At 44.5% G+C, this 144,179-nt stretch overlaps 1 protein-coding gene across 16 annotated transcripts; it reads right to left on the bottom strand.

The window, feature by feature from the left end:
- Positions 1 to 2,089: 2,089 nt before the first annotated feature.
- Positions 2,090 to 111,068, bottom strand: LOC308676588 (transformer-2 protein homolog alpha-like). 16 transcript variants are annotated; one of them, XM_081342476.1, is made up of 9 exons: positions 110,925 to 111,068; positions 92,564 to 92,697; positions 91,603 to 91,771; positions 54,157 to 54,345; positions 32,059 to 32,139; positions 15,502 to 15,617; positions 10,544 to 10,639; positions 3,126 to 3,193; positions 2,091 to 2,958 (listed from the first exon to the last, which is right to left on the bottom strand). In XM_081342476.1, exons 1-9 carry the CDS (start codon positions 110,958 to 110,960, stop codon positions 2,948 to 2,950), a joined length of 900 nt encoding a protein of 299 aa, XP_081198602.1. In that variant the 5' UTR covers positions 110,961 to 111,068; the 3' UTR covers positions 2,091 to 2,947. The 16 variants fall into 16 exon arrangements, with proteins under 16 accessions (XP_081198609.1, XP_081198602.1, XP_081198596.1 ...); XM_081342468.1 differs by having other exon boundaries at positions 2,093 to 2,958; positions 10,544 to 10,642; XM_081342472.1 differs by having other exon boundaries at positions 2,093 to 2,958; positions 10,544 to 10,642; positions 92,564 to 93,277; positions 110,925 to 111,055.
- Positions 111,069 to 144,179: the final 33,111 nt, after the last annotated feature.

Genomic DNA, 144,179 nt, shown 5'->3' on the forward strand with positions numbered 1-144,179 from the left:
AACGTGAGGATTTGATCCCCTGAGAAGCCACCACCGCCACCTGACCATCTGCTGAAGGAGCTTGGGAGGAGCAGAGCCCCGGGACCTTTGACCCTTGGGCTGCCTGGATTCGGGAATGGCTCGTACAGCGCAGAGACCTCTTTCCTAGGGTTTGCAATGGTTCTTCCTGGCCGCCCTGATGGTGCCGTGATGGGCAAGGGGGGCAGCGAGAGAAGGGAGGCGCCACCTGCTACGGGGGCTTCGACCTGTACTTCATTTTGGACAAGTAAGTGGCCGGGCGTTGCGGCGGCTGTGCAGTATGAGGCTGGGCTGCACGGGGCGCTTCGTTTTGGGAAGGGGCGCAGAAGCCCTGGCAGTTTTTCAAAACTCCACAGCAGTTTTTTCCCTTTGCTTTGGGTGCCCAATTTGGACAAAAAAATGCCTCTTTCCTCCGCAGGTCAAAGGAAAAAGTTTGGCTCCTTTGCTGGTTTCTCTTTTTGCAAAGTTGCTTTTTTGGGTGTGTGTGGGAGGATGTTTAGCAAAGAGCAGCTGTCAGCTTTAGCCTGTTTGGTTAGACTTACAAACGCCCATTTCCAAAGTAAATCCCTCGCTTGGCTTCCCTCATGGGATGCAATTCCCGTGGAGCAGCCCTTTAAGACGGGTGGGGAACCTTGGCTCTTTTATGACTTGTGGACTTCAACTCCCAGAATTCCTAAGCCAGCCACGCTGAGGGGAAAGGGAGAGGTTTCCAAGCTGAGCCATGCTGGCTCAGGAATTCTGGGAGTTGAAGTCCACAAGTCATAAAAGAGCCAAGGTTCCCCACCCGTGGTTTAAGATCTCTGAACTCTGGAGTCAATTCGACACTTGCTCCATGACAGTGATGGATTATTGATTCAATCAATAACTAGAAATTAGCATCTACATGCCCATGAAAAAGAAATATCTTTAGGAAATATTAAACAGGCAGGAACAATAGAAAAAGAGGTAGAAAACCTAGCCCCAGAAACCAACTATTACAAATAGGAAAGGCTGCTCCAAAAGAAACATCAATTTCTCTCTCTCTCCCCCTTCCTCCCCCCCCCCCCCCCGCCTGGCTCAGTTAATAGCCTTGGGCAGACAGCCAAGAAACGTGAAGCAAAAGAAACAATGTAGTGATAAGCACTAGCCTTGAACAAACTAAAAGAAAGCTGACAGGATTGTCCTATACCAGGGGTAGGCAACCTTGGCTCTTTTATGACTCGCGGACTTCAACTCCCAGAATTCCTGAGTCAGTTGCAGAATATAATTCTTGCTTTCCCTCAGCCTAGTGTCCAGTTTCAGGCAATGTCTTATACCTGAATATTACCTACTACTAAGCCTTGCTACCAGCTATTCAATTTATGCTGATTCTGCTGGGATTAGTTACAGCCTTTGACCTTACAAAATCACAGCTGTACGGCCTCATATTTTCTTCCAGTTAGAAGACCCATACTTGTCTTGTTTTCCTCTGCCTATTTTTTCTTTTAGCATATTTGCATGTAGAATCCAACCTCTAATAATATAGAAAAGTGATAAGAATCATATTCTTAAATTCACTTTCACATGCTGAATTTTAAGGTCTCAGTTTTTGTACTATTTTTCAGTTCAGAATGTATTCAAGTGATCTTTCCATGGAATATAGAGTTAAATGATAGACAGAAGCAGTTTGCCCTCAGCATATCAATACGTGTAATTCCTTGTTGTATTGTTACTTTAGGAGGGACGCGGTGGCTCAGTGGGTTAAGACGCTGAGCTTGTCGATCTGAAGGTCGGCAGTTTGGCGGGTCGAATCCCGAGTGCCGTGTAGCAGAGTGAGCGCCTGTTACTCGTCCCAGCTTCTGCCAACCTAGCAGTTCGAAAGCACGTAAAAATGCAAGTAGAAAAATAGGGACCACTACGGTGGGAAGGTAACAGCGTTCCGTGCGCCTTTGGCGTCTAGTCATGCCGGCCACATGACCACGGAGACGTCCTCGGACAAGCGCTGGCTCTTCGGCTTTGAAACGGAGATGAGCACCGGCCCCTAGAGTCGGAAACGACTAGCACGCATGTGCGGGGGAACCTTTACCTTTACCTTTACCTTATTGTTACTTTGCATTACATTCTCAGCCCTAAATACAAGAATGCTTAACATATGATATTAAATTCTGAACAGCTGTATTTGTACAATTTAAATTTATTTTGAGAATAAGAATTTCAGATTATACTAAATAGAACCTGCTTCATCTTAATTTCTATATTATAGGTTTGTCTGAACAGACCAAATATTTCTTATAACTTAGTCAATTAGGCTTCTCCTGATTATGGGGTAGTAAAAATAGGAGGAATTCTTTGCAGGTCAGCTTAGTGTTTAAAACAAATTTCAATTTCCTCTGAGCAGCACTGAGTTTATTTTATCATGCACCACTAAACAGTGTATGTAGGGTACAAGGTTTTTTCCCCCCCTCAATGGGATAGTCCTTCCAATCTAATATTGTTTTAATTAAACTGAAAAACTAGGAAAATTCTGGTTTACATACCAAATTGTGCTGTAACTGAACAAACAGGACTATGGGTTTTTTTTTGAAACCAGAAAGATGAGAGGTTATTAAAATAGTAGCTTTCTACTGAAAATACAACATGCAAGCATTGACACATACCAGATCTTTCTTCATTCTTCATGAGGTTCAACAAAAATCCACTTGTTTAAAAAATGAACAGAAACATGAATTACAAAATCTTTTACCACTCTGGGATTCCCATTAATTTTTGCTTAAAGATATTTAAGTACATAAAACTACAACAATTACATCTGGAATATTACAGTAAGAAGAGATGAAAATGGGTATTTCAAAAGAAAATGCAACTAAATGAACCAGGGATATTTTCATTAGGTATTAGATAATTGTAGGGGCCCTACAGGAAAAGCTAGGATCAGAACATGCTGTTTAAAAATGGAACTTGCTCTTCTTCTTCAATAACGCCCTGAAAGGAAAAAAGAACACTGTTAACTATAAATTCATATCTCCGCATCAGCTTCTACATTAATTTAGTTCTCCCCCCTTCCAGCATAGTATATTGTATTGGCATTCAATATCTCTCAGTATACTAAGAGTTTGCATATTTACTCTGTACAATATAGTTATGCTTACTTGGACTGTAGGAACGAGATCTTGATCTTGATCTGTAACGACTATAGTATGGTGAAGGTGAGCGCCTCCTTTGAAGAAAATGCAAAATATTTCTGTTGACAGTGGCCCATTCCCATGATCATACAATTTAACAGTTCACAGATATATACAGTGGTTATAAGTCTGCACGCCCCTGTTGAAATGCCAGGTTTTTGAGATGTAAAAAAAACACAGACCAAGATAAATCACTTCAGATTTTTTTCTGCCTTTATACCATTTCAGACAAATAGCTGTCCAATCTGTTCTTAAAAACCTCCAGTGTTGGAGCACACACAATTTCTGAAGTCAAGCTGTTTCACTGGTTAACTGTTCTGTCAGGAAATTTCTCCATAGTTCTAGGTTAGATCTGTTTAATATGTTTCCATCCATTACTTCATGTCTTCCCCTCAGGTGCTTTGGATAATGTTGTCTCCATCTTCTTTGCGACAGCCTCTCAAATATTGGAAGACTGCTACAATGTCACCCCTAGTCCTTCTCTTCATTAGACTAAGACATACCCAGTTCCTGCAAATGTTCATAGGTTTTAGTCTCCACTCCCCTAATCATCTTTGTTGCTCTTCTTTGCACTCTTTCCAGAATCTCAAGATCTTTTTTGGAATCATGTCCAGAAGTGGATGCATTATTTCAAGTGTGGTCTTACCAAGGCAGTATATATAGTGAGGGAAAAAATTATTTGATCCCCTGCTGATTTTGTACGTTTGACCACTGACAAAGAAATGATCAGTCTATAATTTTAAGGGTAGGTTTATTTTAACAGTGAGAGACAGAATAACAAAAAAAAATCCAGAAAAATGCATTTCAAAAAAGTTAGAAATTGATTTGCATTTTAATGAGTGAAATAGGTATTTGACCCCTTCGCAAAACATGACTTAGTACTTGGTGGCAAAACCCTTGCTGGCATTCACAGAGGTCAGACATTTCTTGTCGTTGGCCACCAGGTTTGCACACATCTCAGGAGGGATTTTGTCCCACTCCTCTTTGCAGATCCTCTCCAAGTCATTAAGGTTTCAAGGCAGCTCAACGTTTGGCAGCTCGAACCATCAGCTCCCTCCACAGATTTTCTATGGGATTAAGGTCTGTAGACTGGCTAGGCCACTCCAGGACCTTAATGTGCTTCTTCTTGAGCCACTCCTTTGTTGCCTTGGCTGCGTGCTTTGGGTCATTGCCATGCTAGAATACCCATCCACGACACATTTTCAATGGCCTGGCTGAGGGAAGGAGGTTCTCGCCCAAGATTTTATTTATTTTTATTTATTTTATTTAGATTTATATACCGCCCTTTCCCGAAGGACTCAGGGCGGTTTACAGGGCATTTAAAAAACAGTCAATACAAACGTTAAAACAAATTAAAAGAGATTAAATAGAACCCTGAGAAAATTAAAACCCAGTTAAAATTAAAATTAAAAATATTCTCAGCCTGGGCCAGAGAGCTCGAAGAGCCAGGTCTTCAGGTCCCGGCAGAAAGAACGGAGGGTGGGGGCAGTCCTAAGCTCCGCAGGCAGCTGGTTCCACAGGGCAGGCGCACCCACTGAGAAGGCCCTACCCCTGGGTGTTACCCGCCGGCAATCTTTAACCGGCGGCACCCTGAGGAGACCCTCCCTGTGGGAGCACACTGGACGAAGGGAACTTGATGCTGGCAGGTGTTCCCTCAAATATCCCGGGCCCTCGCCATTTAGGGCTTTATAGGTCATCACCAGCACCTTGAATCTCACCCGAAGGGCAACTGGAAGCCAATGCAGCTCGCGGAGTAGAGGTGTTACATGGGAGTATCGGGAGACCCCCATCACGACTCGCGCGGCCGCATTCTGCACCAGTTGAAGCCTCCGGGTGGTCCTCAAGGGCAGCCCCATGTAGAGAGCGTTGCAGTAGTCTAAACGGGAGGTCACAAGCGCATGCGTGACTGTGCGTAGGGCATCTCGGTCCAGGTAGGGTCGCAACTGGCGCACCAGGCGAACCTGGGCAAAAGCCCCCCTGGTCACAGCTCCTATATGGTCTTCAAAAGTGAGCTGCGAATCCAGGAGGACGCCCAAGTTGCGAGCCCTATCAACGGGGGGTAACACCTCACCCCCCATCGTTAGAGATGGAATAGTCTGGTTGACCCGAGATGCCGGTATGCACAGCCACTCAGTCTTGGCAGGATTGAGACGAAGCCTGTTTCTCCCCATCCAGACCCGGACCGCTTCCAGGCAACGGGACATCACGGCGAGGGCATCGCTGGGTTGGTTTGGGGTGGAGAAAAAAAGTTGGGTATCATCAGCGTACTGATGATACCCCACCCCAAAACCACGAATGATCTCGCCCAGCGGCTTCATATAGATGTTGAACAGGAGGGGCGAGAGAACCGACCCCTGAGGAACTCCACAAACAAGAGGCCTCGGGGCGGACCTCTGCCCTCCCGTCAACACCGACTGCGAGCGGCCCAGGAGATAGGAGGAGAACCACCGCAAAACAGTGCCTCCCACTCCCAAACCCCTGAGACGCCGCAGTAGGATACCATGGTCGATGGTATCGAAAGCCGCTGAGAGGTCTAATAGGACTAGGACAGAGGAACAACCCCTGTCCCGAGCCCGCCAGCCCTCCCTCACTGTATAAGAGGGAGTGGATAGTTATACAACTATGTTAGTGTAATGTTTTTTATTTTTATTTTTTCTAACTAAAAGATTTCAGTTTGCTTTTCAACTGAATTGTACAGTTTATATGTTATATTAAACGTAAAAAAATTTCTGAAGTGATTTATCTTGGTCTGATTTTTTTACATCTCAAAAATCTGGCATTTTAACAGGGCTGTGTAAACTTTTTATAACCACTGTACTTTAATGAGGATTGAAGGTATTCATTAAATGACAATTTTTTTTAGGACTTACAATGTGGAAGAACAGAGTTGTATACACACATACATATAAAGGCAGTCCTCACTTACTGACTGCCTCATTCAATGACTGTTTAAATGCTGTGTCCCAGTGGTCACATGACTGCAATTTGGGAAATTTGCAACTGGCAGGCATTTATGAAGGCTGCAGGGTCACATCGACATTTGTGACCTTCACAGTTAGTTTCTGACAAGCAAGGACAATGGGGAAGCCAGCAGGAAGTCGTGGTCATGTGATGTTAGATTTAATAATTTGTGATTTGCTTAATGACCACAGAGGAGCTGAAGTTGTCAGTCTGGTGTGGTCACGTAATGTTTTTAATTTAACAACCACGTTACTCAGGGATGGAATTGCTGGTCCCAATTGTGGTTGGTAGTGAGGACTTCCTGTATTGCTTTGTGTGACAGCACTCTACACGTATCAACTGCTTAGCACAAATCCATACTCTATTTTTAAATAACATCCTAACATGTAGGTTACCATGGCACTATCTTTTTGTGCAAAAGTTACGTTCCAAATTGGCTTATTTGTTATCCAAGCACTCTCTAAGACATTTTCTTCCTAAACCAATTTTCTTCCATTCCTATTTCATTATTGCTTATTTCCTATACAATACTATATACCTTTCCTCTGATTTTACAGTGATGCAATTATAGTGACGGAAGAATATTACAATGAACTAGTATTAACTATTTTTGTACAGCTCCAATGAAACCTTTATGCTGAATTGTACAATAATCCTCTCCTATGATCCTGGTTTTTCTTTTTTCTTTTCCTTTTTATGTGCCCGGCAGAATCAGGGGTATGGCACCCATAGAAAATTTTAAATTGTGGGAAAAAACTGTGCTTCTTTTACCTATTTTGTTGGAAATAAACAAGGTCACCTTACCCTAATAGTGTTTGATTAATCTATTTTTTTTCTTTAAAAAGTCCCCATAGAATGATAAAAGACTCCCCTATTTTTTGCCAGAAAATAATTATCTCACTATGCTTGACTGATTATTTTCTACAAAGGAAAAAGAATTGAGAGTGGAAAAGAAAGCTTACATGCTATTATCAGTTTGGATTTTAAAAATGGTAACAAAGGAAGATAGGTTTACATTTCTGTAAATACCCCAACCCAAATCTCATTCATTCTGCTCATGAAATATTCAGCACAATATTAATTGTTATGCTGCTTCTTTCCCCCTAGCTATTTTATATGACTGCTTTTACTGTGGTATACCAAGTATCTTAAAAATATTGAATATATCATACTAAAAGCAGCCAATAAAATGGCTAAAAATAGTTACTATAGGTAGTCCTCTATTTTTGACTACAACTGAGCCCAAAATTTCTGTTGCTAAGCAAGACAGTTGTTAAGTGAAGTTTGCTCCATTTTATGACCTTCCTTGCCACAGCTGTTAAGTGAATCACTGCAGTTGTTAAGTTAGAAATATGGTTAAGTGAATCTGGCTTCCCCATTGACTTTGCTTGTGAGAAGGTTGCAAAAGGTGATCACATGAACCCAGGACATTGCAACCGTCATAAATATAAGAACCAGATGCCAAGCATCCCAATTTTGATCACGTGACCATGGGGATGCTGCAACAGTCATAAGTGTGAAAAATGGTCAGTCACTTTTTCAGTGCCGTTGTAACTTCAATCGGTGACTAAATGAACTGTTGTAAGTCGAGGACTACCTGTATCTGCTTCAAATATAATACAAATGTAAAACCTGATTATATATGAGCAGTAACTTAGTTTTCCAGATGCTGCAAAAGATAATGTCTTTAAAGCAGTAGGTTTGAACATTTTTGGCATATTGTTCACACATTTTGAGGGAAATTTACATGTGGGATTTTGCTTATGTAGGTTATACACTATTATCCCTCACTTTAAATTTGCAGTGCTGATAATTGATCATTTGTCTCCCACATTTAGTAGTGTACTCTCAGGTCAGTCTACTGTACACAAATGAGAAACTAGGATGCACATGTGGCTCATGGATTGCCCATCCCTGCTATAAATGCCCTAAATAAATCAAATAAGCAAAACATAGTTATGTGAACATACCATTGAAAACAAATATCTTAAACCCATATAATACAGCAGTGCTTAAGTTCTGAACCCTTCTGAATTTTCAGTAAAGGTAAAGGTAAAGGTTCCCCCGCACATGCGTGCTAGTCGTTTCCGACTCTAGGGGCCGGTGCTCATCTCCGTTTCATAGCCGAAGAGCCAGCGCTTGTCCGAGGACGTCTCCGTGGTCATGTGGCCGGCATGACTAGACGCCAAAGGCGCACGGAACGCTGTTACCTTCCCACCGTAGTGGTCCCTATTTTTCTACTTGCATTTTTACGTGCTTTCGAACTGCTAGGTTGGCAGAAGCTGGGACGAGTAACAGGCGCTCACTCTGCTACGCGGCACTCGGGATTCGACCCGCCAAACTGCCGACCTTCCGGTCAACAAGTTCAGCGTCCTAACCCACTGAGCCACCGCGTATTCAGTATATTCAGTATTTCTGCATAAAAATGACTTAAAACATGATCGGTTCTCTATACAAGCCCTAAAGCCAGATAATTGAGAATGATCTAATGCTACATATTTGTGTGTGGCAAAAGTATGAGAACTTGTAGGTTTTATCAGTTCATTTAAAGGGAAAATTAGAATCAGGGGTTTCAATCAATAGAATGATAATCAGGTGTGATTATGGGAGGTATATGGAAGTGTGTCCTAGCTCTAACAAAGGAGATTTCTGAGGATCTCTGAAACAGAGTTGTTGGTGCTCACAATGCTGGAAAAGCTTGCTAGTTTGGACTCCACCGATTCACTGTCAGGGAGATTGTGTACAAACGGAGGCAATTCAACACTATTCTTACCCTCCCTAGCAGGGGCCAACCAACCAATATCACACCAAGACCTATGCCTGTAATACTCTGGGAGATCTGAAAGAACCCCAGGGTAAAGCTGAAGGAATTAAAGGTCTCTCTTCCATTGGCAAATGTCAATGTTCATAAGACCACCATTGGGAGGAACTGAACAAAAATGGTGTGCGTGGCAGGGTTGCAAGGAGAAAACCACTAATCTCCAAAAAGAACACTGCTGCCCATCTACAGTTCGTGAAAGACCACAAGAATAAGCCCAAAGCAATTGGAAGAATATTCAGTAGATGGCTGAGACCAAAACAGAACTTTGAAGTTAAAGCTGTTCTGTAAAAGGAATGAGCTAAAATTCCTCCAAGCTTGGATCTGTAAGCAAACTACGGACGTTTGCTTTGGATCTAATTTAAGGTGTTGGTTGTTAACTTTAAAGCCCTACATGGCATGGGTCCAGGGTATCTGAGGAGCCATCTCTCCCTGATGGGACAAACCCGCCTCACTCGCACCAGCGGAAGAGGCCTGCTATGGATCCCATCTGCTAAGGAATTGAAGCAGGTGGCATCAAGAAGAGCCTTTTCCACTGTGGCCCCATCTCTGTGGAAGATTCTACCGCTGGAGGCGAGAACTACCCCTCCCTTTTGGTCTTCTGGAAGGGTATCAAAACCTGGCATTGCCAGCTGGCCTGAGGCCCCAAAGGGGGATGCTCACTGCTGGAGGTGGAGGATGGGGTAAGAAGACCTCATCTCCATCCTGTCTGGCTTTTAGTATAGTTCTTAATAATATTTTAACTCTGTGTTGTTTTAATCTTTTAACTATTTTTGTTTGTTTCGTAACCTGTAAGCCACCCAGAGTCACCTTGTAGGGGAGATGGGTGGCATAAACATCTAACAAATAAGCTGATATGCAGGACAGATCAACAGTTAGCAGAAACATCTACAGTAGTTGCAGTTATTGTTACCCAATGGAAGCATACCAGTTATTGAAACCAAAGGTTCATCTACTTTTGACTCAGTTATGTAATTCGCTTTTCTTTATCTAGTTGTAGGGCCTGTGTGGAGAACAGATGTCTAGGTCATATTTATGCAGAAATATTGAATATTCAAAAGGGTTCACAAACTTTTAAACACCGCTTTATGTATCAGAATTTATTGCTTGTACTGAAGCTCTCCACAACTTTCTACATCTAGTTTGAGTATATACCGTGTTTCCCCGAAAATAAGACCCAGTCTTATTTTTTTTTTGGCCTACAAAAGAGGCACCAGGTCTTATTTTCGGGGGGGGGGGGGCTTTTCCACGGTCTTACCTCGTGGCGGCACCAACAGCCCCGCCCAACCGGCCCACTTCTACAGCTGCTCACTGCCACTCGGGCACATCACCCCCGGCTTCCATTTCGCTGTCAGAGGCCTTCTGGAAGGCCTCTGACAGCGAAATGCAGGCCAGTGTCAATTCATGGGAGGCCTGGCTGCAACGGTAAGTGGGTGTGGGGCACATGGGGCAGCTCCACCCCCTCCACCCCAGCTTGATTTTTAGGCATGCACCTCATCCCAAACTAGGGCTTATTTTTGGGATAGGGGTTATATTAGGCGCACCCCCAAAAATCAAGCTAGGGCTTATTTTTGGGGTAGACCTTACTTTCAGGGAAACACGGTACCTGTAGCGATAATCATATTCTTCATATCTGTCATATCCTCTGTCGTATCCCCTGTCGTAATAAGAATCACGGCGACGGCCAGTTCCTCCACCTCCGCTGCTTTTATAACAAAAAGACACCAGATAGGTTATGCAGAAAGCTATGCATTTATTTAAGATCAAGGATCAAGACAATACACAGTGTATCTCTCAATGAAGGAACCGATGAGAGTCACAATTGACCTAATTTCAGCAGCTATTCAAACTGGCATCAGATATCCAGTCATTTACAAAATGTGCTCCCGAGTCTTATTCTGAGCTCAGGAAAAAAATGAATATGCTTCAGGAAGTTCACTGAAAGTCTTCCTTTTCTAGCAACATTTATGTTCCAGTTGACTGGTACATGGTCATTCCTCTCTATGTATACATGTCTGTAATATTTCTAATTGCCTGTTATTCTACAGTTTGTTTAATTTTATTCTTCTGTTTTATACCACCTAGAGCAGGGGTGTCAAACTGCCAGCCCGTGGGCTGGTTGCATCGTAGAGGCCGCGCCCACCCCAGCTCCAGTAATGCAAAAAAAGTCAAGATACATCGCGACACGTCATGTGACATGGCGAGCTTGACACCCGTGACCTAGAGTATTAAGACTGTGCCCAGTTAACAAATATAGTAATCAAGGCTTCCGGTGAAAAGATGGCCAACTGACAACATGCCCAGGGAAGCATCCCTGAGGAGTTTTTCCCTGGAATGTAGCTTCTTCGACTTACCAACAGAAGGAACTGGCATTCCTTTAGTTTATAAGACTCTCCTGGATTAGGGAAAGTCCTAGAATCATCCCACAAGATCCTCTGATACAGCAACAGGTCTGCAAGTAGTTTCAGGAGCTGTGCTTTGAAGTAGCCAGCATGCCAGCAGCTGGGGGTGGGGTGGTAATCAGTTTCATTGAAGAAGCAGCCATTTTGGAATTTATTTTTTAAATGGACAGCAAGTTGTGCCTTTCATTTCTTAATCATTTTTAAGGACTATTAATTAAGCTAAAAGAGGCTCTCTTTCTCACAGCCTTTTATTCCTTTTTGAAGATCTGCACCATTTTGGGGATTTCTTATTAAACAACAAGGAAGAAGGCTGCTAACGCAAGCTAAAATAAGGAAGTGTGGACTTTTTTTTAAAAAAATGATGGAGAAATATAAGGGCAGAAAGTTGTGGTTCTAGTTCAGACATGTCAAACTTGTGACATCACGTGACGTCGTGCAACATATCAGAGCTTTTTCGCCATTGCTGGCAATGGGGTGGGCGTGGTTTCCCGATGACACATCCGGCCCATGGCCCGGCAGTTTGACACCCCTGTTCTAGTTTATTATTTTTAGCAACTTGTAGCTTGGTCTGGTTTGCTGTGGGTGGCTAAAACTCCAATTTTTATGATTCCTGATTGACCAGCAATTCTTAAGTGACTTACAGAAAAGCTACTCTTTGACTAAAGAGGGAGTTAAGATGATGCAGGAGCAAATTATTAGAGATGTATTTGAAAAATCTTTAAATAAAATCCATCAGTTCATAGATCAGCTATGCTCCAAGGATTTTTTTAAAAACTACTCAAACTCGCAACGTCACCTGACGTCATGCGACATATTGCAACTTTTCCCCCATTGCCGGCAATGGGGTGGGCACGGTTTCCTTGTGACGTGTGCGGCCCACGGGCCGGCAGTTTGACACCCCTGGTGTAGAAAGTTACCAAACCACCAAGGCAACTTCACAAATAGCTGACAATGCAGAATAACATGACACCAATTTTTATTATGATGGTTTAAACAGAAACCTCCCAACACAATTGAAAGAAGAGCTTCAAGAAAATTTGCAACTTATAAAAGGACAAGTTTGGGACTTTTTCCTCATGGACATTAACAAGGTTGAGAAATCCTTGAGAAAAAGAGAAGGTTATAAACTACTTGACAAACATTCCAGAGAAGAAAGGGATTTTATTCTATGAAGACAAGCTGGAAGGAGTGATTTAAACTTAATGAGTCAATTGGAATTAGGATGGATTTTCATCAGTCTGATATTTATAATTGAAAGAAAGTCTTAATCTAAAGTTTGAAAATGTATTTTTCCTTTATACAGTATATAATGCTTAAGTAATTCCTAGTTTGTAAAATATTATTGAAAGTGTATTTGAAAATATCTATATTAAGAGAAAGTCAAAAAGATGTATTAGCTTAAAGAAAAAAATAGAGTTTTAAAAAGGATGTCTACAAGAAGAAAAAAAAATTCTAGGAGGGTAACCTAAATTTAATGAGTTAATTGGAGTTACTTGGAATTTTATAGGTCTGAAAGTGAACTTTAAAGTAGGTGAAGAGGAAGTTTAAAAGTGTATTAGAATGTTTTGATTTTAGAAATGTTTTTAAAGAGAAGCTTAGTGTTTTAAAATGGATGAAAAAAATGTATTTTTTCCCTTTAAGGTTAAAACATCTTAAAGAATACAGCGAATTTTGTTAATATAAATGGTGATAGTTTATAAAGATTATTAAATGCAAATAGAAATACATATTATTTCCACAGCAAGGAAGATAAAGCAGAAATGTTTAAATTGATGGTTTTATTCAAAGAGGAGAATATTTTTATGTTTTTTATTTGGATATCACTTCTGGATTTTGTGCTTGTGATAAAATAATGAAATTTTGACTTTGGTTATGTTGATTAGATAGATTTGTTGTTATAGAAATGGCTAGTTATATACTAATGTGTAAAAGTAAAAAGTTGAGGCCGTAATGTTATCTTGTACTGTGCTAAAAAGAGTCTAAGTCAACACCTTTTTCTTTCTTCCCTTCTACCTCATATTTTCTTTCCCACTATTTTCTTCCCTTAATTTCCTATTTTTATAATTTTTTGAATTGTATACACTGATAAAACAATAAAAGTCATATGAAAAACAAATATAGTAATCAAGTAACTAAGCATATAAAAATTAGTTGATACTACAGCAGGCATATAGTGAGGGGGAAAAATTTGCTCCCCTGCTGACAGAACAAAAAAAATATCCAGAAAAATGCATTTCAAAAAAGTTATAAATTGATTTGCATTTTAATGAATGAAATAAGTATTTGATCCCCTATCAATCAGCAAGATTTCTGGCTCCCAGGTGTCTTTTATACAGGTAACGAGCAGAGATTAGAAGCACTCTCTTAAAGGGAATGCTCCTAATCTCAGCTTGTTACCTGTATGAAAGATACCTGTCCACAGAAGCAACCAATCAATCAGATTCCAAACTCTCCACCATGGCCAAGACCAAAGAGCTTTCCAAGGATGTCAGGGACAAGATTGTACACCTACAGAAGGCTGGAATGGGCTACAAGACTATCGCCAAGCAGCTTCGGGAGAAGGTGACAACAGTTGGTGCGATTATTCGCAAATGGAGGAAACTCAAAATAACTGTCAATCTCCCTCGGTCTGGGGCTCCATGCAAGATCTCACCTTGTGGAGTTTCAATGATCATGAGAACGGTGAGGAATCAGCCCAGAACTACATTGGAGGACCTTGTCAATGACCTCAAGGCAGCTGGGACCATAGTCACCAAGAAAACAATTGGTAACACACTACGCCGTGAAGGACTGAAATCCTGCAGTGCCTGCAAGGTCCCCCTGCTCAAGAAAGCACATGTACAGGCCCGTCTGAAGTTTGCCAATGAACATCTGAATGATTCAGAGAACTGGGTGAAAGTGTTGTGGTCAGATGAGACCAAAATCGAGCTCTTTGGTGTCAACTCAACTCGCCGTGTTTGGAGGAGGAGGAATGCTGCCTGTGACCCCAAGAACACCATCCCCACCATCAAACATGGAGGTGGAAACCTTATGCTTTGGGCGTGATTTTCTGCTAAGGGGACAGGACAACTTCACCGCATCAAAGGGACGGTGGACGGGGCCATGTACCATCAAATCTTGGGCGAGAACCTCCTTCCCTCAGCCAGGGCATTGAAAATGTGTCGTGGATGGGTATTCCAGCATGACAATGACCCAAAACACACAACCAAGGCAACAAAGGAGTGGCTCAAGAAGAAGCACATTAAGGTCCTGGAGTGGCCTAGCCAGTCTACAGACCTTAATCCCATAGAAAATCTGTGGAGGAAGCTGACAGTTCGAGCTGCCAAACGTTGAGCTGCCTTGAAACCTTAATGACTTGGAGAGGATCTGCAAAGAGGAGTGGGACAAAATCCCTCCTGAGATGTGTGCAAACCTGGTGGCCAACGACAAGAAATGTCTGACCTCTGTGAATGCCAACAAGGGTTTTGCCATCAAGTACTAAGTCATGTTTTGTGAAGGGGTCAAATACTTATTTCACTCATTAAAATGCAAATCAATTTATAACTTTTTTGAAATGCATTTTTCTGGATTTTTTTTTGTTATTCTGTCTCTCACCGTTAAAATAAACCTACCCTTAAAATTATAGACTGATCATTTCTTTGTCAGTGGTCAAACGTACAAAATCAGCAGGGGATCAAATAATTTTTTCCCTCACTGTAGAACTGTTGCTTCCATTGAGTGCTATGGTAATTTTCAAAGCATTTATTTATTCTTCAGGAAGTATTCGGCACAGATTACAATTGCACCTACTTCTGGAGCCCTAGGACCAAAACATAAAGAGAAACAATGGGCCTATTTTGGGTTCCATTGATTCACTACAGCAGAATACTGGAACTATTTGGAGTTATTGTACTGGAACACAATCCTTTTGAAACATTCTGATGGAATACTTCAGTGAAGTAGGTTCTGAGTTTGGAATAAAGTAAGTCTCTCTGTGTTTACTCCTATTCATTGGGCTCCAAGGTCTCACTTAAAATACCAGCTAATGAATATATTTGTATAAAGAATATTATGAAATAAAGCACTCATTAGACTAGAACATGTTTAACTTGAAGTCCCATGGCAAATGGATTTCTCATAATAATAGGGCTAAGTCAATCTTGAAATAAAAAGAATATCTTACTGAGTTGGCCTGCCCATATAGATGCCAGGGGTGGGCGTGTGTGCTCTCTTTGTGATAGAGTAATCAACCCGGATTCTTCTACCATCCAGCTCCATTCCATTTGCATGTTCCATTGCCTATAAGAAAAAGTCTCTATTATAATGTTTATTTTCAATACACAAAATTAGCATGCCTGTAGTTATTACTCTTCTATGAAGTAAAGCATGCTGTTTTTTTCTCTAAAGGAAAAATTAAAATTCCAATTTCCTGGGACACCTAAGGTTACTTAAATATTACCATTTTAACCCAACACAGGAAGATGCTAAAGCAGACATGTCAAACACAAGGCCCGGGGGCCAGATCCGGCCCGCGAAGTGGTTTCATGTGGCCCGCGAAGCCATCCTGGAAACAGTGAGGGACCGCCCCCTGCCGCATCGGCCCCACCCCCTGGGTGCACGCTAGGGAGGCAACATCGCCTATTATTATTATTATTATTATTATTATTATTATTATTATTATTATTATTATTATTATTATTATCATCGCCTGGAAGTGGCCAGCACATGGCCAGCACATGGCCCTGCTTCTCTTCAGATTTGTACCACCCGGCTCAGCCTCTCGGCGCTGTGAAAAGAGGGCCAAGTGCTGGCCACTTCCAGGCGATGGTACATTTCTTCATTCCTCATGAAGGATGACACTTCCCCAGCTGCGTTTCTTGCCTGTTTTTCTCCCTCCCTCATCTCAAATATTTTTCCATCACTCTGTTCGAAGGAAGGAAGGAAGGAAGGAAGGAAGGAAGGAAGGAAGGAAGGAAGGAAGGAAGGAAGGAAGGAGAGGGAGGTTCTGAGGGACGTCCTGCCTTAGACCTTCCCTGCTTCCCTTTCACCATCCCCTTGCCCCCTCCTCCTGGCCTAACCTGGGTGGTCTCCCATCCTATTGCTAAGGAAGCTTTGGAAACAAAGCCAGGTCTCCTCACATGGAGAGGAAGTGGGCCTCCCCCTTGACGTTGCCCTCATACCCATCATGAGCAACCTGGCTAAGGAGAGCAAGCACAGCAGCTGGGCACCCCCTTGGGGAAGTGGAGGTGGGCTTAGTGCTGCGGGTGCTTGAGGGTTAGGCTGGGCATTTGACCTCCGCATCACCGTCCAGCCTTCCCCCCACCGCATGGCCTGAGAGGAACAGTGAGGCTCCTCCAGTGGACCATGCCTCGGCACTTGCCCCAGTCCCATCTCCTTCTGCCAGAGACCCTCAGATTTGTCCCACTCCTGCCCAGGCCCCCATATGCACCATTGACGCGAACAATGTAGAGCTGGCCATGCCCACCCAGTAGGTCACACACACTCCAGCCACGCCCAACCAGTAGACCACGCCCACCCTGGCCACACTCACCCGGCCCCTCATGTTCCGAAAGTGCTGTATCAAAGCACATTAATAGAAAGTTATGTGGAAGGGAAAAGTGTGGAAGAAAAAGGTGCACAAGCAGCAGGGATGACTGCAGCCTGGAGAGGATTGTCAGGAAAAGGCCATTCAAAAGTGTTGGGGACTTTCACGAGGAGTGGACTGAGGCTGGAGTCAGTGCATCAAGAGCCACCACACACAGATGGATCCTGGACATGGGCTTCAAATGTCGTATTCCTCTTGTCAAGCCGCTCCTGAACAAACAAACAACATCTGAAGCGTCTTACCTGGGCTAAAGGAAAACAGACCTGGTCTGCTGCTCAGTGGTCCAAAGTCCTCTTTTCTGATGAGAGCAACTTTTGCATCTCATTTGGAAACCAAGGACCCAGAGTCTGGAGGAAGAATGGAGAGGCACACACTGCAAGATGCTTGAAGTCCAGTGTGAAGTTTCCAGTCTGTGTTGATTTGGGGAGCCATGTCATCTGCTGGTGTTGGTCCACTGTACTTCATTAAGTCCAGGGTCAACGCAGCCATCTACCAGGAGATTTTGGAGCACTTCATGCTTCCTTCCGCAGACGAGCTTTATGGGGATGCTGACTTCATTTTCCAGCAGGACTTGGCACCTGCCCACACTGCCAAAAGCACCAAAACCTGGTTCAATGACCATGGGATTACTGTGCTTGATTGGCCAGCAAACTCGCCTGACCTGAACCCCATAAAGAATCTATGGGACATTCCTTTGCTTTTAAAATTGTATCCAACCTGTACCTCGTCCCTGCATAATTCACCACAATTCCATTGGGTATTTCCCATCTAAACTGAATTTGTCGCTTCTTAAGCTCATCGGACAGAAAAGCGAAATCTTTCCTTTTTCTAAGAATTTTTGGAGGTATCTCCTTTAAAATTATAATATCTTGGCCTGCGATTTCAAATCTTTCCCGATAGAAAGCCTGGATAATAGAATTTTTGGTTGATCTCCTGGAAAAATAAATCACTACATCTCTAGGTAATTTTTTTTGCCTAGCAATCCAGGAGTTAACCCTAAATGTCTTATCCATTTCTTTAAGTAATTCTTCAGGTTCACATTTCAAGACAGGAGCCACTGCTTGCGCCACTTCCCATTCCAAATCTTCTTTAGGATTCTCTTTAAGGCCTCTGTTGCGCAATGCAAACTCCATATTTTTATATTGTGATATGGTAAGTTCATCTTTTGTTCTATCAACTTTAACCTCTACTCTATTTTCTGTTCAGTACTGATAATTTTATTTTCCAGATTCTCCACATACTCCATAACTGAATCCACACGAACATCCAGGCGTTTGATATGTGCAGCCAAGCCCTGGAGTGCAAGCACTATATCCTCCCTCATTTGATTGTTTTGATTAACAAATTCTTCCTTTGTTTCCTTTATTTCTTGCTGTAATACTTGTGTTATTGCTTGTGTTGACTGCATCACAACTTGCTGAATGTCTGCCAGTGTGAATGCAGGAGGTGGGGGGAGGAAGGTGGTTGTACTGTAGGTTTCGTCGAAGTCTGCCCTGCGGCTTGTGGTAAAGGTGAAGAAATAACACTTTTAGAAATTGTAGGACCTCCCCCACGCCTCGCAGCCATCTCTTAAGTTTCGATTTCCTCTTTCACCCAGCAGAATCAAAGTTCAAAAAGAAAAAAAAAGAAAGGAGAAGGGACAAAAAATATAAATAAAAGTTTTTCTCCCAAAGTTCCTTATCCTTCAATAAAAAGAAAAAGAACAAACTTTCAAATACACAAAGTTCGGTACTGGATGGAATCAGTTGTACATTGTATCTCTTGCTATATTGCAAAATATAACAATTTTCCAAAACAGTCAATTCACACAAGAAAGAAACGTTCCAGCGCCATTTTTACTCCATTTCAGTCAGCTTAAAACTTGAAGAAGATAATGAATCTGAGTTAAAGTTAAAATCCAACTTGAAAATTCAAATCCTCCTGCTTTGCTCTGCCTGCTTCTCAAAGAAAAAAAAATACTCACAATCCCATCTAAGCAGCAGATGTAGTTGTCGCGTCTTGTTTCACTCCTTTGTGGAGTGAAAGCGTCCTGGGAGCGGAGAAAGCCTGGGCTCCGAGGGAACTCACTCCGTTAGCCCCCAGGCGTTGGGGGAATCACAGAGGAGCTCTACCTCTACCCAAACAGGCTCGCCTCTCCCTCTTCTCCTGAGGGAGAGACTTCGGTGGCACGGGACAGCTGATTTTCGCTGCCTCCGGGCGCTCTAACGCTTCCCAAGATCGGGCGGCTTCAGAAACGCCGCCATCCTTAAAGCAGGCTCACCACCGTCTCCTCGAGTTAAAAGAACAGAAGCAAGACAAGAAGATAAACAATTGAGTGAAGGGGCAATGTCATTGTCTCTTGAGAAGATGCAGCAGGCTGAGATTATGGAGCAGACTTTGGTGTTAAAGGAGGACCCAAGAGAACAGAGGATGACTAGGGCTGCATACAAGCGTAAGGAAAAAGAGCAAAAGCAGAAGCTTGTATCTGGTCCAACTACGCAAGATGCGGCTGTTTCAGAGCCTGTGGGAGGAGCACGTCCGAAGAGAGCAACAGGTGATCTTCAGGCTATGTTCCAAAGGCTCCTGGTCACCAAAGATGGTGAAGTTCCTGACACGGAATGTAAATGGCTTAAATTCACCACAGAAAAGAAAGTATTTTATTATTTGAAACAACATAAAAATGACATTGTTAGCTTACAAGAGACACATATTGCATTAAAAGACCAAAAGTATTTGGCTAATTCCCGATTGGGAACACATTTTGCATCTTTTGCTCTGGACAAGAAGGCTGGAGTGGTCATTTATTTAAGAAAAGATTTTTTGGCTAGATTAATTGAATCGGACAAACAAGGGAGATATGTTTGTATTGAGTTAATGCTACAAGGAAAGAAAGCTCTTCTTGTTGGATTATATGCTCCAAATCAACAACAGCAAAAATTCTTTAAACTTTTATATCAGAGACTAATTGAATTGGATTACAAATCTATTATTATGATGGGGGATTGGAATGGAGTTTTGGACCCATCTGAAGATAAGAAGGGATCCTTCAAAAACTTTTCTAATTCAAAATTGCCTAAAGCTTTTTTTGATTTGAAGGAGGATCTGGAATTAAGAGTCGTATGGCGGGAAAGGAATATAAAAGACAGAGATTTTACTTTTTTTTGGATAGACATAAATCTTTCTCTAGGATTGACTTTATTTTAATTACTACTGATCTTTTCTCTAGGGTTAAGAACGTTAAGATTTTTCCTAAGACATTGTCGGATCACAGTCCTGTTTGGTTGGAGTTTTTTTTACTGAAGATGGTAGTAGAAGATCCTGGAGACTGAATGAAAATTTGTTTACAAATGAGGTGTTCTTGCAGAAATGTAGAGAACGTGTGAAAGAATTCTTTGTTATGAATATGCAAAAAGGTACATCGATGAGAATGGTTTGGGATGCCAGTAAAGCTTATATGAGAGGGGTCTTGATTTATATGAATAATGCCTATAGGCGTAAGCAAATGCAAAAACGTATAGATCTTGAGGAAGAGATTACATCTAAAGAGAAAGATTTTATTTTGAATCCATTGGATAATAATTTAAGGATTTCGATACATTTATTGAAAGAACAATTTAGTATGCTATTGGCTGACCAAGTAGCAACTAATTTGCGTTATGCTAGACATAACACTTTTTGTAATGCTAATAAGCCTGGTAGGTGGTTGGCTTACCAATTAAGGAAAAAACAGAAGTCACGTACTATAGATAGAATAGAATATAATGGAAAAGAAGTCTATCAACAAAAGCTGATTAAGAGGAGCTTTTTAGATTTTTATTCGAAATTATATTCTAGAGAAAATATACAAGTTTTAGATATAGATAAGTATTTACAGGAAGCTCATTTTCCGAGACCTTCAAAAGAACAACAACTTGAGATGAATCGCCTAATAACATCAGAGGAAATCTCTTTAGCTATTAAACAGTTGAAAGTGGGCAAGGCCCCGGGAACAGATGGATTAACAGCAATTTATTATAAAAGGTTGTTGGTTGAAATGATTGAACCTTTAAAGATCTTGTTTAATGAAATTCAGACTGGAGGAGCAGTTCCTCCATCTTGGAGGACAGCTTTTGTATCATTGATTCCAAAGGAGGATCAAGACCTTAAGGTAAAGGTAAAGGTTCCCCCGCACATGCGTGCTAGTCGTTTCCGACTCTAGGGGCCGGTGCTCATCTCCGTTTCAAAGCCGAAGAGCCAGCACTTGTCCGAGGACGTCTCCGTGGTCATGTGGCCGGCATGACTAGACGCCAAAGGCGCACGGAATGCTGTTACCTTCCCACTGGAGTGGTCCCTATTTTTCTACTTGCATTTTTACGTGCTTTCGAACTGCTAGGTTGGCAGAAGCTGGGACGAGTAACAGGCGCTCACTCTGTTACGCGGCACTCGGGATTCGACCCGCCAAACTGCCGACCTTCTGATCAACAGGCTCAGCGTCCTAACCCACTGAGCCACCGCATCCCTATGCGATCAAGACCTTACTCAACCTAAAAATTATAGACCTATATCGCTTTTGAATACAGATTATAAGATTTTTGCTAAAGTATTGGCTAATAGATTAATGCAAGTTTTGAAACAATTGATTCATAGTGATCAATCGGGATTCATATTAGGAAGGTATATGAAATATAATGTAAGACAAATTGTAAATTTGCTTGAATATTTGGATAAGAACAACCAAGTCCCTGCAGCATTGATATTTTTGGATGCAGAGAAAGCTTTTGATCAATTGAATTGGCAATTCTTATTGAGAGTTGTTGAGGAGATGAATTTTGGAGAAGGATTTCTACATTCTATTAAAGCTATATACCAACAACAAACTGCACAAATTATAATTAATGGGGGGCTAACAGAGACGTTTAAAATTGAAAAAGGTACAAGACAGGGATGCCCCCTATCACCATTATTGTTTGTTCTAACTTTAGAGATTTTATTAATTAAAATTCGAGAGTCCTCTATGATAAAGGGAATTAAAACAGAATGATTATAGATTGAGAGCTTTTGCTGATGACTTGGTTGTGACAGTATCTCAACCGATACAGTCGGTTATAGATTTGATGGAAATTATAACTCAGTATTGTAAGGTTTCTGGGTTTAAGGTGAATAGTAATAAGACTAAGATATTATCTAAGAATATATCTATGAGTGAAAGGGAAATGTTAATTAAACTAACAGGTTTTGAAATAGTAAAAAAGGTTAAGTATTTAGGAGTGTATATTGCAGCTTCAAATGTAAAATTATATAAGAATAACTATGAAACATTATGGTTGAAGGTACAAAGGGATTTAAATAATTGGAAAAAATTACAATTATCTTTACTGGGAAGAATCGCAGTTGTTAAAATGAATGTTCTGCCGAAGTTTCTCTTTTTGTTTCAAATGATACCTATATTGAAAAAGGATGCCAACCTTGATGAATGGCAGAAGGGTATTAATAAATTTATTTGGGCGGAGAAAAAACCAAGAGTTAAATTTAAGATTTTACAAGATGCTAGGGAAAGAGGGGGACTCAAGGCGCCGAATTTGAAACTGTATTATGATGCGGTGGCCTTGACATGGGTTAGCGATTGGCTTAATTTAACTAATAAGAGAATACTTCACCTTGAGGGTTGGGATTTGGTATATGGGTGGCATGCATATTTGCTTTATGATAAGAAGATGGATAGGGCTTTTAAATCTCATATTCTTAGAAGTGCCTTGTTGCGTGTCTGGAAAAAGTATTATTATAAGTTAAATTATAAAATACCGATTTGGGGAATTCCTGGACACGCGATAGAAGGTGTATCTATGGGAGTGAGTTTGGATATGTTTTCTTATAAGGAATTACTTAGATTGGAAGGGAATGATTGGCAATTTAAATCATTAGAGGAGTTAAGACAAGAAAACATAAGTTACTCTTGGTTTCAATATACCCAATTGAAAGCTAGGTGGAAGTTGGATCAGAAGGTTGGCATCACAATTACAGATGAAAATTTAGTAAAACAAATTAGAGATTTAAATCGTGCACATATAAAGAGGATATATAATGTTTTAATCGAACTGGACTCGGAAACGGAATTAGTTAAAGATTGTATGATAAAGTGGGCACAAAATATTCAGGAACCAATTTCGCTGGATACTTGGGAGGTAATTTGGGTTAGAAATGTTAAATTTACTCAGGCTCAAAATTTAAGAGAAAATTTTTATAAAATGTTTTATAGATGGCATTTGGATCCCAAAAAGTTGTCTAACATGTATCCTAACTTACAGTCTAAATGTTGGAGATGTGGTAGTTTAGAAGCCACCTATTTTCATATGTGGTGGACTTGCAGAAATATAAAAGCTTTTTGGGTTAAAATTTGGTGGAACATTCAAAAGATTTTTAAGAGAAAGATAAAGTTCTCTCCGCAATTGTTTCTATTGGGTATTGTTCTAGATTGTGATGTTAAAGAAACCAATTTGATGTTGAATTTGATAACAGCAGCACGGTTACTGGTGGGACAATATTGGAAGAAGGATAGTTTGCCTACAATAGAAGAATGGGTGTTTAAAGTTTCGAATCTTGCAGAAATGTCTAAGATTTCTGCTTACTTGAAGGATCATTCACAAGAAAGATATATTTCAGTTTGGAGGAGATGGATAGATTATATTCAGAATAAATATGGGACTAAAAAGTTCCATTTAGCTTATGAGTAGATTTTAGAGGGATATTGTTATTAATTTTAGTGTTAGTACTTTGTATGTATTTATGTTAAAGGGGAGTTAAAGCACATTATGAATTTGGTTAATTTTATATTATGGATAATCTTTAGCTAGAATATGATTATTATAACTATACCCTGTATTTAGCTCTGGGAAGTGGGGGGGAAAGGGGGGTGGTTTGGGGTGGCTGGGATTTTGGGATGTATTGTAAAATTTTGTTTTTGTAAAACTCTTTAATAAAAAAAAGAAGAATCTATGGGACATTGCCAAGAGAAAGATGAGAGATATGAGACCGAACAATGCAGAAGAGCTGAAGGCCACTATTGAAGCATCCTGGTTTTCTATAACACTGTTCTGTACCAGCCTACTACCGGCCCTGCAGAAAAGGCAGGGAGAACCCCTTTACAAAAAGGCAAGAGGCTGGAACTAAGCCTGCCAAATTTATTGACACAAAACAGAGCAAACAGAGCAAAACCAAAACACGAACCATGAAACAGGAGCTATTCAAATGGTTGCCTTCAGCAAACCAGCCCTCCCACACATTCCCCTTTTAAAAAGTTCAAGGCGTGGCTTCTCTCTGCCTCCTTCCGAGGTGCCCCATTGCCTTCCTCTGTTTACTCCTGATTGACTGCCTCCTGCGTTGGGCGTCCTTGAACAGGGCCAGTTGTGGGTCATCTTCATCCACGCTGTCAGGCTCACACAGCTGGGTCTGCGTAGTGACCAGATGAGAGGGGCCTGGCTGAGGGCTCTGCGAAGCCTCAGGGATGTCCTCTGCAGGCTCTCCAACACCCCCTCCTCCTCTTCTGAATCGTCCGACCCAACTGCCGAACCCACAGGCTGACCCTGAATCACAACAAACACCTCAGCAGTGCCACAGGCTGATAGTTTCCATGCCACGCTGCATTGAGGCAGTAATTGCTGCAAAAGGGGCCCAAACCAAGTACTGAGTACTTATGGATGCTTATACTTTTCAGAGGTCCGATACTGTTCTATGTACACTCCTTGTTTTATTGATTGCATGTAATATTCTAATTTTCTGAGATTGTGGATTTGGGGTTTTCATGAGGTCTACGCCATAATCATCACAATTATGACAAATCACGGCTTGAACTATCTTGCTTTGCATGTAATGAGTCTATCTCATATATTAGTTTCCCCTTTTAAGTTGCATTACTGAAATAAATGAACTTTTGCACGATATTCTAATTTTTCAAGTTCCACCTGTATAAATGAAAAATATCACAATTTACTAAGATATATGCTGACAGCTGCAAGAACAAATTTAGCACAACATTGGAAAATAAAAACTTTGCCTACAATATCAGACTGGAAACTAAAAATGGAGAATATGCAGCAATTGCAAAATTGACTGTCATGGTTCCAATAGATGAGACCAGTAGAAATAAGAACTCTGAGGCAATTGCTTTCCTCAAAGAACAGATTTAATGGCTACATAGTATTGGCACGAACAAAGGTGAAACCAAGACTGAAAGTCCCCCCCCCAAGGTTACAAAGTAACAAGTTGAACTCCCCACCCCTGCAGTGTGTCATAAATCACAATCCCCAATTAACTACTTTGGCAGGCTTTCTAAGTGTAGCTTCAGCCCACCAAAAACTTAGGTAACTTGACCTTGGTTCCCACAGAACAATTTATTGTTAGATCTAAACTAAGAGAATACATCTCCCCTCCCATTAATGTGGCAACCGAAATGAAGTGAAGGTGGCTGCAGCCAAATTCGGTTGAAGGTTGACAGTTGGATCCCCTAGAAAAGAGAGAAATCCTGTAGGCAGAAAAGGAGTTAAGAGTCAAGAATCACCTCTAGGCTTATTTGGATGTTTATCATAAAATTTACGTACTAATCTATTAGCTCTTACATCAGTACTTTTTATCCAGGTAGCCTCTGATAGTGGGTATCCTTTCCACTGCACCAAATATTGTAACTTTCCCTTGTATAACCTTGAATCAAGGATTCATTTTACTTCATAATGAGTCTCTCCCTCCACAACAAGGATACCAGGTGCCTGTCTTGGAGGAGGTCTCAATGAGGACTCTCTGTATTGCTTCAATAGGCTGCAGCGGAACACAGGGTGAACTTTCCCTAAAAGGCAAGGGAGTTTTAACTCCACGGTGACTATGGAGAAAAGGTCCAAGGAATTTTGGTCCCAATTTATTACTAGGCAACTTGAGTCTTAGATACTTTGTAGAGAAATACACCTTTTCACCCACTCAAAATGGCCTCTGGGGAGCCCTTCTCTTGTCTGCTTGCTCTTTGTAAATTTTTGAGGCTTTTATTACAGCCGCTTTTGCATTGTCCCAAACAGCTTTCCAAGAAGTCACCCACTGATCTAAAGTCTGAGAAACGGGAGGGTCCTGAGGGAGTTCAGGCATCAGAATGAATTCCCTACCAGTAGCTATTTTAAAAAGAGTGAGTCCAGTGCTGGTATGCACCGTGTTATTATAAGTCACCTCAGCAAAGGGGAGGTCAGTCCATGTCGTTTGCTGGTACTAAACATAACATCTAATGTATTGCTCCACCATAGCGTCCCTCCAAAATCTCACAGTAAATTGTACTCCTCTATCCGAAATAATCTGTTTTGGAGCTCTGTTGAGTCAGTAGATGTGTTTGAGAAACTTTCTTGCTAGTTTCTTTGCGGAGGGAAGACCGGAGCAGGCAATGAAGTGAGCTTGCTTTGAAAAAAGGTCAATCACAGTCCATATTACTGTATTCCCCCTACTTTTTGGTAACTCCTCAATAAAGTCAATGGCAATCTCCTCCCAGGGTTGGGACGGATCAGCTATTTGCTGCAATAATCCAGGGGGCTTACCTGGACATTTTTTCATTGTTGCACAGCTTTTCACATAATTCTCAACATCCTTCTTTAGCCCTGGCCACCAAAATTGCCGTCAAATTAAATGTAAAGTTTTCAGGTATCCAAAGTGACCTGCTTGTTTGCTATCATGGCTGTGTTGGAGGGCCTGAACTCTAAGGGTTTCTGGTAGATACAGTCTCGACCCCTTCCAAGCCAACCCGTCCCGACAAGTCAGTATGGTTTTGTTTTCCAGGAACCAGAAATCGGTTTTCAATTCCTCCTTCAGCCTTTTTGTCAACAGGCTATCAGGTTCAGGTGGTTTTGCCCGTGGTTGCCCCCCTGTAGTTACTTGAGAAATTGATTGTGGTTGCGGAATGATGGAGTTCACAATCTCCTCTTGGCGGCTTTTGTACTGGGGCAACCTGGAAAGGGAGTCCACTAGGAATTTTTTTTCCTCCTGGGATGTATTTTAGCGTGAAATTGAAAGAGTTAAAATACTGTGCCCATTGGACTTGTTTAGGACAGAGCTTTTCAACCAGTGGTATGGGTACCACCTGTGGTATATTGGCACCTTGCAGGTGGTACATGACCATCCTAGAAAAGTGGTAGCTGGGGAGGGGAATGAGCTGAATTGGTGGCAGCACTGCACAAGCCTGAGTGAGAGTTGGCTAGAGCTGCAGGGCTGTCAGGGCTCAGTGGAAGCGCCAGGATCAGCGCCAGGCTCCAGCTGGAGCTCGGTGCTAATCCTGGCACTTCTGCTGACCCCAGAAGAAGTGCCGATCAGCTGGAATGTTGCAGCATCTCCAGGGTCTTGTGATTTACATTCAGATGCTTGGCAAGTGATTCATATTTATGACAGTCACAGTGTCCCAGGTTCATGTGAAATGACCAAAACCTGCTGCAACCACCCAGAAGATGGGGGGAATAAAAACCAAACACCTCCCACCACCACCCCACCGCCAATCCTCAAAAGAAATGCACGCAACAATGAAAACCTCGGACAGGAGGAAGAGCGCGGCCGGGCAGGCAGGCAGGTGTCTTGCTCGGCTGTGGTTTGGGGGGCACTTTTTTCAGTGCCATTGTAACTTCGAACAGTCACTAAGCGAACTGTTGTAAGTCAAGGACTACCTGTACTTCATCACTTTTTTTCTTTTCTTTTTTTGGTCATCAAGTTTTTGACATCTTGCTAGGCGATTGGTGGTACTCAGATGTTGCCATATCCTAAAAGTGGTACAATGGGTAAAAAAGTTGAAAAGCCCTGATTTAGGAGATAACTTACGGGGGGGTTTTAGTGCCTCTATATTTTTGTGATCAGTCCATACTTTTAAAAGGCAAGTCGCCGCCTTCAAGGAAATGACGCCAGATGAGCAGAGCCCACCGCATCGTGAAAACCTTTCTCCCAGACTGCCCACCTTCGTTCAGTGTCTGTTAACTTTTTGGAGGTATAGGCGCAGAGCTGCAAATCCCCCTTCTCATTCCTTTGCAAAAGAATGGCCCCCACAGCCACATCACTGGCATCGGCTTGGATGATGAATTGTTTCTCAGTATTGGGATGTTTGAGAATGGGTTCTGCTGCGAACAGTCTCTTTATGTTCTCAAAAGCAGCTTGGCATTCTATGGACCAAGGCAGTGGTTGGCAGGGTCATGGCTTCCCTCTGTTTTTAACAGTTCAGTAATTGGCAAAGCAATCTCGGCAAAGGAGGGGATGAATTGCTGGTAGAAGTTTGAAAATACCAAAACACTTTGGAGTTGCTTACGGGTCCGTGGGGCTTGCCATTCCAGTATAGCTTTCACTTTAGCTGGATCCATCTCAACGCCTTCACTGTAAATCCTATATCCTAGGTAATCCAGGCATGTTTGATGGAACTCACATTTTGAGAGCTTAGCGTAAAGTTTAGCGCTCAGCAGTTTTCTGAGCACTTAACGTACTAATTTGATATGCTCCCCCATGGTCTCTGTGTAGATGAGGATGTCGTCAAGGTAGACTAAAACCCCCTTATACAGGTGATTGTGCAGTACTTGATTTATCAGTTGCATGAACACAGCAGGGGCCCCCTGCAGGCTGAAAGGCATAGCATTGAACTGGAAGCTCCCCAAGGGGCTGTTAAAAGCCGTTTTCCACTCATCTCCTTCCTTGATCCTTACTCGGTAATACGCCTCTTTTAGGTCTAATTTGGTAAAAACTTTTCCTTTTGCCAAATGAGCTAACATGTCTTTCATCAAGGGGAGGGGGGTACATATTCTCCACGCTGGCACCGTTTAACCCCTTATAGTCCAAGCACAACCTCATCAACCCATCTTTTTTTTTTCCTTGAAAAGCACAGGGGCAGCTACCTGGGATTTTGTTGGCTGGATGAATCCTCTGGCTAAGTTCTTATCAATGTATGCCCTCTGTTCCTTCAGGTCGTGGGGCGTCATTGAATACATTTTTGGCTTGGGTAATTTGGCTCCTGGTAAAATCTCAATAGCGCAGTCAGTGGTTCTGTGGGGGGACAGGAGATTGCATTCTGCCTTGCTGAACGCTTCTGCTAGGTCTCTATATTCACTTGGGATAAGTGGCTCTCCCGGCAGGGGACTAACAGCAGATTTCAAGGTCTCCAGGTGCTGCCCTTGGCTCTCACATGGGCTACTGATTAGGGTAGGACAGTGATGGTGAACCTTTTAGAGACTGAGTGCCCAAATTGCAACCCAAAACCACCTCCACTTTCTTCCAACTTGGACGGAGCAGAAGCACTAATGCCGCTGATGGCCACCTGAGTGGGGATGAGGAGAAGAGCGGTGAGGCTTTGTACCAACCAGCTGGCCAGGCGAGGAGTAGGTCAGGTGATGGTGGCTGGCTGGGGAGGGGGGATCATGGCCACTCAAGGGGGATCTGCCAAGCCTCATGGCAGCAGCATTGGCAGCTCCCCCCACCTGGTCCATTTCCCCAGCTCTGTACAAGATGCTTGGCAGAAAACACCCCCTTCCCGCCCCTGATCAGACCCATGCGGCACCTTCTTTCCAGCTCTGACACGGTCCTCCATCACTTCCTCCGCTGTGTGGGACTAAAAAAAAAAGTTCAATCAATCAATTCCAACTTCGTGAGATCTTTTTTCCCCCCGCAAGAAGTTGAAATTGATTGATTGGGCAGGGTTGGGGGAGATCCAGGGAGTGGTGGGAATGTATCATTCAGTTTGGCAAACTGGTTGTTAAATGGCACTTTGAAAGAATTGGCGGGTATGGTGGGCGTGCTCTACCACCTCTACTCGAGCTAGCCAGCCGGCTGTTTTGCCTTTTGTGCTGGGCAGGCCAGGCCTCTGGGTGGCGGCAGCAGCCTAATGAACCTGCGCGAGCTGCTGGCGGCACCGGCCCGAGGCACGGGCGGGACGGGGAGGCAGGCGGTGCAGATTCCCCACGCATGAGACTGGGATTTTTCCCCTGCTATTGGATTTTTGCTACCAGACTGTTTAACTTGATGCAGAAAGGGAAGGATATGCATTCTGCATCAAGTAAACTTTTAAGAAGAGTCTGGCAGCGAAAATCCTCCACCTTATGTGGGATCTGTTTTTTTTTTCTCCGCTCCCCTTAGCTTTTTGCTGCCAGACTGCCTCGCCTGGCCAGCTGGCTGGCACAAAACCTCACGCTCTCCTCCTCCTCCTCCCCCCGCCACTCAAGCGGCCCCCAGCAGCTTGAGTGCTTTTACTCCATCCGAGTTGAAGCAAGCGAAGGCACAGCAGCGGGATTGCTCTCAATAAGGCGGGCGCACACGAGAGAGCAGCGCACCCGGCTCTTGTTTGACAGCAATCCCGCTGCTGCACCTCCGCTTTCAACTTGGACAGATCCGAGGTACCCAAGCTACTACACCACCCATGTCCCCCTCCCCCCCCGTGCCTAGGGCTGGCGCCAACAGCTTGTGCAGGTCCATTAGGCTGCCACCAAGAAGAGGTGAGGTTTTGTGCCAGCCGGCCTGCCAGGCAATGAGTAGGTCAGGAGATGGCGGCTGGCTGGCTGGGCAGGGGAAATCATGGCTGCTTGGGGGGGAATCTGCCAAGCCTCAGGGCAGCAGCATTGGGAGCTCCCCCCAGCTGGCCCATTTCCCCGGCTCCGTTATGGGCAGCAGCTCCCTCAGCGAGAGCCCCATGTTCCCCACCGTCACGTTTCCATTGCACAGGCTTCCTGAAGCTGAGGAGAAGTGCAGTTCCTGTGCTGCCAGGCAGGTCTGGTGGGTGGCGTTGCCTTCCACTTTTCTTGCTGCTGCATTGGCTGCTGGTGTTGCCCTCCTGGGAGGAGGTCACGTTGATTGGTTGACAGCCACGCCACAAATGGGGATTGCTCTCAAACAATAAGAGCTGGGTGTGCTGCTCGCTTGTGTCCGCCCCTTAGTGAGAGCAATCCCGCTGCTGCACCTTCGCTTCCTTCAACTCGGATGGAGCCAAGGCACCCAAGCTGCTGGGGGCCACTTGAGTGGTGGGGGGAGGAGGAGGAGGAGGAGAAGAGCGGTGAGGTTTTGTGCCAGCCAGCTGGCCAGGCGAGGCAGTCTGGCAGCAAAAAGCTAAGGGGAATGGAGAAAAAAACTCAGATCCCACATAAGGTGGAGGATTTTCGCTGCCAGACTCTTTAACTTCTTAAAAGTTTACTTGATGCAGAATGCATATCCTTCCCTTTCTGCATCAAGTTAAACAGTCTGATAGCGAAAATCCAATAGTGGGGGAAAAATCCCAGTCTCATGCACAGGGAATCTGCACCACCTACCTCCCCCTCTGTGCCTCAGGCTGGTGCTGCCAGCAGCTCACACAGGTCCATTAGGCTTCCGCCGCTGCCTGGAGGCCTGGCCTGCCTAGCACAAAGGAGGCGAAGCAGTTGGCTAGCAAGCTCGAGCAGAAGTGGTAGAGCATGTCCACGCCCAGCAAGCCAAAGGCCATCCTGAGCGGGAAAAGCTGGATCCCCATTGGCTCCATGGCCCCCCAGTCCCAGCCAGGATTGCGTGCCTTCCTCCCCCACCTCCATCTCTGCTGGGCCTGGGTGGCCATGACGCTGTTGGGGATCTGGCTTTCCCCACTCAGGATGGCCTTTGGCCTGCTGGGTGTGGATGTGCTCTACCACCTCTATGTGGGGCTTGCTAGCTGGCTGCTTCATCTTTGTGCTGGGTGGGGCTGCCGCTCTGGCCGATGGCGGCCTAATGGACCCACAGAAATGGCTCTGTGTGCCGCCTGTGGCACGCGTGCCATAGATTCGCCATCACGGGGGTAGGAGGTGAAGGTCCAGTTGCTAGTCTTAAAGTCCTCACTCCTTTCTCCCACCAGATCATAGGGCGCCATTTGTCAAGCCAAGCGAGCTCCAGAATCACTGCTTCTGTCATTTTTGGGATCACCACAAAACGGATTAGCTCCCAACGCTCCCCTATCTCTAGGTGAACTAGCTCAGTCAAGTGAGTGGCTGGGGCTCCTTCTATGAGAGATCCATCGGCCTGCTCGAACCTTGTGGGTAGAGGCAGCAGTTTTGCCCTAATGCGTAGCTTAAGTACCATGGGGAGGTTGATCAAGTATCAGGTGCAGCCCAAATCAACTAAAACATTCAATTCCATCTGCGCCCCTGATTTAGGTACCAATAGTTTGGCAGAAAGGGCAAAAGGTCGGATAGGCTGACTCACCATCAGGTCGTCTTCTCCTGCATCATCGCTGTCGTATAGATCAGGTACAGGCAGGCACTCAGCTGAATCCTCTTGCTTCTCCTGGGGAGGAGAGGTGACTTATACAACTTTCCTCTGGCTGACCCAATTTGACTTCTCTCGCACTGGTCGAGATTGTCTCTTTGGCTTTGTGGGAGCTGCGGTTGCACTTTTTGGGGGAGGGAAAGGGACTGGACAGTCCACCGCTCGATGCCCAAGTTGCCCATGCCTAAAGCACTTGATTTGGGATCCAGCGGGAGCTCTAATGGATCCAGTCGCCATGGCAGGTGGGGGCACTGCAACGGTTAGCACCTCACCGGATCTCACCTTGGTCAGGGTCCTAAAGTTGCAGGCTTGTGGTACCGGGCCAGTTCGATATCCAAATTCGTAGCCAAACGGTACCAATCATGGAGTTGATTGGGATTCCCCCTGCAGATGCACGTCTGGAACAGATTGTGGTCCAGCCCCGCTTTGAAGTAGTGGATAAATGACTGCTCAGGCCACTGCCTGATCCATCCCACCACCCTTCGAAATTCTCTTACGTACTCTCTTGCAGGCTGACCCTTCTGCTTCACATCGTGGATGTCCTTTTCTGCTTGCACAGCCTGGGATTCATCTTCAAACCTTGTTCTCAGCCCACGTGTGAATAGATTGAAATCCCATAGCTCTGGTGCCTGCTCCTCACATAGGGCAGCCATCCACTCCACAGCCTCCTCTTCCAAATTTGCGGCTACAGAATCAATCATTTCGGCATCGTCTAAATAAGCACATGAGACCACACCTGGTTCAGGAAAATAGTCACCTTCTCGGGATCACCATCGAAAGTGGGCTTGAGGGGGGGGGGAGGATGGATCTGCAGGTCGTCAGTCCCAGAGAGCCTGCAACAAACCAGACAACTGTGGTTGGGGTTGCTGAAATCCCCCTCGATGGAAGACCCTTGGCAGGGGTCCTGGGCTGGCAGGGTGCCGACGATGCTCAGGGCTGGCACGACACCAGTAGCGGTCGGGCCCAGCTGGGTGTTGGTAGTGGGCTGGCCTGGCTGAGCGCCAGCAGTGTGCAGGGCTGGCATAGCACCAATAATGGTCAGGGCTTATCGGGCTTTGTTAGCGGTCAGGGCTAGGAGAACGTCTGCGCTGGTCTGGGCTAGCGTGACGCCGGCGTCGGTAGGGACTGGCAGAACGCTGGTAATACTTGGGACTGACCTGTTGCTGGGGTCACTCTGGACTAGCGTGGTGTCGGTAGTGGTCAGGGCTCCACCAGTGCACTGGACTCAACGTTAGGTCCGGCTTTGGCAGCGGGGAGGCAACCTCTGCCACCGCTACGGGACTGGGACTTCACGGGACCACCTGTCTTCTCATCTACCTGAGATCACTTGGCACGTGGCCTGTCCTCCTTCACTCATCTCCAGCCTGTCAAACTTCTCCCTCAGACATTTGACCGAGTGGCTGTGGATAGCGGTCAGGTATTTCCATTCCCGACTTGTCCCAAGCGGCCGGTCATTTTTGCCTTCATCATCACAGGTGAACGGACATCCTGGGATGAGATCAGTGGGAACTCGACCTCTGCAGCTTTCGTCGTGCTCTTGAGCAGTAGGGCAGCATCCAACTGCCAGGTCCCCCCAAGGATGAACGCTTCGTGTTTCCGAGTCAGCTTCTCTGACAGGACCTCTCAGGCCTTTGTTCTTGCTCCGGCTGCAAGGACCACACACTCCACCTGGGCAGTAGCCTGTGCTCCATCCGCCGCCACTCTGAGGCTCGAGATTGATTCCCCTTGCTTTTTCATCTCTGCGTCTTCCCTGAGTTTTTGTCGTCCTCCCAGAATTTAGGTAGGTGACCAGGGCTCAGGACCCTGTGTCTTAGTGAATTTTAGAGTCTTGGTTTAATGTCATGGTTCCGATAGATGAGACCACTAGAAATAAGAACTCCAAGGCAATTGCTTTCCTCAAAGAACACATTTAATGGCTACATAGTATCGGCACAAACAAAGGTGAGATCAAGACTGAAAGTTTACCCCCCCCCCCAAGCTTACAAAGTAACAAGTTGAACTCCCCACCACTGCAGTGTGTCATAAATCACAATCCACAATTAACTATTTTGTGGGCTTTCAGACGGTAGCTTCAGCCCGCCAAAAACATAGGTAACTTGACCTTGGTTCCCACAGAATAATTTATTGTTATGTCTAAACTAAGAGAATACATCTCCCCCCTCTCATTACTGTGGCAACCGAAACGAAGTGAAGATGGCTGCAGCCAAATTCGGTTGAAGGTTGACATTGACTCTATATATACATAATACAAATCTAACCAAATTTAATTTAAAAAGGCTCTAGTGTGTGTGTGTGTGTGTGTGTGTGTATGTATGTAATTTGCCAGCAAATTTGGAAAACTCAACAGTGGCCACAGGATTGGAAAAGATCAGTTTACATTCCAATTCCAAAGAAAGGCAGTGCCAAAGAATGTTCAAACTATCGCACCATTGCACTCATTTCTCATGCTAGTAAAGTTATGCTTAAAATCCTACAAGCTAGACTCCAGCAGTATGTGGATCGAGAACTACCAGAAGTACAGGCAGGATTTCGAAGAGGCAGAGGAACTAGAGATCAAATTGCCAACATACGCTGGATCATGGAGAAAGCTAGAGAGTTCCAGAAAAACATCTACTTCTGCTTCATTGACTATGCTAAAGCCTTTGATTGTGTGGATCATAACAAACTCTGGCAAGTTCTTAAAGAGATGGGCGTACCAGACCATCTTATTTGTCTCTTCAGAAACCTATATGTGGGCAAAGAAGCAACAGTGAGAAATGGACATGGAACCACTGATTGGTTCAAAATTGGGAAAGGAGTCCGGCAAGGCTGTATACTGTCGCCCTGCCTATTTAACTTATATGCAGAGCACATCATGAGAAAGGCAAGGCTAGATGAATCAAAAGTTGGAATTAAGATTGCCGGAAGAAATATCATAACCTAAGATATGCAGATGATACCACTCTAATGGCAGAAAGTGAAGAACTAAAGAGCCTCGTGTTGCGAGTGAAGAAGGAGAGTGCAAAAGTTGGGTTGAAACTAAACATTAAGAAAACTAAGATCATGGCATCTGGCCCTCTCAATTCCTGGCAAATAGATGGGGAAGAAATGGAGGTAGTGACAGATTTTATTTTCCTGGGCTCCAAGATCACTGCAGATGGAGACTGTAGCCAAGAAATTAAAAGACGCTTGCTCCTCGGGAGGAAAGCCATGACAAATCTAGACAGCACACTAAAAAGCAGAGACATCACCATGTCAACAAAAGTACCTATAATCAAAGCTATGGTCTTCCCAGTTGCAATGTATGGCAGTGAAAGTTGGACCATAAGAAAGGCCGAGCGCCAAAGAATTGAGGCCTTTGAGCTATGGTGCTGGAGAAGACTCCTGCGAGTCCCTTGGACTGCAAGCCGATCAAACCGGTCAGTCCTAGAGGAGATCAACCCTGACTGCTCTTTAGAAGGCCAGATCCTGAAGCTAAAACTCAAATACTTTGGCCACCTGATGAGAAGGAAGGACTCACTGGAGAAGAGCCTAATGCTGGGAAAGATTGAGGGCAAGAGAAGAATGGGACGACAGAGAATGAGGTGGCTGGATGGAGTCACTGAAGCAGTAGGCGTGAGCTTAAATGGACTCCAGAAGATGGTAGAGGACAGGAAGGCCTGGAGGAACGTTGTCCATAGGGTCGTGATGGGTCGGACACGACTTCGCAGCTAACAACAACCATACACACACACACAAACACACGAGACATGTCAAACTCGCAACGTCATGTGACATCGTGCAATGTATCAGAGCTTTTTCCCCATTGCCGGCAATGGGGTGGGCGCAGTTTCCTGATGACGTGTCCGGCCCGTGGTCCCACAGTTTGACACCCCTGCACTACACAGTAAGGCAAATGTAGTCATTTGTCATGGAAGAAAAGATCCCTAGAAAGTTTTCCCATATTGCTGTTTTTTAATTCTATGCCTATTGTCACTATTTAACAATCTTTTTTCCTTTATATTTTACTATTTTAACAATACAATACCTTTTTAAAAACATAATTAATAGATCATGACACCGATTCTACATCAGGCTCCATCTCTTACAGAATCAGGGATGGTGAAACTTATCATGTCAACCATCGCATAGATCTGGCCATAGCCATCTTCACTTTGCTCTTGGTTGCCACAGTGATGGGAGGGGGAAGAGGTATTCTCTTATGCTAGACACAACAAGAATTGCTCTGTGGGAACCAAGGTCACTCTATCTAACCTTTGGAGGGCACTCTAACGGAAGCTTCAGCCCGCCAAAGAATTTAATTGGGGATTGTGATTTATGACACATTGCAGGGATGGGAAATTCAACTTGAAACGTTTTAACCAGGGGGTGGGAACTTCAGACTTGGTTTCACCTTTGTTCATGCCAATACTATGTAGCCATTAAAAGTGTTCTTTGAGGAAGAAAATTGACTCGCAGTTCTTTTATTTTCTCTGGTCTCACTGGAACCATGACATTAAAGCAAGTCTCAAAAAAACCTCCAAACTGACTTCCGGGTGGCAAGGCTCCGTCGAAGGCGGTCATTTCTGACCGTCAGCCCCGTTGCTGCCTTTAAATCGTGAAAACAGCGACAATCAGCTGTTTCACGGTTTGGGAATCCCTCCCTTGGGAGAAGGGGGGGGGTGAGCATTCAGGTAGACGTAGAGCTCCCCTAGACCCCTAGAATTATCACTCTGGGGGTCGAAGGGTGAGAGCTCCCTCGGAGCCTGAATTAGCTCCGGACTCGGGGACTCCTCTGTTTCAAGGCTTTGAAACAGAACAGGACGCTGCAACCATCCCTGCTCCCAATATTGTACTTTAGATTACTTGGACGCAGGCAGAGCTGAGCAGGAGAATATTGAAACAGCAAGTATATGATCTTTAACTCCGGTTTAACTTAAAAGAAGGGGAGGAAGATGGCGTCGGAATAAATCTTTAGAGAAAGTGGGAAGAACAAAGAATAAGGAAAATAAAATAAAAGAAGGAGGAAGATATAAAGTGGATTTTTAAAGTTGTAAAAGACTCTGTTAAAAACATTTGAAGTTGGCTCAAAAGTGATTTAAAAGACTTGGATATTTAACAGTGAAGCAACAAAGTTGGAATTTGGGCGGAAAAGTGAAAGTGAGAAACAAAAGTTAATTGGGTGTTAAAATGGCTTCCAAACCACCTAGATTCCCTGCTTCTAAAAGTGCGGGGGCTTCACCAGTTCAACAATCTGGACTTCAAACATTGATGCCACCCCCCGCAGCACCTACACCTATACCCACATTGACATTAAAAGACTTACAAGATGCTTTAAAACTTCAATCTGAGCAAATATCTGAGCTCATTAATGAGAAAAATAAGGAAATACGAGAGGATATTTTGCTGGCATTTCAGGGACTGACAGTTTGTATTGAGAATCTGGATGAACGTGTGGAAGAAGTTAATCAAAATAATTTGATATTGGAAGCTAAAATCAGTGAAGCTGAGAATAAAATGGATAAAATTGATGATGAGGTGGTGATGATACAATATAGAGACATGGAGTTTGCCTTGAGGATCAGAGGTCTGAAAGAAAATCCACAAGAAAACTTGGAAGAGATATTGGCAAAAGCTGTGGCGCCTATTTCGGGTTGGCGAGCTGAAGATTTTATACTGGAAATAGACAAAATATTTCGTGTCAATTCCTGGATTGCTAGGCAGAGAAAACTACCAAGAGATGTGATTGTTTACTTCACAAAGAGAAAGATCAGAAATGTGATCATACAAGCCTTTTATAACAACAGATTTAAAGTGGCTGATCAAGAGGTTTTAATTTTGAAAGAAATACCACCAAGAATTTTAAGAAATAGGAAAGAATTTGTTTTTCTGGCAGATGAATAAAAAAACCCCGACAGATTCAGTTTAGATGGGAGATACCAACTGGGATAGTGGTGAATTATGTTGGTACAAGATATCGTCTTAATACAGTTCTGAAGGCACGAGATTTTTATTGTAATATACTGAAGGCAGACTCACCGACATCCCCAGAAATTAAAAGGAGAGAGGAAAAAGAAGTGCGACAGACACAATTGGAAGATACACAGTGAGATGAAGAAATTATCTTGCTGATTTCAAAAGAAGCACAGCAAACTTTGGAAATTGCGCAGCCCTTGGCTCCATTAGAAGAATCAAGGGCTCAAAGAGTGACACGGGCTGCAACCAGACGAAAGGAACAACAACAACAACAACAGAAACAATATACTACAATTACAACTCAAGAATCTACTTATATTGAAGCAGTGGGAGGAACGAGACCAAAGAAGCAGATGCTTGTGGATCTGCAAGATACACTCCGAAAGCTTCAAGTCGCAAAAAAAATGGCGACAAAGTTTCTAACATGGAATGTTAATGGTTTAAATTCACCGCAAAAGAGAAAGAAAATATTTCAGTACTTGAAACAATTTAAAAATGATGTTATATGCTTGCAGGAAATGCATATCCGTGTATTTGATAAACTCTAGATTGGGTATGCAGTTTATTGCATCTGCTCCAGAAAAGAAAAATGGTGTAGTCATTTATGTGAAGAATTTAATAGCTAACTTAATTGAAGCAGATAAACAAGGAAGATATATTATAATTGAACTTTGAATAGAAGGGAAGAAAATACTTTTAATTGGATTATATGCACCTAATCAACAGCAAGGAGAATTTTATAAACTTCTACATAATAAAATAATTCAATGGGATTATAAATCGTGTATTTTAATGGGAGACTGGAATGGAGTTTTGGACACACAAAAAGATAAAAAAGGACCTTTTAAAAGCACTCCAAATCACGCTAGATTGCCTAAATCTTTTTTTGACATGAAAGACGATCTGGAACTGAGAGATGTTTGGAGAGAATGAAATGTAGAAGAAAGGGATTTTACTTTTTTTTCTGACAGACATCAATCTTTCTCCAGGATTGACTTTGTATTAACTACTAATGATTTTTTTCTAGGGTTAAGAAGAACAAGATATGTCCAAGAATCTTATCAGACCACAGTCCAGTATGGATGGAATTGGACAAGGGGAAGGGAGATAGGAGATCTTGGAGATTAAATGAAAATCTGTTTAGATATGAAGAAAATGTGGAGGAATGTAAAAAAACAAATGAAAGAATTTTTTACTATAAACATGCACAAGGGTACTCCAATTGAAATGGTTTGGGATGCAAGTAAAGCTTATATGAGAGGAATTTTAATATATTTGAATAATAAATATAGACGTAGATTGGAATATAAGCGTAAAGAATTAGAGGAGGAAATAAAGATGAAAGAGAGGGCTTTTATCTTGACCTTGTCGAATAAGAGGTTGAAAGAAGCAATTAATTTTTAAGAGGGTAGTTTGATATGTTGATGGCAGATCAAGTGGCAACTAACTTACGATATGTCAAACATAATACTTTTTACAACGCTAATAAGCCAGGTAGATGATTAGCTTATTTGTTAAGGAAAAAACAAAAGTCACGTAATATAGACAAGATAGAATATAAGGGTAAAGAGGTGTTTCAACAAAATCTTATTAAAAAGGCTTTTTTTGAATTTTATTCTAAATTATATTCAAGGGATATAACTCAAGGTTTAGATATAGATAGGTATTTACAAGAAGTGAATATCCCTACAATTACACAAGAACAGAAGGAAGGGATGAATCAACCGATAACTGCTGAAGAAATTATTCTAGCAATTAAACAATTAAAAGTGGGTAAGACACCTGGAACAGATGGTTTGACAGCCACTTATTATAAAAATTTACAATTAGAGTTGGTGGAACCTTTGAAAGAATTATTTAGGACAATTCAGTCTCGAGGGGAAGTACCTCCATCGTGGAGAACAGCATTTATAACATTGATTCCAAAGGAAGATCAAGATCTTACCCAATCAAAAAATTACAGACCTATATCGCTTCTAAATACGGATTATAAGATATTTGCAAAGATCTTAGCAAATAGATTAATGAAGGTTATGCAGCAAAAGATTTATAGTGATCAAACAGGATTTATAAGTGGTAGACAAATGAAAAGTAATGTGAGACATATTGTAAACCTATTAGAATATTTGGAAAGAAATAATCAAGTCCCTGCAGCATTGATTTTTTTGGATGCTGAAAAGGCGTTTGATCAATTGAATTGGCAATTTTTATTTAAAGTTTTAGAGAAGATGTAGTTTGGTGTTAAGTTTTTACAACCTATTAGGGCAATATATCAGAAACAAACAGCCCAAATAATAATTAATGGTAGTTTAACAGAAGCTTGCAAAATTGAAAAGGGCACAAGACAGGGATGTCCGTTGTCACCATTGCTGTTTGTTTTAAGATTGGAAATATTATTGATTAAGATACGTGACTCAAATAAAATAAAGGGAATTAAAATTAAAGATCAAGATTGAGAGCGTTTGCAGATGACTTGGTTACTACATTAGGTCAACCGACTCAGTCGGTTATAGATTTAATGGAAATAATTTTGCAGTATGGACAAGTTTCTGGATTTAAGGTTAATAGGCAAAAAGCTAAAATTTTGTCTAAAAATATGACTACAGAACAAAAGGTAGTTTTAGAAAAATTAACAGGATTTGAAATAGCTAAAAAGATTAAATATTTGAGGGTATATCTTTCAGATTCAAATGTGAAATGATACAAAAATAATTATGAATTGTTATGGTTAAAAATACAAAAAGAATTAGATACTTGGAAAAAATTACAATTGTCTTTATTGGGAAGAATTGCAGCAGTTAAAATGAATGTTTTACCAAAATTTTTATTTTTGTTTCAAATGATACCAATACTTTAAAAAGATTCAAATTTGGAGGAATGGCAGAAAGGTATTAATAAATTTATTTGGGCAGGGAAAAGACCGAGAGTAAAACTCAAGATAATGCAAGGTATACGTGAAAGAGGTGGTCTTAACTTGCCCAACTTTAAATTATATTATGAAGCTGCGGCTTTATTGTCAATTAGTAATTGGTTTAACAGAAGGAAGATTATTGAATATTGAGGGATGTGATTTATTATATGGTTGGCATGCATATTTATTGTATGATAAAAAGGTGGATAATATTTTTAAGACACATATATTAAGGTATGCTCTGTTGCGAGTCTGGAAAAAATATCGATATAAGCTAAATTATAAAATACCAATTTGGGCAATACCTAAACATGCGATAGAAAATATAAGTCTGGGATTTAAACATGATGTGACCACATATAAAAAGATATTCTCAGACTGGAAAGGAATGTTTGGCAATTAAAGCCATTTAATACTTTAAAAGAAGGGAAAATAGTACAAACTTGTTTTCAGTATGGCCAGATACAAGCCAGATGGAAAGAAGATCAGAAAATTGGCATTTCAACAACAGATGAAAATCTGGTAAAACAAATTAGAGATCAAAGTCAAGCACATATAAGAAGGATATATAATGCATTGATAGAAATAGATTCTGAAACGGAACTTGTTAAAGATTGTATGATAAAATGGGCCCAGAATATCCCGAGTATAGATTTTTTTAACACAGCATAAATCACTCAATAATTAATAAACAGTGTGTGGTCTGGGTAACATTTGTAGAACAATCTTTAACAAATAATTTCTATAATCTATATTCCATATGTTAATTTTAATTGATTTCCCCTTTCCCCAAAGTATCCTCTTTTGCAAACATTAGGTTAATACAATTCTTATTATTTTGATAAATAACAGTTAAGTATATAGTTTTTCCAGTATTCCTAAAAATAATAATCATATTAATATATTTCTTTTCTTATTAGTCATTTTGGTTGCCTGATCATAAATCCTGTTACAGTACTTATTTCAGTTTATTTCTCCCCCGAAGTTCTAAATATTCTTACTGGTGAAAATTTTCTCAACAATTAATTACATTCACATTGGTAGATTTCATTCTATTTTTTCCATATAAGCCCTCTCACACTTTTATATTTCTTAAGAAATAGATAAAAGAATAGAAAGAGAAAAGAAGAAACAAAAAAGAGGAGGAAAAGGAAAAAAAGGCAAAAGCAATGAGATAAAAGGAATAACATACTACTTAAAATATATATCCCTCCTAACTTAATATATATTTATTTCCTCAATTTCTTATTCTTTTTAACCATTGCTAGAAATATATTTAATCTATTTAATCTGTAAGCATTCCATTCAATAGATCTAATCATCTAATCCCTTAACTCTAATTCAAAACATTTTTTGCTTTTCTTAAATTCAGTCACATTTAAGTACCTAGAACATTTGCTTTAAGTCATTTCAGATTTTTTTCTTTACAAAAAGGAAAGAAGCATACTGCATTAGTTGAAAAATTCATCCCTCTAAAAGTGATATATTCCTAAGTTTTTCTATTTCTTTAACCATATTCAAACAAATGCTTCTTTTTAAAGTATTCTCTCTGATAAGTCCCATCATCTATTTTCTTGGTTTCCATTTTAGTCTTTTTTCTCTGCCCAGTGTCTTTCTTAATGAATGTACTCTGCTGAATCGTTTGTATCTCTGTAGAATATTTTTTCCAGTCTTTTTTCTTATCCTCAAAGTTGCTTCGAAGCGTTAAGATGTAAGTTATCTTTACTTCTACTTGAATTGAATCATGTTTTTATTTTATAAGGTTCCATCTTTAAGTCTCTATCCTCAGAATTATGTTCAGTCATCTCTGTTGTATTTTCCTGCATGATTTCTTGGAGTAAAATTAAGTTGGAAATAAGTTGATTCATACTTTCAAAGTTGTTCTGTATTTCTTTGTAGTTTAAAATCATTGTCCTTTGAAATGGTTGTTGCTTATCATATATTTCCTCTTGTGAAGTATTTATTGCTTCAGATTTGTTAGTCTCACTTTATCTACACAGCTGTGTTTATTAGGAGATTTGAAGGTCAGAGACAGAAATTTGTCTCCGAATAATCCTCTCCCACCAGTAGATTTTTTTTAAAATTCCATTTATATCCCAATGTCAGCGTTGATTCATTTTTCAGATCTTTCTAGTCTTTTTTTCCTCTCTAAAGGGTAAAATTCGCCACTTCCAATAGCCAAAAGGTGTGGGGGGGGGAAACCCTCCTTCTTTTGGAGGTCTTTTATTTTTGGGACTTCTCTTCTTCAGGAAAATAGGTAAGATAGAGAAAATCAATATTCTTACCCAGATTCAAACGTACTGTTTATAATCAGCTTAAAGTAAAGCTTGTGACTTCCGTTGTTTGCAGCTTGGGCTAGACTCTGGCGTTAGGCTAGCCTTTCTTCTGTTGGTTTCTGGAAGGCTTCTCCTGGACCGTTTGGGGAGACCGCCATCTCTCCTAGGTCCCTGGGACTTCCTTCCGGCATTCTGCCAGTCCCAACCAACGTCACGCTAGCCCAGATTGCTGCCGCCCATCTCCTAGGCCCAACCGCTGACGCCTAGTCAGCCCTGCCCGTTATTGATGCTATGCCAGCCCCGACAGCTACCGTCATGCCAGCCCTGAACACCGGTGGCACCTGGCCAGCCCAGAACACCGACTCCCAGCTGGCCCTGACCGCTATCAGTGTCGGGCCAGCCCTGACCGTCGACGCCCCACCAGCCTAGGACCCCTGCCAAGGATCTTCCATCGGGGGGATTTCCACCACCCCAACACCAGATGCCTGGGTTGTTGCAAGTTCTCTGGAACCGACGATCCCCTCAAGCCCACCTTTGACAGGGACCCTGAGAAAGTGATTACCTTCATGAATCAGGTGTGGTCTCATGCAAATCGTTACGGCCGGGATTACTTAGATGAGGCCAAAATGATTGATGCTGTAGCTGTGAATTTAGAGGGAGAAGCCACGGAGTGGGTGGTTGCCCTGCGTGAGGAGCAAGCACCGGAACTATGTGACTTTGATCGATTCACACATGCACTGAGAGCCAGATTTGAGGATGAGTCCAAAGCTATACAAGCCGAAAAGGACATCCACGATGTGAAGCAGAAAGGTTGGTCTGCAAGAGAATACATAAGAGAATTTCGAAGAGTGGTGGGACGTATCAGGCAGTGGCCTGAGCAGTTTTTGATCCACTACTTCAAGGCGGGATTGGACCAAGATCTGTTCCAGATGTGCATCTGCTGATCCTGATCAACTCCAGTATTGGTATCGCTTGGCTACAAACTTAGATGTCGAACTGACCCAGTACCGTAAACCTGCACCTTCAGGACCCCGACCAAGACAAGATTCAGTAAGGCGCCAAACTTTGCAACGTCCCCCACCGGTTGTGGCAACTGGACCCCCTAGAGTTCCTGCAGGATCCCAAATCAAATGTTTCAGGTGTGGGCAACTCAGGCACCGGGCAGCAGACTGTCCGGTCCCTTACCCCCCACTGAGAAGTGCGACCACAGCTCCAGCAAAACCAAAGAGACCACCCCGGCCAACGCGAGAGAAGTTGAATTGGGTCAGCCAGGGGCAAGTTGAACAAGTCACCTCTCCTTCTCTGGAGAGGAATGAGGATTCAACTGAACAGCTGCCCACACCTGATCCATATGACAGCGATAATGGAGAAGACCCAATGGTGAGTCAGCCTATCCCACCTTTTGCCCTTTCTGCCAAACTTCTGGTCCCTAAGTCAGGAACCCAGATGGACTTGAATGTTTTAGTGGCTTCGGGTTGCACCCATTGTTTAATTAACCTCCCCACGGTTCTCAAGCTGCGCATCAGAGTGAAGCAGCTACCGCAACCCATGCGGTTCAAACAAGCCGATGGGACTCTTATAGGAGGGGCCCCGGCCACCCACTTGACTGAGCTAGTTCGCCGAGAGACAGGGGAGCATTGGGAACTCATCCATTTTGTGGTGATCCCCAAGATGGCGGAGGCTGTGATTCTAGAGTTAGCCTGGCTTGACAAGCGGTGGGAGAACGGAGTGAGAACCCTAAGGCTAGCGATGGGACCCACTCCCCCTGCCCAAACCAGCAGTCAAATTGAAAGCCAAGGACAGTATCTAGAGACCCTAAAAATGCTGTGAACTCCCCACCCATACGAAAGTATTCAGTGAGGAGGAATGCAACGTTCTACCTCCCTGCCCCAGCAACTAACTGCACAATTGAGATCCTGCTGGGAGCCAAATTACCCAAGCCGAAAATGTACTCGATGACCTGCCCCCTTGAATTGAAAGAGCTGAGAGCATACATCGATAAGAATCTAGCCAGAGGATTCATCCAGCCAGCAAAGTCCCAAGTAGCCGCCCCGGTGCTATTTAAAAAGAAGACGGGTCAATGAGGCTGTGCATAGTTTATAAAGGGTTAAACAAGGTCAGCGTGGAGAACATGTACCCCTTCCCTTTAATGAAAGACATGCTGGCCCATTTGGCAAAAGGGAATGTTTTTACCAAATTAGATCTAAGGGAGGTGTACTACCGAGTAAGAATCAAAGGAGAAGAGTGGGAAACTGCTTTTAACAGCCCACTGGGGAGTTTCCAATTCAAAGACATGACTTTTGGTCTGCAGGGAGTCCCAGCAGTATTCATGCAATTGATAAATCAGGTGCTGCATGATCATTTATATAAAGGGGTCTTAGTCTACCTTGATGACATCCTCATCTACACTGAGACCATGGCAGAACATGTCAAACTAATGTGTGAAGTACTCAAAAAACTGTTAAGAGCTAAACTTTATGCAAAACTCTCAAAATGTGAGTTCCATCAAACCCGTTTGGACTACCTGGGGTATAGAATTTCCAGCAAAGGCATCGAGATGGACCCAGCCAAAGTGAAAGCGGTATTAGAGTGGCAACCCCCCCCCCACCCCAAACCCAAAAACAACTCCAAAGTTTTCTGGGATTCGCAAACTTTTACCGGCAATTCATCCCCTCTTTTGCCAAAATAACTCTGCCAATTACAGAACTATTAAAGACAGGGAAGAACAGGGGAGAAGCCACGACCCTGCCAACCCCTGCCTTGGTCAATAGAGTGCTGAGCAGCTTTTGAGAACTTAAAGAGACTGTTTGCTGCAGAACCTGTTCTCAAACACCCTAACCCTGAGGAACAATTCATCATCCAAGCTGATGTGAGTGATGTGGCTGTAGGGGCTGTTCTCTTGCAAAGAAATGAAAAGGGGGAGTTGCAGCCCTGCGCCTACACTTCCAAAAAATTAACCGACACTGAACGGAGGTGGGTGGTCTGGGAGAAAGAGGCTTTTGCCGTGTGGTGGGTGCTGCTCACGTGGCGTCACTTTCTCGAAGGAGGCGACTTGTCTTTTGAAGTGTGAACTGATCATAAGAATCTAGAGGCATTGAAAATGCCTCGTAAACTGTCCCCTAAACAAGTCTGCTGGGCTCAATATTATAACCATTTCGATTTCACGCTAAAGTACATCCCAGGGAAAGAATTTCCTAGCTGATGCCCTGTCCAGACTGCCCCAGTACAAAAGCTGGCATGAGGAAATCGTGAATCCCATCATTCCACAGCCACAGTCAATTTCTCAAATAACTGGGGGGGGGGGTAGCCACGGAGAAATCCACCTGAACCTGACAGCCCGCTGACAAAAAGGCTAAAAGAGGAATTGAAAACCGACCCCTGGTTCCAGGAAAACATGACCATACTAACTTGTTGGGTTAGCCTGGAAAGGGTCAAAGCTGTATCTACCAGAGACCCTTAGAATTCAGGGCCTCCAGTGCAGTCACGACAGCAAGCAAGCCGGTCACTTTACATTTAATTAGTAGGCAATTTTGATAGCCAGGTTTCAAGAAAACTGTTAAAAATTATGTAAAGTGCTGTGCAACTTGTGCTACAATGAAAAGACGCCCTGGCAAAACCCCTGGGCTATTGCAGCAAGTAGCAGATCCGTCCCAACCTTGGGAGATCGCTATGGACTTTATTGTAGAATTACCAGAAAGTAGGGGAAATACGGTAATATGGACTGTGGTTGATCTTTTTCAAAGCAAGCTCACTTCATTGCCTGCTCCTGTCTCCCCTCCGCAAGGATACTAACAAGAATGTTTCTCAAGCACATCTACCGACTCCATGGGGCTCCAAAGCGGATTATTTCAGATAGGGGAGTGCAATTCACTGCAAAGTTTTGGAGAGACTTTCTTAAACTTATTGGGTCCATGCAAGGACTGTGGTCTGCTTTTCATCTGTCTACGAATGCGGCTGCTGAAAAAGCTAGTGCAATGGTGGAACAATACATCAGATGTTGTGCTGATTACCAGCAAACAAACTGGGCTGACCTCCTCCCCTTTGTTGAAGTGGCTTACAATAACACAGTGCATAGCAGCACTGGACTCACTCCTTTTAAGATACCCTCCCGCTTCTCACACCTTAGGTCAATGGGTCACTTCTTGGAAAACTGTTTGGAATGATGTGAACGCGACTCTAGTTAAAGCGTCAAAGATCTACAAGAGCAAGCTGACAAGAGAAGGCCCCCCCCAGAGGCTGTTCCGTGTGGGAGAAAAAGTTTATCAACAAAGTATCTGAGACTCAGATTGCCTAGTAAAAAATTGGGACCTAGGTTCCTAGGACCTTTCCCCATTGTACGGATTATAAATCCAGTCACAGTGGAATTGAAACTCCCTCACCTTTTAGGAAAAGTTCACCCTGTGTTCCACTCCAGTCTTTTGAAACCACATAGAGCAGGGATGTCAAACTCAATTTCATTGAGGGCCGCATCAGCATTGTGGTTACCCTTGAGGGGCCGGGTGGGTGTGGCCAGGGTGGGCGTGGCCTACTGGTTGGGCGTGGCTGGAGTGTGTGTGACCTACTGGGTGGGCATGGCCAGCTCTACACTGTTCGAGTCAATGGTGCATATGGGGGCCTGGGCAGGAGTGGGACAAATCTGAGGGTCTCTGGCAGAAGGAGATGGGACTGGGGCAAGTGCCGAGGCATGGTCCACTGGAGGAGCCTCACTGTTCCTCTCAGGCCATGCGGGGGGGGGGAGGCTGGACGGTGATGCGGAGGTCAAATGCCCAGCCTAGCCCTCAAGCACCCGCAGCACTAAGCCCACCCCAACCTCCCCAAGGGGGTGCCCAGCTGCTGTGCTTGCTCTCCTTAGCCAGGTTGCTCATGATGGCTATGAGGGCAACGTCAAGAGGGAGGCCCACTTCCTCTCCATGTGAGGAGACCTGGCTTTGTTTCCAAAGCTTCCTTAGCAATAGGATCGGAGACCACCCAGGTTAGGCCAGGAGGAGGGGGCAAGGGGATGGTGAAAGGGAAGCAGGGAAGGTCTAAGGCAGGACTTCCCTCAGAACCTCCCTCTCCTTCCTTCCTTCCTTCCTTCCTTCCTTCCTTCCTTCCTTCCTTCCTTCGAACAGAGTGATGGAAAAATATTTGAGATGAGGGAGGGAGAAAAACAGGCAAGAAATGCAGCTGGGGAAGTGTCATCCTTCATGAGGAATGAAGAAATGTACCATCGCCTGGAAGTGGCCAGCACTTGGCCATCTTCTCACAGCGCCGAGAGGCTGAGCCGGGTGGCACAAATCTGAAGAGAAGCACAACGCTGCCCAGCCCCTAGCCTGCCAGAAGTAGGCAGGGCCATGTGCTGGCCACTTCCAGGCGATGATAATAATAATAATAATAATAATAATAATAATAATAATAATAATAATAATAATAATAATAATAATAATAATAATAATAATAATAATAGGCGATGGTGCCTCCCTAGCGTGCACCCAGGGGGCGGGGCCGATGCGGCAGGGGGCGGTCCCTCACTGTTTCCAGATGGCCTTGTGGAGCTAAGACTGAATATATTTCAGCATAGATGACCACCACAAAATTGTACATTGGCTCCTGGCCGGCCTGGGCCAGAGCCAAGGCAGCAGGGGCCATTCCCTCACTGTTTCCAGGATGGCTTCGCGGGCCACATGAAACCACTTCGCGGACCGGATCTGGCCCCCGGCCCTTGTGTTTGACATGTCTGACATAGAGTGCCCTCAATGAGACCTCCCTCCAGACAGGCACCTGGTCCCTTGGTAGTGGAGGAAGAGACTCATTATGAAGTGAAATGAATTCTTGATTCAAGGTTATACAAGGGAAAGTTACAATATCTGGTGCAGTGGAAGGCATACCCATTATCAGAGGCAACTTGAGTTAAAAGCACCGATGTAAAAGCTGATAGATTAATACGTCAGTTTTTCGATAAACATCCTAATAAGCCTCGAGGTGATGCCTGACTCAAAATTTTTCACAGGATTTCTCTCTTCTCTAGAGGATCCAACTGTCAACCATTGCATAGATCTGGCCATAGCCATCTTCACTTTGTTCTTGGTTGCCACAGTGATGGGAGGGGGAAGAGGTATTCTCTTATTCTAGACACAAGAATTGCACTGTGGTAACCAAGGTCACTCTATCTAACTTTTGGCGGGCACTCTAACGGAAGCCAAAACATTTAATTGGGGATTGTGATTTATGACACATTGCAGGGATGGGAAGTTCAACTTGAAACTTTTTAACCAGGGGGTGGGAACTTCAGACTTGGTTTCACCTTTGTTCATGCCGATAATAGGTAGCCATTAAAAGTGTTCTTTGAGGAAGAAAATTGCCTCGGAGTTCTTTTATTTTCTCTGGTCTCATTTATTGGAACCATGACATACTGTTTGTAAGGTCCTGCCTCAGCTAATACTCCCAAGAAAGCATAACTCTTGAAACTGGCATTGTTTCAAAAGGAACTTTTATTGAGAGATAGTGAAAACAGAAAAGCTAGGCAAGATCTGAATAATTCCTGTATGAAACATTACATTATACCCCTCTCTTCAAAACCCCTCCCAGGTGCCCAACTGCCAATCCACAGGTGTGAAGTTGTTATGGGAACTAGAAGTTGAAGGAGAGATAAAACTCTGTTCCCAGGCATTGTATCCTCTTCGCAGCAAGGCATATGGCCACAGGCACATTCCTCCCCACTTTCACACCCAAAGAGTTACATCAAAGGTTGAGAGAACAAAGCAAAAGAAACACATCCCAGAGCCCACGACCTCCCCACTCCCAACAGAGGAAAAGCCTCCCCCCTCCCAACAGAATGTCAGTGCCCCAAAAATGATTTTAGAGGCCTGACACTGTTACTGCTGCTTTGTATAAAGTCACTACATTACTTTTCAAAATACTCTTAATCATGCACTTAATGATAAGTGGTTAGCTTAAGAACCAAGTCACATGTTTGCATTAAGACATTTAAAATGAATAAGTCCACAGAATACTACATATAGAAAAGATGAAAAGCCTATCAACATTATATTTTAGTATCAATATTATATATATAAAATTTTGTTTTTTAGCCAAAGTTTAGTTTACTGTTTCTCTTCATATCATATAAATATTTCACCTTTCAGACAAAAGTTATTAAATGTAATTAGAGTAAAATTGAATATTTTTTAAAAAAACACATATTACAAGAATCAGAATCCTGAAAGTAATGTACCAGTCTCTGCATTATCTGGCTTTATAGTGATATCTGAAAATTTGACTTTGCAAAATTGCAAAAAACTAACAACCTGAAACTTGGATTTCATACTGACATAATTCTTAGCTCTAAGGATTTAACATGCCCTCTATAATATCAATAGAAAGATTAAGCAGAATATTAAACAGAATAATCACAAATGTCTCAAATGATAACTCAATAACTGAATGTTTTAAAATTTCACCTATAACAAATAATATCGTATCAAGTTTAGCATATATCTCCTTTTTCAAAGAGTTTCAAAACTGGCATTAGATTTGAAACTATACTGTTTATAGAGATTTTATGTAGAATTTAACTATAACTAGAGAGAATTTTATGCAAAAGAGGACAAACACCATATATTCACATTTCTTCCTAATCTTCCAAAAGATCTTAGCAATAATAAACATAAAGTCTTCTTCTAGTTGAGCTTAGCTCCTGGTGCCTTAAGATATCTACTGTATGTAGGTGTCTTCACAACAATATAAAAATAATTTGTTACTGTTTCTTTTTAACCTTCCTCATTTAACCTATAGCTCTGGCTTTTCTGGTAATTTCCCATGCAAATACTAACCAGGCACAAGACTGCTTAGCCCTTTTGAGCTCAACAAATGTTAGCTGGATGCTGCTACCTAGCAGGATTAATAATTACATATTTGGTTTAAAATAAAGTTGCTGACCCACAGATTTATACACTGAGTTAGCACATTGTATTAACTATTGCATTTTTACAACAGTCACATTGGTCAAGCTGGACTCCACTTATGACCACAGTAAAAAATGGTTGTAAAATCGGGTTCAGTCATGTAATGAATCAACTTACAATGAAAATTGCAGTCCTAATTGAGGACATGCATGTAATGTACTGAAATGAATAAAAGTATTATTCAGAAATTTCTAATGAGTCTAAAGGTTGAAGCAGAAGCCAACTGAAGATCACAAATAATATTTTATCTAAGTATTGACAAGTACAAATGTGAAAAGCAGAAGTTACAAATTGTAAGAGGAAATATCGAAACTATAGGAGACGGACTGTGGTAACAGAAAATTAGACGGTGAAAGATAGGATATGGACAAAGGGGCTTCCTGGAACATGGGAAGGACAGTGGTTTTAGGCGGTCCGGAAAGTTTATCGGATGATTAGGGAAGGGGCGCTGAGTGCGATAGGGGAGGGGGAATCTGCGTTGGGGATAGGATATAAAAATGTGTCAAACAGCTCTGTAAGGTGTGGCTGAACTCCTGTGTGTGTTTCAGTCCACCAAGCCTTTGCAAACGCTTCTTTTGAAATAAAACTTTGTTGCTGGAATTCCAAGTGAGTTTCTTTGTTTTGGATCTTGAGTCACGTTCCAAACAACTTGGGGGCTCATCCGGGATATCCAAACGGTCCCTGGATCACCAGGAGTAGCCACCCCTAAGGGGACAGGCTCCACGTCTATTTTGACAGTTTCCTGAAAGGTGACCACCCCTGGCCCAGGACCCGTTAAGAACCGGACGCTAAATAGTGGATTCCAGGAACAAAGGAAGTCAGGTCAATTTTTTTTGATGCCCCGAGGGTCCTGGAAGACTGCCAAGACATACATACACTAAGTGTGAATGTCCTGAGCGTCTGAAGGACTGGCAAGGCAAGGAGGTGGGTCAAGTACCAACTGCCGGGAAACTCTGTGCACAGGCCCAGGTAAGAAAATCAGGGCATTTTCACAGTTACCTGGGTGGCTGGATTATGGCGTACAGCTCATGAAAACCCCAAATCCACAATCTCAGAAAATTAGAATCTTACATGCAATCAATAAAACAAGGAGTGTCATAGAACAATATCGGACCTCTGAAAAGTATAAGCATGCATATGTACTCAGTACTTGGTTTGGGCCCCTTTTGCAGCAATTACTGCCTCAGTGCGGCGTGGCATGGAAGCTATCAGCCTGTGGCACTGCTGAGGTGTTATGGAAGACCAGGATGCTTCAATAGTGGCCTTCAGCTCTTCTGCATGGTTCGGTCTCATGTCTCTCATCTTTCTCTTGGCAATGCCCCATAGATTCTCTATGGGGTTCAGGTCAGGCGAGTTTGCTGGCCAATCAAGCACAGTAATCCCACGGTCATTGAAAGAGGTTTTGGTGCTTTTGGCAGTGTGGGCAGGTGCCAAGTCCTGCTGGAAAATGAAGTCAGCAACCCCATAAAGCTCGTCTGCGGAAGGAAGCATGAAGTGCTCCAAAATCTCTTGGTAGATGGCTGCGTTGACCCTGGACTTAATGAAGCACAGTGGACCAACCCCAGCAGATGACATGGCTCCCCAAATCAACACAGACTGTGGAAACTTCACACTGGACTTCAAGCATCTTGCAGTGTGTGCCTCTCCATTCTTCCTCCAGACTCTGGGTCCTTGGTTTCCAAATGAGATCCAAAAGTTGCTCTCATCAGAAAAGAGGACTTTGGACCACTAAGCAACAGACCAGGTCTGTTTTTCTTTAGCCCAGGTAAGACGCTTCTGACGTTTGTTGTTCAGGAGCCGCTTGACAAAAGGAATACGACATTTGAAGCCCATGTCCAGGATCCGTCAGTGTGTGGTGGCTCTTGATGCACTGACTCCAGCCTCAGTCCACTCCTTGTGAAAGTCCCCAACACTTTTGAATGGCCTTTTCCTGACAATCCTCTCCAGGCTGCGGTCATCCCTGCTGCTTGTGCACCTTTTTCTTCCACACTTTTTCCTTCCACATAACTTTCTATTAATGTGCTTTGATACAGCACTTTGGGAACATCCAATTTCTTTTGCACTTACCTTTTGAGGCTTTCCCTCCGTATGGAGGATGTCAATGATGGTTTTCTGCACAACTGTCAGGTCAGCAGTCTTCCCCATGATTGTGATTCCTACTGAACCAGACTGAGAGACCATTTAAAGGCTCAGGAACCCTTTGCAGGTGTTATGGCTTAATCAGCTGATTAGAGTGGGACACTTTCAGCCTAGGACATGTCAAACACAAGGCCCGGAGCCTGGATCCGGCCCGCGAAGTGGTTTCATGTGGCCCGCGAAGCCATCCTGTAAACAGTGAGGGAACGGCCCCCGCTGCCTTGGCCCTGGCCCAGAGACCCTCCTTCTGCCAGACACCCTCAGATCTGTCCCACTCCTGCCCAGGCCCCCATAGGCATCCTTGATGCGAACGATGTAGAGCTGGCCACGCCCACCCAGCAGGCCATATGCACTCTAGCCATGCCCACCCAGTAGGCCACGCCCACCCTGGCCATACCCACCCAGCCCCCTGAGGGCTGATGCGGCCCTCAATGAAATTGAGTTTGACACCCCTGGCCTAGAATATTGCACCTTTTCACAATATTCTAATTTTCTGAGATTGTGGATTTGGGGTTTTCATGAGCTGTAAGCCATAATCATCACAATTATGACAAATCACAGCTTGAACTATCTTGCTTTGCATGTAATGAGTCTATCTCATATATTAGTTTCCCCTTTTAAGTTGCATTACTGAAATAAATGAACTTTTGCACGATATTCTAATTTTTCGAGTTTCACCTGTAGTTAGTCATCAAAATAAGCCATTTTATTTTATTCACGGCAATGTTATGTAAAATCATGATTACAGAAATTAAACATTTAAGGTTATCAAGTACTGTCAGTGTTAACAAGCACCTTTGCAAAAAAATTAATATATTCAGTAAAAATGCTTTACCTCTTTAGAATCATCTATTCTTTCAAAGTAAACAAAAGCAAATCCTCTTGATCGCCCAGTCCGTTGATCATACACCACATTGACTCCACTCAATGGTCCGTAACGGGAAAAAACTTCACGAAGATCCCTCTCAGTAGTATATAAGCTGAGGCCAAACACTCCAAGGCATGTATTAGGATCTGGATTAGCCTAAAATGTACCAAGTTAAACTATTAAATTTCTTATTGCTGATGGTTAAAGCAGTTACTTCATTTATACAGGTATTCCTCAACTTACAATCACAATTGAGCCCAAAATTTTCATTGCTAAGGCACTTGAGTTTTGCCCCATTTTATGTACTTTTTTGCCACAGTTAAGTGAATCACTGCAGTTAAATGACTCATGCAGTCGTTAAGCAAATCTGGATTCCTCCATTTGACTTTGCTTGTCAGAAGCCAGCTGGGAAGGTTACAAATGATCATGTGACTCCGGGACAGTGCAACTCTCATAAATACATGCCAATTGCCAAGTGACTGAATTTTGACCATGTGATCATTGGGATGGTGCAATGGTGGTAAGTGTGAAAAACAGTCATAAGTCACAGCCATAAGCTACCTGTACCTACATTCTTGTCCCAGGAACAGAGACAGCAAAATATTTCATGAAGCTGCATATTTTGATTACCATACAAAGGGGAAATAAATATGAACTGTTGGTACAGTGAATATAAAGAGTCTACACACTCCTGTTAAATTGCCAGGTTTTTGAGTTTTTTTAAAAAGTCAAACCAAGATAAATCATTTCAAAAAAAAATCCACCTTTAATATAACCTATAAGCTGTACAATTCAGTTGGAAAACAAACTGATTTTTTTCTTGGGGGGGAATAACAATAAAAAACATACAAAAATGTGGTTGTATAAGTGTGCACACCCTTAAACTAATACTTTGTTGAAGCAACTTTTGATTTTATGACAGCATTGTCTTTTAGGGTAGAAGCCTATCAGCATGGCACATTTTGGCTTGGGAATATTTGCCTACTCTTCCTTGCAAAAGCACTCCAAATCTGACAGATTGTGAGGGCATCTCCTGTGCACAGCCCTCTTCAGGTCACCCCAGATTTTCAATTAGATTCAGGTCTGGGCTCTGGCTGGGCCATTCCAAAACTTTGATCTTCTTCTGTTTAAATCATTATTTTGTTGATTTGGAGGTATGCTTTGGGTCATTGTTGTTTTGAAAGGTGAAATTCCTCTTCAGCTTCAGCATTTTAGCAGAGGCCTGAAGGTTTTGTGTCAAAACTGACTGATATTTGCAACTGTTCATAATTCCCTCCTTCCACCTTGACTAAAGCCCCAGTTCCAGCTAAAGAAAAGCAGACCCAAAGCATAATGCTGCCACCACCATGCTTCCCTGTGGGTATGCTGTACTTTTGGAGATGCAGTGTTGTTTTTGCACCAAACATACTTTTTGGAATGATGGCCAAAATGTTCGACCTTGGTCTCATCAGATCATAACACATTTGCCCACATGTTTTGGTCAGACTTGATGTAGGGTTTTGCAAAATATTGCCAGGCTTGGATGTTTTTCTTTGTAAGTAAAGGCTTCCATCTTGCCACCCTTCTATACAGCCCAGACATACGAAGAATACAGGAGATTACTGTCACATGATAGTACACAACCAGTACTTGCCAGAAATTCCTGCAACTACTTTAATGTTGCTGTAGGCCAAAGGAATGATGGCCAAAAAGTTCAACCTTGGTCTCATCAGACCATAACACATTTGTCCACATGCTTTTGTCAGACTTGATGTAGGGGTTTGCAAAATATAGCCAGGCTTGGATGTTTAAAGACTTCCGTACCCCACAGCCCACATATATGAATAGGGGTGATACTTGCCAGAAATTCCTGCAACTCATTTAATGTTGCTGTAGGTCTTTTGGCAGCCTCTCAAACCAGTTTTCTTGTGTTTTCATTAATTTTGGAGGGACATCCAGTTCTTGGTAATGTCACCCTTGTGCCATATTTTCTCCACTTGTTGATGACTGTCTTCCCTGTGTTCCATGGTATATCCAATGCCTTGTTTTGTACCTGTCTCCTGACTGATACCTTCCAACATTGAGCTCCCTTGTAACAAAATACCTTGTAGTTTAAATTATGCTATCTAAATATCTCCTCACAAGGAAAAGCTTTAAACTTGTATTCTCCATGGCCAATCCAATTCCCTAAGGAAATAAAATTTCCCAGCAGTAACTTTAGAAGCAACTTACTTTGTTTCATTAATTCCTTCCACCAAGCTACCCCTTCTTTTTCCCCTTTCCCTATCCCACACCTTATTGTAAAGAAGAAGAATAAGGAACAAGTTTAGCTAGCAGAACACATTTACTTTTTCAGGAGCTTCTGGACTTCCAGTGATACACCTGACACCTGACACGCCCAGAGAATCTCCTCTCTCTGGACTGTCGTTTTTCCAACTTAACAACAGAAGGAACAGGCTTTCCTCTCATCCCACAAGATCTTCCCAACAGTAACGGTCTCCAAGTAGTTTCAGAAGCTGTGCTTCAAAGCAGCTGGTGAGCTGAAGCTGGGGGGCAGGGCTGGAGTCGCTTCATTGTTGGATAAAACAGCCATTTTGGAATTTATTTTTCAAACGGACAATAAGTTATGCCTTTCATTTCTTAACCAATTTACGAGACTATTATTTTTATTAGCTAAAAGAGGCTCTCTTTAGTCGCAGCCTGTTACTTCTTTTAGAAGCTCTGCACAGTGATGGGATTCAAAAATGTGAACCACCAGTTCTCTGTGTGGATGCCGCTTTCGGAAGTCCATTCTGGCCCTGGGCAACAAAAAATTAGCTACCAGTTCTGCCGAAGTGGTGCGAACTGGCTGAATCCCACCACTGGCTCTGCATCATTTTTGATACTTCTTTATTGTTAAATGAGAAGGAAGAGTGTTGCTGTAGGCAGCTAAAATGTGTGGAGTATGTTCTCTTTTTAAATTTGATCGAGAAACATAACAGTTGTGGTTTTATTTTACTATTTTTAAAATAATCTGTAGCCCTGGATTTCTTTGTTGTTGGAGGTTGAAATTTTCTGATTTTCATTAACTCTGATTGGCCAGAAATAGGAATAATAAATAAAAATACAATTTGTGACCACTAGAGGGAGCGATGAAGATGCTTAATCCTGAGCTCGAGTCTATCATCAGGGAAATCTTTGAAAGCTCCATACAGAAAATCACCTCATAGTCCTATACCTGTGGTGGCAAACCTATGGCACGTGTGCCACAGGTGGCATGCAGAGCCCTCTCTGTGGGCACGTGCACCGTCGCCCCAGTCCTAGGCCTTCAACTGGGTTTTTGCTTTAGGCCTCTGCCGCCGTGTGCAGAAAAAAATAAAGGTTCGTTCAATCAATCAATCAATTTCAACTTCTCACGGGGAAAAAAAAGATCTCGCAAAGTTGGAATTGGACTTTTTAGTCCCACCCAGTCTGCCGTTACCACCACAGCCACGCCCATCCAATGGGCCACGCCCATCCAATGAGCCACACCCACCCAATGGGCCACACCCACCCGGCACCCGACCATACATAAGTGGGTTTTGGGTCGCAGTGTGGGCATTCGGTCTCTAAAAGGTTCGCCATCACCGTCCTATACCATAAATCGGCTAGGGACTAAAAATACCAATCATACAGATATTTAAAAAGAACAAGAGACACAAATAGGTTTAGAAAATTATCAACCCACTGTTAACAACTGCACAAATACTGGACAATGCAAATAACTAACTTTGGAATATAAATCTGACACCAACTTCTATTACAATCATGGTTTGAATATAACCCTCCCAGCGCAATTGAAACAAGAGTGCCAAGTAAATTCACAATTTTTAAGAGGTCAAGTTTGGGATTTTTTCTTCTAACAAGAATACTAACAAAGTGCTCCAATTTAATCTACAAATTTTAACAGAACACCTTTGGGAGTTTTTTTTCATGGATATTAACAAGGTTGAGAATTTCTTGAAGAGACTTGAAAAGACATTCCTGAGAAGAAAAACTTGATTCTATGAAGATAAGCTGAAGGGAGTGACTTAAATTTAATGACTTAGTTAGGATGGATTTTTAGAAGTTTGATATATGTTAGAATGTTAGAATAGAGCTGGAAGGGACCTTGGAGATCTTCTAGTCCAGCCCCCTGCTCAAGCAGAACTTATACCATCTCAGACAAGTGACTGTTTAGCCCCGTGGTGGCGAACCTTTTAGAGACCGAGTGCCCAAACCGCAACCCAAAACCCACTTATTTATTGCAAAGTGCCAGGGGCGCATCAGCATTATGGTGCCCTCAGGGGGGGCAGGGAGGTGCCTTTGAGTGCCGCCTGACACGCAAAAACCAGGGGTGCAAAAATGGGCCACCATGCTGCAAGGCGCTGATACAAGGCATTGCACTACGCAAGAAAAGGGCAGGGCTAGTATCACGCAGGCACTAGCCCCGCCCCATTTGCAGTGTGTGCATGCTCGCAGCCCCGTGCGCACACGCACGCATGTAAAATGCTTCCCCTCCCTTTTCTTCCAGTCCACCAATCGACAATGGTTGGTGACCTCTGCTCTACCATCTCTACAAGCTTGCTAGTCAGCTGCTTCCCCTCCTTTGTGCTGGGTGGGGCTCCTGCTCCGGGCGGCAGCCTGATGGACCTGCTGCTAGCAGTGGCGCGCCTGCCAAAAGAGAGGACTCTGAGTGCCACCTTTGGCACGCGTGCCATAGGTTCGCCACCACTGGTCTAGCCTCTTTTTAAGTGATGGAGCACCCACGATTTCTGGGGGCAAGCTATTCCACTGGTTAATTGTCCTCACTGTCAGGAAGTCTATCTGTCAACGCTGCTAACATCGGATATTCTTGCTTTGACAAAAGATGAAGAAGCAGCTATTTGGCTTCCGGTTAGCACACACAGCGCTTCCGGACGTGCAGGGACAGTTTGTCTCCTGCTGTCCATTTTTCTTGTTTGGAGGACCCTGAAAAGGGTCAAAAATCACCCTGGAGGGGCAATTACCGAGAGGAGGACTTCCCTGCGATCGCGGAAGGGCGGCAGCCCTCCGCTGGAATCCAGGACCATCTCCTTTGGCCCAAAGAAGAGACCGGCCATAAAGATGGCTGATCACTAAGCCACTCCCTGCCGAAAGCCAAAAGTACTACCTAGCACTAAGAAACAATCTGGAGGACCTGGGTGAGCTTTTACCTTTCTTATTCCCTTAATCATCTTCCTGTGGGACTTTCCTGAAAATCTCCTTCCTCATTTTTTGAGAAAACGGTGAATATCTACTTTGGGAACAAATCTTAAAGCCTCAAAGTCACAAAAGAAATCCAATTAATGCAGCAAAAAATTTAAACAATTTCAGCTGTATTTACTAAAAAGCTTCTATTTGTTGCTGGGGACTCACTATCCTATTCTCTCTTTAAACTGTGAATTAAAGAAAAAAATTGGACTAATCCTACAAAAGTTCTATATTAATTTGGAAAAAGAAAAAGAAAAAAAAAACCTCTTACATTGCATGTTATATGTTATTGATGACATCTTGTGGCGAAACCTGGTACAGCAAGTAAATTTCCTTTTTCTGTTGTGAGAGCTGACTGAATAATAGAGCTGTTCTTGAAGATAAGTGTGGGAACACCTGGCACTGAATACAACTCTTCAGGAGGTGGAAAATCTTTGACTATTATTAAAACAGCCTCCATGGAAGATTTAACTGTAAACAACAACGAAATGGATGAATACATCCCGCCACTTGATTATAAACTAATACCGGATACGATCTTGGCAATGACAGAGCAAATTAAAGCCAAGCTGCAAGAAAAATCTGACAATTTAAAGCCACCAAATCAAACTCTGTAAATGAGGAAAAGATAACCCAAAACCAAATAGAAGTGGAAACTAACACTAAAATAGGAGATTTCAAAGAACAACAAAAGCAACCTACAGAAGACCTTAAAGTCCAAACGTTAATGGCAACTACAAAACTTACAACCCAAAAAGCAGCAGCACCTGAAGAAAACAACACCAAGAGTGAAGACACTAAAGTCCTTCAAATACAATATATTGAGAATGCAATTAATCAAATGTTAAACATAATACCAGCTGCTACTTTCTACCTAACCCAGACAGAATTGGAAGAACAAAAAGATTTGACTGATTTAATGATAATTATATCAACCACCAAAAACCAAACTACCAAAGCAAAAATACAATGGTTACAAAGGGGATATTTTCCTTGCAAAACTGACATTTGGATATGCTCCCTGGATTCAAATAAGGGGTCTAGGAAGAAAGGAAGATACATTTGAGAATTTAAAGATACCAAGAGCGAAGTATGATTGGCACAAAAGGAAGGCAAGAGTTAGATTTAAAAGACTGAACTTGTTTCTTTTTTGGGATTCCTAAAGATAGACTACAAAAGTATCTTTTTATGGATTAAGGGGGATCTCTAAAAATATCACTGATTTTACATTTAATTTTTAGATTTGTAAAGGAAATATAACTCCGAACTATATTATAGAATTTGGAATGACATATCAAAAGATGGTATTTTAATAATTGATGTATGGTTAAGATGATGCCTTGTAGAATATTCAGTGGCTATTTTTGAACTATAGTATAGAATCTAGAATTTTATATATAAAAGATAGCATTTTAATAATTGTTGAATGGCTAAGGCAAAAAATATATTTCTAATTGGTGATTTGCTAAGATGAAAGTTAATTTTAATGGTAAAACATAAAACTGTTTTGTAATGAACAAGATAAGTTTTGTAGACAAAAGAATTATTCTTTATTGAAATAGGGAATTGTGGGTTACCCAAAATTAAGCTTTTTTCTATATACTATAGGCTATTCTAGAATATCCTATTGCAATTAGATAAAATTTAAAAACAGGATATTGATATGTATTAGTGAAAATATATTTTGAATTTTGTTGATTGATTAGGTTATAACTAGAAATATACTAACTTGCTTATTTTGACTATGTAATCACTAAGGGAATTAGAGAGGGCATCTCTTGTTGATGTAACCTGACCTATTTACAAATGGCTATTTCTTATTTTAATTACCCAACCACCATATTGTTTCACAAATACATGTACATGTAAATATTAAAAATCAATAAAACTTCTTTAAAAAAGCAGCTATTTCATATAAACTTGTGTGTTACTTTTAGAGCTAGAATCAGTTGATGCTGGGGGGAGGAGGAAAAATGTCTCTCAAGGCTGTTTTGAAATAAGAGAAGATAAGAATTTGGCAGGTTGTCTAACAGAAGGGAAAACTGACCCTTCAAATTAATTGGAGAATGTGATTAATGACAGCAATGAAAGGAGGAGAATTGTGCTTAATATTATTGTGCTAAGGGGGGGGGGGGAATTCAGATTCCAGCTTCCAGTAAGCATTGCTGATGTTATAGGGCTCTACTAAAAGACTTTTAAGGTAAACAATGTCTCACAGTCCTTTGAAGAGCTCATCTGTCGGAAACTTGACATCAAGCTGGAATCCACCAACTTTACAAACTAGGGGGTCCCGACCTCCCGTTGCTGTCTCCAAGTTTGGAAGACAGGCTGACAAAGAGACGGGGAAGATCCCATCATGGAGGAGGGAAAATTGCCTGAAGTAAGCTCCCCAGCACCAGCAGCCACCCCAGGAGGGGAAGGGCCAGCAAAGAAGCCGGTAGGAAAAGACTTTCAGCAATCCTCCCAGCTGGGAACTAGACCCAAACAACCAGGAGAATTGGTCTGGTCGTCAGAGTGGATTAAGCCCAGCGGAGACTCCAGACGCCCCGAAGCGGCCTTGCCATCCCCAAGGGCTTCAAAGGCAGAGGAGGTAGAGCGACAACAAAGAGACGACTGCTGCACATCACATTCCCCAGACCGGTGGGGAGCTGCCTGGCCAGCTGAGATTCAATACTCGGGTAAGTGGAAATATCCATCTGCAGCCCATAGCCAATCAATTGACTATCTAGCAGAAAGGTGTGAAGAGCTAGAAGTGAGGAGCGCAGAACAGCTCCTGCCAAGAGAGGCCCCCAGCCCCCCTTTCGCAGAGGTAACAGCCCTTCAACCCCTGGAGTTCCCTACTAGGGCCTGCAGTCCCACAGAGGAAGAGAACCTAGGACCCCTGCAGCAGTGGGGAGTATTTAATAATTTAATAATATTTATATACCGCCCTTCTCCCTGAGGACTCAGGGCGGTTCACAGGGCAAAAGTCAAATACAAAGTACAAACATTAAAAAGAGATTAAATAATTGCCCAAGTTAAAACAATTAATACAATAATAAAACCCCAAAAATAAAATTAAGAATACAAAAAAATAAAAACCCCACCAATCCCCATCAGGCTAGGCTGGCTTGTACAAACAAAAACGTCTTGAGATCGCGACGAAAGGAGCGAAGATCGGGCGCCATCCGGAGCTCTACCGGCAACTGATTCCACAGCTCCGGAGCGCCCACAGAGAAGGATCTCCCCCTGGGCGCCACCAATCGACATTCTCTGATCGGTGGCACCCTGAGGAGGCCCTCTCTGTGGGAACGCACAGGGCGCAGGGAGCTTGATGCCGGCAGCAGATGTTCCCTAAGGTACTCCGGCCCCATGCCATGAAGGGCTTTGAACACCATTACCAGTACCTTGAATCTCACCCGGAAGGCAACTGGCAACCAATGCAGCTCACGGAGCAAAGGTGTAACGTGGGAGTATCGGGAGACTCCCAACACAACTCTCGCGGCTGCATTCTGTACCAGTTGGAGCTTCCGGGTGGTCCTCAAGGGCAGCCCCATGTAGAGAGCGTTGCAGTAGTCCAGACGAGAGGCCACGAGCGCATGAGTGACCGTGCATAAATCATCCCGGCTAAGATAGGGCCGCAACTGGCGCACCAGGCGAACCTGGGCGAAAGCCCCCCTAGTCACAGCTCCTATATGGTCTTCCAAGGTGAGCCGTGAATCTAGGAGGACTCCCAAGTTGCGAGCCCTATCTACGGGGGGTAATAGTTCACCCCCCATAGCAAGAGGTGGAATGTCCGAATAGACCCGGGATGAAGATATGCAAAGCCACTCAGTCTTGTCGGGGTTGAGTTGAAGTCTGTTCCTCCCCATCCAGACCCGAACCGCCTCCAGGCAACGGGACATCACGTTGAGGGCATCACTGGGGTGGTTTGGGGTCGAAAAGAAAAGTTGGGTATCATCCGCGTACTGATGATACCCAACTCCAAAACCACGAATGATCTCACCCAGTGGTTTCATGTAGATGTTGAACAGGAGAGGCGAGAGGACCGACCCCTGAGGAACTCCACAAACGAGAGACCTCGCGGTCGACCTCTGCCCTCCTGCCAACACCGACTGCGAACGTCCCTGGAGATAGGAGGAGAACCACTGTAAGACTGTGCCTCCCACTCCCAGTCCCCTGAGACGCCGCAGCAAGATACCATGGTCGATGGTATCGAAAGCCGCCGAGAGGTCTAATAGGACTAGAACAGAGGAATATCCCCTGTCCCGAGCCCTCCAGAGATCATTCACCAGCGCGACCAATGCCGTCTCCGTGCTGTGCCCGGGCCTGAAACCCGATTGGTACGGGTCTAGATAATCCGCTTCATCCAGGACCAGAGGGAGCTGATGCGCCACCACACTCTCAACAACCTTCGCAAGAAAGCGAAGGTTGGAGACAGGACGAAAGTTGTTCAATACAGCTGGGTCCAAGGCAGGCTTCTTGAGGAGAGGCCTCACCACCGCCTCTTTCAAGACGGCGGGGAAGCTACCCTCACCCAAAGAAGCCGATATAACTGCCTGGAACCAGCTGCGTGTCCTCTCCCGGGCTGCATAGACCAGCCAGGAAGGGCACGGGTCCAGTAAACATGTGGTGGTGCTCAGCCTCCCCATGATCCTGTCCACTTCCTCCGGAGTCACAGAAACCCCCACAGAAGGAGGGCAACCCCCACAGAAGGAGGGGCAACAACCTCTGGGCCTAAATCAGCTAATAGAGGCCTTGCAACAGCTTGGAGTGATGCAGAAGCCTGGAGAGCAACAGCTAGTTGGAGGATGACAACTCCATGGAGGCTGGACACCACACCCGAGCACCAAGCAACCACTGAGGAGCCTGCAATTGAGGGAGGCACCACAGCACTTGAGGCTAACATGTCTCCTAGTAGATCAGCAGCAGAGGGTGCCACAATTCCCTGCAGTCCAACAACAGAGTAGACAACAGCAACCCCCATCTATCCAACAACCATTGAGGGGCCTACAGCAGCAGGTGGTGCCACAACTTCCCGCCGGCCAACAGCAGCCTCCCCTCACACAACCACAGCAAGGGGAGCAGCAGCAGGGCCCAAACGTGCAACCCCTGGGCATACAGCAGCACCGATGGGGCCAGCAGCAACTGGGGGTACAACAGCAGTGGGGGCCCTGGCAGCCATTGAATCAACAATCAGGATGGGGCCACCAGCAGTGGGGGCCCCGGCAACCAATGATGAGCCCACCCTTGAGAGTAACCTTCGATGGGGACCCAGAGAAACTGATTTTTTTCCTCAACCAAGTACGCTCTCACTTGAATCGCTGGGCCTATATCTACCCGGACCCAGGTGCTATGGTCAATGTGATTGCATCCAGCCTAGAGGGAGAAGCATCCGAATGGTTAAACAATTTATATAATGAGCAAGCCCCTGAATTGGAGGACCCCCTTTTCCTCCTAGGGCTGAGAGAAAGATTTGAGGACCCATCCATTGCCCTCAAAACAGGAGGAGAAATCCACAAGATAAAACAAGCTGGCCGGCCTGCCCTGGAGTATGTGAGGGAGTTTCGCAAGATTGCCGGTCGGATAGAGAGATGGCCTGGCAATCCATAATTCACCATTTTAGAGAAGGGTTAGACAACCACCTTTCTCAGGCATGCATCTACCGAACTGTACCTGACCAGCTGTACGAATGGTACCAGGCAGCGATGAAATTAGATGTCCAGCTCATCCGCTATAAGAAGCCTCTCCCACCTGAAGCTGTGCCAAAGCCAGAACCCAAACGGCTACCATCCCCCGAAAACCTCCAACTACTGCTACTGCCGAAAGACCTAGGCCACCTACAGGCCCGCCAATCAAGTGCTTTCGATGTGGACAGCAGGGACATCGAGCAGCAAACTGTCCAGTTCCCTACCCACAACAGCAGAGTAGACCGGAACCAGCAACAAGGAGGAGACCTGCACAGCAGCCACCGAGAGAAAAGTCCAACTGGGATACCCAGGAACACATCCGTCGGAAACTTGACATTCTCCTTAATTCCAGGTTGCTTCTCTTTTTTTTAATAAAGTTTTTATTAATTTTCTTTTACATACATGTGTTAATTTTTCAATCAATGAGCTGTCTGGGCTCAGCTATGCTAATACATATTCAATTCCTAATCCTTCATTCTTTACTCTAACCAACAATAAAATAAGTAATCAGTAATCTGTATCTTCTTTATCTTTCAATCTCATAGTTAATCTATCCATCTCTGCGCATTCCAATATTTTTCTGATTATTTCTTCCTCTGGTGGTAGTCTTTCATTCTTCCAGTATTGCGTAAAGATTATTCTCGCTGCTGTAGTGACGTGTAAAATCAAATATAGACTTTGTTATCTTTTCAGGCATTATACCTAGTAAGAAAAGTTCAGGTTTAAAATCAACATGTTCACCTAGTATTTTTTCTAACCAAGCATATATCTTTTTCCAATAAGCCTTTGCTTTGCCACATGTCCACCAAATGTGATAGTACATGCCTGAGTTGTGCTTACATTTCCAGCATCTATCTGACATATTTTTAAACATTTTTGCTAATCTTGCTGGTGGCAAGTGCCATCTATAAAACATTTTATATAAGTTTTCTTTATATGAAGTTGACAGTGTTCATTTGTAATTTCTCTCCCATAGCTTTTGCCACTTTTCTAGTTCTATATTGTAGCCAAAGTTTTTCGCCCATCTTATCATTGTTTCTTTGACTTGTTCACTTTCCATTTCCAAAATTAACAAAAAATTATACATTTCCTTAATTAATTTCTCATCTGAAGTTAACAAAATCTTATCAAATACAGTTTGATCTTTATAAAATCCATACATTTTCACGACTTTTTCATATCTATTTTGCACTTGTAAATGTGCCCACCACAACAGGTTGATCCCCTGACTTTCCAGTTCTTGTTTAGATTTTAAATTCCCATCAATATTTAGAATATCTCTATATGTCCATATTTTTTCAAAATCTACCAAGTTTGGATGTACAAATGCATCAATCGTTCATAGCCACCCTGGAATTTTTAAGTATATTTTAGCTTTAACTTTTTCCCATACTGTAAACAAGGCATTTCTTATATAGTGGTTTTGGAAATACAGTTGCAAGAAAAAGTATGTGAACCCTTTGGGATTACGTGGAGTTTTGCATGAATTGGCCATAAAAATGCGCTCTAAACGTCATGTAAGTCACAACAATAGAAAAACACAGTCTGCTTAAAATAATACTACACAAACATTAGCTGTTGTCATGTTTTAATTGAACATAAGATGGAAACATTCACAGTGCAGGGTGGAAAAAGTATGTGAACCTTTGGACTTAATAACTGGTTGACCCTCCTTTGGCAGCAATAACCTCAACCAAACGTTTCCTGTAGTTGCAGATCAGACCTGCACAACGATCTGGAGTAATTTTGGACCACTCCTCTTCACAAAACTCTTTCAGTGTAGCAATATTCTTGGGATGTCTGGTGTGAATCGCTCTCTTAAGGTCATGCCACAGCATTTCAATCGGGTTGAGGTCAGGACTCTGACTGGGCCACTCCAGAAGGCGTATTCTGTTCTGTTGAAGCCATTGTTTTGTTGAATTTATTTATTTATTTATTATTGGGACTTATATGCCGCCCTATCTCCCGAAGGACTCAGGGCGGCTAACAATAAAATACGACGATACAAAAGTTAGAAAGAATTAAATTAACAGCCCCAATAGAATAAAATAAAATTGTAGTTAAAAATTAAAAAAACACTTTAAAATCCCTGTCGTCAGTCCAGGTCAGCCTGATGGAAAAGAAGTGTTTTAAGGTCACGGCGAAAGGACCGGAGATCCGGGGCCATCTGGAGCTCAAGGGGAAGTTGGTTCCATAGGGCTGGCACTCCCACAGAGAAGGCCCTCCCCCTGGGGGGTCGCCAGCCGACATTGTCTAGCCGACGGCACCCTGAGAAGGCCCTCTCTGTGTGAGCGTACTGGGCGATGGGAGATCATTCCCGGCAGCAGACGGTCCTGCAAATATCCCAGGCCTAAGCCATGTAGGGCTTTAAAGGTAGGTACCAGCACCTTAAATCTACTTGTATGCTTTGGGTCATTGTCCTGTTGCATCACCCATCCTCTGCAGAGCTTCAGTTGGCGGACAGATGGTCGTACGTTTTCCTGCAAAATGTCCTGATAAACTCTGGAATTCATTTTCCCATCAATGACAACAATCCGTCCAGGCCTTGAGGCAGCAAAGCAGCCCCAAACCATGATGCTCCCTCCGCCGTGTTTTACAGTGGGGATGAGGTTTTGATGTTGGTGTGCTGTGCCTTTTTTTCTCCATACACCTAGTGTTGTGTGTTTTTCCCAAACAACTCAATTTTGGTTTCATCTGTCCACAGTATATTTTGCCGGTAGTGCTCTGGAACATCCAGGTGCTCTTTTGCAAACTTCAAACGTGCTGCAATATTTTTTTTGGGACAGCAATGGCTTCCTCCGTGGTGTCCTCCCATGTACTCCATTCTTGTTTAATGTTTTCCTTATTGTAGATGTGTCAACACAAATGTTAGCATGTGCCAGAGATTTCTGTAGGTCTTTAGCTGACACTCTAGGATTCTTCTTTACCTCATTAAGCATTATGCGCTGTGCTCTTGCAGTCATTTTTACAAGACCACGCCTAGGGAGAGTAGCAACACTGCTATACTTTCTCCATTTGTAGACAGTCTGTCTTACCGTGGACACATGAACATCAAGGCTTTTGGAGATACTTTTGTAACCCTTTCCAGCTTCATGCAAGTCAAGAATTCTTGATCGTAGGTCTTCTGAGAGCTCTTTTCTGCGAGGCATGGTTCACATCAGACAGTGCTTCTTGAGACCAGTAAACCCAAAACAGGTGTGTGTTTTTAAAGGGCAGGACAGCTGTCAGCAACACATCCAATATCATCACACTGATTGGAGTCAAGGTTGGCTCACTCCTGGCTCCAATTAGCTCTTGGAGAAGTCATTAGGCTAGGGGTTCACATACTTTTTCCACCCTGCACTGTGAATGTTTCCATCTTATGTTCAATTAAAACATGACAACAGCTAATGTTTGTGTAGTATTATTTTAAGCAGACTGTGTTTTTCTATTGTTGTGACTTACATGACATTTAGAGCGCATTTTATGGCCAATTCATGCAAAACTCCACGTAATCCCAAAGGGTTCACATACTTTTTCTTGCAACTGTACTTATGAGCTCTATTTTTTCCATACCATAGGAAGGCGTGCCATCCCAATTGCAGGTCATGCCCCTCTAAATATAACCACCTTTCATTTCTAAGCATTATCCATTCTTTCACCCATGTTAAAACAGATGCTTGATAATACAACGCCCATTCCAGCAACCCAAATCCTCCATTTTCCTTAGCGTCTTGTAGTGTTTTCATCTTAATTCTAGCTTTCTTCCCCTGCCAAACAAAATGCAAAACTAATGAATTTAAATCTTGAATGAATTTTTTTCTCAAGTTTTATCCAGATTGTTTGAAACAAAAATAAAATCTTCGGCAATACATTCATTTTTATTGTAGCAATTCTTCCTAATATTGACAATTGCAGATTCTTCCATCTTTCCAAGTCCAGCTTTATTTGTTTCAATAATTTTGTATAGTTATCTTCTTTTATTGATGAACATTTGGCTGAAAGATATATACCTAAATATTTAACTTTTTTATTATCTGTACCTCTGTTTTCTCTAGTATTTGCTTTTTCTGTTTATCTGTGAGATTCTTAACTATTACCTTAGTTTTTTCTTTATTTATTTTTAATCCCGCCACTTCTCCATACTGTTCTATCTTTCCCCTTAGCTTAGGAATCATCTCTAAAGGTTCTTCTAGAATAAATACTAGATCATCAGCAAATGCTTGTAACTTATATGTTTCATCTTTTATCTTCAGTCCTTTAATTTCTGTGTCTTGTCTAATCCTTCTATTTAAAACTTCCAAAGTGAAAATAAATAATAGTGGACATCCTTGCCTCGTGCCTTTTCTTATCTCAAAGCTCTCAGTATAATCTCCATTCACAATCACTTTGGCTGTCTGGTTGCTATATGTTGTTTTTATCATATTTATAAAGTTCTTTCCAAAGTCCATTATTTGTAATTGCTGAATCATAAATTGCCAGGAAACGTTGTCAAATGCCTTTGGGGCATCTAAGAATATTAATGCTAATTGTTTCCCTGGATGTAGTTCATAGTATTCTAATACGTCCATTATCACTCTTAAGTTGTTTTTGATTTGTCTCTTTGGTAAAAAGCCGTTTTGATCTGGATGTATAAATTCAACTAAGTATTTTTTCAAACTCTCTGCCATTATTGAAGTAAAAATTTTATAATACACATTAAGTAATGAGATCGGTCTATAGTTCTTAATATACATCAAATCTGAGTCTTCTTTTGGTATTAAAGTAAAATTTGCTTCTATCCATGTAGTTGGAAGCTTAGCCTCTAACAAAAGTCCATTAAAAACATCTTTCAGCAGTTCGCTTAATATGTCTTGTAAATTTTTATAGAACTTCGCCGGGAGCCCATCTGGGCCTGGTGTTTTCCCATTTTTTTGTCGTTTTATAGCCTCTGATATCTCCATCATTGTGATCCTTTCTTCTAGCATAGTTTTAAATGACTCTGGAATTTTTGGAAGTTTACTTTCTTCTAGATATTGAACTGTTCTCTCTCTTGAAGTCTCCTCTTTATCATACAATTCCTTATAGTATTCCTTATCTTTTTTATTTCTTCAATTTTAAATTAAAGACAACCTTTTCCATCTACTAAGTTATATATTATTTTCTTCTCTTTCTGTTTTTTAAGTTTATAAGCCAACCATCTTCCTGGTTTATTAGCATTTTCAAAAAAGTTTTGTTTGGCTCTCTTTATCTGTTCTGCCAGTTTTTCTGAGTCCAACAAATTTAGTTTGTGTTTTATTATTTCCATTTCTCTTTTCAAAGTCTTTTTCTGTGGAGTTTTTTGTAGTTCTGTTTCTAACTTTCCAAATTTTCCTTTTAGTAATAAATATTGTTGTCTTCTCTGCTTATTTTTCTTTGCCGTATACGTTATAGCTATGCCTCTGAAGTACACTTTGGCTGTGTCCCATAGGTTTTGTAATGATGTATCTTCTCCTTTATTTTCTTTAAAGAAGAATTCCATTTCTTTTTTCGCTAATTCTATGAATTCTTTTTCTTTTAGTCCATTCCATTGGCATCCTTCAGTCTCGAGAGACTATGGTATCGTGCTCTGGAAAGAGGTCCTAAAGCAGCATCTGGTGTGGCTAAAAAGGCCAATTCAAGAGTGGCAGTCCCTTCCACACTGAGGGCAGATACAAACTGTCCCCTGTCCCTGTCTTTTAGTATAGATTGGTTTAAAGTCCATCTTGGGGTTTTTTTGTGTTCCTTTCCATGTCACTTTTAGAGGATTATGGTCTTCCCATGTACCTATTTCTATCTCAATTCCCTGTATATCCATCCTCAATTCAGATGTCATCCAAATCATATCAATTCTTGACCAGGATTTGTGGCTATTTGAGTAAAAAGTATATTGCAGGTTTTGTGGATTAATTTATCTCCAGGCGTTTTGTATTCCAATTTCCTCTGCCATATCAAAAAATGTCTTAGGTAATGTTCTTCTTCTGGATTTTCCTGTTTTGTTGCTTTTGTAATCCATTGTTCCGTCAACTATCGCACTGAAGTCCCCTATTAAACAAATATTTTGGTATTCCATTTCTATTTATTTCCTATGTAGGCTTTGATAAAAAATTTCTTGATTGTTATTTGGAGCGTAGATTGCCACTAACAATGTTTGTTTTTGATGTAGATATATTTCAACCATTACAATTCTTCCTTCTTCATCTGAGTACACTAATTTGGAATCTATTGTTTCTTTGACATATACAGTAACCCCTCTTTTTTCTGTTGCGCTGATGTACAGGTGAAACTCGAAAAATTAGAATATCATACAAAAGTTCATTTATTTCAGTAATGCAACTTAAAAGGGGAAACTAATATATGAGATAGGCTCATTACATGCAAAGCAAGATAGTTCAAGCCGTGATTTGTCATAATTGTGATGATTATAGCGTACAGCTCATGAAAACCCCAAATCCACAATCTCAGAAAATTAGAATATTACATGCAATCAATAAAACAAGGAGTGTACATAGAACAATATCGGAACTCTGAAAAGTATAAGCATGCATATGTACTCAGTAGTTGGTTTGGGCCCATTTTGCAGCAATTACTGCCTCAGTGCGGTGTGGCATGGAAGCTATCAGCCTGTGGCACTGCTGAGGTGTTATGGAAGACCAGGATGCTTCAATAGCGGCCTTCAGCTCTTCTGCATTGTTCGGTCTCATGTCTCTCATCTTTCTCTTGGCAATGCCCCATAGATTCTCTATGGGGTTCAGGTCAGGCGAGTTTGCTGGCCAATCAAGCACAGTAATCCCACGGTCATTGAACCAGGTTTTGGTGCTTTTGGCAGTGTGGGCAGGTGCCAAGTCCTGCTGGAAAATGAAGTCAGCATCCCCATAAAGCTCGTCTGCGGAAGGAAGCATGAAGTGCTCCAAAATCTCCTGGTAGACGGCTGCGTTGACCCTGGACTTAATGAAGCACAGTGGGCCAACATCATCAGATGACATGGCTCCCCAAATCAACAGACTGTGGAAACTTCACACTAGACTTCAAGCATCTTGCAGTGTGTGCCTCTCCATTATTCCTCCAGACTCTGGGTCCTTGGTTTCCAAATGAGATGCAAAAGTTGCTCTCATCAGAAAAGAGGACTTTGGACCACTGAGCAACAGACCAGGTCTGTTTTCCTTTAGCCCAGGTAAGATGCTTCTGACATTGTTTGTTGTTCAGGAGTGGCTTGACAAAAGGAATACAACATTTGAAGCCCATGTCCAGGATCCCTCTGTGTGTGGTGGCTCTTGATGCACTGACTCCAGCCTCAGTCCACTCCTTGTGAAAGTCCCCAACACTTTTGAATGGCCTTTTCCTGACAATCCTCTCAAGGCTGCGGTCATCCCTGCTGCTTGTGCAACTTTTTCTTCCACACTTTCCCCTTCCACATAACTTTCTATTAATGTGCTTTGATACAGCACTTTGGGAACATCCAACTTCTTTTGCAATTACCTTTTAAGGCTTTCCCTCCTTATGGAGGGTGTCAATGATAGTTTTCTGCACAACTGTCAGGTCAGCAGTCTTCCCCATGATTGTGATTCCTACTGAACCAGACTGAAAGACCATTTAAAGCAGGGATGTGAAACTCAATTTCATTGAGGGCCGCAACAGCACTGCAGTTGGGAGAGGGGATGCCATGAGCAGCATGAGAGTTGATGTTACCTGCACAATGCTGCCCAGCCCCCAGCCTGCCTGGTTTTGGCAGGCAGTGGGGCACTTTCCTGACAGTACCGAGAGGCTAAGCCGCATGGCACAAATCTGAAGAGAAGCGCAACGCTGCCCAGGCCCTAGCCTGCCCAAAGTAGGCAGGGTCATATGCTGGCCACTTCCAGGCAATGGTGCATTTCTTAATTTCTCACAAAGGGTGATACCTCCCCAGCGTGCGCCCAGGGGACAGTGCCGACGCGGCATGGACCGGTCCCTCACTGTTTCCTTGTGGAGCTAAGACTGAATGTATTTCAGCATAGATGACCACCATGAAATTGTACATTGGCTCCCAGCTGGCCTGGGCCAGGGCCAAGGCAGCGGGGGCCGTTCCCTCATTGTTTCCAGGATGGCTTCCACTTTACGGGCCGGATCCGGCCCCCGGGCCTTGTGTTTGACATGTCTGATTTAAAGGCTCAGGAACCCTTTGCAGGTGTTATGGCTTAATTAGCTGATTAGAGTGGGACACTTTGAGCCTAAAATATTGCATCTTTTCACAATATTCTAATTTTCTGAGATTGTGGATTTGGGGTTTTCATGAGCTGTACGCCATAATCATCACAATTATGACAAATCACGGCTTGAACTATCTTGCTTTGCATGTAATGAGTCTATCTCATATATTAGTTTCCCGTTTTAAGTTGCATTACTGAAATAAATGAACTTTTGCACGATATTCTAATTTTTCGAGTTTCACCTGTATAATGTTTCCCAATTTTTGAGAATTCCAAGTTTATAATGTTTTCTTATGTGTGTCTCTTGCAAACAAATTATGTTTATATTCAATTTCTGTAGTTTCCTAAATATTTTCTTTTCGATAGGGAGTTTAGTCCATTTACATTTACTGAAAAGATTCCGTTTTCTTTCTCCATTTCCATCAATTATTTAGGTCTAGTTGATCTTGTAATCCTTTGTTCTCTGGCCATTCCTTCACCTTCACCCTCTTGTTCAACTTTCTCCTTCTGTTGTTCTGCTTGTGCAGTTGCTCCTTGAGCCGTCTCTTCCGTTTGCTTCTCCCCATGTCATTGCTGCACTCCTTCATCCAAAATTGCTCTGTTCGTTACTTCAAAATCCTCTGCTTTCCAGATTGAATCCAGTCGAAATCTTGTGTTGTTCCAGTTTATTAGAATGCCTTCCGGCATTAGCCATCTGAAATTTATGCCTTTGGCAACCAACTTTGTGGTTAAGAAATGGTAATGTTTCTGAATATCTCTGTTGTGATTCAGGGTCAGCCTGTGGGTTCGGCAGTTGGGTCGGACGATTCAGAGGAGGAGGAGGGGGGTGTTGGAGAGGTTGCTGAGGGTGTTGGAGAGCTTGCTGATGAGAGCCTTCAGCCAGGCCCCTCCCACCTGGTTATGATGCAGACCCAGCTGTGTGAGCCTGACAGCGTGGATGAAGATGACCCACAGCTGGCCCTGTTCAAGGACGCCCGACGCAGGAGGCAGTCAATCAGGAGTAAACAGAGGAAGGCAATGGGGCACCTCGGAAGGAGGCAGAGAGAAGCCACGCCCTGAACTGTTTAAAAGGGGAATGTGTGGGAGGTCTGGTTTGCTGAAGGCAACCGTTTGAATAGCTCCTGTTTCATGGTTCGTGTCCTTTTTTGCTCTGTTTGCTTTTGTGTCCATAAATTTGGCAGGCTTAGTTCCAGCCTCTTGCCTTCTTGTAAGGGGGTTGTCCCTGCCTTATCTGCAGGGCCGGTAGTAGGCTGGTACAGAACAATCTCTTACTCTCTTGGGTATCTGCTTTAGGACCAGAATTTCTTTATTTTTATATTGTAATGGTTCCTCTTTCATTTTTCTCAGAACTTCATCTCTTTTTTTTATGAATCTTACGTGTACTTCTCTTGGTAGTCTGTTTTTTCTTGCAAAGCTTGAGTTCATGTGAAATATTTTATCTATCTCATTTTGCATTTCTGCTCTATCTTTGTTTAGAGCCTCCGCCAACTGATCAATAATCACAATTGTTATGTTTTCTTCTCTATCGTCAGGGATATTTTGGAATCTCAAATAGTGTTCCGCTTTTTCCATTTCTACCATTGCCATTGCCCACTCTAGCTCTTGATTTGCTTGTTCTAATTCTTCATTTTTTGTAATAACATTTCCACCTTTTTATCGATGTCCTCAGTTTTGTTTTCCATTTCCTGGATTTTCTGTTCATTTGTAATGATCTTTTGATTTTGGGCTTCAAATTTCGCCTTTACGTCCAGAATTTCTTCAGTTACTTTCTCCAGTTTACTTTGTGTCTCTTCATGATTTTTTTTGTGTCACTTCCTGACTTTTTTGCATCATCTCTTGGATCAATTTTAATGAAGCCTGCATTTCTTCTTGAGCAATGCTTGCTTTCTCACGTTGCAGCATTGTCCCAACAGATCCCTGGGTTGTTGCACTGGATTGTCCCACAGAGGGCGCAGAAGAGGTTTTCTTTGCAAGTCTGGTAATATTTGATGTACTCATTTTGCAACTCACAGTCTTAGACCAATATCCAAAGTATAAAAAGCCAGCTGTTGTATGGCAAATACACCTCCTCCAGTCACATCCTGAATTTAAAATGTTCTTTCTCCAGATAATGTCTATTTAGTTTTAACCAAAGTCAACAAATGTATCTGTAAACAGTCTTTTCTCTTTCGCTTGTAATCTCTAACCAAGGCACTATATTGTTCACAGGTGTCTGTCAAGGTCGTTTGTAGTAAAAACACTTTTTCCTCCCCCCCCTTTTCTTGGTACTGTCGTTTCTCTTTTCACCACTAGATGTCCTCCTCTGCTTATTTATCAATCTCTGATACTCTTAAAGCGCTTCCCCCTTGTTATAATTACTCGCCGCTTTTAAATTAGTCTTTCTGGGGGTCTTTACTCTTTCAGCTTTTTCCCATCAGGGTCTCAATGGTTTTTAATCCACAAGAAGAAGGAAAAGACTTCAGCTCACCCAGTCTCAGCTCGTTGTTGAGGTTCAGCTGTTTTGCGGAGCTTCCCTTCTGGCTGGAGAGGACTTGGGCTGCCTCGGCTCTCCTGGCAGCCTTTTTTCTGCCCCTTTAGAGGGGTTCTTCAGTTCGCTCAGATCAGTCGCCACCAGATCCAAGCTCCTGGAGTGTTGCTCTTTCTTCGTTGCCCCTCCAGGGCAACTTTCCACCCCTTTAAGGGACGCTGGGCGAAGCAAAACCGGACTGAGAAGCTGGAACTCCAGCTTCTTCCATCTGTCTCGTCCTCAACCAAACTGGAAGTCCTCAGGTTGCTTCTCTTTTTGATCAGTTTCCAACCATTGATTCTCATCCTTCCCTCTGGTGCTTTGGTGAATAACGTGAACCCTTCTTTGTGGCAGCCCTTCAGATACTGGAACACTGCTATCATGTCTCCCCTATTTCTTCTTTAGACTAGCCAAACCCAAGTCCCACAGACGTTCTTCATGTGTTTTAGTCTCCAGGCCTTTGATCATCTTAGTTGCTCTTCTCTGAATTTTTTCCAAACTCTCAACATCTTTTTTGTGATATGGTGACCAAAATTGGCAGCAGTATTCCAGGTGAGGTTTTACTAGGGTTTTATAAAGCGGTACTAGTACCTTGCATGATTTTGATTCTATGCCTCTTTTTATACAACCCAGGATTGTATTGGCTTTTTTTGGCTGCTGCTGCATACTGCTGGCTCATAGTCAAGTGATTGGCCACTAGGACTCCAAGGTCCCTCTCACAGTTACTGTTTTTAAGCCAGGTCTTGCCCAATCTGTACTTGTACCTTTGATTTTTCCTACCTAAATGTAAAACTTTGCTTTTCTCCACACTGAAACTCATTTTGTTGGATTGAGCCCATTGTTCAAGTTTGTCAAGATCTTTTTGGATGCTGAGTTTGTCTTCTGGGGTGTTGGCTGCTCCTGCCAGTTTGGTGTCATCTGCAAATTTGATGAGTTCTCCTTCAATTCCCTCATCTAAGTCACTGTTGAAGATATTGAAGAGTACTGGGCCTAAGACAGAACCTTGTGGTACACCACTGCTTACTTCTCTCCATGTAGATGTAGTGGTGTTGAGGACTACTCGTTGAGTAGGGTTTCCCAGCCAGCTACTGATCCATCTGGTGGTGATGTTGTCTATTCCACCTTTTTCTAGCTTACCAAGGAGTAGGTTGTGGTCTACTTTATCAAATGCCTTACTGAAGTCTAAGTATACTATCTATGTCCACAGTATTTCGCTGGTCTATTAGTTTAGTCATTTTGTCGAAGAAGGAAATAAGTGCTATTTATGAGTTTGTAAATGTATGTTTTCTGTCCTTCTATGTAATGTTGAATAATTCCCAAAGTTTGTAAAATATTATTGATCAAATTTGAAAATAAGAGAAAAAGATTTTATTCCATGAGGATAAATTTGAGGGAGATTTAAATCCAATGAGCTAATTGGAGTTAATTGGATTTTTATTGGTGTGATATATACTGTATAATTGAATGAAAGTTTTAATGTAGGTTTTGTGTATAAATGAAGGCTTCTTTTCTCCCTTTATATATATTATTTGAGTAATTTTTAAAGTTTGTAAAATATCACTGAAAGTGAACTTTAAAGCATGTATGTTCAGAGGAAGTTTAAAAGTAAAATAAAGTTTACTGTTTTAAAAACTAGAAAGTGTTTTCTCCCTTTTGTCATGGTTCCGATAGATCAAGGGCCGGCAACCCGAAACAGTGAGCCACTCAGAACCGGTTCCCTCACAAAAGAAAAAACTGGGAGCCGCAAAGAAGGGTGTGCATGCGCGCACATGCGCATGCATGCGCAAAACAACAGGCTCCAACTCTTCCCCCCAGGAAACAAGAAGTTCGCAGACAGGTTTTCACGTCGCCTTCCAGCTGCTGCCACTAATGCTGCAAACTGGAAAGGGCGATTCGTAGCTTCGGAAGCCCCCCAAGCAGGAAAGCGTGTCCCGATGAAGCCTTTTCCTACCAGGCTTTGCTGCAAAACCCCACATCGTCCAGGGCTCCCGTGATCGCCCAGAAGTGACCCAACAAACAGTTAGCACACCTTTCTCGGCCCGCAAAATGCCACAAGCGCAGCAAACGCCCTCTCCGAAGGGAACCGGGAACCCTTCCACTCCCTAAACCCAACGATTGGCGAATGGTGTCGGCTGGTCTTCTCACTCCTTTCCCTTCCTCCCTCCCTTCCTGCCATTCCCACGTCACCTTTACTCCTCGCCTTTACCTTTGCTAAGCCTGCCCGTGACGAGTTTGAAGAGGGTGCGGGCAAATTTCACGAGGCCGCGCTTGCACCGCTTCCCACACTTGCTCATGGCTCCCGAGGAGGAAGGGCCCGGCTTCTCTTCTGCTAGCTAGCCCAAAAAGTCCTCGCCAACTTCGAGAGCAAAAAACTCCCAACTGAAAACGGGTGGGGGGAAAGGGAGGTGGCCCTTTCGCTGCCGCTTCCCCGGACGCCGGGCTTCCAGCGCAAAGCTTGCAGCCTTGGGAGACACCTGCGCGGCAGAGGCGGCGGGTCTCCCTGGCGCTGGGCGCTGGGTCGCGGCGCCGTTTTCAGCCTGGGAGCCACCAGAGCTGCCCGAGCGCCCTGCCCCTCCCCCCAGGGCCTCCAAACCGCTGCCGCCGGTTTGGAGATCATGTTTGACGGAGACGGCAGCTCTCCAAACGGGGGTGGCAGTTTGGAGAGCTGCGCGCTCAGCTCTCCAAACCGCCACCCCCCCGTTTGGAGATTGGCCGCCTCCGTCAAACATGGACGAAGGCGGAAGCTCTGCAAACGGGACAGTGGCGATTTGGAGAGCTGCGCACGCAGCTCTCCAAACTTCCACCCCCCATTTGGAGAGCTGCTGCCTCCGTCAAACATGGACGAAGGCGGCAGCTCTGCAAACGGGACGGTGGTGGTTTGGAGAGCTGCACGCGCAGCTCTCCAAACCTCCGCCCCCCGTTTGAAGAGCTGCTGCCTTCGTTCGCATTTCTTTCGGCCCCGAAAGGCACCAGCTCTCCAAACCTCCGCCTCCCCATTCTCTCAATGGGACTTTTTTACTTCCTCTTTTTTTTTCCCAAACGGCGGAGGACTGGGCGTCGCAGGAGACGGCTTAAAGAGCCGCATGCGGGTTGCCGACTCGTGCGATAGATGAAACCCATCAAAAGAACTTCAAGGCAAAAATTCTTCCTTAAAGAACATTTTATTCAGGAAACAAAGTATCAGCAATATATAGATGAACCCAAAAACTAAATTCCCTTCCCCCAGATACAAAGTAAAAAAGTGCAATTCCCACCCCCAATAAGCTGTCATAAATCACATTCTCCAATTAGCCTAAAACACGGGCTTTCTCCACAGCTCCTCAGCCCAAAATGTTATCAGTTCATCCTTGGGTTCCCACAAAGCAGTGTTATTATGGCTAGCTGAGCTCGAGCATTTATCCCCCCCACCTTCTGCACCTAATTTCTAAATACCACAAAAAAGCATGTTAAAAGCAAAGAGAAAATGGCTGCAATTTTCATCAGCTGTCAGAGCGGGAACATCCAATGTTTACAGCGTTGTCACCTTTAAGGTTAAAAAATCTGAAATAATATATGTGTCAATGCTGCAAACATTGACATGTTTTTTGCACTGACAATATAAGAGGCAGCCTTTTGCTTTAACTGTTTGGCTTCGAATCACAAAAGTGTGGGAGGGATTCAACCACGACATTTTAAGATAAGAAATAGAGCGCTTCAAGGGAAGTGAAACTTTGTGTGTTGAACTAATTGGTGAATATGATTTATGATGTGTAATTAAGGCAAGGAGATTCTATAGGATATGATGTGTCAAGGGGAGGAGAATTCAGACTCTGGCATCCATCCATGAGTGCCGATGCTCCGTTGTGTTCATTATAGACTTTTTTTAGAATAATCATGCAGTGCTCTTTGATGTGTCTTTTTAATGGGAACCATGACAACACAGAATCTCCTTTCTTTCAAGCATCCTGGGGAGTCCTGAGCCCCCGCCGCTATCTCTAGCAAGGGACAGAAGCTGGCAAAGATTCAGGGAAGACTCTTCATCATTGGAAGAGGAAGCCTGGCAACTCACGAAACCTCAGAGGAGGGACTAATGGACGGCTTGCTGTGGGAAGATGAGTTTGGGCAGATCTCCAATCCTCAGCAGCTAAGTGAGCCGATGTGGTCAGGCTGGAACCACTCCAGCGGAGATTACAGATGCCTTGAGACTGCACTGCCAGAGTCTTCAAAAAGCAGAATGGTGGAGAGCCACTGAGAATTTGGGTGAGCGGAAAATCCTGTCTGCAGACGAGTGCCAGCCCCAGAAGTCCCCTGCCAGGCCCTCCAGACCCACAGAGACAGAGGACCCCAGCCTGGGGCCTCTGCAGCAATGGGAGGTTGGGGAACCCCCAGAAGTGAAAGGCCAACAACCTCTGAGCTTGCCACAGCTAATAGAGGCCTTGCAACAGCTGGGGGTGGTGCAGAAACCTGGAGATCAGAAGCTGGTGGGAGGACAACAGCAGCAAGGATTGCAGCAGCAGGGCCCGAACATGCAACCCCTGAACATACAGCAGGACCAGTGGGGCCAGCAGCAGTGGGAGCCCTGGCAGCCATTGAATCAACAACCAGGATGGGGCCAGCAGCAACTGGAGACACAACAAAAGCAGTGGGGGGCCCAGCAACCATTGAACCAACAACCAGGGTGGGGCCAGCAGCAACCGATGATGAGCCCACCCTTCAGAGCAACCTTCGATAGGGACCCAGAGAAACTGATTTTCTTCCACAACCAAGTATGTTCTCACTTGAATCGCTGGGCCCATCTCTACCTGGACCCAGGTGCTATGGTCGATGTGATTGCGTACAGCCTAGAGCAGATATGTCAAACACAAGGCCCAGGGGCTGGATCCGGCCCGCAAAGTGGTTTCATGTGGCCCGCGAAGCCATCCTGTAAACAGTGAGGGAATGGCCCCTGCTGCCTTGGCCCTGGCCCAGGCCAGCCAGAAGCCAATGTACAATTTCGTGGTAGTCATCTATGCTGAAATGCATTCAGTCTTAGCTCCACAAGGCCATCTGGAAACAGTGAGGGACCGGCCCAGGCTGCATCGGCACTCCTCCATGGGCGCACGCTGGGGAGGTATCACCCTTTGTGAGGAATGAAAAATGCACCATCACCTGGAAGTGGCCAGCATATGCCCCTGCCTACTTTGGGAAGGCTAGGGCCTGGGCAGCGTTGTGCTTCTCTTCAGATTCGTGCCACTCGGCTCAGCCTCTCGGCACTGTCAGGAAAGTGCCCCACTGCCTGCCAAAACCGGGCAGGCTGGGGGCTGGGCAACATTGTGCAGGCAACATCAATTCTCATGCTGCTCATGGCATCCCCTCCCCCAGAGCCCACCAAGCCGGATATGTGAAGTAGGCGAGGGCCATGTGCTGGCCACTTCCAGGCGATGGTGCATTTCTTCATTCCTCACGAAGGATGATACTTCCCCAGCTGTGTTTCTTGCCTATTTTTCTCCCTCCCTCATCTCAAATATTTTCCTACCACTCTGTTCTTGGAAGGAAGGAGAGGGAGGGTCTGAAGGGAAGTCCTGCCTTAGTCCTGCCCTGCTGCCCTTTCACCATCCCCTTGCCCCCTCCTCCTGGCCTATCCTGGGGGGGTTTCCGATCCTATTGCTAAGGAAGTTTTGGATACAAAGCCAGATCTCCTCATATGGAGAGGGAGTGGGCCTCCCTCTTGACTTTGCCCTCGTACCCATCATGAGCAACCTGGCTAAGGAGAGCAAGCACAGCAGCAGCAGCCTTGAGGAGGAAGTAAGTGCAGCTGGGCGCCACCTTGGGGAAGTGGATCTGGGCTTAGTGCTATGGGTTCTTGACGGCTGGGCTGGGCATTTGACATCCACGCCACTGTCCAACCCCCCCAAGGCCTGAGAGGAACAGTGAGACTCCTCCAGTGACCCATGCCTTGGCAATTGCCCCGGTCCCATCTTCTTCTGCCAGAGACCCTCAGATCTGTCCCACTCCTGCCCAGGCCCCCATTGGCACCCTTGATGCGAATGATGTAGAGCTGGCCACGCCCACCCAGTAGGCCATGCCCACCCTGGCCCAAGGGCAACTGCAATGCTGATGCGGCCCTCAATGAAATTGAGTTTGACACCCCTGGTCTAGAGAGAAAAGCATCCGAATGGTTGAACAATTTATATAACGAGCAAGCCCCTGAATTGGAGGACCCCCACCTTTTCCTCTTAAGGGAAAGATTTGAGGACCCATCCATTGCCCTCAGAGCAGAAGAACAAATCCACAAGATAAAACAAGCTGGCCGGCCTGCCCTGGAATACGTGCAGGAGTTTTGAAAGATGGCCGGTCAGATAGAGAGATGGCCTGAGCAATCCATAATTCATCTTCTTAGAGAAGGGTTAGACGACAACCCGAATGGCAATCACCCCCACGAAAATCTCCAGCTACTGTGATGGCTGAAAGACCCAGGCCACCAGTAGGCCCGGCAATTAAGTGTTTCCGGTGCGGAAAGCAGGGACATCGAGCAGCGAAATGCCCAGTCCCCTTCCCCCAACAGCAGAACAGACCAGGACCAGCAGTGAGAAAGAGACCTGCACAGTGGCTAATGGGAGAGAACTGCAAACAAATGATGCAGGAACATGTTGTGCAGGTCACATCCCCCACACGGGAGGACACCAGAACTCAGGCTGGATCCACCCCCGTTCTACCCACTTTCGACAGCGACGACGCAGAGAATGACCCGATGGTGAGCCGACACGTCCCACCTTTTTTACTACCTGCCAAGCTCATAATCCCTAAGTTGGGTACGCAGGTAGATTTAAAGGTGCTAGTTGATTCTGGATGCTCCCGATGCATCATTAGCTTGCCATTTGCCATGAAACTGGGCATACGAGCAAAACTGCTCTCCAAACCTGTGAGTTTCGAGCAAGCCGATGGCTCCTCGATGGGAGGGATTTTAGTCATGAAATTAATGGAGCCCCTACACTTAGAAAGAGGTGAGCACTGGGAATTTATTCGCTTCCTGGGGCCCCCAAAAATGAGTGGGACTGTGATCTTAGGATTAGCCTGGTTGGACAAATGCAAGTCGTTTATCTGGTGGGAGAAAAGAATGAGAACTGTGAGAGTACCTATAGGGCCCGATCCCCCCATTGATTCAACAGATGTTACAAGGAATTTAGCCCACCCAATGAGCGAGCGCACATATCTGCCTCATGGCCATAAGGCGAGCCACTCATCCCCAGCGAGTACCAGGACCTAGCGGAAGCATTTAGTGAGAAAGAATGTGATATCTTGCCTCCTCACCGGCCCAATGATTGTTCCATTGAACTGTTGTAGGGGGCCAAGTGTTGTGATTCAGGGTCAGCCTGTGGGTTCGGCAGTTGGGTCGGACGACTCAGAGGAGGAGGAGGGGGGTGTTGAAGACCTTGCTGAGGGGGTTGAAGATCTTGCTGATGAGAGCCGTCAGCCAGGCCCCTCCCACTTGGTCACCACGGAGACCCAGCTGTGTGAGCCTGACAGCGTGGATGAAGATGACCCACAGCTGGCCCTGTTCAAGGACGCCCGACGCAGGAGGCAGTCAATTAGGAGTAAACAGAGGAAGGCAATGGGGCTTCTCGGAAGGAGGCAGAGAGAAGCCACGCCCAGAACCCTATATAAGGGGAATGTGTGGGGAGGGCTGATTTGCTGAAGGCAACCGCTTGGATAGTTCGTGTTTCTTAAAGCTCCTGTTTCTTGGTTCGTGTCTTGTTTGTTTTTGTAGCTATAAATTTGGCAGGCGTAATTCCAGCCTCTTGCCGTTTGTAAAGGGGTTGTCCCTGCCTTTTCTGCAGGGCCGGTAGCAGGCTGGTACAGAACAGTTTGCCTTCAGCCTCCCACCCCTTACTAATATTATGGAGCAGCTACGTGCTGAGAATGCCCAGCTCACCCAGCAACTCACTTTGCTGGCAGCTCAGGTGGCTCAACTGCAAGCTCAGGTTCATGCTGCACCCCCACCATCACCCCCACCCAGGAGAAAATGCCAAGTTGCAATGCCGGATAAATTTACTGGCAATCCAGAACTGTTTCCTGCTTTCCTGGGACAATGCCAGCTCTTTATCAGCGTGAGAGCAGCTGATTTCCCCAGTGACCGGGATAAGGTGGGGTTTGTGTTAAGCCTTCTTTCGGGTGATGCAGCTCGTTGGGGCACGCCTCTGCTGGCTCAACCTAGCCCATTGTTGGACAACTTTGTGGGGTTTTGTGATCATATGCGTCTGATGTATGAGGACCCTATTAAGACGCAGACTGCTACTCGACGCCTATATCAGCGATTTTCGGCTGCTTAGCCAGGATTCCGCCTGGAATGAGGCTGCGCTTGTGGATGCCTTCCAGGATGGATTGTCGGAGGAGATGTTGGATGAGCTGGCCCGTGTGGATATTCCCTCAGACCTGAATGGGCTGATCCATCTCTGCCTGCGGATCGATGCTCGGTTGCAGCAGCGAAGGAGTCGCCGTGCCACCCCACAGACCCCTGCAGCCCCTGTTGTGCGTGAGCCCCCAGTTCAAAGGGAGGAGCCAATGGAGCTAGGTGCCGCCAGGTCTCGTCTATCGGTGACTGAAATGAACAGACGATGATTGGGGGGGGTTGTGTTTTTACTGCATTTGGCTGCTTTTTGCCCAAAGAAGCGACAGCAGGCATCAGTGACCGAGTCTGCCCCGAGAAAGACCCCTACTTTTCTGTCGGGAAACGCCCCGAGCCCGATCTAGACGGTGTGATAGATCGGGCGTCCCACAACAACACCGAGCGACGTCTTTCCGATGCTGCCTGTGGACCTCCACGGCATCTGATTTTGGAGGCACGTCTGATCCTTCCTGGCAAGCCAGAGGGGATTCCAGTCCATGCCTTAATTGACTCTGGGGCCACCACACATTTTATGGACTCAGCATTTGTGGCCAAATGGGCTGTTGCCCAGTGCCCGGTGGATCCGCCCATGTTAGTGGAGACTATCGATGGTCGAGTGCTCCTGTCTGGCCCTATTACGGCCGCCACGCAACCATTATGTATGGCCATCAGTTCCCATGTGGAGGCCATCCAGTTCTATATCACCTCAGATCTGCATTTCCCCGTGGTCTTGGGACTGGCGTGGCTCCGGGCGCATGACCCACAGATCTATTGGTCACAGAACTTGGTCACCTTCCCAAGCTTGCAGTGCGTGGACCACTCCCGCCATATCTGTGCCGGCCAGGTGGAGGGTTCCCCAGGGGTTTCCTTGCCTCCCGAACTGTCCGACTTTGCTGATGTGTTCAGCGAGACAGAGGCGGATCAATTACCCCCGCACAGGCCCTATGACTGCCCCATTGATTTAGTCCCTGATGCGCCTCTCCCAGTGGGGCGTTTGTACTCCATGTCGGACCCCGAGTTGGCTGCATTGCGGGACTTTCTGGAGAAGAATTTGGCTCGCGGTTTCATCCGGCCCTCGTCCTCGCCAGTGTCTGCACCCGTGCTCTTCGTCAAAAAGAAGTCGGGCGAATTGCGGCTTTGCTGCGATTATAGGAAACTCAACGCCATCACGGTACGCAATCGTTACCCGCTGCCCCTCATCCCCGAACTCTTGGACTGACTCCGGGAGGCTAACATCTTCACGAAACTGGACCTGCGTGGAGCTTACAACCTCGTCAGGGTTCGGCCGGGTGATGAGTGGAAGACGGCGTTTGGTACTCGCTATGGACATTTTGAGTACACGGTGATGCTGTTTGGCCTGACCAACGCCCCCGCTGTGTTTCAGCATTTCATGAACGACAATTTCCGGGATTTGTTGGATCAGTTTGTCGTGATCTACTTGGATGACATCCTGATCTACTCCCCGTCGCATGAGGTGCACCATCAGCATCTCTATCAGGTCCTGCAGCGACTCCGAGAACATCGGCTGTTTGCCAAGTTGGAGAAGTGCCAGTTCTACCGGGTGACCATCGATTTCCTGGGACACCGCATTTCTCCTGAGGGCATCGCCATGGAGCCGAGTAAGGTTGAGTCTTTGCAGAGTTGGCAACCCCCGCGTCGCGTGAAGGATGTTCAGCGACTTCTTGGGTTCGCCAACTATTACCGAACTTTCATTCCTGGGTTTGCTGCCTTGACAGCCCCCCTCACCCGGCTCCTGCAGAAGAAGACTCGGTTCCAGTGGAACGCTCCAGAACAACGGGCTTTCCAGACTTTGAAGGAAGCCTTCATGAAGGAGCCCTTCTGGAAGCATCCTGACCCGCAATGGCCGTTTGTTGTGGAGGCGGACGCCTCCGACATTGCCATTGGGGCGGTGTTACTCCAGGCAACGACGCCCAGCGGTACCCTCTTCCCTTGCGCGTACCATTCACGAAAACTGAACCCTTCGGAGCGCAATTATACAATCTGGGAGAAGGAGCTGCTGGCCATCAAAGTGGCGTTCGAGGCCTGGAGGCATCATCTGGAGGGAGCGCGGCATCAAATCGAGGTCCGAACGGACTATAAGAATTTGGAAAGCCTGCAGACCGCTCAGAATTTGAACCAACGCCAGATCCGGTGGTCTCTTTTCTTTGCGAGGTTTGACTTCCGGGTTCGGTACATACCTAGCGGGCACAATCAAAGAGCGGATGCTCTGTCCAGGAAGCCCGAATATCCCCGAGTGGAAGACAAGCTTCTGCCCAGGACAGTGATCCCCGTCGAGTCTTTTGCTGCGGTGCGGGAGCCGGTTGATATACGGGCTCGGATCCGGGAGGCACAGCAGCAGGAGGTGTGAGTGGCTCAGCGGAAGGAGGAGGTGGGGCCAGATTCTCCTTGGACGGTCACGGATGGACTCTTGTATTATCGTGACCGTCTCTACGTTCCGGGAGGGCCACTCAGGGGACTCATCCTCAGCCAGTGTCACGATAACCCGGCGGCGGGGCATTTTAGCCTGTTCAAGACCCTGAACCTGGTCTCCCGTACCTTCTGGTGGCCCCGAGTCCGACACGACATCCAGTCCTATGTTACCTCCTGCATCCCATGCAGGCAGGCCAAGTCAGCGACAGGGGCCCCGCCTGGATTACTGCAGCCTTTGCCGACACCCAAAAGTGCCTGGGGGGCTGTGTCCATGGACTTTCTGACGGATTTACCCCCATCCTCTGGTTTTACGACAGTGTATGTGGTGGTGGAGATGCTGACCAAGATGGCGCACTTCATCCCCTGTCGCGGCTTACCGTCAGCCGGCGCCACTAGTCGTATGTTCATTCAGCAGGTGTTTCGGCTGCACGGTCTCCCTGATAGAGTCGTCTCTGATAGGGGGGCCCAGTTTACAGCCCGCTTCTGGCAGGAGTTGATGCCAGACCTCGTGATGGAGGCAGCACCCCCGAGTACGAGGTCGCCAGCATCAGGGATTCCCGTTGGCTGAAAGGTCGTTTTCAGTACCTGATTGAATGGAAAGGTTACGGACCAGAGGACTTCACCTGGGAAGACGCGACCGCCGTTCATGCCCCTGTGTTGGTGACCGCTTTTCATGAACAATTTCCATCCCGACCGCATCCGGATCGGCAGACCCGGGGGAAGGGCCCTGCGGTGCGGGATAGTGTTCTGATTCAGGGTCAGCCTGTGGGTTCGGCAGTTGGGTCGGACGACTCAGAGGAGGAGGAGGGGTGTGTTGAAGACCTTGCTGAGGGGGTTGAAGATCTTGCTGATGAGAGCCCTCAGCCAGGCCCCTCCCACTTGGTCACCACGGAGACCCAGCTGTGTGAGTCTGACAGCGTGGATGAAGATGACCCACAGCTGGCCCTGTTCTAGGACGCCCAACGCAGGAGGCAGTCAATTAGGAGTAAACAGAGGAAGGCAATGGGTCTTCTCGGAAGGAGGCAGAGAGAAGCCACGCCCTGAACTCTATATAAGGGGAATGTGTGGGGAGGGGTGGTTTGCTGAAGGCAACCGCTTGGATAGTTCGTGTTTCTTAAAGCTCCTGTTTCTTGGTTCGTGTCTTGTTTGTTTTTGTAGCTATAAATTTGGCAGCCGTAATTCCAGCCTCTTGCCGTTTGTAAAGGGGTTGTCCCTGCCTCTTCTGCAGGGCCGGTAGCAGGCTGGTACAGAACACCAAACTTCCACGACCAAGAATGTACACTATGTCCCCCCTTGAAATGGAGGAGATGCAGCGATATATGGATACAAACCTAGCGAGAGGATTCATTGAACGGGCCAAGTCTGTTGTGATTCAGGGTCAGCCTGTGGGTCCGGCAGCCGGGTCGGATGACTCGGATGACTCAGACGAGGGGGAGGAGGAGGGTGTTGAAGACGAACTTGCTGATGATGGCTTGGAGGCTTCGCAGAGCCCCCAGCCAGGCCCCTCTTCTCAGCTGCGCGAGCCCGACAGTGCGGATGATGATGACCCACAGCTGGCCCTGTTCAAGGACGCCCGACGCAGGAGGCAGTCAAGCAGGAGCAAGCAGAGAAAGGCTGTGGGACTCCTCGGAAGGAGGCACAGGGAGGCCACGCCCTGAACTCTAATAAAGGGAGTGTTTGGGGAAGGGCTGGTTGCTGAAAGCAACCGCTCCGTTTGAGGTTCAAAGTTCCGATATCTTGTTTCATGTTCTGTTGTTTGTTTGTGAATTAAACTTGGCAGACGTTTTCCAGCCTCAGACGTTTTCCAGCCTCTGCCGTTTGTACAGGGGTTGCCTTTCTGCAAGGCCGGTAGCAGGCTGGTACAGAACAAAGTCTACTGTAGGAGCCCCTGTGTTGTCCAAAGAAAAAAAAATGGGTCTCTTCGTCTCTGCATAGACTATAAGGGTCTTCATGCTGTGGGTGTGGAAAATAAATACCCTCTCCCCCTCCAGAGACTTACTAACCCACCTTGCGAAGGGGAGTGTCTTCCTTAAGTTAAACCTGAGAGAAGCATATTACTGGGTGAGAATAAAGGAGGGGGATGAGTGGAAAACGGCCTTCAACTGCCCCTTGGGAAGCTACCAATTCAAAGTCATGCCATTTGGACTGCAGTTGATTAATGAGGTCCTACATGATCATTTATACAAAGGGGTTCTGGATGACATTCTGATATACAGTACGAATATGACTGACCACATAAGACTGATCAGAGAAGTGTTAAAGAAACTATTGAATGCCAAACTTTATGTCAAATTGTTGAAATGTGAATTTCACCAAACCCGATTAGATTATCTTGGCTATAGAATTTCCGACGATGGCATCAAAATGGACCCAGCCAAAGTGAAAGCTATAATTGAATGGCAGTCCCCAAAGACTCGCAAACAGCTCCAGAGCTTCCTAGGGTTTGCCAACTTCTACCATCAATTCATTCCCTCTTTTGCCGAGATTGTTCTACCCTTTACAGAATTACTCAAAACGGGCAAGGGAGGGGGAAAACTGCGACCTGGCCAACCACTAGCATGGACTATGAGTTGTCAGAAAGCTTTTGAGAATTTAAAAAGACTATTTGCGGCTGAACCGGTTCTAAAGCACCCCTACCCAGGGGAGCCCTTTGTAATTCAAGCTGATGCCAGCGACGTGGCAGTCAGAGCTGTGTTACTGCAAAAGAATAAAAGTGGGGTCCTGCAACCTTCTGCCTAAACCTCTAAGAAATTCACTGAAGGCGAGAGATGGAGGACAGTCTGGGAGAAGGAGGCCTTCGCAATTAGGTGGGGGCTATTAAACTGGCGACACTATCTAGAAGGGAGCAAGGAGCCTTTTGAAGTATGGACAGATCACAAAAATTTAGAGCGACTAAAAACTCCCCGCAAATTGTCCCCAAAGCAAGTGCGTTGGTCACAGTATTTTAACCATTTTAATTTTACTCTAAAGTACATACCAATTGCCACAGTACAAAAGCGAATGCAAAGAGGTCTACAAGGCAATTATCCCCAGTTCGCAACCAGCGGCACAACTCACACCTCGCAGAACCCCTAATACTGATAACCCGGGAGCGAAGAAGATAAAACGAGAGCTTGTTACCGATCAATGGTTCAAAGATAATCAAACCTCCCTAACATGGGGCTGCAGAATCCGCTAACAAAATGGTGGAGCAATGTCTCAGATGCTATGTTTGCTACCAACAGACAAACTGGACTGACCTCCTCCCTTTTGCCGAGGCGGCCTACAATAATTCTGTTCACAGCAGCACTGGCTACATGCCTTTCAGAGTAGCCACAGGAAAAGAGTTCAGCCCAATGCCTGAATACCCTCAGGTGCCTTCCGCTTCCCAGACACTTGATCAATGGTGAGGGGGTGGGAAGAGGTTTGGAGAAACACGAAAACGGTGTTAAAAAAGACTACTGAGACTTATAAAAAACAGGCTGATAAAAAGAGGGCTCCCCAAAGAACATTCCAAGTTGGGGAAAAGGTTTGTCTGTCAACTATGTATGTCTCAAATTACCCAGCCAGAAATTAGGACCGAAATTCTTGGGGCCTTTCCCCATTGTGAGAATCATCAACCCGGTCACAGTAAAATTGAAGCTCCCCAGACGTTTGGGGAAAATTCACCCATTTTCCATTGTAGCTTACTGAAACATTTTTGGGCTTCCACTTTAAGACCTCCCCCTAAGAAGGCACCTAGACCCCTTGTAGTAGTGGGTCAGACCCATTATGAAGTGAAACGTATTCTTGACTCTAGAATCTTTAAGGGAAAATTACAGTACCTAGTACAATGGAAGGGATACCCATTGTCTGAAGCCATTTGGGTGAAATCTAGCGATGTGAAAGCTGACAGACTTATCAAAAAGTTTTATGAGAAACACCCCAACAAACCAAAAGCCAGCTCCTAACTTGTATTCTGTTTACATTACAGGATCTGCCCTTTTTGTAAGGGGGGCCAGATGTCAATGCTGCAAACATTGACATGTTTTTGCACTGACAATATAAGAGACAGCCTTTGGCTTTAACTGTTTGGCTTTGAATCACAAAAGTGTGGGAGGGATTCAACCAGGACGTTTTAAGAAGATAAGAAATAGAGCGCTTCAAGGGAAGTGAAACTTCGTGTGTTGAACTAATTGGCGAATGTGATTTATGACGTGTTATTAAGGGAGGGAGATTCTGTAGGATAAGATGTGTCAAAGGGAGAATTCAGATTTTGGCATCCATCCATAAGTGCCAATGCTCCGTTCTGCTCATTATAGACTTTTTTAGAAATAATGTGTCTTTTTAATCGGAATCATGACAATATGGAATTATTTTAATATAAATTATGAGACTTTATAAAGATTGAGTAAACAGAAACATATATTATTCCCCATAGCAAGGAAAAGCAGAGATGGTTGAATTGGTTCTTTTATCCAAAGAAAATAATATATTTGATTTTGTTTCTATTTGGAAATTGCTTCTGGATTTTGTGCTTGCAATGGAAAAAAAATGAAACTTTGATTTTGTTTTTGTTGATAGGTTTGTTGTCTGTTGTGTAAAAGTAAAAAGTTGAGGTTGTAATGTTCTTATCTTCTACTGTGCTAAAGAGACTTGAAGTCGGTGACTTTTTCTTTCCTTTTTTATTTTTATTTTATTTTAATTCCATTTATATCCCACCCTTCTCCGAAGACTCAGGGCGGCTTACAAGCTTAGCAGTAGCCTTCATTTTCCCTCTTTACTTCATTTTCTCCCCCCCCCCCCAGTTTTCTATTACTTTTTTAAACTTCTCTTTGTATTTTATACTTTGATAAACTAATAAAAATGCATTATAAAAAAGAGCTTCTGGTAAATTAAAATGAATGCCACTAGGCCTAGAACATGGGTAGGGAACCTTGGCTCTTTTATGACTTGTGGACTGGTTCAGGAATTCTGGGTATTGAAGTCCACAAGTCATAAAAGAGCCAAGGTTCCCTACCCCTGGCCTAGAAAGTAGAAAATGTCAACGCTTGTCCCTTTTTCTTCACTACAAAAATTGTGTTATAGCCAACCAAGTTTAGTTAATGGAAAATCATAATATCCCTACAAGCTTACACTACATACTCTGCTGCCAGTGTGCCTTCTTCGGTTAGACATTGGAGAGTGGCTGCGGCTCCTTCGTCGCCGATATTCTGGGGTATATGATCTACTTCGTGATCGCCGCCTGTGAGAATGGGATCTAGAGCGAGTGTATCTCCTGTGAGAATGTCTTCTGGATCTAGACCTTTAAATGGTAAAAATATTGTTCCATACAAGAACTGCAATAGACCATCAAAATAAATATTAACAGTTATTAATGACAGTTTAAAACAACTGAAGGCATTTATATATCAATTGGCCAAAATTTAGGACATTCAGGTTGTCATGTTTCAAAACAAACATGCAACGTTTTGCAGGATAAGATCTGCATTTTGAGCGACATGCTGGAGTCACATATAGAGAAAATCCCCCCCCCCCGCAAATTCCAACCCTCACCTACCCTGAAACACATTTGTTAATTTTTTTAAAAGGCAAGGAAATGAAATATTACTGCAGGTCTTAAAATTCTGCACTGGAGCAGTAAACTGCAGAAAGACTCCCAAAGCTGCATGACCACTGGAACCCCATTTTAGAAGGTACAAAATGAGAGGAAATTCATGTAGTTTTATTTGGGAAACAATTTGTCATGGAAACCTTTGAATTTCTGTTCAAATCAAGTCTTTTTACATTCTTATAGGAACATTTTCATATTTTTCATAACTACATGTAGCAATGAACTTAAATGGCTTACCTGTATTTCTATATTTGCACATGCATGCTTGCATATTGTTAAAGTACATTACCACAATTGCATTGAAACATGCAATCTTTTTATTTTTGCCATTATCACTATATGGCTACTTACAAGTTTCTGGATATTTTTCAAGCCCTGACAATAAAAAAATCTTATTACAATGTTTAAATTTTCTACTGAAAGGTCCAACCAACAATCATAGAAGTTTAACATATTCAAGTTTTTAACAAATAACACACATACCTGGATTTCGATCTTGATTGTGAGTGTGATTCAGAATGTTTAGAAGCTCTTGATGGGCTACGAGATCCTGACCTGCTCTCAGATTTTACACAAGCAGGACTCTCAGCTGGAGATTTTGACTGGGACCGTGACTCCTAATGAAAGAAGTAGTATTAAAAATGGTATTGGTTGCACAAATGCCTACCTTCTTTTGTTAAAAGTAACTATATATTATTGAGTGTGCCTGAAAAATAAACGGTTAGGAAATACCCTCCAGGACTAGATTCAGTTTAACCCACTGTTAACACTGTGAAATTTCCTCAAACAATTCCCTATTAAACCAGATGACCAATGCTCTATTAACTAAGTAATCATGCAAATTCATCTACAACTTGATCATACAGACACTGGAATGTAAACCATACATTTACTTAACCTAGGACCCATTCATTCTTCCAGATTCTTTTAATTCTACTTCACTCTTGCTTTCTACTTTTCTTCATTCTTCATTGAGTTTTTCATTTTTCATACTTCTTGTATTCTTCCCCAATTCAAACAATTCATTATAGCCTTAAAAATATTCAAGTGCTTCTATCTGACCAATCTTCTGTTCAATTTTTTCCCCCATTCAATTTTAATTTTCTGATCTTTAACACTTTTCATTAGCCTTCTTTTATCTTGATTTATCTTCCACATTCTTGGAAAAAATTCTTCCATTTCTTCACGAACATTAACCTTAATGGAAAAAGAACATTTAGTATATTTAAGCACGTGGGGATTATAAAACCCTGCTGGAGTTTCAGAATTTTACCTACTAAAATGGAATAGTCAGCAGGTGAAATGCAAATTACTAGTTTATAAAAACAATTTTAAAAAAAATATTTTAACTGATATAATCATACAGGCTCTACTAATGAGTCCACTGATTCCCTTGCAGTATTTCCCAAATATTCTGCACCTATTCTGCTCCCTAACTTGAGAAATTTTTCAAGTCTGTAATATATATATCTATATCTGTTTGTATTTACACACACACACACACACACAGAGTTTTAAGCAATACACTTGCCTGAAGTTTTTTTTTTAAAACAGGATCTCATGTCTTACTACAAATTTAGTTACTTTTACTTACTACAAATATATACTAAGAAGCATAAGTGATGGTTGTTCAAGTCCTAAATCTGTACTGAAAATGCAAATTTGATTGACTTCTTTGGATTCTGCCCATAGAGGCTACCTCAGTTTTATAAATCCAACCATTTACATCTATCACTAAGCGTGATTGTTTTATTCAAAAGTTACAAAATATTTGTACAGTAAAATAAAAACAAAGGCAATCTATTTGTTCAACAGAAGGTAAATATGGTTTAATAGCACTGCTAATGAGTTAACTACCTGACTCGGGTGGCTACTTTGTATTCCATCAGAAGAAATATATCAGACAAGGCAATATAGACAGAGCAAACATATTGTATATATTAGAGTATCTAATATTATTTGTTCTTCCCAAATAAAGAATCAATCAGGAATTACTTTCAAATTTAACTCAAAAGCTGACCTCAAAAAGATCTGATTTCCATTCAGGAATTAAAAATGCTCACTTCATTATCTAATTTCAGATCTTTTTTAAAATATTGAATAAATTTGCAAAAAACACATTTTGCAGCTTGAGCAAGGATCGGCAAATGCTTGGCGGCTTTTGTAAAATTCAAGTTTTATGTATTTCTCTACAGTACTTTCCCACAATTAAATATCCTATAATCCAGAACCACTTCAGAAAAGTAAAAATTTGTAATCTCGGAAGAAATATGATAACACTGGAAAATGCACACAACCAAAGATAATGCTAGACAGCCTACTTGAAAGGAACTACTCTTTTTTTGACAAAGAATTTCTGATCAAAGGTGCTACATACAAAAGTAATAAAATATATTGTGAGGTGTCACATTAATTTAGCAACTGACAATTCTACACTTTATTCACGTATTTACATTCTTACATGACTAAGGTTTCACGGACTGCACTTTAGTAAAGCCAATGGAGCCATAAATGCAACATTTTACTACCATTGTTAATGTTAACATTAATTTTTAAAATCTCTCTTCTTTGTACTATATTTTGATTCCTATTGATAGTGCAGTGTACTTGAATAGAAAAGTAGGATATAATTCAAGTAATATACAGTATTGTAATTCTAGTCTGAAAGCCACTTTGGTGTTGTTGTTAAGGCATAAGGCTAGATACTGGGAGACCATGAGTTCTAGTCCTACCATGTTTTCCTGAAAATAAGCCCTACCTTGATTTTTACGTGTGTGCCTAATATAAGCCCTGCCCCCAAAATAAGCCCTAGTTAAGACTCCATCAACTCCATCACATCATCTGGTTGCACAAGGTGGGGTGAGGCACCCGTGTAAAAATCAAGCTAGGGCGGGGGTGGGGGGTGGTGGAGCTTACCTCAGAACTGCCACAGCCAGGCCTCCCACGCCGACACCTGCCTGGCGGCTGCGGCACCAACAACCCTGTCCAGTAGGAGCCCGCATGTGTGCTGCCTCTGCTGGTGAAACAGAGGCCGGGGGCCGACACACACATCAACCCAATTAAGCTGACTTTGTAATAATGTCGCTTGGGGTGTGTGTGAAAAGCCCTAATAAGCAGGCATATACATAGAATGAAGGCTACTGCTAAGCTTGTAAGCCGCCCTGAGTCTTCGGAGAAGGGCGGGATATAAATGGAATAAAAATAAAAAAAAAATAAAAAAAATAAACCCGGAGCTCTGTTCTGGGCTGCAGAGGCCTTTCCTGAAGGCCTCTGCCGGCAAAATGGAGGCTGGGGGAGACATGTATGAGAGGTGGTGAGCGGCTACAGAAGAAGTGGGCCGCCACCAGCCATTTGGGCTCCTGCTGGACAGGGCTGTTGGTGCTGCCACCACAAGGCAAGACAGTGGGGAAAAAAAGACATCCCCCGAAACAGAGACCTAATGCCTCATTTGGAGGCAAAAAAAATATAAGACATTTGTCAACGCTGCTAACATTGGATGTTCTTGCTTTGACAATATATGGAAATGCAGCCATTTTCCTTAACTTGTGTGTTACTCTTTAGTTAGAATTAGATGATACTGGGAGGGGGGAGGTGGAAGAATGTGTATGGGAATTAGCTAGACATAACAATATCGTAGTAGAGTGTGATTCAAGGCTTTTTGAAATAAGAGATGATAAGAAATGGTGGGTTGGAGAACTGGAGGGAAAGTCTGCATTTCAAACTAATTGGAGAATGTGATTTATGACTGTTAATTAGAGGAGGGAATTGTGCTTTGATACTATGTGTTCAGGGGAGGGGAATTCAGATTTTGGCTTTGACCATGTACACGCCGATGCTATGCTTCTCAAATAACGATTAAGGTAAACAATGCGTCGAAGTTCTTTGAAGAGTTTCATCTGTCGGAACCATGACATTAAGCCAAAATCTCCAAACTTTCCAAACTATCTAGGGGTCCCGAGCCCTAGTCGCTATCCCTAGACTTGAGGGATAAGCTGACAAAGATTCGGGGGAAGATTTCATCATGGAGAAAGAGAATTTGCCTGAAGTCAGCACCCCGGCAGCAACTGCTACCCCAGGGGGGGAAGCGACAGCCAGCAAGCCGGTGGAGGAGGAGCTTTTGCAGGCCTCCCAGCAGGGGGCAAAACCCAAGCAGCTAGGAGAGCTGATTTGGTCGTCAGATTGGGCCCAGCCCAATGGAGACTCCAGATGCCCCAAGACGGCCTTGCCACCTTCAACGGCTTCAAAGGCAGACAAGGTTGAGCTACCACTAAGGGATTTCCGCATGTTGCATTCCCCAGACCGGTGGAAAGCTACCAGATGGTCTGCCACTGAGGACTTGGGTGAGTGGAAATACCTGTCTGCAGCTCATAGTCAGTCAGTGGAAAAATTGGTGGAAAAATTTGAAGAGCTAGAAGTGAGAAGCAGAGAACAACTCCTGCCGAGAGAAGCCCCCAGCCCCTCCTTCACAGATCAGACAGTCTTCCAGCCCCTGAAGTCCCCAGTCAGGGCCTCCAGCCCCACAGAGACAGACAGCTCCAGTCTCCGGAACAGCCAATCCCCAGACCGGTGTGTATATCGATCACCCAGTCTAGGCCCCCTGCAGCAATGGGGAGTACAGCAGCCCCCGCAGATGGAAGGTCAGCAATCTCTGAGCTTACAGCACCTAATAGAGGCATTGCACAACTTGGGGTGGTGCAGAAGCCAGGAGATCAGCAACTGGTGGGAGGATGACCACAGCAAGAAGGTTGGTCGCCGCCCCCGAATGTACAGCAACCACTGAGAGACCCACAAATGAGGGAAATCCAGCAACAACCCCCTCCGAGGCCCTACAGCAATTGAAAATAACACAGCTCCCGGCAGGCCAACAGCAGGGGGGATGGCAGCAACCCCCATCCATCCAGCAACCATTGAGGGGCCTAGAGCAGCATAGAGCGCCACAACTCCCCACTGGCCAGCAGCAGGGAGGACAATAGCAGCCCCCACCGAGACAGCAAACTTTGGGAGACCTCCAGCAACTCGGGAGGCCGCTACTGCCGGTATTGCAACCACAGCAGGGAGGGTGGCCACAGTCCCCGAACATGTAACCCCTGGGAATGCAGCAGCAGCCAGGGTGAGGCCAGCAGCAACTTGGGGCGCAACAGCCACAGTGGGGGACCCAGCAGCCAATGATTGCTGCACCTTTCAGAGCAACCTTCGATGGGGACCCAGAAAAGCTGATTTTTTTTTCTCAACCAAGTGCGCTCTCATTTGAACCGCTGGGCCTATCTCTACCCACACCCAGCTGCTATGGTCGATGTGATTGTGTCCAGCTTAGAGGGAGAGGCATCCGAATGGCTGAATAATTTATATAATGAGCAAGCCCCCAAATTGGAGGACCCCCACCTCATCTTCCTAGGACAGAGAGAAAGATTTGAGGACCCATCCATTGCCCTCAAAGCAGAAGAACAAATCCATAACATAAAACAAGCCAGAAGGCCTGCCCTGGAGTATGTACGAGAGTTTCGCAAGTTAGCTGGTCGGATAGAGAGGTGGCCTGAGCAGTCCATAGACCATCACCTCAGGGAAAGTTTAGACAATCACCCCTCTCAGTACTGCATCTATCGAGCAGTACCTGATCCAGCTGCCAGAATGGTACCAGGCAGCAGTAAAACTAGATGTTCAGCTTGCCCGCTATAAGAAGCCTCCCTCACATGAAGCTGAGGCAAAGCCCGAGCAACCCAAACGGCAACCACCACCACCCCGAAAACTTCCAATTGCTGCGACTGCTGAAAGACTCAGGCTACCTGCAGGCCTGCCAATCAAGTGCTTCCGATGCAGACAGCAGGGACATCGAGCAGCAAACTGTCCAGTCTCCTACCCCCAACAGCAGAGCAGACTGGGACCAGCAGCAAGAAAGAAACCTGCCCAGCAGCCAATGAGAGAGAAATCCAACTGGAACACACAGGAACCTGTTGCCCAGGTCACATCCCTCACACAGGAGGATGACGGGACTCAGCCTGGACCCGCCCCAGCTCTACCCTCTTTTGACAGCGATGACAGAGAGAATGACCTGATGGTGAGTCGACACGTCCCACCTTTCTCACTGCCTGCCAAACTCATAATCCCTAAGTCGGGAGCACAGGCAGACTTAAAAGTGCTAGTCGATTCTGGATGCTCCCAATGCATCATTAGTTTGCCATTTGCTATGAAAATGGGCATACAAGCAAAACTGCTCTCAAAACCCATGAGGTTTGAGCAAGCCGATGGCTCCCTGATGGGAGGGACTTTTGTCACGCAATTAACTGAGCCCCTATGCCTAGAAATAGGTGAGCACTGGGAGTTTATTCGCTTCCTGGTGGCTCCAAAAATGACTGAGGCTGTGATCCTAGGATTAGCCTAGTTGGACAAATGGAAGCCGTTTATCTGGTGGGAGAAAGGAATGAGAACTGTGAGACTACCTATAGGGCCTAACCCCCTTCCCCCACTGATTCAACCATTACAGGAAATTTTAGCCCACCCAATGAGCGAGTACACAAGGCTGCCTTAATGCCACCAGGTGAGCCACTCATCCCCAGGGAGTACCAGGACCTAGCGGAGGCATTTAGTGAGAACGAATGTGATGCCCTGCCACCTCACAGACCCAATGATTGCTCTATCGAACTGTTGCCGGGAGCCAAACTCCCACAACCGAGAATGTATGCTATGTCCCCCATCGAAATGGAGGAGATGCAGCAATACGTGGATAAAAGCCTAGTGAGGGAATTCATTGAATGGGCCAAGTCTGCTGTAGGACCCCCTGTGTTGTTTCAAGAAAAAAAAGATGAGTCTCTTCGTCTCTGTGTTGATTATAAAGGTCTGAACATGGTGTGGGAAATAAATACCCCCTCCCCCTCCTGAAGGACTTATTAACCCACCTGGCGAAGGGGAGTATCTTTACTAAATTAGACCTGAGAGAGGCATATTACCAGGTGAGAATAAAGGAGGGAGACAGAGTGGAAAACTGCCTTCAACTGCCCCATGGGGAGCTATCAGTTCAAAGTCATGCCATTTGGACTACAGGGGGTCCCAGCCATATTCATGCAGTTGATTAATGAGGTCCTACATGATCATTTATACAAAAGGGCTCTGGTGTATCTTGATGACATCCTGATATACAACACAAATATATCTGATCATATAAGGCTGGTGAGAGAAGTGTTAAAGAAACTATTGAATGCCAAGCTTTATGTCAAACTGTCAAAATATGAATTTCACCAGACCTGATTAGATTATCTTGGCTACAGGATTTCCAACGAGGGCATTGAAATGCACCCAGCCAAAGTGAGGGCTATAACTGAATGGCAGCCCCCAAAGACTCGCAAACAGCTCCGGAGCATTCTAGGTTTTGCCAACTTCTACCATCAATTCATCCCCTCCTTTGCCGAGATTGCCCTACACCTTACAGAACTACTCGAAACAGACAGAGGAGGAGGTAAGCCGCGACCGAGCCAACCACTAGCATGGACTATGGGCTGTCAAACAGCTTTTGAGAATTTAAAAAGACTATTTGCTGTTGAACCAGAACAAACAAACTGAACTGACCTCCTCCCTTTCGCAGAGGTGGCTTACAATAATTCTGTTCACAGAAGCACCAGCTACACGCCTTTCAGAGTAGCCACAGGAAAAGAGTTCAGCCCAATGCCTGAATACCCTCAGGTGCCCTCCGCTTCCCAGACACTTGATCAATGGTGAGGGGGTGGGAAGAAGTTTGGAGAAACACGAAAACTGCTTTAAAAAAGACTTTCGAGACCTATAAAAAGCAGGCAGATAAAAAGAGGGCTCCCCAAAGAATATTCCAAGTTGGGGAAAAGGTTTATCTGTCGACTAAATATTTACGCCTCAAATTATCCAGCAAGAAATTAGGACCGAAATTCTTGGGGCCTTTCCCCATCGTAAGGATCAACCCAGTCACAGTAGAATTGAAACTCCCTAGGCTTTTAGGGAGAGTTCACCCTGTCTTCCATTGCATCTTGCTGAAACCTTTTCAGGGCTCCACATTAAGACCTCCCCCTAAGAAGGCACCTGGACCCCTCGTAGTGGTGGGTCAAACACACTATGAAGTAAAGTGTATTCTTGACTGTAGAATTTTTAAGGGGAAATTGCAGTACCTAGTACAATGGAAGGGATACTCGCTGTCTGAAGCCACTTGGGTGAACTCTAGCGATGTGAAAGCCGACAGACTCATCAAAAGGTTTTAAGGGAAACACCCCAACAAACCGAGAGATAGTCCCTAACATATGCTTTTGTTTACATTACAAGATCTGTCCTTTTTGTAAGGGGGGGATGTCAATGCTGCTAACATCGATGTTCTTGTTTTGACAATATATGGAGATGCAGCCATTTTCCTTAACTTGTGTGTTACTCTTTAGTTAGAATTAGATGATACTGGGAGGGGGGAGGTGGAAGAATGTGTATGGGAATTAGCTAGACATAACAATATCGTAGTAGTGTGATTCAAGGCTTTTTGAAATAAGAGATGATAAGTAATGGCGGGTTGGAGAACTAGAGGGAAAGTCTGCATTTCAAACTAATTGCAGAATGTGATTTATGACTGTTAATTAGAGGAGGGAATTGTGCTTTGATACTATGTGTTCAGGGGAGGGGAATTCAGATTTTGGCTTCAACCATGTATGTGCCGATGCTATGCTTCTCAAATAAACAATGCCTCAAAGTTCTTTGAAGAGTTTCATCTGTCAGAACCATGACAACCAGGTCTTATTTTCAGGGAAACACAGTAACTTGGGCATAAAGCTGGCTGGGTGACCTTGAGCCAGTGACTATTCTCAGCTCTAGGAAAGAAGCAATGGCAAACCATTTCTGAAAAACCTTTTTAAGAAAACTGGAGATGGGGGGGAATAAAAACCAAACACCCACCCTACCCCCGCTGCCAATCCTCAACAGAAATGCTCCCAACAATGAAAACCTCGGACAGGAGGAAGTGTGTGGCCGGGTGGGCAGGCAGGTGTCCTGCTCGGCTGTGGCTTGGGGGGGAGGGGGCAGCTTCACTCCTCCAAATGCTGCCCTCTCTCAAAAGCAAGATGAAAACTAAAAAAAAGGCAAGGGAAAAAGGTTAAAACAGACACCCAAGAGCTGGATGCGGATGTGATCTTTTTTTCTCTCTCTTGTTCAGAAGAGACACTCTTCTGTTTTAACCTTTTTTCCTGGTCATTTTTGAGTTTTCATCCTGCTTTCATGAGAGGGCAGCTTTTGGTGGGGGGAAGCTGCCCCCTTTCTCCCCCACCAGCCACCAGCCAAGCAAGACACCCGCTTGCCTGCGCTCTTCCTCCTGTCCGAGGTTTTCATTGTTGTGAGCATTTCTGTTGAGAATTGGCAGTGGGGGGCTGTTTGGTTTTTATTCCCCCCCCCCCCGTCTGCTGGATGGTTGCAGCAAGTTTTGGTCACTTCATGTGACCCTGGAACACTGTGACCATCATAAATATGAATCAGTTGCCAAGCATCTGAATGTAAATCACAAGACCCTGGGGATGCTGCAACAGTCATAAGTGTGAAAAATGGTCATAAGTCACTTTTTCAGTGCCATTGTAACTTCGAACAGTCACTAAGTGAACTGCTGTAAGTCAAGGACTACCTGTACTTTATCACTTTTTTTCCTTTTGGGGGGGGTCCATCAAGTTTTTGACACCTTGCTAGGCAACTGGTGGTACTCAGATATTGCCATATCATAAAAGTGGTACAATGAGTGAAAAGGTTGAACAGCCCTGTCCTAGAAGACCTCCAAGGTCCCTTCCACCTCTGTTGTTTTAACACTACTTTGGAAAACAGAAAATTAAGCTTTATTGTCTTGATGCTTTTTCCACTTAAATCATTTTAAAGTTGTGTTCTGACCCATGCATTCAGAAAGTGTGGGTTGTCTGTTAAGTGTCATGGTTACTGGATCTTCCACATAATTTTTTTCCAAATTAAAAATATACATTGCACCAACTTTATTGGCCACATCTTTGTTCACATTTTTAGAACAGGAGAAAATGCAGGAAATAACCCTGGGAAAGAATTGTATGTATCAGTGATACACTACTTATCAGGGATACACTACTCCACTTTTTCCCTTCTCCTCATCCTGGATATGTTAAGGTCACCAGGAATCAAAGTTAATTGAAAGGGGAGTTTATCCTGGCTTGAAAGTCCACTTTCAGTTAAGCTTCATTACTGGTGACCTTATGAACATATTCAGGGTAGGGGCAACCAAACTACAGTATGTGGTTTCCTATTGCCTCTTTCTGGATTTTTTTTTCCAATTTCCAAATCTATTATACAGCCTTGGGATTTCCCAGTGGCCCATCTTTGTAAACTTTTTGAGATTAATCAAGGCCAACACCAAAAACATACTGTTATTAGAAGGCAAACCCATGTTTATAAATAGTCTTTGCTTTTAAATTACCATAACTGCAATTCAGGCGCTTGGCAACCGGCTCACCTTTACAACTGATTGCAGCATTCCATAGTCATGTGATGTGATTTATGATTTATTCTGGAAACTGGCCTTTTCAGCCAATTTCCGGCCCAAAAAAACCCCCCACAGGAATGCACTGACTTGCTTAATGAGCGTGATGTTTCACAACCACCACAAAAAGTGGTAAAATTGGGCCAGTCATGTGGGTGCCTTGACTTAAGACTGTCATGTAAGATGGAAATTCCAGGCTCCATTACGGTTGTAAGTTGAGGACTTACTACCTGTTCTGACCCAGTCTTTGCAAGTAATGAGAAACCGCTTACTTGCAAGTAAACAAACCCCTTTTATTAAACCAGGCAGCAACAATCTTTCTTCACGTTGGGTAGACAAAAACAAAACAAGTAGTCCCAAAGGAAAGTCTTTTCCCCTTCTGAAAAAGGGCAAGAACCGTCTCTGTTCACATGAGAACTCCAGATAACAAGTCTTTCAATAATTAACCAAGCAGAAACAGTCCCTGTTCACACCGGCTGAAGCAAATTCACTATTAGTTCCCAGCAGGGAGACTCAGTCGGCACCTCAAATACAGAGCAAGTAGTCCCGACAAACCTGGGTCTTGGCAAAGGAATCCAACTTGATGTATCCTGGAAAACGAATGGTTGTCTGTGACAACCAGCCACTCCCAAACCCCTATTATTTATTTCCCAGCCAGGGAGGGGCTGGCTAACGTCTACTTCTTTTCCGTGAGAGCTGGCTTATTGTCTTTCGTTGCTCTCCTCTCCACTCTACATATACGCGCATCTGGGACGGGTCCCATTTGTTCCTCCCCCTCACTCAGTTCAGGCCCCGAAGACAGCTGCCCCTCCGCCTGGACGCAGACAGACGACCCTGGCTCTGCATCTGGCTCTGATTCTGCTTCCTCATCAGAGCCTTTCTAAAGCTCCGAAGTTGACCCAGGCTCCCCCTCCATCTCCTCTTCGTCTGACTCTGCTGGTAGCTCTGCTGGCAGCCGATGGACCACAACACAACCATATATGAAAATTACAAATATTGAAGAACATTCATCAATATATTCATATTATCAAGTAAGATATCTTCTACAGGGAAAATATAAAATTTAGGTTGGTATATTTATCATAGGGACTGTACTACCTTCTCAAAATTGCGATGAGTGACTCAATTTCTCCACTCTTGAAATTTAAAGAGATAGTTGTGGATCACTCAACTTTATGAGGTTCCTTCCTGTGGTTTAAACTTAGGGGAAAGCCAGATGAACATCAGGAAACCCAGATAAGCTGGTCTTCTGCAGCTTTTCTTCTAGGAAAATAGTAGTGGTTGTTACATTACACAGGCCATTCTTAGAGTATGGAATAAATATAAATCTAGGTTGTACCCGAAAACACCTTTGTCACTTTCAGCTCAAGAAACATTTTATAGATGAGAAAGAGATGAGAAATGATAAATATAAATGGTTATCTTATCATGCTGTACTAGAATTTTCTCAAGGGGACTGTAAGAGAAAATCAAGTTAAAACCAGACAATAGAGGTAGTCATCCACTTATGACAATTGGACCTGGAATCTTGGTTACAGAGAAAAGCAGTTGTTAAGCAAAACGCCATGTGACTGCTTCAATTATCAGAATCTCAGCTCTTCCAGTTCTGGTTAAACGGAGTGTCAGGAAGAGGGCCTTGGGCCGCCCACCACACCTAGGTCAGGGCCCTCTCCCCACCATACCAGAGAGAGCAAATGCGAGCACCATCATTCTGAAAGGCTCTTTTTTTGTAGATTTGACTTCTGTTCTGCCAGCACATGGGGGGATTTCCCTTCCCTGCACAGAAGGGAGGGAAAACCTGTCAGCATGTGGGGGGTATGTACCTTAATTCCAACTTCCCCTCTCCATCCCTGCTGGCTTACCTATTGACTTTCTGGGAAAGATGGCAGAGAAGATTGCAAATGGAGGCTACAAGATTGGAGGGCACTTGGCAACTGATTGTAAAAGTTAACAGGTTGGCAAGCACCCAAAATGCAGTCATGTGACATGGGGCTAGCACAATGTTTTATGACAGCCGGAAATGCTTTACAGGTCACAAACCATGTGTTCCAAGGCCATTGTGACTGCAAGGACTACCTGTAGAAAGATATACTTGTCAACGTAAGACCAAGTTTGAAACAGAACTATGTACTAATGATGAACATATTATTGCTAAAACGTATAAGCCTCTGTTGAAATATGAGACAGTACACGTGAAACAATGTATGAAAATAGGAGGTAAAATGTTGGTTACAATATAGAAATGGATCAATGGAAAAATATGTGGTTGAAAGGATTGAGATTGTTTTAATATTAAATTAAAACTTTAATATTAAAAAGATTTTTTATAAAATGCATTGTTGGTATTTGTCACCAGAAAAATTGTCTAGAATGTATAAAGGTACTTCAAATCATTGCTGGAAATGTGAAGAACATCAAGTGACATTTTATCATGTTTGGTGGATGTGTAAAACCCCAAAAGATTGTAAAGACTAAAACACAGCTGAAACCAGGGGCTATTCTTTTGGGGCTAACTGACGGAACTGAGTTGGTAGTTCCTTGATTGGAGTACTGTTTAACTGCTTGATTGTTGTTCTGGTGTTAATCCCAGCTTATCTGGGTGTCAACTGCTAGTGAGGAGTTCTGTCCTTTTTTATTCCCTTTTAGCCTTTTCATTGTCTCTTTTGAATGGTGCATAAATGTTGTTTAACTCTATGAACCTGTTGATGGCTAATTTGTCTGAGTGCCAAGCTTCCAGGAATTCCGTAACACTTTTGGACTTAGCCTAGTCTAGGATGCTCAGTTTCCCAGTTGAAACTATGGTTAAGTATGTCCAGGTGTTGTGACATTAAGGAGTTTTCATCATATCTTCTGACTGCTAGTTGGTGTTCATGGATGTGTTCTGCCAGTCTTCTGCCTGTTTGTCCTATGTAGTGGCTGTTTCAGTCATTACATTGTATATTGTAGTTGAGTCCCGTTTTTTCTTCTGGGGCTGCTGGATCTTTTGGTTTACTGATGTTTTGGAGAATTTTAGTTGCTTTGTGTGCTATGGTGATACTGTATTGTTGTAACTAGTCTGGTTATTTCTGAGATATTTTTGGTATATAGTAGTGTTATCCTTTTCACAGCTTGTGCTGGTTGTGCTATAGTGGATTGAGTGGTCAAGCACTTTTTGATTAAGTTGCATGAATATCCATTTTGTTGGAAGATGTATAGCTAGCCTGTTTCCTTTTTTGGTGTTCAGGGTTGCTGCAGTCCATTTGTACTCATCCAAATAATTAAACAAGCACGTATAAACATATATATTATATAATCTAAGATAATCTCTTTGAGGGAGATGGGAGGTACAGAAATGTGAAAAATAAAATATGCTCAAAAGTGGAAAGGTTCGACACTACCCACAAAGGAGGAATGGTTGGTGATGAAGATGAAACTTGCAGAGATGGCTAAATTAACTTGATTAAAGACAGTATCTACATTTATGGCTAACTGGAAAGCCTTATAGACTTTTTGCATGAATCAGAAAAAAATGTACTTAGGATTTCTGGTTTCGCTGAGTGAACTGTTTTGTAATCGGGGAGTAAGAGAACTTTGTAAGCATACCTGTATTTCCTCCAAGAAAATTGGAAGCTTCTATTTTTATTTTTTCTTCAGCTTTATTTTTTCTCTCTATCTATGCTCTCCTTATTTTATTTATTTTTATTTATTATTTGGATTTATATACCGCCCCTCTCCCGAAGGACTCGGGGCAGTGTACAGGGCAATTAAAACACAATATACAGCACATAATATACAAAAATTAAAATAAATTAAACCAAACAGCCCAAGCAATAAAACACGTTCTAAAATTTAAAATTTGGAATTTAAAATCTAAAACCCCAATCCCTCAGTCCAGGCCGGCAAGTTCAAATAACCAAGTCTTCAGGTCGCGGCGAAAAGAGCGAAGGTCGGGAGCCATCCAGAGCTCAACAGGAAACTGGTTCCAGAGGGCAGGCGCACCCACAGAGATTGCTCTCCCCCTGGGGGCCACCAGTTGACATTCCCTGACCGACGGCACCCTGAGGAGGCCCTCTCTATGGGAGCGCACAGGACGATGGGAAGTTAACGCCGGCAAAAGGTACTCTCGTAAATAATCCGGGCCCATGCCATTTAGGGCTTTATAGGTCATCACCAGCACCTTGAATCTCACCCGGAAGACAACTGGAAGTCAATGCAGCTCGCGGAGCAGAGGTGTTACATGGGAGTATCGGGAGACACCCCATCACAACTCGCGCAGCCGCATTCTGCACCAGTTGGAGCCTCTGAGTGGTATTCAAGGGCAGCCCCATGTAGAGAGCATTGCAGTAGTCTATCCGAGAGGTCACGAGCGCATGAGTGACTGTGCGTAGGGCATCTCAGTCCAAATAGGGCCGCAACTGGTGCACCAGTCGAACCTGGGCAAAAGCCCCCCTGGTCACAGCTCCTATATGATCTTCTAAACAGAGCTGTGAGTCAAGGAGGACACCCAAGTTGCGAGCCCTATCTACGGGGGGCAACACTTCACCCCCTATAGTTAAAGATGGAATAGAGTGGACAACCCGAGATGCTGGTATGCACAGCCACTCGGTCTTGTCGGGATTTAGACGAAGCCTGTTCCTCCCCATCCAGACCCTCACCGCCTCCAGGCAACGGGACATCACGGCAAGGGCATCACTGGGTTGATTTGGGGTGGAAATAAAAAGCTGGGTATCATCAGCCTCGTGTCCCCTCCCGAGCTGCATAAACCAGTCAGGAGGGGCATGGGTCCAATAAACACGTGGTGGAACTCAGCCTCCCCATGATCCTGTCCACTTCTTCCGGAGTCACAGGATCAAATTCTTCCCAAGTAATGTTCCCAAGACCGCTCGATTCCCCATCATCAGACTCCGCCCAGTCGGAGTCCAGACCGGCCCGAATCCGAGCGATTTTATCCGCCAGATATTGACTAAACTCCTCGGCACGACCCTGCAGGGGCTCCTCCCTCACCTCCTGATTCAGGAGGGAGCAAGTCACCCTAAACAGGGCGACTGGGTGATTATCTGCGGACGCGATGAGGGCAGCTTAGTAATTGGACTTCGCTGCCTCCATCGCTGCAAGATAAGACCTCGTAAAGGTTCTTAACCACAATCGATCAGACTCAGACCGGCTGGACCTCCAACAGCTCTCTAGGCTCCGTCTCCGACGCTTCATCTCCCTGAGCTCCATGGAAAACCATGGTGCCCGCCGGGATCTGCGCCGAGTCAGGGGCCGCATGGGAACAACGCGGTCGAGTGCCTCCGTGGCCGCCCTTTCCCAGGCTTCCACTAAGGCATCGACCGGGCTGTGAGCGAAGATGGCAGGCACAGATCCAAGCGCCTCCTGGAACCGTTCAGGGTCCATTAGATGCCTGGGACGGAACCATCTGGTCGGTTCTGTAACCCCGTGACAGAGGGGGGCAAAACGGAAGGCCAGCCGCAGGAGGTGATGATCGGTCCATGACAGGGGTGTAATAACTGGAGATCCCCCTCCCAGATCATCAAGCCACCGTCCAGATAGAAAAATAAGATCGAGTGTGTGACCCCCCCCATGTGTCGGGCCCTGAATTACTTGGGTCAGGTCCATGGCCGTCATGGAGGCCATAAACTCCCAAGCCAACCCCGACGAACCTCCCAGGGATGGCAGGTTAAAGTCCCCCAGAACCATAAGTCTGGGGAACTCAACCGCCAACCCAGAGAGGGTGTCGAGGAGCTTGGGCTGGGCTGCTGCTACACAGGTAGGTGAAAGATACGCCAGCAACAAACCCAACTGAACCCCAGGGCCACATCTCAGGAGGAGCGACTCACACCCGAATATCTGAGTAACGGTAGTAACGGTAACGGTATTAGTTTATATGTTCTCTTTTAAAATTTAATAAAATGTATATAAAAATAGCAATGGTTATAAAATATTTACATAGTTAATGGGAGGAGGGAAGGTAGAATTTGAAAACTTATTTGTTTTATTATGAAAGCCTGTCAATACTTTTATGCCATTAGCAACTCAGAACAGAACCTGAATCCCAAAGCATCCAATTTTTAAAAAATACAATTTATGCAGCTAAGGTAGGTGGCCTCAAACATACTGTATCTACTGATAGAGGAGCAGGTTTTTCAGTATCTATTCTGAGAACAGTAAACTAGTGTGATAGTGAGATACTGAAATTTCACAATATTTTTTTAAAAAATCTAAACAGACCCATTCTTATTATCTGTCCCACATTTCCCCCATATTGCATTTAAGACTTAGCTCAAAAACAGTTTCTATTAAACATTTACAGTCATGTAGGAAATTCAAGTAAATGAAAATGCAAAAAGAACCTTCAACCTATCTCCCCCATCCAAAATGTAACACATGACCACAAGGACATACTATTCAGAAAGGTTTGAAAACATGGCTCTGTCGTCTTGCTGCTCACAAAGAAGCACACAGCCATGGTGCTGGTTAACACCCTGAAGGCCCTCCACTGCCTTTTCATTAACTTTTATTACTGCATTTTAACTATCTTTGCCTCTTTTAAAATGTTATATACAGTTTCTAAGTGTTAATATTTTATTTGTACACTGCCTAGAGTCCCTCTGTGAGGGAGATGGGCAGTTTTCCAAATTTGATACCTCACTCAAATCATTTCTGAATCCTGGGATAACTAGTGAAAGCTGTGCTCCAAGCTACTATGTTGCTAGTTTTGAATCTTATAAGATTCAAAGTACAGTCTTTATATTGTTCCTAGGCCCCCAGACTTTAAAGGAAAGTGCATGCCCCCTGGACTAGGTGAAGAAATTCAGAGGTAGCTAAGGCAGAACACTCAACTAAGAGAAGTGCACCTCAGCAAAAAAACCAAAACAATAAAAAGCACCCTAGTTCAATAATGTAACTATTTATAAAGAAACAAAGCAGGATTTGATTGCACCCAGGTTCTTAATCTAGTAATGTTGGGCAATTTATTTTTTCACACACCTACAGACTTGCTTGGTTTCAGATTGTTTCATCTGTTTCACTTCTTCTCAACTTCCAGATACTGCTTCAATGTTAAGATAACTGTTCTTGAACTTTTACATAGGACAGGGATAGGCAACCTTGGCTCTTTTATGACTCATGGACTTCAACTACCAGAATTCCTGAGCCAGCCATGGGAGTTGAAGTCCACAAGTCATAAAAGAGCCAAGGTTGCCTACCCCTGACATAGGAAATCAAACAATGTCCTCAATATATCAAAAGCACTTTTCTCCAAAGGTTTACATTTAATTTTGTTTTTCAAGATTTAAAATGTGAGAATAAGCTTTATGAAGCATCATTACTAGGTGCAACTGAACATTAATTGTAAAGACTGAAATAAGATACACAGATGAGATTTGCAGTAAAACCACACACTTCTATTAGAATTTTTGAGAAAATTACAAGATTTTTCCCAAGGGAGGGGAATGAAATTATCTTGTTTTTAATAGTGTCACACACACACAAACACACACACAGCTAAATCTAAAAAACTAACACTCTTCCCAGACAGCATATTTAAAAGCATATTTAAACTCTACAGAAAATTTAAAAATATCTTTCAATAATTAATGACCGAAGTTATTTAAGACAGTGCAAAATGAAATTGGAACAGTGGCAAGTAGCTTCTAATTAAATCTTTCCATCATTACTACCCACAATAACGCAGAAAATATCGGCTAAGTACCATACCTTAATACCTTATCGTAACAAAATGTTGACTCTCTTCCGGTGTAAACCTAATATAATTATGCTAGAAGTTTAGCGGCATTTTTAACTGAAAAACCCCGAAGCCATTTTCATATTATTACAAACGACCCTCACCTCTCCCCCAGGCCAAGAGGGCTTTTATCGCCGACCCACCCGATTTCTGACTGTGTAGGGTCCCTTCCCACCAGCCCAGCATTTTCTATTTGGATTTGTTAAGGGGGAATCTTATTAAAGTGAAAAAGATTATTTAAAGCAAACGGGAATGAAAGAACCGCAAAATGGGAACTAGGGACAGGGCAAACGGTTAAAAAGACGAAGGGGCGCTAAAACCCAAACCCATTAAAGGGGTGAGCGATGGCGTCAAAACTGGAGTCGGGATCACGGTTTGTAAGTCCGAAGATCCTGGTCCGGAAGGAAGAAAGCAGGGCCAAGCCGAAACAGACGAGAGCGCGGCCTCTGCGGGCGGAATGTAACGTAGCCCCACCTCAGATGAAGGAACCATTTTGGCAAGGAACAACAAAGTTTCTCGGGATGAGTCCGCCCCGCTCAGCACCCGACTCGGAGGCTCGTTTTTCCTCTTCGCCCACTTCTTGCCCTCAGGGCCAGGTCTCCGACACCTCGGACCGGACAGAACCGCTCACTACTCACCCTCCCCTCGAAGTTATTCTCCTCCACGTCACTCATGTTGGCGAGTGTCTAAGGCGGCAGGTGGCCAAACAAGCGGGAATCCAAGGGAGGAGCGCCGAGCCCCGACTTTCTCCTGCCACTGCCTCCAATTATTTCTCTGCTGTGGAGATGGCAACGTAAAATGGCGCCTCAGTCAGTAACGTCTGCGCACGACGCTGACGCTGAGGGAACGGGAGGGGACTCTTGGTGACACGCCCAGATAGGCCTCAATGGTGGCATAGACGACGCAAGGAACAATAGGGCAGGCTGGGCGAGTGGCGCAGTTCAATGAGAATAGAGCTGGAAGGGACTTCTAGTCCAACCTGCTCAAGCATGTTTGGAACGTGGCTCAAGATCCAAAACAAAACACTCACTTGGAATTCCAGCAACAAAGTTTTATTTCAAAAGAAGCATTTGCAAAGGCTTGGTGGAGTGAAACACACACAGGAGTTCAGCCACACTGTTGTAGAAAGAAGAGACTCACGCAAGCTCTTCAGGAAAGGAAAGGTTTATTGCGCAGGTTCAGAAGGCTTAAAACAAAGCAAAGGGTCTGAACCCCGAAGGGCTCATGAACAGACATATTTATACGCCTCTAATTCCTAGTTATACATTGTTATACATTGTTCCTTATATGGTTACATCCTGCACATTCTTATCAGACAACAGTTTACAGAAGAAAATTACATGAAATACATGTAGTTTCACAGACAGGATATGGCATCCCAATCATCATCTGCCTTAAGGACAAGACTGTTTGCTTAAACAAGGACTTTAATACATTCCTCTTTAAGACAGTCGCTGGGTAATACGTGCAGTTACGCTATCAGGATTATGGCTACCTTGATCAGCGTCTGCCCTAAGGACACGAATACGTTTGTTTACACAATTACTTTAGTACACTTCCTCTTTATTCCCCCCTTTTGAGACTTATCTCAACTTGTGACTGTTAGACACAAAAATAGTCACAAATTGAAATCCACTCTGAGTTACAAATAGAAAAGAAGTTTATTAGACTTCACAAGAAAGTCTAAAAAGTAACGGTTTGCAAAGCGTGGTGGATTCAGGAAGGCAAACATTGCAATGTAGCCAAGCACTGAACCACACCTCCAAATTCCAAAATCACATATTATTATACATCCTATCATGACGCCCCATTCCCTCCCCCATGGCCCCATTGGCTTAGGCTTTGGAGGTTACAATCTATCAGAAGCGCCTAAACAGAATACATTATCTCTGCCCGTTTGCTTACATTATACTAATAAGATCCCTCCCCTACTATCCTCTTTATGTACATGCTTATCAATTCTAGAGAAAAGATGTCTCCCATCTTCTACACCTGCCAGGGGTACCAGGCACCAGAAGGTACTTAAAAACAATTCCTAGATGGTGACTCACACTGGGCCCCATGGTAACTCCTGTTCTCCCCCTCCCTCCATTTGAGGCCTGTATTTTTCCCCATATACTCAAAGCATCTACTCAGGCAATTGATTATAAAATGATTATTATAAAATATAAAATATGATTACATGATAATACTAAAACCATATATATATATATATATATATTTAAATTTCCTCGCTACTTCGTTATTTTCCACATGACGATGAGTCTCAACAGAGGTCTTCTTTGATTATACAGGCATCACAGGCGTCAGTTTTGGTCCCGTTCCCTTGGTTACCCCTAACTTCCTTTGAAACATTGGTACATGAGGCAGCAATACAATACACCCATAGCAACAGTAAACATTTCTCCATTCTTCTCCCGTGCGTAGAAAGTCAGCTTCCGGAGTGACTTAGCAGGGGTCTTCACTACTGTGCGTAGAAGAACCTATTGCCGGTAAGGTTCTAGTAGAGTAGCCTTTCAGCGAATATACTAAAGCTTCTTAAATAAGTCCAGCTACGCTAACAAATCATATATCACTTTCATTTAAATGTTAATTTTGTGGGAACCACTGGAACTTTAGACACCACCCATTCAGGTTCAGCTGCTGCTTTGACTCTTGTCCAGTGGATCCATGATTTGGATTCTGCAATCTTGACAGCAAGAGGAGAGGACATAATAACAACATATGGTCCTTTCCATCTGCCTTCTAGCTGTTCCCGCTTCCAATGTTTCACCCAGACTCTCCAGGTTTGAAGGGATGACACTTTGTTACTATTCTAGGAGGAGTTTGCTCCAGCACATAACCTCGAAGCTTTTCAACCTTTTGATTTAGTTCTTGTACCATCTACATGTTCCACACTCCCCCCTTATGTCCCAAATCTGGCCATCCCGTCAGGTTTCGTCGTAACAGAGTGGGAGGACGACCAAACATCAATTCAAACGGGGATAATCTGTACTGTTTTCGCAGCGCACACCTCACAGAATACAGTGCTAAGGGCAAAGCATCAGGCCACTTCAAATGGCTCTCAGCACATATTTTAGTAATTTTCTCCTTTAAAGTGCGGTTCATTCGTTCCACCTTAGCCCCCGACTGCGGATGGAACATACAGTGAAACCTCCATTTAGATCCTATTGCTTGAGCTATAGCTTGGTTAATACAATGGACAAATTCAGGGCCATTATCTGAAGAAATGAAAGACGGACTCCCAAACCTGGGAATTAGTTCTTTCAACAATATTCTTGCAACCTCCTTAGCCTGTTTGGTTTTTGTAGGGAATGCTTCAGGCCATCCGGTATACATGTCAACAATTACTAACATAGCCTTATATAGTCCATTCTGTGGCATATCTGTAAAATCTATCATTACAGAGTCCATTGGGAAATATGTCATCAGTATGGTTCCTGGTGGCAAGAGGGGCCCTTGCCACGGATTGACCCTTGCACACGTTGTACACTGAGATGTTATGCACACTGCCATGCCTGCAAGTCCATCAATGAAATAATCCCTTCCCAATGCCATTTCTAATCCTGTCTTCCCCATATGAGTAGCATCATGGGATGCTTGAACCAACGTCCAGGCCACAGAGGCTGGCACGGAGATGCGTTTGTCTGGTAACAGATACCAACCATCCCTAACAGTTGCTTTGAGGTCGTTTACTGCCTTTATACATTCCTGCTGAGAATATGTTGGCTTTATTTCAGCAGACAACACTCCCATATCCATAGCCACATGTATTGACAAATCCGGTGTAGCCCCTGTCTTCTTAGCCACATGTTTTGCTTCCAGATCTGCCTTCCTATTCCCAATAGCTACCTTATCACTTCCTCTCTGGTGTCCCTTACAGTGCATTACTGATACTTTTGTTGGTTTTTTAACCGCATCAATGAGGTGCAGAATTAAATGTCCATGCTGTATCTGTTTGCTATCTGTCCACACGTTCAGTGTCTTTCCTTCAGCATAGACATTGTCCAATACTTGCAAACAGTCATGTTCCAATTCAGTCTCTATAGGCAGGAGGGTGGCTGGATTCAATCGATTAGACACTACCAATTTAACTTGTGGATTCTCGATCATCATTGCTGGGTATTTAAAAAGCCTTTTATTGCTTATCCATAAATGTCCCTTATTATCCAGAATGGACTGAACAGCATGAGGAGTATGAACGTTAACAGGACATGAGAAAGTTAGCTTGTTACAATCTTGCAAAAGGAGCGCTATAGCTGCTAAGATCTTTAAACAATGTGGCCACCCTTGCGCCACACCATCCAGCTGTTTGGACATATAAGCCACTGGTTGCTGCCACTGCCCCAGCTGCTGTGTCAACACTCCCAATGCAACATTCTTTTTGGTATCTACATATAGATTGAAAGCCTTCTTGAAATTGGGTAAAACCAAAGCTGGTGCTGCTGTAAGAGCAAGCTTAATGTCCTTAAAAGCCCTTCTTAGTTCTCCTCCCCACTGAAAAGGTTCAAAGTCACCCCCCTTTGTAGCTGTATAAAGCGGAGCTGCCATCAGTGCAAAATTAGGTATCCAAATTCTGCAAAACCTAGCCAACCCCCAAAAACCTCGCAGCTGCCTTCTGTTTACTGGTTCCGCAATGGCTAGAATCGCCTGTTTCCTTTCTTGTCCTAGGGCTCTCTGACCATGCTTAATATCATATCCCAAATATCTTACTTTCTGCTGTACCAATTGTGCCTTCTTTCTGGATACCCGATAACCACATTTCAATAACAGAAGCAACAGAGTTCTTGTATTTTCCCAACATAAGTCCTCTGTCTTGCCTGTTACCAAGACATCATCTACATACTGTAAAACTATATCCCCAGGTTGTCGAGGTACATAATGCTGCAAGTCCTTTCCTAGGGGAGTACCAAACAAGGTGGGTGAATTTTTAAACCCCTGGGGAAGTCGAGTCCATGTGTATTGCCTCTTCTGACCTGTCCCCGGGCTCTCCCACTCAAATGCAAACAATGGCTGACTAATCTTGTGGATTGGGATTGTGAAAAAGGCATCCTTTAAGTCTATTACTGAAAACCACCTAGCAGTCAGTGGAATCAAACTAAGGAGCGTATACGGGTTTGGCACAACAGGATGTATGGTTTCTGTTATTGAATTGATAATCCTTAAATCTTGCATGGGGCGAAAATTTCCATCTGGTTTTTTGATTGGCAAAATGGGAGTGTTCCAAGGCGACTGAATGGGCACCAAAATCCCTGCTTTAAGGTATTTTTGAATGCTTCCATATATCGCAGCTACAGCCTCATTAGAGCACAGGCGCTGATGAATATTTTATTTTATTTATTTATTTTAATTGCATTTATATCCCGCCCTTCTCCGAAGACTCAGGGCGGCTTACAAGCTTAGCAGAATATGAACTGGTGTAGCCAGGGGCTTCACCTCCACTATTATCGGAGGGTGATGAGCTGCAAATCCGGGAGGGTTATCCTCTGCCCATATACCTGGAACCTCGAATTCCCTCCATTTCTCCTTATTATTTAGCTCAATAGCTGACTTAGCTACCATGAGTCTCCACAGTGCTTCACTCTGGTGTTTTATTTTAAGTTTCTGCTGACCCTTGTCAAAAGAGATTGTGGCTTCTAGTTTGCTAAGCAAATCTCTGCCTAATAAGGGGATTGGGCACTCAGGGATGTATAAGAACTCATGTTGAATTTGCGATCCATTAAAAATACATGTGACTGGTTTTAGGACCTGCCGTCCCAATATCTGTCCTGACACACCTTGAACCTGTATTTGTTGGGGTCCAGGTGCTGAAACTGGGCTATTTACGACTGACCTTCCTGCTCCCGTATCTACCAAAAGCATTGTCTTATGGCCCCCTATATTCATAGTTACCAAAGGCTCAGGGGGGGCCTCCTCTAAGCCTGGTCCCCATCAATCCGTCCAACTTGTCCCTGCCAATCCAATCCCTTCTATCTCACGTTCACTCTCCATTCTTCCTCTACCTCCTCGGCTCCCTCTGGATCCTCTACCTCTCAAGGGAAATCCAGTCTGTGTCGTGCGTACAGACCTTCCTCTTTCAAAACCTGTCCTTCCTCTCCAGCCTCGTCCTCTCGTCCCTCGTTTCGGACATTCCCTATGCCAATGACCTTCTTCCCTACAATACGCACACTGGTCTGACACAAGCAGCGTCTTTCCTTGTAAAGCTACCGCCAACAATTCCGTTTTCCTCTGCATTCGTGCTTCTCTCTCTTTCTTCTCTACTTTGTCCCTATTAACATACACTTTCCTTGCCACTTCCAGCAATTCACTGGTATTCTTTCCCAGAGCTCCTTCCAACCTCTGTAACTTCTTCCTTATATCACCATAACTTTGTGCTATGAATCTCTCATTCAACATTCGTACATTGTCTGTGTGTCTCGGATCTATCTGCGTATACAGCTCATAAGCCTCTATCAGCCGTTGCAAAAAACTCTCTGGGCTTTCATCTGCTCCCTGCGTTACCAAAGACGGCTTAGACATATTCACAGGGGGTTTTCCTGCCTTCCGAAGCGCCTCTACTGTTAAATTCTGATATTCCTGCAACAACGTCCATTGCGCTGCATCCCTAACGTTCCAATCTGGATCCTGCTCCGGTGCTCTTGTCTGTAACTCTGCCTGTATATTCTGCGCGTTAGGGTACCTGTCTATAACACACTTTCTAACCGTGGCTCTCCATTTCTCCTTCTCCTCCGGAGTTAATAAAGTATTCAATAACTGCTGTACATCCTGCCATGTGGGGTTATGGGTTTGCATGATAGTCTGAAACAGGTCTGCCATCTCTGTTGGCTTAGTGGTCATAGGACCATAATGCTGCTTCCAGTTCAAGAGATCCGTTGTAGTGAATGGGACATATTGAAACATAGGGTGGAACTCCACCTGACCCTGTTGATTTGTAACTTGCTGATCTGTCTCCCTTAAGGAAGCTAAGAATCCACGCTTAGCAGCCGCTGCTTTAGCTGTAGCTGACCTTGTCATTACTCCTACCGATACATCTACCCCAGCAGCTAATCCTTCCTCCTCTTCATCAACATCATCATCTATCTCACCCTTCCCAGCCACAGAAGGATCCTCCTCTTCCTTAGGAGCCGTGGGCTCCTTTTTTCTCTGCTTTTTTCTTACTGCTGGCTGTGCTCTACTTGGCGCTGCAGCAACTGCTGCTGCTAAAGGTTGAGGCAGCGGGAGCGGACGTGACACATAAGGAGGCGGTCTAAAAGTCATTTCCTCTTCCTCAAATAGCACTTTTTCTTGTTATTGGACACCTTGGTTTCGGGTATTTTTACGTCCTTAAATCTTTTTGACACATCCTCTTACTTCTTTCCTTTAGATCTAGCAACACAGAGGCGAACCATCTCAGCCTGACATTGTAATAGGTCCTCTGCCTTCTCTTCTACTGCATTCCACCACTGATCTATATACTGATATTGATTGGGGTACTTCTCCTCATTTGCTGCTATCATGGCCCGAAGGTCATTGATGAGCTGATTTTTGAATGTACCCTCTCGTGGCCACCCAACTCCCATATGTGACCACTGCTTTTTACATAGAAACCTCAGTCTCTCTTTCGTCACCTTGGGATAGAGGACTTTATACTGCGTATGATTAAAATAATCATCAAAACCTTTCAACATGCATTCCAGTGGTCTGCTGGGAACACTGCTTCTCCCCCCCATTCTAAGAACACTGCCACTGACCTACGGTGCTGGACATTCCAACGGTCACCAATAGGAACTGCAATGGCTTAACCTCCCACACAGCCTAACACGGACTACTTTAGGATCGCCGTCCCGACTCCAGGAGGGTGATCAGTCCCCCTCTCCTATCTTCAGGTGAGATAGGTACTTTACAACTTTAACACATACACAGCTTAACAAGGACTACTTTAGGATCGCCGTCCCGAGTCCAGGAGGGTGATCAGTCCCCCTCTTCTATCTTCAAATGAGATAGGTACTTTTCCCCTTTAACACATACTGGCCTGAGGTGTCTTCACACTTCGTCCTCTCCCCGTCTTGGCCAGGATTCGCGTTCAGACCTCCTTTCCTTCCCTCAAGGGATCTTGGACTAGCCGTCAGCACCGTCAGCCCCAGTGTTGTGATTCAGGGTCAGCCTGTGGGTTCGGCAGTTGGGTCGGACGAATCAGAGGAGGAGGGGCGTGTTGAAGACCTTGCTGAGGGGGTTGAAGATCTTGCTGATGATAGCCCTCAGGCAGGCCCCTCCCACTTGGTTACCATGGAGACCCCGCTGTGTGAGCCTGACAGTGTGGATGAAGATGACCCACAGCTGGCCCTGTTCAAGGACGCCCGACGCAGGAGACAGTCAAGTAGGAGTAAACAGAGGAAGGCTGTGGGGCTTCTCGGAAGGAGGCAGAGAGAGGCCACGCCCTGAACTCTTTATAAAGGGAATGTTTGGGGAGGGCTGGTTTGCTGAAAGCAACCGCTCAGATAGTGTTTCAAAGCTCCTGTATCTTGGTACGTGTCTTGTTTGTTTTTTGTAGTAATAAATTTGGCAGACGTCATTCCAGCCTCTTGCCGTTTATAAAGGGGTTGCCTTTTCTGCAGGGCCGGTAGCAGGCTGGTACAGAACAGTTTGCTTTCAGCCTCCCACCCCTTACTAATATTATGGAGCAGCTACGTGCTGAGAATGCCCAGCTCACCCAGCAACTCACTTTGCTGGCAGCTCAGGTGGCTCAACTGCAAGCTCAGGTTCATGCTGCACCCCCACCATCACCCCCACCCAGGAGAAAATGCCAAGTTGCAATGCCGGATAAATTTACAGGCACTCCAGAACTGTTTCCTGCTTTCCTGGGACAATGCCAGCTCTTTATCAGCGTGAGAGCAGCTGATTTCCCCACTGACCGGGATAAGGTGGGGTTTGTGTTAAGCCTTCTTTCAGGTGATGCAGCTCGTTGGGGCACGCCTCTGCTGGCTCAACCTAGCCCATTGTTGGACAACTTTGTGGGGTTTTGTGATTATATGCGTCTGATGTATGAGGACCCTATTAAGACGCAGACTGCTACTTGACGCCTGAAAGCTCTGAGGCAGGGTCAACGCCTCCTACAGGGCTATATCAGCTATTTTCGGCTGCTTAGCCAGGATTCCGCCTGGAATGAGGCTGCGCTTGTGGATGCCTTCCAGGATGGATTGTCGGAGGAGATGTTGGATGAGCTGGCCCGTGTAGATATTCCCTCAGACCTGAATGGGCTGATCCATCTCTGCCTGCGGATCGATGCTCGGTTGCAGCAGCGAAGGAGTCGCCGTGCCACTCCACAGACCCCTGCAGCCCCTGTTGTGCGTGAGCCCCCAGTTCAAAGGGAGGAGCCAATGGAGCTGGGTGCCGCCAGGTCTCGTCTATCGGTGACTGAAATGAACAGACGACGATCGGGGGGGTTGTATTTTTACTGTGGGGACCCTGGGCATTTGGCTGCTTTTTGCCCAAAGAAGCGACAGCGGGCATCAGTGACCGAGCCTGCCCCGAGAAAGTCCCCTACTTTTCTGTCGGGAAACGCCCCGAGCCCGATCTAGACGGTGTGATAGATCGGGCGTTCCACAACAACACTGAGCGACGTCTTTCTAATGCTGCCTGTGGACCTCCACGGCATCTGATTTTGGAGGCACGTCTGATCCTTCCTGGCAAGCCAGAGGGGATTCCAGTCCATGCCTTAATTGACTCTGGGGCCACCACAAATTTTATGGACTCAGCATTTGTGGACAAATGGGCTGTTCCCCAGTGCCCGGTGGATCCGCCCATGTTAGTGGAGACTATCGATGGTCGAGTGCTCCTGTCTGGCCCTATTACGGCCGCCACGCAACCATTATGTATGGCCATCAGTTCCCATGTGGAGGCCATACAGTTCTATATCACCTCAGACCTGCACTTCCCCGTGGTCTTGGGACTGGCGTGGCTCCGGGCGCATGACCCACAGATCTATTGGTCACAGAACTTGGTCACCTTCCCAAGCTTGCAGTGCGTGGACCACTCCCGCCATATCTGTGCCGGCCAGGTGGAGGGTTCCCCAGGGGTTTCCTTGCCTCCTGAACTGTCCGACTTTGCTGATGTGTTCAGCGAGACAGAGGCGGATCAATTACCCCCGCACAGGCCCTATGACTGCCCCATTGATTTAGTCCCTGATACGCCTCTCCCAGTGGGGCGTTTGTACTCCATGTCGGACCCCGAGTTGGCTGCATTGTGGGACTTTTTGGAGAAGAATTTGGCTCGCGGTTTCATCCGGCCCTCATCCTCGCCAGTGTCTGCACCCGTGCTCTTCGTCAAGAAGAAGTCGGGCGAATTACGGCTTTGCTGCGATTATAGGAAACTTAACGCCATCACGGTGCGCAATCGTTACCCGCTGTCCCTCATCCCCGAACTCTTGGACCGACTCTGGGAGGCTAAGATTTTCACGAAACTGGACCTGCGTGGAGCTTAGAACCTCGTCTGGGTTCGGCCGGGTGATGAGTGGAAGACGGCGTTTGGTACTCGCTATGGACATTTTGAGTACACGGTGATGCCGTTTGGCCTGACCAATGCCCCCGCCGTGTTTCAGCATTTCATGAATGACATTTTCCGGGATTTGTTGGATCAGTTTGTCGTGATCTACTTGGATGACATCCTGATCTACTCCCCGTCGCGTGAGGTGCACCATCAGCATCTCCATCAGGTCCTGCAGCGACTCCGAGAACATCGGCTGTTTGCCAAGTTGGAGAAGTGCCAGTTCTACCGGGTGACCATCGATTTCCTGGGTCACCGCATTTCTCCTGAGGGCATCGCCATGGAGCCGAGTAAGGTTGAGTCTTTGCAGAGTTGGCAACCCCCGCGTCGCGTGAAGGATGTTCAGTGCCTTCTTGGGTTCACCAACTATTACCGAACTTTCATCCCTGGGTTTGTTGCCTTGACAGCCCCCCTCACCCGGCTCCTGCAGAAGAAGACTCGGTTCCAGTAGAACGCTCCAGAACAACAGGCTTTCCAGATTTTGAAGGAAGCCTTCATGAAGGAGCCCATCTTGAAGCATCCTGACCCGCAATGGCCGTTTGTCGTGGAGGCGGACGCCTCCGACATTGCCATTGGGGCGGTGTTACTCCAGGCAACGACGCCCAGCGGTACCCTCTTCCCTTGCGCGTACCATTCACGAAAACTGAACCCTTCGGAGCGCAATTATACAATCTGGGAGAAGGAGCTGCTGGCCATCAAAGCGGCGTTCGAGGCCTGGAGGCATCATCTGGAGGGAGCGCGGCATCAAATCGAGGTCCGGACGGACCATAAGAATTTGGAAAGCCTGCAGACCGCTCGGAATTTGAACCAACGCCAGATCCGGTGGTCTCTTTTCTTTGCGAGGTTTGACTTCCGGGTTCGGTACATACCTAGCGGGCACAATCAAAGAGCGGATGCTCTGTCCAGGAAGCCCGAATATTCCCGAGTGGAAGACAAGCTTCTGCCCAGGACAGTGATCCCTGTCGAGTCTTTTGCTGCGGTGCGGGAGCCAGTTGATATACGGGCTCGGATCCGGGAGGCACAGCAGCAGGAGGTGTGGGTGGCTCAGCGGAAGGAGGAGGTGGGGCCAGATTCTCCTTTGGACGGTCACGGATGGACTCTTGTATTATCGTGACCGGCTCTACGTTCCGGGAGGGCCACTCAGGGGACTCATCCTCAGCCAGTGTCACGATAACCCGGCGGCGGGGCATTTTGGCCTGTTCAAGACCCTGAACCTGGTCTCCCGTACCTTCTGGTGGCCCCGAGTCCGACACGACGTCCAGTCCTATGTTACCTCCTGCATCCCATGCAGGCAGGCCAAGTCAGCGACAGGGGCCCCGCCTGGATTACTGCAGCCTTTGCCGACACCCAAAAGACCCTGTCCATGGACTTTCTGACGGATTTACCCCCATCCTCTGGTTTTACGACAGTGTATGTGGTGGTGGACATGCTGACCAAGATGGCGCACTTCATCCCCTGTCGCGGCTTACCGTCAGCCCGCGCTACTAGTCGTATGTTCATTCAGCAGGTGTTTCGGCTGCACGGCCTCCCTGATAGAGTCGTCTCTGATAGGGGGGGGCAGTTTACAGCCCGCTTCTGGCAGGAGTTGATGCATGCGTTGGATATCAAGATTTGCCTCTCCGCGCATCATCCTCAAACTGACGGGGGAACCGAGAAGGTCATCGGTATCCTGGAACAATATCTGCGCTGCTACGTCAATCTGCAGCAAAATAATTGGGTGGACTATCTGGCCATAGCTGAGTTTGCATTTAACAATTCGCAGCACACCTCCACACAGATGACACCGTTCTTGGCCAATGTGGGATATCACCCCCGGTTTTTCCCCCTTTCTCCCGTGGACTCACCGGAGCCGGCAGCGAACGACTTCATGGCAGAGTTACAGGCGATCCATCGATTGGTGCGATGTCAGTTAGAGAAGGCCAAGGCCGATTACAAAAGGTTTGCTGATCGGTCAAGAAAGGATACGCCTCCACTATCAGTGGGAGATCGGGTCTGGTTGTCCACCAGGAACCTACCGTCAACACGGCCGGTGAGAAAGTTAGATCACCGATATTTAGGACTGTTCCCAGTCGAGGCTGTCATCAATCCGGTCGCCTATCGCTTAACTCTGCCACGTTCCCTGCGCGTGCACCCAGTCTTTCATCGGTCTCTGTTGGTCCCCGAGCAACCGGCCTGTCCACTCCGCCGAGCGGAACCTCCCCCATCAGGACCTCGTGATGGAGGCAGCACCCCCAAGTATGAGGTCGCCAGCATCAGAGATTCCCGTTGGCTGAAAGGTCGTTTCCAGTACCTGATTGAATGGAAAGGTTACGGACCAGAGGACTTCACCTGGGAAGATGCGACCGCCGTCCATGCCCCTGCGTTGGTGACCGCTTTTCATGAACAATTTCCATCCCGACCGCATCCGGATCGGCAGACCCGGGGGAAGGGCCCTGCGTTGCGGGATAGTGTTGTGATTCAGGGTCAGCCTGTGGGTTCGGCAGTTGGGTCGGACTAATCAGAGGAGTCGGGGGGTGTTGAAGACCTTGCTGAGGGGGTTGAAGATCTTGCTGATGATAGCCCTCAGGCAGGCCCCTCCCACTTGGTCACCCTGGAGACCCAGCTGTGTGAGCCTGACAGTGTGGATGAAGATGACCCACAGCTGGCCCTGTTCAAGGACGCCCAACGCAGGAGGCAGTCAATTAGGAGTAAACAGAGGAAGGCAATGGGGCTTCTCGGAAGGAGGCAGAGAGAAGCCACGCCCTGAACTCTATATAAAGGGAATGTTTGGGGAGGGCTGGTTTGCTGAAAGCAACCGCTCAGATAGTGTTTCAAAGCTCCTGTATCTTGGTACGTGTCTTGTTTGTTTTTTGTAGTAATAAATTTGGCAGACGTCATTCCAGCCTCTTGCCGTTTATAAAGGGGTTGCCTTTTCTGCAGGGCTGGTAGCAGGCTGGTACAGAACACCCGCAGAGGTGTCACTGCTGTCTCCCGGAGGTGCTTTCCCCCGTGGCGCCTGGAGAATGATTCAGGAGTGGCCTCTCGTCGGGTCCGAGGGGTCAGGCTGCCCTCAGCGAAACATCGCCTCGCTATGGAGTCCCTTCGTGGTCGCCATGAAACTGTTGTAGAAAGAAGAGACTCACGCAAGCTCTTCAGGAAAGGAAAGGTTTATTGCGCAGGTTCAGAAGGCTTAAACAAAGCAAAGGGTCTGAACCCCGAAGGGCTCATGAACAGATATATTTATACACCTCTAATTCCTAGTTATACATTGTTATACATTGTTCCTTATATGGTTACATCCTGCACATTCTTTTTTTTTTTGAAAAGTTTTACAATACATTTTTTAAATAGAAAAAACTCCCTCCTCCCCCTCCCCTCTCCCCAACCCTCCCTTACCCTCCCCTCCCCCCTCCCCGACTTCCCAGAGTTGAATACAGGGTATAGACTTACAAACATAAGCTAAAATATGCTAACAACAAAAATAAAACATTAAATTCTATCGCACTTTAACTCTCCATAGTCATAATTATATTACTAACAAATAACAAATAACTAATGATACAAATGCTAAATGAAACTTTTTAGTCCCATATTTATTCTGAATATATTCAATCCATCTTCTCCATTCCACAATATATTTCTGTTGCGATTGTTCTTTCAAGTATGCTGAAATCTTTGCCATTTCCGCCAAGTTAGAAACTTTCAAAGTCCACTCTTCTATAGTCGGCAATTCCTCCTTCTTCCAATATTGCGCTACTAAAAGTCTTGCTGCCGTAATTAGATTCAACATCAATTTAGTATCTATAACAGTAAAGTCTGTAATAATACCCAACAAAAACAACTGCGGAGAAAACCTTATCTTTTTTTAAAATATCTTTTGCATATTCCACCAAATTTTAATCCAAAAAACTTTGACTTTTTTACTAGTCCACCATATATGAAAATACGTTGCGTCCTCACAACCACACCTCCAACATTTGGGCTGGCAGTTCGGATACATACTTGCTAGTTTTTTAGGATCTAAATGCCACCTATAAAACATTTTATAAAAGTTCTCTCTTAAATTTTGGGCCTGTGTAAATTTTACATTTCTAACCCAAATCTTTTCCCAAGTATCCATTGTTATAACCTCCTGAAAGTTCTGAGCCCACTTTATCATACAATTTTTAAGAAGTTCCGTTTCTGAGTCAATTTCTATTAATGCATTATATATCCTTCTTATATGTGCTTGACCTTGATCTCTAATTTGTTTTACCAAATTTTCATCAGTTATCGAAAAACCAACTTTCTGATCTTCTTTCCATCTTGCTTGTTCTGAAGATGGTGGGGAGCCTGCCTTCAAAATATTAGCATAGAAATCTCGTGCCTGCAAAACTGTGTTAAGACGATATCTTGTGCCTGCATACATCACCGCCATGCCTACTGGAATCTCCCATCTAAACTGAATATCCCGTCTCCTTAATTCTTCTGCCAAAAAAGCAAATTCTTTTCTTTTCCTTAAAATTCTTGGAGGAATTTCTTTCAGAATTAAAACTTCTTGCTCTGCAACTGTAAATTTATTATTATAGAAGGCTTGAATAACCTCATTTCTAATTGCTCTCTTCGTAAAATAAACCACCACATCTCTAGGTAACTTTCTTTGTCTTGCAATCCAGGAGTTAACACGAAATATTTTATCTATATCCACCATAATATCTTCTGCTGAACGCCCCAGAATCTGTTCAAGAGCTTTTGACAATACTTTTTTCAAATTTTCCTTAGGATCTTCTTTCAAACCTCTTATTCTCACAGCAAACTCCATTTCGCGGTACTGTACCATTATTAAATCATCATCAATCTTTTCCATCACAGTTTCAGCATCCAGCATTTTAGCATCTAGTCTCATGTTATTTTGACTAAGTTCTTCCACTCGGTCATCCAGACGTTCAATACACACTGCCAATCCTTGAAATGCAGCCAAAATGTCTGCTCTTATCTCAGTATTCTTCTCCTCAATAAGTTCAGCTATTTCTTTGGATTGTATTTTTAAAGCATCCTGTAAATCTTTTATTGTTAAAGCTGGTGCGGGTGCGGGTGCCGCGGGAGGAGGCATCAAAGCCTGTAATGAAGACTGCTGAACTGGCAAAGCACCAGCACTTCTAGGAACTTTTGTTGATTTGGAAGCCATTTTAACACCGCTTAATTCTATTGCGCACTTTCACTTTCCGCACCGCTTGCAGCTTTTTCCACAAAATACTCTGAGTTAAAGTTCAAATACTTGCTATTACAGCATTCTCCTGTGTCGTTGGTTGCGGGTAGCAGCCAACGCTGGCTTTGTTTCCTTTGTTTCCTTTGGATTTCGTTTGCTTGTCTTCATTAAACGCTTGTACTGGGAACTCGGCACTCGTCTCGGTTGCTTTGTTTTCCTGCTCTCCGGGCGAGGCTCGAGATCCTGCACAGCTCTGCCTGCATCCAAGTAATCCACAATTCACTATCGATAGCAGGGATGGTTGCAGCGTCCTGCTCTGCTCCAAAGCCTTGGAGCAGAGGCGTCCCGGAGTCTGGAGCAAACTCAGGCTTCGGGGGGGCTCACACCCTTCAACCACCAGAGTTTAAACTCTGGCGGTCTAGGGGAGCTCTACCCCTGCCTAAGCGCTCACCCCCTCCTTTTCTCCCGAGGAGCGGGTTTCCGAGCCGCCAAACAGCTGATCGTCGCTGTTTTTGGCGGCTCTATGGAAAACAGCGGGGCTGACAGCCGAAACGGCTGCCATCAATGGAGCCTTGCCACCCGGAAGCCACATCCTGCACATTCTTATCAGACAACAGTTTACAGAAGAAAATTACATGAAGTATGTGTAGTTTCACAGAGAGGATATGGCATCCCAATCATCATCTGCCTTAAGGACAAGACTGTTTGCTTAAACAAGGACTTTAATACATTCCTCTTTAAGACAGTCGCTGGGGAATACGTGCAGTTACGCTATCAGGATTATGGCTACCTTGATCAGCGTCTGCCCTAAGGACACGAATACATTTGTTTACACAATTACTTTAGTACACTTCCTCTTTAACACCTTACAGAGCTGTTTGACACATTTTTATATCCTATCCCCAACGCAGATTTCCCCTCCCCTATCGCACTCAACACCCCTTCCTAATCATCCGATAAACTTTCCTGACCGCCTAAAACCACTGTCCTTCCCATGTTCCAGGAAGCCCCTTTGTTCATATCCTATCTTTCACCATCTAATTTTCTGTTACCACAGTCCGTCTCCTATAGTTGTTTCGATATTTCCTCTTACAAATTGTAACTTCTGCTTTTCATATTTGTACCTGTCAATACTTAGATAAAATATTATTTCTGATCTTCAGTTGGGTTCTGCTTCAACCTTTAGACTCATTGGAAATTTCTGAATTATACTTTTATTCCTTTCAAGCAGGAGACCCTACATTTCAGTTAGGTGGTGTTGTGATTCAGGGTCAGCCTGTGGGTTCGGCAGTTGGGTCGGATGACTCAGAGGAGGAGGGGGGTGTTGAAGACCTTGCTGAGGGGGTTGAAGATCTTGCTGATGAGAGCCCTCAGCCAGGCCCCTCCCACTTGGTCACCACGGAGACCCAGCTGTGTGAGCCTGACAGTGTGGATGAAGATGACCCACAGCTGGCCCTGTTCTAGGACGCCCAACGCAGGAGGCAGTCAATTAGGAGTAAACAGAGGAAGGCAATGGGGCTTCTCGGAAGGAGGCAGAGAGAAGCCACGCCCTGAACTCTATATAAAGGGAATGTGTGGGGAGGGCTGGTTTGCTGAAGGCAACCGCTTGGATAGTGTTTCTTAAAGCTCCTGTTTCTTGGTTCGTGTCTTGTTTGTTTTTGTAGTAATAAATTTGGCAGGCGTATTTCCAGCCTCTTGCCGTTTGTAAAGGGGTTGCCTTTTCTGCAGGGCCGCTAGCAGGCTGGTACAGAACAGGTGGCTGTCCAGTCTTTTCTTAAAAACCTCCAGTGATAAAGCACCTACAACTTCTGAAGGCAAGCTGTTCCACTGCTTAATTGTTCTCACTGTTACGAAGTTTCTCCTTAATTCCAGATTGCTTATCTCCTTGAATAGTTTCTATCCATTTTTTTCTTGTCTTGCCTTCTGGTGCTTTGCAAAATAAGTTGACCACCTCTTTGTGGCAGCCCCTCAAATACTGGAATACTGCTATCATGTCATCCCAGTCCCTCTTTTTTCTAGACTGGCCATACCCAATTCCTGCAACTGTTCTTCTGTTTTTGTCTGCAGGCCCTTAATCGTCTTAGTTGCTCTTTGCACTTTTTCCAAAGTCTCAACATCTTTTTTGTAATGTGACCAAAACTGGATGCAGTATTCCAGGTGTGGCCTTAATAAGGCTTTACAAAGCAGTACTAATATTTCATGTGATTTTGATTCTATGCCTCTGTTTATATAACCACTTTTTTGGCTGCTGCCGCACACTGCTGACTCATGTGAAGGGATTTTATTATGCTTAAGGTTGATGTTAGTAATATTGATATTAGTAGTGATACTTTGTAATCATCTTTGTTTATATGCAAGCAGCTTTGTAGGTGCTTTATATTGGGAAATTAGTTATATAAAAGCAAATGTTTCATGCTTCAGGTACAGGGGATTGCTTACATGAAAAAAGCATGGTAAGGGGAGGGGGAAAGGAGTTATGGTGGAGCTGTGTATGAGTCATCATCTAGGAATTATTTTTCTGTACCTTTTTGTTGTAGAAAGAAGAGACTCACGCAAGCTCTTCAGGAAAGGAAAGGTTTATTGCGCAGGTTCAGAAGGCTTAAACAAAGCAAAGGGTCTGAACCCCGAAGGGCTCATGAACAGACATATTTATACACCTCTAATTCCTAGTTATACATTGTTATACATTGTTCCTTATATGGTTACATCCTGCACATTCTTATCAGACAACAGTTTACAGAAGAAAATTACATGAAGTACGTGTAGTTTCACAGACAGGATATGGCTATCCCAATCAACATCTACCTTAAGGATAAGACTATGTTTGCTTAAACGATGACCTTTGTACACTTCCTCTTTATTCCCCCCTTTTGAGACTTATCTCAACTTGTGACGATGAGTCTCAACAGAGGTCTTCTTTGGTTTGTAACCTTTCATATTCCCACACTGCCATTACCTGTGCAGTAGCTTTTCTTTCAGCAAGTAAAGCTAAGCTATTGGATATAGTTCTTATAAAAATAGGCAAGATACAAGGAATCAGCACACATCCTGCAGCTATCAGACCTATGAGAGCCACGATTGCTTGTAACCCTGGATCTTTGGGAAACCATCCACTGAAAATCTCTTGGAAATTAAACCCTTCCAGGTTTGATCTGCATTGTGTGTCAATTGGCTCATTTCAGTGGTTAACTGTTTGATTACCTGTCCAGTTTCGTCAATTTGAAGACAACAATTTGAAAGATTGAATTTTCCACACACTCCACCTTCTTTTGCCAATAGGTAATCTAAAGTCAATTGGTTTTAATAGACTGCTGTCCGGAGTTTATCAGTAGTTACAGCTAACAGGTTCAAGGCTTTATCTAGGCGTTGCCCTGCCAGATCCACAACAGCCTGCAGCCTAATTATACGGTTTATCATATAGATTGGTGTTCTGTAACCATAGGTGCCATCCTCTGCCCAGGTTGCTTGGCCATACACATAAACTATCCTCTCTGAATTCCACAAATCCCCCATTTTCTCATAATAATCAGATTCTCTACAAGGGAAATTAGAGAAGGCTGTGTCAACCTCTCTTTTTCTTCGATTTCCCATTTGATCATAGACTGGCACACCAAGCATCTGTCATGACCGTATTGGCAAAAGAAAGAATGAGGGCTTTATCCAACCCAATACACATGATCCTGACCAATTCTTAGGTAACACCTCATAAGCAAAGGTGCCACAAATCCAGTACATGTCACTGGGGGCTACCCATTCCTCTTCCTTGTTGGAGTTCAGATAAGGCATGATAGTCATATCAAACTTTAAAGGTTCAGAGGCATTTCCCAAAGATGTCCATACCTTATACTGTTCATCCCAATCCCCCAAACAGATAAGATCTCCCACTGGCCGATCTCCTCTGCATGTAAAGCAGTTTCGGCCAACCAGATTTGTTGTGAGAGTCCACACCGTGCCATATACATGCATTCTTTGGGTGATATTACCTGTCCTTGTCATATTGTTATATATTTCTGGGTTAGCTTCCATCACCTCCCATGGCCACTGTTCCCCCAGATTCATTCCTCCACATACAAAACAATTCTTTACAGTCAGAGCTTTTGCTATTTCCTCTGCTAATGACAGAAATAGATTGGTTGCTTTCATAGAAACCTCGAATTGGTCTTTTGATTTCTCCATTCGGGCTAAAGTGTCATATACTGACCATCCTAGAGATTTTTGTTCTCCATCATAGAGTACCTGTTTTACGATTGTGATATAGGTCTTTGGATCCTCCCCTGTCCCATCAATTCCTATGGCATACACATATCAACTAGGCATCTCTCGGCTGACTTCCAGTACCACTTGATTACTTTGAGCCATTTGGTGGACATTAGTCAAGTACTTGCACCCCTGTTATCCTCCCCCGGTATATTCACAAACACATTCCCACCCTGAGCATGCTGTTTTTCCAGCATATCCTGCACAAGGGAGATATGCAAGCCCATCTGTGATCCATGAGCCCTTTGTGTCACATAAATACTTATGATTGTGCCAATATGTTTTTCTCCAATTGTCATCCCCACATGTTATGGCTCTTTTCCCCGAGGGGCTCCGATCCATTGCCTGGCAGAAATCAACAGTGATCTCAGCTCTCTGGCTCCCAGTTTGTAACACCAGGGTCGAGTTAAGGTAGTTGCTTGGCCCCAACTTAGCCTCATAAAACAAACCAGCATAGATTGAGAAGTTAAGCCTAATTGAGGTCTCAGGGTTGTAACATATCTTTTTTCCCTCTTGTGAACACAGGGAATACATAGTCTTGTTATGTAGACATGTGATCCCTTCTGGTTTACAACCAATAGGCTTTTGGGTATGATATATCAAAGTATTAATTATATGGGTCCCATGCCTTGCCTTGGTTATACAGGTTATACACTTTCCTTGCCACCTCCAACAATTCACTGGTATTCTTTCCCAGAGCTCCTTCAAACCTCTGTGACTTCTTCCTTATATCACCATAACTTTGTGCTATGAATCTCTCATTCAACATTCGTACATTGTCTGCATGTCTCGGATCTATCTGCGTATACAGCTCATAAGCCTCTATCAGCCATTGCAAAAAACTCTCCGGGCTTTCATCTGCTCCCTGCGTTACCAAAGACGGCTTAGACATATTCACAGGGGTTTTTCCTGCCTTCCGAAGCGCCTCTACTGTTAAATTCTGATATTCCCGCAACAACGTCCATTGCGCTGCATCCCTAACATTCCTGTCTGGATCCTGCTCCGGTGCCCTTGTCTGTAACTTTGCCTGTATATTCTGTGCATTAGGGTACCTGTCTATAACACACTTTCCAACCGCGGCTCTCCACTTGTGTTAGTTCGGTTAACTCTTTGGTCTTCCCTGACAGATCCGTAACATTGTTTCCAATTGAACAAATCAGTTGTGGTGAAGGGGACATACTAGCAAACAGGTTGCACGTTCACTTGTCCCGTGGCGTCAATGACTCTCTGATCAACTTGCCTTAAGGGCGCCATTAGTTCCCCCCTCTTTTATTCTGCTCCCCTTGTATATATGGCTACCGGGGATGCCACCCTGGTTTCTTCATCTTCCTCCTCTCTTCTGCTTCCTCCCACCCCCTGGACTCGAACCAGAGGGTTCCCTAAGACCTGGCCCCTAACCACGTCTTGATTATTTGGCTATATTGCCGTTTGGTGGCTTTTGGATAAGGGACCCTGTATTGGGCATGATCGAAATATGTATCAAATCCCTTAAACATGCGCTCCAACGGAGTGCTTGCCACACTACTACCTTCACCTCTCTCACCACTCTCACTCACAGAGAAACCCCCCTTCATCCTTGGGGGCTGTATACACCCTTCTCCTTCGTCCTTAGGAGCCATGGGCTCCTTTCTTCTTTGCTTCTTTCTTACTGCTAACTGCGCTTCACTTAGCGCTGCAGCAGCTGCTGCCGCTTGCGGTTGCGGACGCGGCACATACAGAGGGGGTCTAAAAGTCATTTCCTGTTCCTCAACCAGCACCTCTTCCTTAGCATCTGACACCTTGGTTTCGAATATTTTCACATCCTTAAATCTATTTGACACAACATTTAGCTTCTTTCCTTTAGGTCTAGCAACACAGAGGCGAACCATTTCAGCCTGACATTGTAATAGGTCCTCTGCCTTCTCTTCTACTGCATTTCACCACTGATCTATATACTGATATTGATTGGGGTACATTTCCTCATTTGCTATCATGGCACTGAGGTCATTGATGAGCTGGTTTTTGAATGTACCCTCTTGCAGACACCCAACCCCCATATGTGAGCACTGCTTTTCACATAGAAAGCACAGTCTCTCTTTCGTCACCTTAGGATAGAGGACTTTATACTGCGTATGATTAAAATTGTTGGGACCCTGAGAGGTGGCTGGGCTTAAATAGGGGCCTCTGGTGGAAATGCATTAAGAGGCCCCTTGTATGTTTTTTAGCCGGTTGTTTTAAAGGGTTAGGGAGGGGTGGGAATGGGAGGGAGGGGAGGGAATCGGGGAGGGTTTTATCAACTGGCTGTCAGTCTGGGCCTCCAATAGTTCCCGGTGAGATGGGGTTGGGGGCGTGGGCTTTTGGTTCCGTTGGTATGGGGGTGGGGTTGAAAATCCCCACGATGATTGGGAATGGCAGCAGGCGGTTACACGGAGGGCCGTATCAATATCTGGGACCGCGCCCCCGCTATCTTTGAGCAGTGGCGTGTTCCGACCCTCCGGTTAGTACCCTTGTATCCGGGGGTGAGGGGGATCAGGACCCTGAGCTCAGACTGGTGTATTTCAATGCCAGATCTGTGGTGAACAAGGCTCCCCTCGTCTGGGAATTGATCAAGGAGGAACACGCGGATCTGGCATGCATTACGGAGACCTGGTTGGGCCCAGAGGGCGGTGTCCCTCTGGTTGAACTTTGCCCTCCGGGTTTCTGTGTGCTACACCAGTCTCGGGCTCAGGGCAGGGGCGGTGGGGTGGCGGTGGTTATACGGGAGACCTTATGTCCGCGGGAGACCACCGTTATCCAGATAGGCAGGAGTGAGTCCCTTCTCATGAGATGTGGCCCTCGGGCTCAGTTGGGTCTGTTGCTAACATAACTGGCGCCCAGCTGTGTGGCAACGGCCCTGCCTGAGCTGCTCGACACCCTCTCAGGGTTGACGGTGGAGTTTCCCAGAATTATAGTTCTGGGCGACTTCAACCTGCCTTCCCTGGGAGAGTCGTCAGAGTTAGCTCGGGAGTTCATAGCTTCCATGATGGCCATGGACCTGACCCAAGTAATTCAGGGCCCAACTCATGGGGCGGGTCACACCCTTGACCTGATTTTTCTATCTGGACAATGGTTGGATGATTTGGGAGGGGGCTCGCCATCTGTTGTCCCCCTGTCATGGTCCGATCATTATCTCCTGCGGCTGGTCTTCCATTGTGCCACCCCCCGCTGCCGGGCTGTGGAACCAACCAGATGGTTCCGTCCCAGGTGCCTAATGGACCCAGAACGGTTCCAGCTGGTGCTTGGGTCCTTACCTATCTCCCTCACTCACAGCCCGGTCGATGCCTTGGTTGATGTCTGGGAAAGGGCGGCTACCGAGGCACTCGACCGTGTTGTACCCTTGCGACCCCAGACTCGGCACAGATCCAGTTGGGCTCCATGGTTTACTGTGGAGCTCCAGGAGATGAAGCATCGGAGACGGGGTCTAGAGAGCGGTTGGAGGTCCACCCGGTCTGAATCTGACCGATTGCGACTAAGAGCCTTTACAAGGTCTTACCTCGCTGCGATGAGGACGGCAAAGTCTAATTACTTCGCTGCCCTCATCGCGTCCGCAGATAATTGCCCAGCCGCCCTGTTTAGGGTGACTCGCTCTCTCCTTAATCGGGAGGTGAGGGGGGAACCCTTACAGGGTCGGGCTGAGGAGTTTAGTCATCATCTGGTGGACAAAATCGCTCAGATCCGGACCGGTTTGGACTCTGACTGGGCAGAGTCTGGCATGGAGGAATCAAGCGGTCTTGAGCATGTTATCTGGACTGAGTTCGACCCTGTTTCTCCCGATGATGTGGACAGGATTATGAGGAGACTGAGCTCCACCACTTGTTTACTGGACCCGTGCCCCTCCTGGCTGGTCTATGCGGCTCGGGAGGAGACACGAGGCTGGTTCCAGGCAGTAATAACTGCTTCCTTGAAGGAGGGTATCTTCCCCGCTGCCTTGAAGGAGGCGGTGGTGAGGCCCCTCCTCAAGAAGCCTGCCCTGGACCCGGCTGTTTTAAATAACTATCGTCCGGTCTCCAACCTTCGTTTTTTGGCGAAGGTTGTTGAGAGTGTGGTGGCGCATCAGCTTCCTCTGTTCCTGGAGGAAACTGATTATCTGGACCCGTACCAATCGGGTTTCAGGCCCGGGTACAGCACGGAGACGGCATTGGTCGCACTGGTGAATGATCTCTGGCGGGCTCGGGACAGGGGTTGTTCCTCTGTCCTAGTCCTATTAGACCTCTCAGTGGCTTTTGATACCATCGACCATGGTATCCTACTGCGGCGTCTCAGTGGGTTGGGAGTGGGAGGCACCGTTTTACGGTGGTTCTCCTCCTACCTTCTGGGCCGCTTGCAATCGGTGTTGACGGGAGGGCAGAGGTCCGCCCCGAGGTCTCTCGTTTGTGAAGTCCCTCAGGGGTCGGTCCTCTCTTCCCTCCTGTTCAACATCAGCCATGAAACTGCTGGGCGAGCTCATTCGTGGTTTCGGGGTGGGGTATCATCAGTACGCTGATGATACCCAACTTTTTCTCTCCACCCCGAACCAACCCAGTAATGCACTCGACGTGATGTCCTGTTGCCTGGAAGCGGTCCGGGTTTGGATGGGGAGAAACAGGCTTCAACTCAATCCTGCCAAGACTGAGTGGCTGTGCATATCGGCATCTCGGATAAACCAGGTTGTTCCACCACTAATGATGGGGGGTGAGGTGTTACCCCCCATCGATAGGGCTCGCAACTTGGGCATCCTCTTGGATTCACGGCTCAATTTTGAAGATCATATAGGAGCCGTGACCAGGGGGGCTTTTGCCCAGCTTCATCTGGTGCGCCAGTTGCGGCCCTATCTGGACCAAGATGCCCTACGCACAGTCACCCATGCGCTCGTGACCTCCCGGCTAGACTACTGCAACGCTCTCTACATGGGGCTGCCCTTGAGGACCACTCGGAGGCTTCAGCTGGTGCAGAATGCAGCTGCGCGAGTTGTTATGGGAGTTTCCTGATACTCCCGTGTAACACCTCTTCTCCGTGAGCTGCATTGGCTTCCGGTTGCCCTCCGGGTGAGATTCAAGGTGCTGGTAATGACCTATAAAGCTCTAAATGGCTTGGGTCCGGATTAGCTAAGGGAACACCTGCTGCCGGCATCAACTTCCCATCGTCCTGTGCGCTCCCACAGGGAGGGCCTTCTTAGGGTACCGCCGGTTAAGGGGCGGGTTATTCCCAGGGGAAGGGCGTTCTCTGTGGGCGCGCCAGCCCTTTGGAACCAGCTTCCCACGGAGCTTAGGACCGCCCCCGACCTTTGCTCATTTCGTAGGGACTTGAAAACTTGGTTTTTTGAGCTCTCTTGCCCAGACTGAGGGGTTTTAATTATTTAATTAATGGGGTTTTAGTTAAGTTCAGGGATTAATTTAATCTTAGTTTTAATCGATTTTAATTGTATGTGATGTATTTTAACTTTTAATTTTCCCTGTAAACCGCCCTGAGTCCTACGGGAATAGGGCGGTATATAAATTTAAATAAATAAAATAAATAATAAAAAAATAATCATCAAAACCTTTCAACATGCATTCCAGCGGTGTGCTGGGAACACTGCTTCTCTCCCCCCCCATTCTAAGAACACTGCCACTGATCTACGGTGCCGGATGTTCCAACGATCACCGATAGGAACTGCAATGGCTTAACCTCCCACACAGTCTAACACGGATTACTTTAGGATCGCCGTCCCAAGTCCAGGAGGGTGATCAGTCCCCCTCTCCTATCTTCAGGTGAGATAGGTACTTTACAACTTTAACACATACACAGCTTAACAAGGACTACTTTAGGATCGCCGTCCCAAGTCCAGGAGGGTGATCAGTCCCCCTCTTCTATCTTCAAATGAGATAGGTACTTTTCCCCTTTAACACATACTCGCCTGAGGCGTCTTCACACTTCGTCCTCTCCCCATCCTGGCCAGGATTCGTGTTCAGACCTCCTTTCCTTCCCTCAAGTGATCTTGGACTAGCCATCAGCACCATCGGCCCCACAGAGGTGTCACTGCTGTCTCCCGGAGGTGCTTTCCCCCGTGGTGCCTGGAGAATGATTCAGGAGTGGCCTCTCGTCGAGTCCGAGGGGTCGGGCTGCCCTCAGCGAAACATCGCCTCGCTATGCAGTCCCTTCGTGGTTGCCATGAAACTATTGTAGAAAGAAGAGACGCAAGCTCTTCAGGAAAGGAAAGGTTTATTGCGCAGGTTCAGAAGGCTTAAACAAAGCAAAGGGTCTGAACCCCGAAGGGCTCTTGAACAGACATATTTATACACCTCTAATTCCTAGTTATACATTGTTATACATTGTTCCTTATATGGTTACATCCTGCACATTCTTATCAGACAACAGTTTACAGAAGAAAATTACATGAAGTACGTGTAGTTTCACAGACAGGATATGGCTATCCCAATCAACATCTACCTTAAGGACAAGACTATGTTTGCTTAAACAATGACCTTTGTACACTTCCTCTTTATTTTGGTTCCTAGTACCAAGACCAGATCTCTTTCTTCTGGAAAGGTATAAAAGGTGGAAGACATCTTTCCTGGTTGTTGCCTTCATCTCTCTACCAGACACGAAGAGAGATGTGGCCACCCAACTCTATTTTGATCAAAATAAAAGTTGTTTGCTTGCTGAAACCTCGGCTTAGGAGTTTCTTTGGCTCTTTTAAATTCCTGAGTAATGCTGGGGCAATTGTGAGGCTAAGTGTAAAACTTTATATCCTGGCACCCTAACGTGATGGAGGCTACTTTCCTCTTCCCCCACATCTGGTGACCTCTGTTAGGGTCCCGGCGAGCTTTCAATTATCAGCAGGAGGAAACCGACAGCGACTGAAGCGTGAGTCTTACAGCGCTCCTGGGCATTTGACCTAGAAGACTCCTATGTTTCATCTTTGCCGGTGGATCCGTGTCTGAGGAACCTGAACGCCCAAATTCAACGAGGTTTTATGCTTCTCTACTGACGGGAGAAATTGCAACAGGTGACTTGGTGAGTAAAAGAGATAAAAAAGCTTTGGTAATCCTGGAATAAGGCAGGAGGTTGATCTCTCTGACTTGTCCTCTAGAGATAAGCTTAAAAATAACTAAAATGAAGCATAAAGAAGTAAATGAAGAAATGTAAGAAAAGAGGAAGCCGAGAAACTGTCTTCTAATACAGGATAGAGTGATTTAAGGAAAGTAATTGAATTGGAATGTAATTTTTTTTGCAGAGGATTTGATAATTTCAGAATAAGATAGGGGGCTGATCTCCCCGACTAGTCCTCCACAGGAAAAAATTATTACTAAATTACAAATTAACTAAGTGAAAAGGGAGGAAGCCTAGAAACTATCTTGAAGAAAAAAAGAAAAAAATATATATGGGGCATCGTCAGAGTAACTTAAAGAAATAAATCAAAATGTACTCCTCTGCAATGTGTTTTGAACAATTGGGAGGTTTTGAAACCTCAAGTGGCTGTTAAGTTTAATCCAATCAGACAACATTTGGTGGTGTTTTTTGTTCCTGTACAGGTGAAACTCGAAAAATTTGAATATCGAGCACAAATTCATTTATTTCAGTAATGCAACTTAAAAGGGGAAACTAATATATGAGATCCCCTTCATGGATTACTGCCTTGTCGTGGCGAAGCGGTTTACGTAATTCAATGAAGCTATGAGCTATGCCGTGCAGGGCCACCCAAGACGGAAAGGTCATAGCAGAGAGTTCTGACAAAACGTGATCCACTGGAAATGGCAACCCACTCCAGTATCTTTGCCATGAAAACCCTATGGACAGTACCAAAAGGCAAAACGATATGACGCTGGAAGATGAGCCCCTCAGGTCGGAAGGCGTCCAATATGCTACTGGGGAAGAGAAGAGGGCTAGTACTAGTAGCGCCAGAAAGAATGAAGCGACTGGGCCAAAGCCGAAAGGACGCTCAGCTGTGGATGTGTCTGGTGGTGAAAGGAAAGTCCAATGCTGTAAAGATTTTTTCTCCATAGGAACCTGGAATGTAAGATCCATGAATCAAGGAAAGCTGGATGTGGTCAAAAAAGAGATGACAAGACTGAACATTGACATCTTAGGTATCAGAGAACTAAAATGGACAGGAATAGGTGAATTTAATTCAGATGACCATCAGGTATACTACTGCGGGCAAGAATCCCTCAGAAGAAATGGAGTAGCCTTCATAGTCAATAAAAGAGTAGGAAAAGCAATACTGGGATACAATCCTCAAAATGACAGAATGATCTCAGTTCGAATCCAAGGCAAACCATTCAATATCACAGTAGTCCAGGTCTATGCCCCAACCACCAGTGCTGAAGAGGATGAAATTGACCAGTTCTATGAAGCCCTACAGCACCTTATAGAACTAACACCAAAAAATGATGTCCTTATCATCATGGGGGATTGGAATGCTAAAGTAGGAAGCCAAAACATAACCGGAATAACAGGCAAGTTTGGCCTTTGAGTACAAAATGAAGCAGGGCACAGGCTGATAGAATTTTGTCAAGAGAATACGATGGTCATAGCAAACACTCTTTTCCAACAATCCAAGAGACGGCTCTACACATGGACATCACAAGGACGGTCAACACAAAAATCAGATTGACTATATGCTCTGCAGCCAAAGATGGAGGAGCTCTATACAGTCAGTAAAAACAAGACCAGGAGCTGACTGTGGCGCAGACCATGAGATTCTCATTGCAAAGTTTAGGCTTAAACTGAACAATGTAGGGAAAAGCGCTAAGCCACTCAGGTATGAACTAAATCATATCCCTGACGAATATACAGTAGAGGTGACAAATAGATTTAAGGAATTAGATCTGATAGACAGAGTGCCTGAAGAACTATGGACAGAGGTTCGCAACATTGTACAAGAGGTAGCAACTAAAACCATCCCAAAGAAAAAGACATGCAAGAAAGCAAAATGGCTGTCTTGAGGAAGCTTTGCAAATAGCTGAGGAAAGGAGGAAAGCGAAAGGCAAGGGAGAAAAAGAAAGATACGCCCAATTGAATGCAGAATTCCAGAGAATAGCTAGAAGAGATAAGAATGCCTTCATAAATGAACAGTGCAAAGAAATAGAAGAAAACAATAGAATAGGGAGGACCAGAGATCTTTTCAAGAAAATTGGAGAGATGAAGAAAACGTTTAATGCAAAAATGGGCATGATAAAGGACCAAAATGGCAGGGACCTAACAGAGGGAGAAGAGATTAAGAAGAGGTGGCAAAATTACACAGAAGAACTATACAAGAATGAGCTTAACGTCCCTGATAATCACAATGAGGTGGTCACTGACCTCGAGCCAGACATCCTAGAATGTGAAGTGAAGTGGGCCTTAGAAAAGCTGAGCAACAACAAAGCTAGTGGAGGTGACAGTATTCCAGCTGAGCTATTCAAAATCTTCAAAGATGATGCAGTAAAAGTGCTACACTCAATTTGCCAGCAAATTTGGAAAACACAACAATGGCCACAGGATTGGAAAAGATCAGTTTACATTCCAATTCCAAAGAAAGGCAGTGCCAAAGAATGTTCAAACTATCGCACCATTGCACTCATTTCTCATGCTAGTAAAGTTATGCTTAAAATCCTACAAGCTAGACTCCAGCAGTATGTGGACCGAGAACTACCAGAAGTACAGGCAGGATTTCGAAGAGGCAGAGGAACTAGAGAACAAATTGCCAACATACGCTGGATCATGGAGAAAGCTAGGGAGTTCCAGAAAAACATCTATTTCTGCTTCATTGACTATGCTAAAGCCTTTGATTGTGTGGATCAGAACAAACTGTGGCAAGTTCTTAAAGAGATGGGCGTACCAGACCATCTTATTTGTCTCTTGAGAAACCTATATGTGGGCCAAGAAGCAACAGTGAGAACGGGACACGGAACCACTGATTGGTTCAAAATTGGGAGTCCAGCAAGACTGTATACTGTCGCCCTGCCTATTTAACTTATATGTAGAGCACATATGAGAAAGGCAGGGTTAGAGAAATCAAAAGTTGGAATTAAGATTGCCGGAAGAAATATCAACAACCTAAGATATGCAGATGATACCACTCTAATGGCAGAAAGTGAAGAAGGACTAAAGAGCCTCTTATTGCGGGTGAAGAAGGAGAGTGCAAAACTTGGGTTGAAACTAAACATTAAGAAAACCAACATCATGGCATCCAGCCCTCTCAATTCCTGGCAAATAGATGGGGAAGAAATGGAGGTAGTGACAGATTTTATTTTCATGGGCTCCAAGATCACTGCAGATGGGGACTTTAGCCAAGAAATTAAAAGACGCTTGCTCCTGGGGAGGAAAGCCATGGCAAATCTAGACAGCACACTACAAAGCAGAGACATCACCCTGTCAACAAAAGTGCATATAGTCAAGGCGATGGTCTTCCCAGTTGCAATGTATGGCAGTGAATGCTGGACCATAAAAAAGGCTGAGCGCCAAAGAATTGAGGCCTTTGAACTCTGGTGCTGGAGAAGACTCCTGCGAGTCCCTTGGACTGCAAGGCGATCAAACCGGTCAGTCCTAGAGGAGATCAACCCTGACTGCTCTTTAGAAGGCCAGATCCTGAAGCTAAAACTCAAATACTTTGGCCACCTAATGAGAAGGAAGGACTCACTGGAGAAGAGCCTAATGCTGGGAAAGATTGAGAGCAATAGAAGAAGGGGATGACAGAGAATGAGGTGGCTGGATGGAGTCACTGAAGCAGTAGGCGTGAGCTTAAATGGACTGCAGAAGATGGTAGAGGACAGGAAGGCCTGGAGGAACGTTGTCCATAGGGTCGCGATGAGTCGGACACGACTTCGCAGCTAACAACAACAAATATATGAGATAGACTCATTACATCCAAAGCAAGATAGTTCAAGTCGTGATTTGTCATAATTGTGATGATTATGGCATACAGCTCATGAAAACCCCAAATGCACAATCTCAGAAAATTAGAATATTACATGCAATCAATAAAACAAGGACTGTACATAGAACAATATCGGACCTCTGAAAATTATAAGGATGCATACTGTATGTACTCAGTAGTTGGTTTGGGCCCCTTTTGCAGCAATTACTGCCTCAATGTGGCGTGGCATGGAAGCTATCAGCCTGTGGCACTGTTGAGGTGTTATGGAAGACCAGGATGCTTCAATAGCGGCCTTCAGCTCTTCTGCATTGTTCGGTCTCATGTCTCTCATCTTTCTCTTGGCAATGCCCCATAGATTCTCTATGGGGTTCAGGTCAGGCGAGTTTGCTGGCCAATCAAGCACAGAAATCCCACGGTCATTGAACTAGGTTTTGGTGCTTTTGGCAGTGTGGGCAGGTGCCAAGTCCTGCTGGAAAATGAAGTCAGCATCCCCATAAAGCTCGTATGCGGAAGGAAGCATGAAGTGCTCCAAAATCTCCTGGTAGACGGCTGCGTTGACCCTGGACTTAATGAAGCACAGTGGACCAACACCAGCAGATGACATGGCTCTCCAAATCAACACAGACTGTGGAAACTTCACACTGGACTTCAAGCATCTTGCAGTGTGTGCCTCTCCATTCTTCCTCCAGACTCTGGGTCCTTGGTTTCCAAATGAGATGCAAAAGTTGCTCTCATCAGAAAAGAGGACTTTGGACCACTGAGCAACAGACCAGGTCTGTTTTTCTTTAGCCCAGGTAAGATGCTTCTGACGTTATTGTTCAGGAGCAGCTTGACAAAAGGAATACGACATTTGAAGCCCATGTCCAGGATCCGTCTGTGTGTGGTGGCTCTTGATGCACTGACTCCAGCCTCAGTCCACTCCTTGTGAAAGTCCCCAACACTTTTGAATGGCCTTTTCCTGACAATCGTCTCCAGGCTGCGGTCATCCCTGCTGCTTGTGCACCTTTTTCTTCCACACTTTTCCCTTCCACATAGCTTTCTATTAATGTGCTTTGATACAGCACTTGGGGAACATCCAACTTCTTTTGTAATTACCTTTTGAGGCTTTCCCTCCTTATGGAGGGTGTCAATGATGGTTTTCGGCACAACTGTCAAGTCAGCAGTCTTCCCCATGATTGTGATTCCTACTGAACCAGACTGAGAGACCATTTAAAGGCTCAGGAACCCTTTGCAGGTGTTATGGCTTAATTAGCTGATTAGAGTGGGACACTTTCAGCCTAGAATATTGCACCTTTTCACAATATTCTAATTTTCTGAGATTGTGGATTTGGGGTTTTCATGAGCTGTATGCCATAATCATCAGAATTATGAAAAATCACGGCTTGAACTATCTTGCTTTGCATGTAATGAGTCTATCTCATATATTAGTTTCCCCTTTTAATTTGCATTACTGAAATAAATGAACTTTTGCACGATATTCTAATTTTTCGAGTTTCACCTGTATAGCAGTAAAAATAATCCTCAAGAAGGCAACTTGGAAAATCTTTGTAAACCTCCAGTTGGCTAGTTTATCTGATAACAACTAAAGCCATGGAAGAAAAGAAAAGAAAATTCAAAGAACTGAAAGCAAGGGTTTTTTTTCTCTCTTTTTCTTTTAATCTGGCTCTTTGGACTATTCAATTCCCCTTTGTCAGAGGTGAAGTGAGGAGAGGAGGCTGCTACCTTTCCCCTCCCCCTTCACACCTGCAAAATACCCCATGTTCAATATTCCTTTTAGTCTTTCCCCACTGTCTTTTGAAGTTGGTGGGATAAATTGGAAGTAACCAGAAATGTTCCCCTCCTTTTAATTAAAAGGGGAGGCCTGTTTTGGCCTCAAACCCCAAATTGATCTCTGTGTTTTGTTTTGTTGTATATATATTTGGACATTTGGAACATTAAGCTTGGATTTGGAATGGTGAGAAAAATAGGAGATGGTTAAAGGGCCCTATAAAACCACATGTTTGGTTAGAATCACCTCATGCTTTTTCTCGCTTCTTGCAGGACAAGCCATATGTCTAAATAAATGTTGTTTTAATAGTATCTTTGTATATATGTCTGTGTTGTTCTGTGTTATTTCCAAGACTTGGAAGAGGGTCAAAATCCTCTCTGATAACACCAAACAAAAAGGCCTTATTTAACAATAATAGAAGTAAATGAAAGGTGTTCAAAAATTTTAATATTGAAAGAGAAATTTAAAACTGAATATGCTGCAGTGGAAATTTACTAGGTGAATGGAGATGAGAACCAGGAAAGGAGAGCACAAAGAAAAATGTTAAGTGAAACACGTAGGCAAAAATTAGTTGGGTCTTAAGAGTGGGAAAGGAAGAAGACAAGCTATAAAAACGTCTGTAAGAGAAGATAACTAGTAAAACAGGAGAGAACCTATTTTTTTCTAAGAGGTCACAAAAAGGGGGCTAGAACTCAAGCAACTGAGCATGTGCAATTAGTTGATTAATATTAACTGGCACACCTTGCATAAATTATCACTTAATTTTAATGTACATGGGATGTTTGACTTAGTATGTAGCAGGAAATATGTAGGAGGCGGTCGGAAAGAGTGTAAGCTCATAGTACCTCAGCCAATGGGGAAAGAGGAGGGATGTGCGGTCGGGGCCAGGGATCTATAAAAATGGGAATATTTTGGGTTGAAACTTTGGAGAGAACCAAGTTTTGATAGCTTCTCTCCTCGCTTATTGCAATAAACGAAACCAAAGGCCTTCACTGTGTCTTGGCTGGTTATTGGTCAGGCCAACTTGTCTCTGGTCATGAAGGAAAGTGGCCAGGAGTGCGTAACAACAATATATGGTTTGCCTGGAGAAAGTATGAAATGAAATTTTTGTATGTGAACTTGTTTATGCAAGCAGTTAGAATGGAAGTGAATGAGTTAATTTGCTGATATGTAAATGTATGTGTGTTAGCCCTCAAACCGCACCCACCCCCCACCCTGTCCCAGGCTGTGAAAGGAACAGTACTTTTTTCCCCTGTCTCTTTCTCTCCCCCCCCACCTCTGTATTACTTTAAGAGTGAGAGAGAGAGAGACAGACAGAAGGGGGGAGGGGCTGGTCATTTTAA

The sequence above is a fragment of the Vipera berus genome (genome assembly GCF_964194415.1).
Source record: "Vipera berus genome assembly, chromosome: W".
Classification (NCBI taxonomy): domain Eukaryota; kingdom Metazoa; phylum Chordata; class Lepidosauria; order Squamata; family Viperidae; genus Vipera; species Vipera berus.

Excerpts from the sequence above, each read along its gene's own strand:
- LOC308676588 (XM_081342468.1), bottom strand. The coding sequence starts at position 110,960 with ATGAGTGACGTGGAGGAGAATAACTTCGAGGGGAGG. Across the intron at positions 91,772-92,563 it reads CAATCAAGATCGAAATCCAG|GTCTAGATCCAGAAGACATT; the intron begins GTATGTGTGTTA and ends TACCATTTAAAG. Across the intron at positions 15,618-32,058 it reads CAGGAGAAGACGACCTGATG|GCAATGGAACATGCAAATGG; the intron begins GTGAGTCAGCCT and ends TTTTTCTTATAG.